General features: G+C 42.3%; 1 protein-coding gene across 7 annotated transcripts; it reads left to right on the top strand.

The window, feature by feature from the left end:
• The first annotated feature begins 262 nt into the window (after window positions 1-262).
• Ankrd12 (ankyrin repeat domain 12) lies at window positions 263-104,952 on the top strand. 7 transcript variants are annotated; one of them, NM_001108238.1, is given in 13 exon segments: window positions 317-403; window positions 27,374-27,511; window positions 38,042-38,189; window positions 44,558-44,626; window positions 48,795-48,941; window positions 53,055-53,255; window positions 55,785-55,927; window positions 58,510-58,657; window positions 83,757-88,432; window positions 92,311-92,409; window positions 95,432-95,575; window positions 98,709-98,804; window positions 100,420-104,160. In NM_001108238.1, coding segments are annotated over 12 exon segments (6,144 nt in total). In that variant the 5' UTR covers window positions 317-403; window positions 27,374-27,424; the 3' UTR covers window positions 100,606-104,160.
• Window positions 104,953-115,954: the final 11,002 nt, after the last annotated feature.

The raw sequence follows: 115,954 nt of genomic DNA, 5'->3' as shown, positions 1-115,954 counted from the left end.
CGCGGCCGGCCCCGGAGGCTCAGGACTTCCGGCCCCCTCCACCAGCTCCGCTCCGCTCAGCTCAGCTCCCCACGACCGCCACCCGCCGCCGCAGGCTCCGCTCCTCCGGAGAGCCCAGGGACGGGCGCGTCGGGGGCGGGGCACGGCGGTCACGCCGCCCGTCCCGTGCCTGCAGGAGTCACGTGTCCGTCTGGGTCACGTGCTCGCGCCGCAGCCAATCGCGGAGAACGCTGTCCAAGAGCAAGGAGGCTGTGGTGAGAGACCGACCAAGACCGGAGATGTTTTCAAGCCTGGCCCCGGCGGCATCAGGGGCTGTTGCAGCGGCGACGGAGACACCGGCAGCGGCGGCCACCCGGAGGTCCTCGTTCAGGGGGTGAACCCTTCTGAGCCTGCCGAGCCTCGGGTCCGTGCGGGCCAGGGGGGCGTGGCGACCAGAGGGGAGGAAGGAGGGCGCGGTTTCGAGTCTGTCCCGGGCACCAGGGAGGAGACCCTCAGCCCTCAGTCGGGTTCCCCGTCCCCTCCCGGGAGCCAGGTAGGGGGTTGCGCCTGTGCCAGCCGCGCCCAGCCGTGTGCCACGCGCCGCCCGGCCCGGCCCAGCCCAGCCCGCGGCGCGGCCGTCCGGCCCGTGACAGGCCGTTGGTGGCCGCCCCGCCCGGCATCCTGACCCGTCGCGGTGCAGGTGGGGCCGCCGCTGGGCGACGCTCGGGCGGCGGCTAGCGCGAGCGCCTTGGCCGCCGCTTACCGGAACATGGCGCGGCCGGGAGGGCGCTGCCAGCGCACCGGGACGGACGGCATCGCGGGGGCGCGCCGTGCCGACGCGCGCTCCCGGTGCCAGCCGCGCTGCGTGCGCGGATGTCGGAGACTCGGTGCGGCCCGGGGCGTAGGAGGCGCGATGGTCCCGGGAGAGGTGCGTGAAAGCGAAATTGCTGCGGCTCGCGGAGCCAGTGCTGTCCTAAATGCCAGTGCGACCTTCCCTTGCCGCCTTGAGCGATCAGGTCTAGTTTGTGCCAGTTTCGATTGGAATGATGTTCAGAGACCCTTAGAGTGCATTGGAATCTTAGATGTGATTTTTGAAGAGTAATATGGGGATGACGCATCCTTCAGGATCCACGGCGTTGAATAAAAAGGCTGTACAAAGAGGTTGCCGAAACCCAGCTGACAGCTGTTTTAATAATTACAGTGAGAATAGTTGAGAATGGAAATGAACAGTATTGCACTAGTTGAGTACGTCGGAAACATTTGAAGCAGTGTGGTTATAGAGACTGTAATTTCCGCTAGACACCCCTTGAACTGGGGTGAAGTATGTTGCAAATCCGGCGATCAGTGACGCTTTGGGATTATCGCTAATTCTGTGGTTGAGATGAACCCGCATCCTCAGCCATGTGTTTCTCCTTATTTTAAATGGTCTGGGTCAATTATAAAGGAAGATGAACTATTCGAGTAAGTCATCCGTTCATTAAAAACATATGCCAAAGTAGGCGTCTAAAAATCTTGGCTACTGATCTTTTTCATCTTCTTCAAGCGTTACACAAAGGCTTTCCTGAAGATTAACTCAGAACTGGCAAAATGTGCTCTCTTGGTGCCAAATGGCTTAAAAGCAAAAATTCATTAGAATCGCTGACGTAACGATGAAGAAGTTATAGTACCCTTAAACACATTTCAGTATGACATTTAATATTTTAATACATTTGTTTACATGGTAAATGTGGCGGGCAGAGGACAACTTCCTATAGTTGGGGTTCCAGAGCTCCAACTCAGGCACTTAGGTTTGGTGGTCCTCACCCTTATGCTCTGAGCCATCTTGACCTCCTCCTGTTAATGTCTTGAGAACGCTTTCATTTGGATTAAAAGCAAAAATATGTAAGAGCATGCAACGTTTCGCCCTGAGGTTATAGATGCAGAGAGAACGGCTTCACTACCTAAGAGTTTTTACAATCGATAGAAGTACCAGTCGAATTTCTAACACTACAAGACAACTTGACCCAGGACAAACTTAATTGTTCACCATATGTGTTCTGTTTTAGAGACTGACAAAGTTCTCTGGGAATGAAACCATGGGGTTAAGGGTATTTGTGGAAGGAATATTAGAATTGAAAGTTGGAAGCAGTTCTCAGTTTGTTACAGTTTGTGTACTTTAAAATTGTCAACACTGACTGTGGATGGTTGAGACCGTGGGGATCTCTGGGTATGCACCCTATGAAATGTATTGGAGGAGGAGTTTCGAGAGCAACAGTGAGGGGTTGGGGATTTAGCTCAGTGGTAGAGTGCAAAGAGAGAGAGAGAGAGAGAGAGAGAGAGAGAGCACAACAGTGAAAGAACTCAGTTGCTGAAGATGTTCTTCAGTTTCGGTATTGGAAAAAATAATGGCTGGACTTTATCTGGAGCCAGTTGAGTACGTGGGGAAAGCAGATGCTTTTATTCAGATCACAGTGTTGTGGGGGTGTAGCTTGGGTGGGACCCCGAATTTCAGCCCCAGCATTGCATGCAGCAGGCTTGATAGTTAACGTATGCTCTCTGTAAACCCAGCACTCAGGAAGTAGAAGTAGGAGGATCAGTTCAAGGTGGTTAGAGAGATGGCAATCTGAAAGCCTAGGCAAGAAGCGCTAGATTAGATCCCCAGCAACTGTGGAAAGCCAGGAGCCAGAGCACACTCATAACTCTGGCCCTGGGGAAGGAGGGGCAGGGAGAACCTCTGGGGCTTTCTGGTCAGCCAGTCTAGCCAAATTACCAGGCTCCAGGTTCAGTGAGAGACTCTGACTCAAAAAATAACATGGAAAGCAATCAAAGATGTTAATAGTGGTGATACATGTATTACACACATGCGTCTGTGTGCATATGTATACACAAACACACCCACCACACACACAAAAGTGTATGCCACATGGTAAGTTCTAGGCCAACCTGAGATACACTAGACTCTTTCAAAAAAATGACCATCCTAAATCCCTTCTTTCTCCATAGGAGTTATTGGGGAAAGTGATTGATAGTTTCTAAAGTTGGAGAGATGGTAGTCAGGTGTGGGGTATTTGAAAAGGGTTATTTGTTTAACTATGAGATTTCTCTTAGCTTATTAGTACCTCGTTTTTCTTAATTTGTTTTTTTCTTTGAGATGGGGTCTCTCCCAGGGTGGATTCAAATTCACTGTGCAGTTCAGAATGTCCTTGAACTTGAAAGGACCCCTTGTGTACTATACCTTTTTAATTTTTGTTTTATTTTATTTTATTTTGGCAAGCAGGTTACCTAGTTACATTCCCCAGCCCCCAAACCCCCATTTAAAGGTGTTTTTTTTAAAAAAATAATTTATTTTTTATTGTATATTCATTGGTGTCTTTCCTGCATGTATGTCTGTGTGAAGGTGTCAGAAGCCCGGAAACTGCAATTACAGACAGATGTGAGCTGCTATGGGGGTGCTGGGAATAGACCTGAGTTCTCTGGAATACCAACCAGTGCTCTTAACTGCTGAGCCATCTCTTGAGCCCTTTAAAGGTTTGGTTTTTTGTTTTTTTTTGTTTTTTTTTAGATTTATTCATTTATTATATATAAGTACACTGTAGCTGTCTTCAGATACACCAGAAGAGGGCATCAGATCTCTTTACAGATGGTTGTGAGCCACCATGTGGCTGCTGGGAATTGAACTCATGACCTCTGGAAAAGCAATCGGGTGCTCTTAACTGCTGAGCCATCTCTCCAGCCCCTAAGGGTAAATTTTTAATTATGTGTCTATTGGGTATGTACTGGAGTGCTGGATGTCTGCAGAGGACAAAGATATTGATCCCCGGTTCTGGGTTACAGGTGCTTGTGAGCCACCTGATGTGGGTACTGGGAACTAAACCAACACCCAAGCCCTTTTAGTGTTTTCTTTCCAGATTGGGCCTTGCTAAATTGACTAGACACACACACTCTCCATCCTTCCTGTCTCAGCCTCCCAAGCAGCTCATATCACAGACCTGCTGTACCACTTCCAGTTTTCCTTATGGACATTAATTTCAGTCTGCAAAAGGACTGGCTAGTGAGATGAGTCATTTCTGTCGTTGGACTGTGGATTAAAGCACTTCCAGCACACATATGTAAGGATGCTGGAGTAGGTCATTTGGTAGTTTCCTTTGCATTTGCAGGGTTTGCTCCAGCATTGTTGGTAACAACATGTATTTGTTAGCAACTTGTGTCCTGTACAGGACACATGTGGAGTTAGCCTCAGAACTAGATGCAGCTTCACACTTTGCAATCCATGGCCCTCTTTTCAGATGAAAAGGTAAAAGCTTGGCCTTGACACAGTTGTCTGCCTTGCTGATTTGTCTAGAAGCTTCTTACTGTGAGATGCTAATTTGTTCTTTATTTGGAAGTAGTTGTGTGAAGCAGAAGGAAAAAGATCTGGAACTAGAACTGAGGAGGTCTGGATTGAAGTTTTTGTTTTGACAAATCTGTAAAATTCAGAGCCTTGCATTCTTTGCCTACTTCCCATGTGTGAGGCCTGCCGTCCAGTCAGTGCATCACCACCAATGATAATGATTGTCTTGTATAACATAAAGCGAGAACACTATAGAAAGAGCATTGCATACTGGGAGCCTTTATACAGATAAAGTATGATGCTGCTGCTTTCAAAGAAAATGTAGCTCTTGAAGTGTAACAAGATGTTTCAGTCCCTAGGGCTTTGCTGAGCCCTGGCTTTATTATTTTCTACACCTGCTATTTTGGGGATTATAATTCCTTGTAGATACAGTTTTTCCCGGTCCCCACTTAGTTCTAATCTTAGTAAAGCTGCTTATGAACACTCTAAATATTGCTTTAGCCTTCTGATTTCTCCTGGAGAATATAAAGTTGCTTCATACAGCATTTGAAAACATTCTTGTTATATGCTCATGCATGCATAATTTGTTTCCTTAGCAGACAATGGCTTTTCAAAAGCAATAGTGAAAGTATCATAGTAGTGATGTCAATTTGTCTCTGGCTGATTTTCAGACACAGCAGTGGCAGGAAATAAATTTCCTTTATAAGCTTAGTTTTGAATAGTTCATGGTTTTTAGTCATCTAGTGGTTCTAAAATACACAGAAGTGCTGTGGTGGTTTATGCCTGTAATCCCAGCACTTAGGAGGCTGAGATAGAAGGATCACCCCAAATTCTAAGCCAACCTAGCCACAGCTTGGATTAAAGTTCAGGCCTGGGTTAGAGTAAGACCCTGCACAAATGTACAGAATATATCTTAACTTTATATTTGTCTTGTCTTTTCTCCTTTTCTCCTCTTTTGTTTTCTTTTCTTTTGAGAGAGGGTCTTCTTATATAACTCTGGTTGACCTGGAACTCACTATGCAGATCAGGCAGGCCTTGAACTCACAGAGACCCATCTGTCTTACCTCTCTAGTATTCATTGTATTTGTTTTTTAGGTAAAGTTTAATTTTTTCTAGTGTTTTCATTTGATTATGAAAATCAATAAATTGATGTCATGGTGTTGCCTAGATTAGAGCATGTGTAACCTTGAACATAAAAAGTATTGGTAATTGACCAAGTGGTGATGGCTTATGTCTTTAATCCCAGCACTCAAGAGGCAGAGGCAGGTGGATCTTTAAATTCTAGGCTAGCCTGATCTTTAGAGGGAGTTTCTAGGACAACCTGGGCTACACACACACACACACACACACACACACACACACACTCTCTCACACACACACACACTGTCTCGACCCCTGTTTCTCCCCCTCAAAGCATCAGTAAAACACTTACTGAGGGTTGGGGATTTAGCTCAGTGGTAGAGCGCTTGCCTAGAAGCACAAGGCCCTGGGTTCGGTCCCCAACTCCGGAAAAAGAAAAAAGAAAAAAAAAAACAACACTTAGTGCTTTATGGGAGTCTTTGTTCAAGGTTTAAATACAACATTTCAGATACTTTTCATTAATCTAAAGACAAATGCTATTTTAAGACATCAGATTAAGCTGAGGCTATGAACAGCTATGGGACATTAGGTATTCACAAGCCAAGTATTAGCAGTTTTCCATGTATATCTGTTGTCTCTCCTTAGTTAAGAATGGCTAACTGGTTTTGAAGAGCTTTAAGGAGGGAGTATTTATCAAATTTTGGACTTAGTGAAAAATGCTTGTGGGCCAGCTGCTCCACCAGCTGGGTGGCCAGAAAGGAAAAGGAAAATAAATATTATATAAGAATACTAGAATAAGCCAGTAGAGTTTTTGTTTTGTTTTTGTGAGATTTATGTGTGGGTTGTTCTCCATCTCCCCCATGACCTGTCACTGCTGGACACAGATCTCAGGGCCCTGATCAGAGACATTCTAGTCGATATCTGTATATACTTTGTCACGTGCTGACTGCATCTGAGCTGCATCTCCAGCCCAAGATGAGGGCTAGCCACTAAGATCTGTAGTATTATGTGGTGGAAGGAGAGAGCCAGCTCTCTCAAAAGCAGTCCTCTGACCTCCATGCACATAGTGTTTTCCATGGGTTAAGAAGAGATCACATAGTGATGAAGGGAAAAGAACACACTGGGTCAGGTAAGCTTTAGGGGAAAATCTAGACCAGTGATGGAGAGCTTGACTTTGTGCAAGTTAGCAAACAACACCCAGGAGAAGGCTTTTCTCCTATGCAGGACATCCAGAAGCCTGCAAATTCAAGAAATTAGCTTCATCCCTAGAAAGGTAGACTGAAACACAGAAATTAAGCACGCAAGGTAAATTATGAAGTAAATTGTAGTGTAGATTTTTAAAATATTAAAATATATAGTATAGTGTTTTTCAAAATTCTTAAAATATAAATATTGTTTTGCGTGGAATGCTAAAGAGATGGCTCAGGGGTGAAGAGCACTTCCAGTTTGTCCACAGGACCTGAGTTCAGTTCCCAACATCCATGTCTAGTCCGTATCCTCTTCCTTCTGCTCTCTCGCTGCTGGTGCGATCGATCTCCCTCCCTCCCTCCCTTCCTCCCTACCTTCCTCCCCCTCCCCTCTCCCCTCACTCTCATGAGCACTTGCATACACACACACACACTTAAAATTTTTTTTCCATAGCCAGGCCCACTAACAGTTGCTCATCATACTGAAAGTGATTAAAGATATGTAGTAGTTTGCCTTTCTAGTAATCACTATGTATTTGGGCTACAATTAGAGTAGTTATCATAAATACTGTCGGTAAATTCTTTGCCTAACTACTTTATTGAAACAAGTGTATGCCATAGGTGGTTGGTCTCTTTTCTGTATAGAATAGCTATACTGACTCGAGATTGAAAAAGAAAAGATTAAAAAAGAAAAGAGGATGCCTTAAAAGTCAGAGTGGTTTGCTGGCAGGCACACACAGGCAGTTCAGGGCCACCTAGTTAGCTAGTGAGTAAGCACCAGCTTAGCCCTGTCTACATAGTGACATTGTCTCCTGCCCCAAACCAAAAAATAAAAATAAAGAAGTTGAGTAGTTTGCCATTTATAGGTTTGCATCTGTTTGAATTTCACACCTATGTGAGGCAAGAAAGATGTCACCTGACCTCATGGGACCATGGATGGATCTGGGTTAAATTTACTGGTGTAAGCGTAGGTTGCCTTGAAATTTACTTCTGAATGAGAATTATGAACAAACCTAGAAGAACAGTGGCATTTTTAATAGTTGGGGTGATCATCAGTAGGGGTAATTCAATCTTCGGGAATTTTCCCCATCTTCCAGGAGAAGTAATATAAAATTTCCACACATAAAAAATATGCCATTTAGGCATCAGTTGGCTAGGACAAAAGTGCGTGTTACTGTTTCTGTTTGTGTTCATGTTAGGAAGCGTAGACAAAGGGTTGCTTGGTGGCTGATGGCTCACTCACCCTGGCTTTGTTGTGAAGAAACTCTTTATGTCTCTTACTCCTGCCTGCCTCTGTGCCCTACAGACTGCTGCTCAGAATAAACCATGCTTATATAGGGATTCACACACGCAGGCTTATATAGGGATTACATGACTGCATTTACTAGAACTATATCACCACATTCTTACTTCGTAAAGATAAATTATTTTCTACATGGTACCCATGTGGCGGTCAGAGAACAACTCATAAGAGTCGGTCCTTGGGCATCCCAGGTGTCTAACTCAGGCCTTCAGGCTTGGCAGCAGCTGCCCTCACCACTCACCCAGCAGTCACCCACTGGGCCCTCGCTGTACATTTTAAGGCTTTGGTTTGCATTGTTGTAGAAGGTATTTGACTCTAGCTATATGAAATTGGATTTAGGGAGTATTTATATTTGTGAATTAGCCCTTCATATCCTTTAGACATTTTTTTCCTATTTGTCCTCCTTATTCAAACTTTTAGGAGTTAAAAATGTAAGCAAATACTACTCTAATATGTGTATTAAAGTTTTTACGTTACTGAGTTGACTTGTGCTACTGTTAACAGAAATAGGTGAGCTGTATTTAATAACCCTTTTGTGCAATCTTGCTATTAGATTTCCACACCTGTTATTTTACAAATCATTTTCCTTTAGAAACATGACATTTATTGCCCATTTAAAAGTCCCAGAAGAAACTGCAAACTGTATCATATCATTTCTCTCCTAGTTATTAGGGTGGTGGCTCTGGTTGTGGTGGTTGCTGGAGTGTAGTAGCTTAGATAAATGTACTTACTATGTAGCCCAGGCTGGCCCAAATTTATGACAATATTCATGCCCCAAGGTCCTGAAATTACAGGTGTGAGCCACTGTGCTGAGCTTCTGCCTATAGATTTTTTGGTTTGGTTTGGTTTGGTTTGATTTAGTTTGTTTGTTTGTTTGTTTGTTTGTTTTTTGAGACAAAGTTTTTCTGTGAAGCTCCAGCTGGAATTCACTCTGTAGATCAGGCACACCGGAACTCAGAGATCAGCCTGCCTCTGCCATCTGAGTGCTGGGATTAAAGGCATGTGCCACCACTGCCGGGACCTACTGCTGCTTCCTTTAGCATTGCTCTTCTAAGTCATTGATAGCATCTCTTCTGTCTTAGTCAGGGGTCCTATTCCTGTACGGATATCACGACCAAGAAGCAAGTTGGGGAGGAAAGGGTTTATTCAGCTTACACTTCCACATTGCTGTTCATCATCAAAGGAAGTCAGGATGGAACTCACACAGAGCAGGAAGCAGGAGCTGATGCAGAGGCCATGGAAGGATGTTACTCACTGGCTTGCTTCCCCTGGCTTGCTCAGCTTGCTTTCTTATAGAACCCAAGACCACCAGCCCAGGGATGGCACCACCCACAATGGGCTGGGTCCTCCCCGCTTGATCACTAGTTGAGAAAACGCCTTACAGCTGGATCTCATGGAGACATTTCCTCAAGGGAGGCTCCTTTCTCTGTGATAACTCCAGCTGTGTCAAGTTGACACACAGAACCAGCCAGTACACCTTCCTAACTTCAAAAAGACCATAGGAAAAGAAAAAAAATGTACCTGATCACTGGCTTGTATTGAGTAACAGTGATTATCATAAATGTTGAGGTTTTTTAACTTTGCTTTTTAATATTTTAAAGCTATATTTGCAATTTCATCAATGTGTATAATGTATCTTGATTGTATCTACCCTGCCTCACTAATTATGTATGGTGCTGGAGATGGAACAGAGAGTCTCATGCATGCTAGGCAAGTGTCCTGCTTCTGAGCCACATTCTCAATTCTGCTTTGTTTTGTGCCTTCATGTCTAAGTGTGTGTGGTGTGGTGCCACGTGTGTGTGTTGCCGTGTATGGTGCCCCATGTGTGTGTGTGTGTGTGTGTGTGTGTGAGAGAGAGAGAGAGAGAGAGAGAGAGTGTGTGTGTGTGTGTGTGTGTGTGTGTAGGCCAAAGGAGGATAAAGCTGAAGCTTCTTTGCTGTCCAGACTGGCTGGCAGGCTACCACCACATCAGCCTTTGACTGCTTATATTCCAGCATATACTACTGTTGGAATCTTTCTGGAATAAGCACTCAGATACCCATGAGAGCGGAAAAGTGGAGATGTCACCAGTGGGCCAAAGTCAGGATAGCTCCAGAAAGGCCTTGGTCTCAGGTCCAGTTTGGACTTCCAGGTTATACTGTAAAATCACAAAGTGGAGCACATAAGCAAGCAAGGCAATTTCACAGAAGCATGTGTGGCAGTCAGCAGACTGCTAAGGGCAATGAACTATTGGGTTAGCTATTCTCCACATCATTCCATCCCAGGCAGCAAGGGAAGCCCTGCCGTAGGCAGTGCTGTAAGTCAGTCACTAAATAAGCCAGTGCATCACCATCTTAACAGTCGGGGTTTTTTAAAACTTATTCTACTTCATCCCCTCCTGTCACCTTCACAACACCTTAAAAGTCTGTCTGAAAGAAACGGGTTGGTACTTAACTCCATGCATATTGTCTATACTGTCCTCCAACTCTCTACCCTTAATCCTTTCTAACAACTTTCTGCCATTTTCTTGTACCATTCTTGACTGATTACATACAAACTATTTAAAGCTCTGTGTGTGTGCGTGTGCATGCGTGCGTGTGTGTCTCCTGAGTACATATGTAAGTAAATACCCTTGGGGCAGGTGAAGTGTGAACTCCCAATAGGAGTTACTGCTCTTTTAGCTAGTCTGGTACAGCTCTTTTTATTTTTTATACCCTGGTCTTTTCCTGTGACCTGAACAGGTACCCAGCTGAACACGCCCCTTTGTGTTGGCGTTCATTCCCACTGCAGTGTAGTAACCTGGCTTGTGTGTGCACACCCAGCAGTCCCCACTGAGGTGAGGCGCCCCTGACTGCCTTTTACTAGCACCAGCGTTTTGAGACATGGATGGCATTTTCTCACATGGACGACATCTCTAATGGTCAGTCTCCACATTATTCCTCTCAGATTTTCTCCATCGAGGCCCATTACAGCCTTATTTCCTTATCCCTTTGTGGGGACTCCCTTCCAGGCCCTTTTTGAGGCAAACATCACACATGATCATTATTTAAGCTAACACTTATAGGTTCCCTCACAATCATTTTTTCGTTTGCCCATCCTCTGGCCACTTGTCCACAGGCTGTGGCATGGGCAGTTCCATCACAGGATGATATGATGAACTTTGAGGGTGATCCGAGGCTGGCCTGTTCCCAAGTAGTATCTTCTGAAGGAAGCAAGGCAGAGCCCTCTGAGGCAGTTACTTATATTGATGGGCGTCCGGGAGTTGGAGTTGCCCTGAGACAAGGTTGCTCTCCAGAGTAATTGACGAGACAGTGCACTGGCTCTGATGTACATCCACAGAACAGGGAGGACGTCAGGAGGCAGAGCAGGAACTGAGCTCTTGTTCCCATTCTGAGGACATTTGAGATGGTCAGTTTTGGAGGCTGGTCTGGGTCTGGGTCTCTCCTGGTTGACTCTTGGCTGGGATCCATAGCAACCCTGGGGTGGGTGTGGTGCATCCTAGGCTTGACCTGCAGCTTTAGGAGCTGAGGGATTGGGGAGGATTAGTCAGTGTTTGGTGTAGTGTCAGCCAAGTCTTTGAAGAACCACTGGAGGTGGGTGTGTCCGTACTCTTGCGAGGTTCTCTGAGCCCTTTGGGAGCGGTGCAGGTGGGCAGCCAAACATGATCTCAAAAGGAGAACAGTTTCATTTACAGGCTGTGCATTGCACCCTAAACAGTGCAAGCTGCAGAATTTCTGACCATGGGAGGTCTGTTTTTGGCAGTGTTTGGCCAGTGCTACTTAAAGATTCTATTCATGGTCATAACCCAGGCTGATGATTGGGGTAGGACTGTGTGTGCAGGTAGAAAAAACCTCTACCCACACTGAAAAGTGCACACATACCAGCAAATACTGGTACCCTCTGCTGGGTTGAGTGTCAGTAAAGTCCACTTCTAGATGTTCAGATGGGTAGGACCCCTGTTTTTATGTCAGCATCAGGGCCTGGGTCCCGGCTTGGGATTGTCTAAGCATACTGTAGACATTTTCCTAGGTTGTTGAGTCAGTGTTGGCAACCTCAGAACCACCAACTATCCTTGCAACAAATTCTTGTGTGGCAGTTTGTCTAGATGGGTTGCTTCATGAGCTGGGCTGGGCTGGGAGCTGTAACCTCAGAGCTATGCTCCTGCCTGAGGTGATTGGCAGACCTGACTTTTAGCAGCTCCTTCACCGGTTTTTCTTTTTTTATTTCCTGGCTTATGTGAGGGGAGATGTGGGAGCACCTGTGTAAGCACCTGTGTAAGCACCTGTGTAACCTTCCAGGATGGGAGTAGGAGAGGAGACTGCAGGATGTGTCTTTACAGGGGGTAGCCTTTTTGGTTTTCCCAACATACTGGGCCTCAGTTTTGTCTGAGTCTAACAGTAAGCACTGCCACAGCCTGGGCTAGGCCTCTTCTTGGAACTAGAAGATTTGATGTTTACTCCTGAGGTAATCAGTCCTCTTTGTAGATGTATTGCTGCTTTGAGTCTCTTGATATGAGGAGCTGTTCCCCCTGTTGAAGCTTCAGCTCCCATCAGTAAAAGGTTCTGGGTCTGCATTGGGAACCATCATGTCCTCACAGTTTGGCTGTGAGGAGAAAAATCTCATCTATAATTTGTCTGCAGTCTGGAGGGGCTTTCCCAACTCTTCAGGTAAGTATATGGTGTGGTGGTGTGGTAGAATATCTCCCATCTTGGGTGAGGGGAGGGCCTGCCATTTCCTCAGTTCTGGGTCAGATACCATTGGAGGGATGGGATCAGGTGCTCTTGTATCTTTGACATTATGTGAGTTGGAGTCCATGGGGAGGCAACATTGTGAACTTCCCTCTGGGGAAACTAAGGGAGTGCTTCCTTGGTGTCTTCACAGTCTTTGCAGGAAGGACTGTACAGGTCTTACATCAGGACTGGGCAGAGCTTATGACCAGAAGAATTCTCTAACCAGGAATGCATCTAACCCAGTGTGGTAGAGAAGACCAATTTCTCCCTCAAGCAGGTCCCTGCCTGGCCTGCCACCTTACAGTGACTTAAGAGATAGTACTTTAGGGTCATATGTATAAATCCATGTTAGTCACCTGTTACAGGAATCAAGTGTTCATTCAGGTCAAAAAGACCTCAGAGGAACCACAGGTTGGGCCCTATCAGATCCCATGTCTCAGAACTATGGGATCATTGCAAGTGTTCACACACTCATTCACCACTCATGCACAGGTTATATGCAGTTCTAAATTCCTGGTGCATCCTGTTTCTCTAGAGACCAGTACCAGCGCTTGTTACCCTTTCAAGGCTTTTCCTCGGAGACTTGTGCCACCTCAGTACCATCGAGACTTTGGGTGCAGTCAGTCTCTCCCGCAGGATGATTAAGTCATGCAGATTCTTGCTTCCTCTCTCCCCAGCAATTTTTCCTTGGTCTGGATGTCGGTCTCGCCTAGCCTAGATTCAGGGCCTGGGACTCTCGGTCCCTTTGGCATGGTGGCAGCACATACTTCTGAGGTCCAGAGATCTTCAGTGAGCTGAGAACAGAGAGCAGCAGTCATTCTCAACCAACTAGGGTGGTGGTGAGGACATCTTGCTGGAAACAGTCTGTGGGCATCTTTCTGGAGTAAGCATTCCAACACCAGTGAGAGTGGAAGAGACGTCACTGGTGGACTGTGGTCTTTCAAGAAGCTCTCATTAGTGTTGGGGTATTTATTCCAGAAAAATGTCTGCACTCCCACGATGCCTAGCTTTTCCCTGGACCTGAGGATCTGAACTGAGTTTCCTGCTCACATGGGAGCTACTTTACCTTCTGAGCCATCTTCTCAGCCCCACTCTTAGACTGGTAAAGCTTGGTTTCCTTGGGAAGTTAACTCAGAGAATGGTGGGATATAACGTTTTCCTATGTGCATGTCATGTGATCTGCTTAGACTCATCCATAAGTATTCTGTTGTCCTTTCTCCTCCTGCTGGTTTCTTTCCCTAAATGTTCTATGACGCCTTGTACCTTTCATACTTTAAACCTAGCTTCCACATATGAAGGAAAACATGCACTATTTATCTCTGAGTTTGGCTTACTTTGTTTGACATAATGATCTCTAGTTTCTTTCATTTTCCTATGATGGACTTAATTTCAGTCTTTATGACAGAATAAAATTATACATATACAGTAATATATAATAAAACAATTATATTTAACATGTTTTCTTTACCAGTTGATTCCATAATACGGCAGTATGTCTGTTGTCTGCTGGCCTAGATTCATTCAGACTTAGATCTAGGAGTGGTCGTAAGTTTTTATTTACCCCTTGCTGGTCTGGAACTCACTGTGTGGGTCAGAGTGACAGGATTCTTCGAACCCCTACCTTTTCTGAAGGTTGGGATAACCGTGTTTACCTGTATAACTGAGGTAACTCTGAGATGTATTTTTAACTGGCCTAAGGATGACCTTGAATTTCTGATCCTCCTGTCCACCTGCTAAATGCTGGGATTATGGGCATGCACAACTGTGCCCAGTTAATCAGTTCTGGGGACTGAACCGAGGGTTTAGGCAAGCATCTACCAACTGTGCTATAGTTGCCAACCTTACTTTTAGAGTTTTTCTGATTCTGATTTCTATAGTACTATCTGTGTTGTACTTAAATATCTACTATCTATATAAAGATTCTGCTCTGCTTTTTAAAAATGACCTTGTATCACAGTCTATTTGACTTTGAGTACCCTCTTCCATTATCTACCATGTTTAAAAGTACACTTGTCATCAAAGCTAAAGTATATATTTATTTTTTTACATCTTTAATTATTATTGTGTGTACCTGATGTATGTATGCATGTGTGTGCGCACACGCACGCACGTACGCACGCACGCATGCACGCATGCACGCACACATGTTGTGTCCTGAAGATAGCTCACTCCGCCTGTCTTTACCCCAGGGCAGGTGCCAGACTTCAAGGCCAAGTTCTTTACCCACTGACCCATCTTGCTGGCCCGAGTGTGTGTTTACTTTTAAAGAATTCTTTTAGAGGGTTGGGGATTTAGCTTAGTGGTAGAGCACTTGCCTAGTAAGCGCAAGGCCCTGGGTTCGGTCCCCAGCTCCGGAAAAAAAAAAAAAAAAGAATTCTTTTAAAGTGACAATTGACTTTTGAAAATGTATTTATTTTATTTTATGTGCATTGTTATTTTGCCTACATGTGTGTCTGAATGAGGGTGTTGGATCCCCTGGAACTGAAGTTACAGACAGTTGTGAGCCACCATGTGGGTGCTAGAAATTGAACCCAGGTCCTCTGGAAGAGCAGCCAGTACTCTTAACTGCTGAGCCATCTTTCCAGTCCTGTGCCACTGTGTTTTATAAGGAATAAACTGAGCAATATTTGGAATGTCACAAGGATAATTCATAAATAGGGTGATATGTTAGAAAAGATAGGCTGTGATAATGTGCTTTGGTAGGGAATGGGAGAGAAGACAGCTAAACAATCTGTTTAAACAAAACCAGACCAGACCAGACCTGGGAAGATTGTTAAGCACACTTACTCTTCCAGAGGCCCTCCTGGTTCTCACGTGGCTGCTAACCACCGTGTATAATTACAGCTCTACAGACTGATGCCTTCTTCTGGCCTTTCCACAAAAGTGGTGCATACACATACCTGAGGCGAGACAGCCATACCCATCAAAATAAATACTTTTTAGAGCTGGGCATGGTGGGGCACACCTTTAATTCTAGTACTCAGACGGCTGAGGCTGGCAGACCTCTTGTGAATTCAGGTTTAATCTGGTCTACATAGTAAGTTCTAGATCAGCCAGGGCTATACAGTGAGATCTTGCCCCAAATGAATGAATGAATGAACAAACGAATGAATGAATAAATACAAACTAAATTTTTTTTTTTAATTGAAATCTCGGGGATGGAGAGATGACTCAGCGGTGAAGAGCACTGACTGCTCTTCCAGAGGCCCTGAGTTCAATTCCTAGCAACCACATGGTGGCTCACAACTGCCTGTAACTCCCATTCCAAGGGATCCAACATTCTCTCTCAAAACAGACATATGTACAAGCAAAACACTAGTGCATATTAACAAATAAATGGTTTAGAAAAGTGGAAATGTCTGAAGTGACATAGAACAGCCTAATGTAAGGATGAGCACTTCACATTCTGCTGGAGCTCTGTGCACTTCCAGATGTAACCTTACCTCATCTCTATATGCATTTTTCCAACAGTGGCTTGTCTTTTCCTCTGACTTGCTGGGAATCTCTTTTTAAAGTGTAGCTACAGTGTAGCCCCAATCTCTGTAATGAATCTTCACGTTTTTCCTATTGACTCTTTGTACATTGTATATGGCTGTTAAGAATATCTGGCTAGGGAATGCATTAAGATTGCAAATATGACCTAGAGATTTACTTGAAATTTTGTTTTTATTTTTAGTTTGAGCTGTTCTCACTGTGTAGCCATGCCTGGATGGCCTAGGACTTGCTGTGTATATAGGCCGGTCTTAAACTCGAAATCTACCTGCCTGTCTCCAGAGTACTGGGATTTACCTTGAAGTTTAATGGAAGTTTTACTTCCTCACTGTTCTGTATGCAGAGGAGATTTGATAAAGTCAGACCGAGAGCCTCCTAACCAAAGGGTCATTTTAAGGTTACTGTGGTAGCATTGTGTAGGGTCACTGGCAGTAGAGAATGGCTGAGGCATTTGCTTTTCCCTTGTGACTCTGTGTTACTGATACTTTATTTTACTTTCAGCAGCTTAGTATTTTGTAAAAGAAGAAAGGGCGAGAGTCGTCTTTAGGGCTCAGAGGGTGTATCTGACCTCTTCTGGTGTCAAAGCTTCCCCACTGTCCGTGGGAAAGTTCTGGAGTTGGTACTAGATACTTTGAGCCTTGCTGAATTTTCTTTACCTTCCATTGCCCAGAATGGAGGGAGGTACTGGTCCCTCTTGAGCTGCACAGCCTCTGCTGAATCATGGGGTTGCAGCAGTTTGAGAGTCTGTTGGCAACTCATCCTGATCACAGCCTCCCCCTGCCCCCGCCACATCTCCTCTCAGTTCCACCCTCACAAACCCCCTTCCCCTAATACCCCTCCCCTTCTCAGAGTACCAACCTGGGACACCAAGTTGCAGCAGGACTAAGGGATCCTCTCCCACTGAGACCAGACAAGGTAGCCCAGCTAGGAGAAGGGGATCCAAAGGCAGGGAACAGCCCCCCTCCAGTTATTAGGAGACCCACATGAAGACCAAGCTGTACATCTGCCACATATGTGCAGGGGGGTGCCTAGGTGCAGCTCATGCATGCTCTTTGGTTGGTGGTTCAGTCTCTGAGAGTCCCAAGGGTCCAGGTTAGTTGACTCTGTTGGTCTTCTTATAGTGTCCTTGACCTCTCCAGGTCCCTCAGTCCTTCCCCTATTCTTTCACAAGAGTCCCCAAGCTGCACCTAATGTTTGGCTGTAGGTCTTTGCATTTGTTTCCATTAGTTGTTGGACGAACTCTCTAAGAAGAGTTATGCTAGGCTCCTGTCTGCAAGAATTGCACAGTATCCTCAATAGTGTCAGGGATTTGCTCTGTCCCATGGGATGGTCTCACATTGGACCGGTCATTGCTTGACCATTCCCTTAATCTCTGCTCCACCTTTATCCCTGCACATCTTGTAGGCAGTACAAATTTTGGGTCAAAGGTTTTGTGTGTCGGTTGGTTCCCCTCTCCCTCCACTGGAAGTTCTTCTTGGCTACAGGAAATGGCTACTTAAGTTTCCATATCTCCAGCTGCTAGGGGTGTCAGCTAGGGTCACCCCAATAGACTGTTGGGAGCCTCCCTGGTCCCAGGTCTTGTCTCATCCCAGAAATACCCACTTACCAATGTCCATTCTCTCTCCCTGCCGTCCCTGCTCTCCCCACACCTGATTCCCACTCAGTTCCCTCCCTCCATCTACCTCCCATGTCTGTTTTATCTCCTCTGCTAAGATTAAAGCGTCCTCTGAACCGTCCTTGTTCATAGCTACTTTGGGATTGTGGATTGTAACAGTTGTATCCTGTATTCTATGGCTGATACCCATTTATGAGTGAGTATGTACCATGCATGTCTTCTGGATTTGGGCCACCTCACTCATTTTCTAGTTGCCTCTCAGATCTCTCATGCTCATTTGATCAGTAGGATTAACATAACAAAAATAGCCATTTTGCCAAAAGCAATCTCCAGATTCAATTCAACTCCCATCAAAATTCTAATACAATTCTTTATAGGCCTTGAAAGAGCAATTCTCAACTTCATATGGAAAAACAAAACAAAAAACCCAAAATAGCTAAAACAATCCCGTAAAAGTGCCAGAGGTAGCAGCATTCCTGATTTCAAGCTGTACTACAGAGCAGTAGTGATAAAAACCACATGGTATTGGCATAAAAGCAGACAGGTTGATGAATGGAATAGAATCAAAGACCCAGAAATAAACCCACACACCTGTTGACAACTTGAATTTTGACAAAGAAGCCAAAACCATACAATGGAAAAAAGAAAGCATCTTCAACAAATGGTGCTGGTGTAACTGGATGTCTGTATGCAGAAGAATGTAACTAGAACCATATGTATCACCCTGCAGGAAACTCAGGTCCAAGTGGATCAAGAGTCTCAACATAAAACTGGATCCACTAAATCTAACAGAAGAGAAAGTGGGGACTGCCTCGAACACACTGGCACAGGAGCCATCTTCCCGAACAGAACACCAACGGCTCAGGCACTAAGATAAAAAATTAATGACTGGGACCTCAGGAAAGTGAAAAGCTTCTGTGAGGCAAAGGACGCCGTCATCAGGACAAAACAGCAGCCTACAGAATGGAAAGACGTCGTCCCCAACCCTATATCCAATAGAGGACTAATATCCAGACTCTATAAAGAACTCAAGAGATTAGACACAAGCAACCCAAATAACCCAATTAAACAATGGGGTACAGAGCTAAATAGAGAATTCTCAACAGAGGAACCGCTAATGGCTGAGAAGCATTTAAAGAAATGTTCAGTGCCCTTAGTCATCAGAGAAATGCAAATCAAGACAACTCTGATTCTATCTTATACCTGTCAAAATGGCTAAGATCAAAAACTCAACTGACAGCACATGCTGGCAAGGATGTGGAGAAAGGGGAACATTCCTCCACTGCTTGTGGGAGTACAAACTTGTACAACCATTTTTTAAATCAATTTGTCCGTTTCTCAGAAAACTTGGAATAGTTCTACCTCAAAACCCAGCTATACCACTCCTGGGCATATACCCAAAAGATGCTCCATCATCCCACGAAGTGACTTGTTCAGCTATGTTCATAGCGGCTGGAAACCATCTAAATCTCAGCTGAAGAATAGATAAAGGAAATGTGGTTCATCTACACAGTAGAGCACTACGCAGCTGTTAGAAAAAAGGCATCAGGAAACTAACAGCCCTGGCTGTCCTTGAACTGCCACCATGCCTGGCCTCTGACATTTCTAGGAGATGCACTCTCAGGACAAACTTCCTGTTCTTTGGGCCTTACAGTCTTTGCTCTTGTACAGTGACCTCTGAGGGTTGGGTGCAGGGTTTGTGCAGTCTGTCAGTTGAGGTTGAGCATCACATAGTCTCTTGTTCTGCATTTTGATTGGTTGTGTTTTCTGTAGTGGTCCTTGCCTGTTGCAAACAGAAGTTTCTTTGCTGAGGGATGAGAACTTCATTTATGAATGGCTGCATATTTATAATCTAAATATGTAAATATTTAGATTATACTTAGCTATCTTGCTGTTTGGTAAAGTGGTGGCTGTAATTTTTACTCCAAGACCCGTGACTTCAGCAGCTCTGGGCAGTTGGCTAGGTTTTCAGTACCAGGTATAGTTTCCATCTTGTTGAGGAGGCCTTACGTCAATTAGAAAGCTGTTGGTTTCTACCAAGGAATGCATGTCACTACTGTATCCTATAGTTATCGAGCCAAGCTGGTCCTTGTGGTGCAGAGGCATCAGAGTGGGGTAGGAATAATAATATTATTATTATTCCCTTGAATAATTGCACCTTCTAGAACCATGAGAAGTAGTCCTCTGGGACAAGGCTTTGAGATCAGATCCAGCCTAGGTCCCCTGGGTCCTGTGTCCAAAGAGTGATATTTTCAGCAAAAGGAACTTACCTCCAAAGGGCAGATGGAAATTTCTCCAATTAAACTATATATGTATACATAGAAAGATTTTATCTTTAATTATATGTTTTTTGTCAGTGTGGAGACCTGCACATGAGTATAGGTCCGCACATGGGCCAGAGGCATTGGGTCACCCTGAAACTGGAGTTGTACATGGTTTTGAGAGGCTTGGCCTGGATGGATACTGGAAACCAAACTTGGGTTCTCTGGAAGAATGGTGTATGCTCTTAACTTCTCAGCCTCTTCTTTGGCCTCCTGTTTAATTATTTCTACTAATAGCTTAAATATAGTGGATAAATGCTAATTGCTTTTTAAACATTTTAATTCCTTTAAAAATCTTCGTTACTGGGAACTGAAGTGTAGCTGTCCTGAGCCCACTTGTTTTGTTCGCTCCCTGCGCTCTGCTCATTATCCTTTTGTCTTTCCATTGGCTGCCCGTTCCTCTGCGATGGTTTTCTGTGTTGTGCAGGTTTCAGTGCTGTGCGGTCTCGTTTATCAGTTAGTATTATGTGCGATGTTGCCCTAAGGAAGATTTTGTGTGTGCCATACCTTTTTGGGTGTTTTTTTTAAAGACAAAGTCTCACTACACAGTGTCTCGCTGGTCTGGAACTTGCTGTGTAGCCCACGCTGGCCTTTCATAGATCCCTGCCTGTCCCTTCTTCCTGAGTGTTGCCAGGATTCAAGGGTGTACCACTGTGCCTGGCCGGGGCCTTCATCTTGGTGCATTTGCTCTGACAGTCTCAGGTCTTCATGAGGTCTTCAGCTCCTTTTGAACTGGTGCGTGTAGGATGACAGGTGTACGTATATCCACGTTCTGAGGACCATTTGTTGAAGAGGCCCTTTTTGAGGCTGTTTGTTTTTGTCACACAATCCCAGTGTGTCTTTTTGACATCCTTGTTGAAAACCAAGCAGCTGTATGTGCTTGGGTTTGTCTGTCTTCGGTTCCGCAGTGTACGCGCCTGGTTTTGTGATATTACTTACTGTTTATACACCCGTGACTGGTGTCTGAGGTCAGCAAGTGCGGGATGTCCGGTGCTGTTCCATCACTGCTCTTGCTGCTCAAGACTGATTGATTGGCTACTCAGTGGCCGCCTACCAGTTTCTTTAGGAGTTCTTTAGATTTTGTCAAAAGCTTTTCAGTATCTGCCCATGTGATTTCTGCCCTTGAATCTATGTGATGTATTAACATGACAGGATTTTGTATGTTGAATTTGGATTTCTGGAGTAATGTTCACTTTATCATTGTGAATGCTATTTTTTCTTTTAAGTTGTTGACATTGAAGAGATGGATAGTGGTTTAAAATTCGTTGCTCTTTTAGATGATCTGGGCTCAGTTTCTAGCACTACTATTCTAGGGGGTCTGACACCTTCTTCTGACCTCATTAGGCATCAGGCATGTGCATGGTATACAGGCACACATGCAAGCACAATACTCACGTAAATCTAAACAAAAGGTGTGTGTCTGTGTGTACATAGCGTTCATGTATGTCTGTGTGTGTACACAGTGTTCATGTGTGTGTGTGTGTACACAGTGTTCATGTGTGTGTGTGTGTGTACACAGTGTTCATGTGTGTGTGTGTGCACAGTGTTCATGTGTGTCTCTGTGTACACAGTGTTCATGTGTGTCTGTGTATACACAGTGTTCATGAGCAACAGCACATTTTGAGGAAGACTGACTTTTTTCTTGGTTTTTAGTTTTTCAAGACAGGCTTTCTTTGTGTAAGCCCTAGCTGTCTTTGTCTACCAGGCTGCCTCAAACCCTCTGCCTCCCCAGTGATGGGATTAAAGGCACGGGCCAGCACTTGAGGCTTTGTAGACTAACTCTTGGGCATTGGTTCTCTCCCACCATGATCCAGGGATTGAAGTCAGTTCATCAGAGCTGTGCTCAAGGGTGACGTATGTATATGTACGTACGTATTTATTTTTACTATCTTCACCTGGTTGGGGTAGCAGGATAATATTGACTTTGTAGAAAGAGTTTGGTAGTGTTACTTCATTTTCTGTTCTATGGGAAAGTTGGGAAGCATTGGTGTTCTTTGAAGGTCTGTTGAAATCTTCCACTGAATCCTGAGCTGCAGTTTTTTGTTCCCTTAACAGTGTGTGTGTGTGTGTGTGTGTGTGTGTGTGTGTGTGTGTGTGTGTGTGTGTGTGTGTGCGTGCGCGCGCGCACTCAAGGGCCTGTGGAAATCAGAGGTCCTGGGTCTCCTGAAGCTGGAGGTACAGGAAAGCTTTGAGCTACTCAACATGGGTGCTAGGAACTGAGCATAAGTCCTCCTTTGTAAGAAGTACATGTATGGCATAGCCTGGGGCAAGCCTCGGATCCCAGCAGGCAAGCAAATATCTGTGAATGAGAGGCCAGTCTCATCTACAAGCCAGTTCTGGGGTCTGTTACACACAGAAATCCTGTCTCAAAAAGCAAAACAGTATGTGTGTTTAACCTCTGACTCATCTAACATCTCTGAGAGAACTAAAAGGAAATTACAGGTGGTAGTGGGACATGTTTTTAATCCCAGCACACAGTAGGCAGAGGCAGGTGGGTCTGTTAGTTTGAGGCCAGCCTGGTCTACAGATCCAGTTCCAGGAAAGCCAGGGTTGCACAGAGAAACGTTGGGTCAAAAAACTAACTAACCAAACAAATACACACACACATACGCGTGCGTGCACACACACAAACAACAACAACAACAACAACAACAAATGACCCTGCTTCATTCTTACTGCTCGTTACAGGTCTTTTTAAATTGACTCCTTGGCTCAATTTTGGTAGGTCATGTATTTAGAAATTATCCATTTCTTTTAGAAATTACAGTTTAGTGGAATATATATTTTGCAGGTATGATATTTAACTTTCTTGGTTTCTGTTACAATGGCTTCCTCTTTAGTCTTTTTGATGGCTGTATTTTATGTGCATTGCTGTTTTGCCCATGTGGACCTCACTAGGTTATTGGTTGGCTTTTTTCTATTTTGGGGGGGGTGGGGTTGGTTGGTTCATTGTTTTTTGTTGGTGGTGGTTGTTTTGTTTTGTTTTTGTTTTTTGAGACAGGGTTACTCTGTGTAACAGCACTGGCTGTTGAGGAACTCACTCTATAGACTAGGATAGCCTAGAATTTAGAGATCGCCTGCCCCTGCCTCGGGAGTGCTGGGATTAAAGTCATGCACCACCATCACCCAGCACTTTCCGGTCTCTCAATACAGGCCCTGGCAGCTGTAAACCTCCCCCTTGCACCACTTTTGTTGTCCCTGGTTAATTTGGGTTTGCTGTGTTTCCATTTTCATTCAGTTGACATTTAATTTACAAAATTCTCCTTTTGTTTTCAGTCACTGTTCAATATTTAATAATGTTGATCCTCCATTTGTTTGTGTATGATCTATATAGTCTATCTTGCTATAAGGACAGTTTTTTTCTTTTGTGATCAGGTATGATATACAAAATTATTCCACTTTCCTGTATTTAAGATTTTCTTGATTTTTTTTTTTAGAGGAAGTCTTTGGGTAAATTAATTTATTTAGTGACCCATGGTGGAAGTCAGAAGACTAAAGTCAGGTTATCCTGCTCAGATCAGGCCAAAGAGGAAATGCTTTGTAGATGCCTCTTAAGTCCATGTGGTTTCCTTTATAATACGATCCAAACATTTCTTTTGCTTATTTTTTTGCTGGGATGACCTGATAATTATTTCAAGCAATGTGTTGAAGTCACCTACTGTTACTATGTGGGGTCAATCTGATTGTATAACATGAGCTGATTAATACAGTGCTGGCTTATGTCTTGTAGTATTTGTTTTATGGATTGGGTGCACTTGTGTTTGGTTGCATATATGCTTAGAATTGTAATGTCCTTGTCAATGCAGAAAACACAGCTCTTACCTCAAAGGAATGAGGTATAGTTTTATTCTGGAGCCATTTTGATTGACCATGACCCTGGAGCACAGGTTTAGGGTATCCCAAATTCCATGTTCCAACATAGAAGCAGTTCATAGTTTTGTAAGCTAAAGGAAGGCATAAATCCGGGCAAGTTTAAAACACATTAGTAGGTATATCAGAGAGAAGTTTAGAGTAGGATGGGGAAGCTTTGCCATAAACCTTAGGTGTTATGGTGGAAGGTAGCAGTCTGTCAAATTCATAGATCTCAAAAGTTCTTTAAAATCTGTCACACCACAAGATCCTGTTCTGACAGGGGAATGAGTAAGGAATGGCTATTTAGGGGCTCAGGCTAGCCCAGAGTAAGGTAACTAGCCCCTGGGCCTGGGACCTCTCCACAGTTTCCAGGAACTTTCTCTCCTCTCGTTGATGGGTTGTTCATTAGTCGGTGTGCAGTGACCGTCTTCATCTCTTGTTACTAGCTCTGAAGTCTGTGTTTGTCAGATTAGAATGGTGGCACCTCTGTCTCACAGCGCCATTCACTTGGAATACCTTTCCCATCTTTCACTTAAGACAGCACACTCCTCTTCTAGTGAGTCATGTTTCTTACAAGCAACAAATTAGGAGGGTTTTGTCTTTAACCCTTTAGTCTGTTGTTAGGATCTTATTGCTAGGATAAAACACTGTGAGCAAAAAGCACGTTGAGGAGGAGAGGGTTTATTTGGTTCACACTGCCAGGTCACAATCTATCACTGGAAGAAGTCAGGACAGGAACTCAACGCAAGCAGGAACTTGGAGGCAGGAGCTGATGCAGAGGCCATGGAGGGTGCTGCTTACTGGCTTGCTTCCCTTGGCTTACTCAGCCTGCTTTCTTGTGTAACCCAGAGGTGGCATCATCCACCGTGGGTGGGGCCTGGCCCCATTGATCACTAATTGAGAAAATTCCCTACAGCTGGATCACATGGACGCATTTTCTCAATTGAAGGTCCTTCCTCTCTGATGACTCTAACTTGTGTCAAGTTGACACACAAAGCCAGCCAGTACACCTGTCATTAACTGGAAGATTGAGACCATGAACTAAATATTTTATTTTGTTGCCTATTAGATTTGTTTAATTTAAAATTTTTTATTGTGTATAAGTATATGGGTGTGTACACCCATACCACACAGTGCACATGTGGAAGTCAGAGAATAAGTTTTAGGAGTTGTTTGTCTATATCCTGTGGGTTCTGTGAATCAAAGTCAGGATGCTGCTTGGCTTAGAGGCAAGCATCTTCATCTGCTGGCCTAGGTGGCCAGCTCTGGTTTCTTGTTTAACCTCAAAATTGCATTTCTCAATCTTTGTTTTCATGCCATTTATTGGGTTACTTGTATATATTAAACTATTTGTTATGATTATCTAGTGTGTTTTCATATCTCTTTGTATAGTTTGCTGGTTACTCTAGTGGCTATGATTTATATTAAATCTTTAACTATGTATTAAACATTTAATATTTTTGGAATATTTTGTGATTTTCCTTATGTCTTTGTTACTTTTTTCTAAGTAAAGGTCTTTTAAGATAATATATAAACTTCTCTGACACACATTCCTTTAATATAACATTAATGCCTCGGAATTGTTTTTCAAAAAATATTCATGATACTTCTTTAGGTGACTTGACTTGAGTCCCTTTACAAAAGAGGTAATGTTTGGTCTATATAGGCTCACTCCATTGATGTCTGTTATTAAGCAGCTTGGTTTTGATATGGGTTGGGGATTTTCTGTTTTTCTGTGACTCGTGACTAGCTCTGAGCACTGCTGATAGCCAGCTCCGAGGACAGTCTTGGATTAAATGCTTCTGCTCATGTGATGAACCTAAGCAGTGCAGTGGCCCCGACACTCTGATTCTGTGTGCAGTGCTGAAGCCCCCAAGGAGGTTTCTTCTTTCTTTCAACTCTGTTTCATCTTCTATAAAGGGAAAGGCTTGAACTGAGAACTGTTGTTGTTGTTGTTGTTGTTGTTGCTGCTGCTGCTGTTATTGTTGTTGTTGTTGTTGTTGTTTGGTTCGATGTGGGTAAGTTGCAGAATCTAATACACACAATGCAGAGGCTGTAACTGTTATATATCCCCAGCCACTCTTACTGGCTTAAAAAATACCAGTTCCTCTGTGAGCATGCATATATGGTGTGTCTGTATACACGTGTGTATGTATGTACTGCGGCATGAATGTACACATGTGTACTTGTATACCGAGGCATGCATGATGGCAGCTTTGCACCACATGTGGGTTCAAGGTTTGAGCTCCAGGCCTCCAGGGATTGTCAGGCTTCGCTGCTCTTACCTGTACTGCTGAGCCATCCAACCAGCCCTAGTGACATGTTTTTTGTCTGTCTCTTTAAATACTCCACTTTAATTATCCAGTATGCTTTTAATTTCTGTTTTTATACTACAGTTTGTATGATGGTTACTCTGGTGATGGTAATTTACATTGGGCCAAGAACCAACTATATTTTAATTGGGTCTATACAGATCCATTTCCTATATTTTTGTTAGTTCAATTCATTGAAGGTATTTTTTTTTTTACCCTTTTACCCCTTCTCTAAACCAAATAAAATTTCAAGCACCAATACGACAATTTGGAGAGTTTAGCAGACTACTAATACTACCAAAGTGTTTGGAGTTTTGTAGTTCACACTGGCGCTGAAATGGCAGGTTACTAAGACTTGTGATACTCACTGGAGATTTATTACATGAAAGACTTGAAGGTAAGTTTGTCAGTCACTGGATTTCCCAATCCAATGCGGTGCTCTTCGTGGCCAGGAGCATTAGTCTAGGTCAGCGCTGTATAGTGAAGCTTTTCCAGGAGAATGTAAATGTATACCTATACTGTTTCATGTAATAGCTACTGTAATTTATGTCTAATTTTTATTTACTTAAATAGCTACATGTGGCCATTAGATCATCAGCAAACAAAACAGGTTAGACTCACAGCTTCCTCTTTAGTATGTGAAACTTCCCGAGAACTTTGCTGCATCTCTCAAGTCCAAGTGTGCTATAAGCCTAAGAGTCTGAGAAGGCCCTTGTTAAACACAGCTTGCAGAGGAGGAGAGGTAGAAAACTCTGTAAAGTGACTGTTGTAGCCTAGCCCTAGGACGTGAGCCATAGCTTGCCAAAGTCACAGGATGACTGAGTGCAGGAGAGGAAGGAAACTCCTCAGGCATGACACATATCAGGGGTTGTTTGAGTCTGAGGAGAAGCTGTTTGTAGCTCCCACCTCTGGATCTCTGTTGGAGTGAGGACCCTTCACCACTGCTCTCCTCTGCTGCTGCTCTGGACATATAGAAAGCTGTAGACAGCCGTAATTCTGAGATGGAGGGACTGAAGTCAGTCTTTGTCCATTGACAAGCTGAGTAGACTTGCATGAGAGAACTTTAATAAAAACTCAAATTGGTAAGTGAAAACGTAGGTTGCCTTTTCTGGAAAATTAGAAACTGGGAAATCTAATTGTATTGATTGTGGCACATAGACATTAAATTGTTTTGTATACGTATATAAATAATGCTTGTATATCTGTTCTTACAGATCCAGGATGAGAAGACTGATGAAAGAAGGAGCTAGCTGAACAGCTATAAAATGCCCAAATCTGGGTTCACAAAACCAGTGCAGAGTGAAAATTCTGACAGTGACAGCAGTATGGTGGAGAGGCCATATGGAAGAAAGGTACCACACACGTGCGCACACACTAAAGACTGACCGTATGGAAGCACAGTACCACCCGCATACACACAAGACTCCTAACTTAGTATTTTTAGAAATTACTAAGAAAATGTGACATAGACAGCAAATGTGTGTGTGAATGCACTAGGAACGCAGTCCTAGATCTCCTAGAGCTGAAGGTCCAGGCAGTTATGAGCCAGACCCAGGTCTTCTCCAAGAGTAAGTAGTGCCTGCTCTTAACAGCTAATTAGAGGTTTGCTGATAACTGACTGACTACCTTTGCCTTGTCTGGGTAAATTAGGTTTGTTAATTTAAAAAAAATTATATTCTTTATTTATGGGAATGTATGCCTGTTTGTGTGTGTGTGGAGGTGTCCTCAGAGGGCAGGAAAGGGTTAGATGGCCTGGAACGGGAATTACAGGTGCAGTTACAAGCTGCCATGTGTGAGGTTAGAAATTAAACTTGGGTCCTCTAGAAGAGCTGTAGTGCATCCTTTTAACTGAGCTGTCTGTCTCCCCAGCCCCGGAATGCTTTGTTTTGTTTTGTTTTGTTTTGTTTTGTTTTGTTTTGTTTTGTTTTGTTTTGTTTTGTTTTTCAAGACAGGCTTTCTCTGTGCAGCCCTGTCTGTCCAGAACTTGCTCTGTAGATCATATCCTACAACTCAGAGGTCCACCCACCTCTGCTTCCCAAGGGCGGGAATCAAAGGCAAATGCCACCATGCCCAGCAAGAAGGCTTTTTTTTAAGGCATATTTATTCTATGTATATAAGTATACTGTCACTGTCTTGGGACACACAAGAAGAGGAGCTCAGATCCCATTAGAGAAGATTGCGAGCCACCGTGTGATTGCTTGGAATTGAACTCAGGACCCCTAGAAGAGCAGTCCGTGCTCTTAACTGCTGAGCTGTCTTTCTAGCCCTTGCCCCCTAGAATGTTACTTTCTGATGATATTAAATTTGATTTGAAAAATTTAAGATGTTTATATTTTCTTCATTTCTAATTTTATGTCTTGTGCTTTTTAAATAGCAAATCGATTCTAGTCCTGTAAAATGGTTGGCTAGATCCTCATTTTATTTTTCTGTTGTTCGATTGTTGTATAGGACAGAAAATGCCTACCCCTTGTATTTTCTTGTGAAGATTCTTGTAAAACTCATGGGAAGGGCACCATCTTCTCTTCTGTTGTTGGAACATTTCTCTGTGTGCATGTTTGTCACAGTGCGTGGCGTCAGAGGACAACTTGTGGATCAGTTCTCTTCTCCCGCATACGTTGCAGTGTCACACGTGGGTCCTCAGCCTCAGTGACAGCACAGTCACCTGCTGTGACAGGTCCTGGACTGTCTTGTGTGGTGAAGGTGGATGCAGGCTTTCTCTCTGTCTCATTCCACTTTGTTGTGCTGAGACAGGGTCCCTGTGCTGTGGGTAGCACTGGCTGCCTTGGAGCCCTGTGGACCAGGCTGGCCCTGAACTCCGATGTCCAGTCCACCTGCCTCTGCCTCCCCAGTGCTAGGATAGAGGTGTCTGTCACTGTACTCAGCTTCCTCACCCAGTGTTTAGTGATGTGTGTTTCTAGGAAACTTGTACATTATTCTAGGCTTTAAGGCTTTTGTTGAATAGAAATAGTAGTCTTTTGTACTTCACTAGGAACAATTAAATAATTGATTAGAAGTAATTTAGCAATTGATTAGAAATAAGTCTTTTGTAATTTTATTATTCTCTTGACTTATATTTAAGCTCAGTTCCAATGATTATTGCTTTCTTTTCTCTAACTCTCTGGTTCCTCTCCCTTCCCCTTCCTTTTTCTTTCCCTCCATCTCCCCTCCCCTCCTCCTGCTTCTTTGTGTTTATTCATTGTAATGTGTCTAGTTATATTTAGACAAATGAGTCTGCCGTATTCAAGGTATTATAGTGTTTAAATTTTCTGTTATTGAGTAAAAGTGGGAGAATATGCAATAGCTTGGAAAAATGTTATCATTATGTCAGTTGTGTTAGCTCACACCTGTCCTCTTAGTGCTTGGGAGGCTGCAGTAGGAGGCTGACTGTGAGTCTGGGGCCAACCTGGACTATATAGTAAAGCCTTGCCTTTGAAAAAAAAAGCAGAGGGTTGAGGGATATCTTAGTTGGGGTTTCTATTTCTGTGATGAAACATCCTGACAAAAAACAGCCTGGGGAAGAAAAGGGAGTCTTTCACTCATAGTTCTATAGTTTACCATCAAAACTACACAGGGCAGGAACCCAAGCAGGGCAGGAAGCAGGATCTGATGCAGAGGCCAGAGGCCATGGAGTATGCTGCTTACTGGCTTGCTCCTCATGACTACAAGGAAACGTGCTCAACCTGCTCTCTTACAGGACTCAATACCCCCATCCCAGGGATTTTACCACCCATGATGGGCTGGTTGTACTCACATCAGTCGTGTACCATATGTTCTGTATCCATTCCTCTGTTGAAGGACATCTGAGTTCTTTCGAGCTTCTGGCTATTATAAATAAGGCTGCTATGAACATAGTGGAGCACGTGTCTTTGTTGTATGTTCCATCATCTTTTGGGTATATGCCCAGGAGTGGTATAGTTGTGTCCTCAGGTACTACTATGTCCAATTTTCTGAGGAACCTCCAGACTGATTCCCAGAGTGGTTATAACAGCTTGCAATCCCACCAACAATGGAGGAGTGTTCCTCTTTCTCCACATCCTCTCTAGCATCTACTGTCACCTGGGTTTTTGATCTTAGTCACTCTGACTGGTACAAAGTGGTATCTTGGGATTGTTTTGATTTGCATTTCCCGGATGACTAAGGATGTTGAACATTTCTTTAGGTGCTTCTCAGCCATTCAGTATTCCTCAGTTCACAATTCTTTTTTTTTTTTTAGCTCTGTACCCCATTTTTAATAGGATTATTTGATTCTCTGGAGTCTAACTTTTGAGTTCTTGTATATATTAGATATTAGCGCTCTCTCAGATGTAGGATCAGTAACGACCTTTTCCCAATCTGTTGGTTGCTATTTTGTCCTATTGACAGTGTCCTTTGCCTTACAGAAGCTTTGCAATTTTATGAGGTTCCATTTGTTCTTGATCTTAGAGCATAAACCACTGGTATTCTGTTTAGCAAAATGTCCCCTGCCTATGTGTTTGAGGCTCTTCCCCACTTTCTCTTCTATTAGTTTCAGTGTACCTGGTTTTATGTAGAGGTCTTTGATTCACTTGGACTTGAGCTTTTTACAAGGAGATAAGGATGGGTCAATTTGCATTCTTCTACATGCTGACCTCCAGTTCAACAAGCACCATTTGTTGAAAATGCTTTTTTTCCATTGGATCATTTTAGCTCCTTTGTCAAAGATCAAGTGACCATAGGTGTGTGGGTTCATTTCTGGGTCTCCAAATCTATTCTTTGATCTACCTGGCTGTCTCTGTACCAATACCATGCAGTTTTTAAACACTATTGCTCTGTAATACTGCTTGAGGTCGGGGATGGTGATTCCCCCAGAAGTTCTTTGATTGTTGAGAATAATTTTCACTATTCTTTTTTTTTTTAATTTTTTAAATTAAAAAAAATTTTTTTTTATTTTTTGCTTTTCCAAATGAGTCTGCAAATTGTTCTTTCTAACTCTATGAAGAATTGAGTTGGGATTTTGATGGGGATGGCATTGAATCTGTAGATTGCTGTTGGCAAGATGGCCATTTTTACAATATTAATTCTGCCAATCCATGAGCATAGGAGATCTTTCCATCTTCTGAGATCTTCCTCAATTTCTTTCTTCAGAGGCTTTTCAAGCAGATCTTTCACTTGCTTAGTTAGAGTCACACCAAGGTATTTTATATTATTTGTGGCTATTGTGAAGAGTGTCATTTCCCTAATTTATTTCTCAGCCTGTTTATCCTTTGAGTAGAAGAAGGCTACTGATTTGTTTGCGTTAATTTTATATCCAGCCACTTTGCTGAAGTTGTTTATCACCTGTAGAAGTTCTCTGGTGGGAATTTCTGGGGTCACTTAAGTATACTATCATCATCTGCTAATAGTGATATTTTGACTTCCTCCTTTCCAGCTTGTATCCCTTTGACCTCTTTTTGTTGTTTAATTGTTCTGACTAGGACTTCGAGTACTATATTGAGTATGTAGGGAGAGAGTGGCAGCCCTGATTTTAGTGGGATTGCTTCAAGTTTCTCTCCATATAGTTTGAAGTTGGCTACTGGTTTACTGTATTGCTTTTACTATGTTTAGGTATGGGCCTTGAATTCCTAATCTTTTCAAGTCTTTTATCATGAAGGGGTGTTGAATTTTGTCAAATGCTTTCTCAACATCTAATGAAATGATCATGTGGTTTTTTTTTTTCCCTGAGTTTGTTTATATAGTAGATTACACTGATGGATTGCCACATATTGAATCATCCTTACCTCCCTGGGATGAAGCCTCTTGATCATGGTGAATGATTGTTTTGATGTGTTCTTGGATTCGGTTTGCAAGAATTTCATTGAGTATTTTTGCATCGATATTCATGAGGAAAATAGGCCTGAAGTTTTTTTTCTTTGTAGGGTCTTTGTGTGGTTTAGGTATAAGCATAATTGTGGCTTCAAAGAACAAATTTGGTAGTATTCCTTCTGTTTTTATTTTGTGGAATAGTTTGGAGAGTATTGGTATAAGGTTTTCTTTGAAGATCTGATAGAATTCTGCCCTAAACACTTCTGATCCTGTGCTTTTTTTTCATTGGAAGGCCTTTAATGACTGCTTCTGTTTTCTTATGGTTTGGACTGTTTAGATGCTTTACCTGATCCTGATTTAACTTTGGTGCCTGGTATCTGTCTAGAAAATTGTCCATTTCCTCCAGATTTTCCAGTTTTGTTGAGTATAGGCTTTTGTAGTAGGATCTAAAAAATTTTTTAATTTCTTCAGTTTCTGTTGTCTTGTCTCCCTTTTCATTTCTGATTTTGTTAATTTGGATACTCTCTGTGCCCTCTGGTTAGTCTGGTTAAGAGTTTATCTATCTTGTTGATTTTCTCAAAGAACCAGCAAGGGTTAGAGCAGGCAGGAATCTGCTCCTTTGTTTTTTATTTATATCATGGCAGGAGAGCCCAGCAGGCCAGTGGAACTAGCACTAATTTATCTCAGTGGCTCCATGCTGCCTGCATCTACTTTCTGACCCACTGTTCATGAGCCATTCCAAAACAGCACCCTGTCAGTCTGCCCCTGCCCTCACTCACAGCTCTCTTGACTGGTTTTCACCACACCAGGCATACGCATCCCAATTCTGTGGAGGCCTGGTGCATCTGGCTACCATACTCTGTCCTGAACTCAATTAAGTCACCACATGAAAGAGCACATCATACAATAGCCTCTGATCCAATTGACAAAATAGAATTTGCTTATCTAGACAACCAAAATCCTGTACATGTCCATCCCTTAAGAATAGTCATAACAACCCATAATATGTGCAGAGAAGAATCGTAACATCCGCCACCATGTTCTCTCAGCTCCCTCCCTCTTGCTCCAGCCTCCTCTGCCTTTTTAAAACTTTTCTTTCGCCCATCCTTCCTTCTCTCCAATGACAGGTCTCATTCTTGTACCTGCCTCACCTGCATAATGACATCAACCTACACTATACCTTTTGAGTCTAATTTAAAAATTTTTTTCTTTCAAATATAAGCTGAGCCATAACTATTATTGTTTTGTAATTTGAAAGTATAAAATACACCTAACCCCCAGTCCAACATTTATCAGTTAAACAGAACATTTAGTTATCTATTCCAGCCTAAGAAAGGCTTACAATCCATGTTATGTCCTGGCTAGCTTGTATACTTTCTGATAACTATCCAATTAAATATGTATCCTCAAAGTTAAACAGCCTGGGTAGGCTATGAGACTATAATCAGTCTTCAACCCCGTCAGAAATCTGAGAATGACCAATATATCTGTAAATATAGGAAGCCTAACATGGCTTCTAGAACTGAGACAGATTATAGAGACAATTTTTTACTTGTACAGTCAGCAACACATGAGAGCAAGTCTTTAGCCTTCTGGCCTAGGATATCTGACAGACTTTTGAAACAGAGAATTTCAAAGAGCTGATCACTCTGGCTTGGAAGAAATTATCAGTTAACTTACTCTGTAACATGTCCTGTTCTGAGCATTATTTAGTCTGTGGATGAATTGAGGCAGTTCTTGCCCAGTGGCTGTCTCGCCACCATACATCACCCCACCTGGAGGTGGAGATGTTCAATTTCTTCTTTGAATCCACCAAAGGGGAGCTGCTAGGAGCAGACATGTCTGGACAAAAGATAAATAACATTAAATATCAGGTTTTGTGGATTTCTGATGTTTTTGAAAATTATCTATGTAAGTAATCTGGACTGTTGTCTGTTAATTATCTTAATCAATTATCCTGGAAGCACTCTAACAATAAACTTAGAGCCATGAATTTTCTATCTGGCCCTTAACTCACATGTTTAATCATCTCAGATTAGTTTTTTAATAGCAATTAAGGACTGGTAGCCCTTGTATACTTAAATGTGTTGATGGGCACACTGCCTAAATATGAGAGTAACAATATTAATTTTAAATCAATAAGAAATTTATATCAAAGAAAATCTAAACTTGTGTCAAATAAGTTCTGTACCCCATGTAAAAGATTATAACTTTAGCTTAGTAACAAATATAAGGATTTCTACCAAATGAGATTATGACTGTATAATCAATTCTAGCTAATTCCTCCCTGTTAAATTATGACCATTTCTAAATTCCTCAGAAAAACAACCTTAGAATAACCACCTTTAGCGCCCCAAAATCCAGGGAATTGGGGCAACGTCTCTTCAATGGCTTCTTCAAGATATACATAGGCATTGAGATGTCTGGAAGGGGTGGGGTGGGCGGGGAAGTTGGCCACAGCGACTATTGTTGTAGTCTCTGATGTCCATCTTGGAGGGGTCCTGAGGATCAGGAGTTCAAGAAGGTCTGACAGTGAGACTCACCAAAGCTGTGCATTCTGTATATATAAATCTCAGACAAAACCTTAATGTCATCTAGATATATGTATGGGTTGATATACAGACTGGTTAGGATGAAATTTTATTCTTTTTTTTTTCATTTTATTCTTTTCAGTTTACTTCTTTAGACAGTCTCCCTTCATCAAATCTAGCCCATATGACTCTGGGAGTTGTCCAGACCCTACTCATCTGTTTGTTTGTTTTTTTGTTTTAATTTTCATTTTTTCTCACCCTCCTTTTCATTCATCTGTTTTAAAAACACAAAGACAGAACCTTTCTCCCAAAATACTGTGTTCTTTAGTCTGTAATCAGAAAAGCTTGTATCTTGTATTCTCTCCCAGAGAAATAATATAATAAGACTCAAAATCACACCCATTATGAAAATTAAAACAACTTTTTAAAAGGAAGTAAGCTAAAAAATAGTGTATGAGACTGTTTAGACTTTTCTAATCTGTCATATCAGGAAATTAACCCAAAATTCCTGTGAAGCCCACATTAAGAAAACAACTTCCTGTTGTGGTAAATATCAAAATAACCACAAACCCTCGCTAGCCAGCATTATCAAGCCATATGGCCTTAACAGAGTAGTTCATAAAACAATTTGATCACCTTTTTATTAATACTAATACCAATAAGTAAGCAAATTGTCAAACTAAGTTTTTAGCCCAAAATACATCTGTTAAGCTCTCTATCTGGAACATCAAGCCTATATCACCACTCTCTGCTTGGAGTCAATGACTAATTTTTCCTATCTAAGTTTTGAACCACGGGTGAAAATCTCCACATGATTTGGGTAAACTCTGTACTCTCTCCTCCTAACTATAAAAACAAATTTAATCACATTTCTAGTAATACCTGTCATTAAGAAGCAGGCAACTTGTCAAAGCAGGATTTTAACTCAGATTCCCATGGAGCCCACATTAGAAAGAATATGAGTATGCTGTAAAACTTATTAGAGTATTATATCTCTAATACCATCTATCTGTTAAGCTCTCTACTTGGAACCTCAGACAAATAATAACTCTATAAGCTATGTCTGTATTCACTCTGCCGGGTGATACAGTCTTTTGTTTATTTCTACCTAGTTCCGAACCGTGAGTGAAATTCCCCACGTGATTCGGACAAATTCTGTACTTTTTACAGCAGCGGACCTAGAGTCTGTGAGCAGACTCCCACCTTCTGTTCCCTTTGTTTAAGGCTCCCACGCTTGGGCCATCATGTGACTCAACATGGTGTAGTCCTTTTTCACTTAGAAAATAAAGCTTTCTCAGGCTGAAAAACTTCAATTTTTAGTGGATTCTTGTCCCTCGTTGGGCGCATTGTTGTGGTATTTTAAAAAACAAAACAAAACAAAACAAAACAAAAAAACAGCAAAGCCGGTTTCCGCACTTACCCTTGCTATCACCAGTCTGGGCTCCAGCAGGCCATTGGAACTAGCACTAATTTATCTTAGCGGCTCCATGCTGTCCCTGTCTACTTTCTGACCTGTTGTCTGCAAGCCATTCCAACACAGCAAGCACCCTGTCAGGTCGCCCTGCTCTCATTCTGAGGATATCGTGTTAGATAGATTGTGGATTGAGAATTTAACAGATAAATCTGATTGTTGGGTTACTGTTTGTTGAATCTTGATTTTACAGGGTAGTTGGGAGTTTGTACTTTAACTACCAGGGCCTGGGAGTGTAGGCAGAGTCTGTGGCAGGGAGCCATGATAGGCCAACTGCTGCTGGACTTCTAGAACCATGATTTTACTGGGTAGCTAGAACTAGAGAGTTTGAGGCTAGCAGAGAGCTGCCAGGAGAGATACTAATCTGAGGTAAATTAGCACTAGTTCCAATGGCCCATTGGAGTCGGAACTAGAGACCACAAGAAACAGTTCCACAGCTTTTTTATTTTTGCCACAACATTCTCCATCTGTGGTAATTGAGAGTTTTGCTGGATATGGTAACCTGGACTGGCATTTGTGTTCTCTTAGGGTCTGTATGACATCTGTCCAGGATCTTCTAGCTTTCATAGTCTCTGTTGAGAAGTCTGGTGAAATTCTGATAGGTCTGCCTTTATATGTTACTTGGTGTTTTTCCCTTACTGCTTTTAATATTTGTTCTTTGTTTTGTGTGTTTGGTGTTTGCCTATTATGTGACAGGAGGAGTTTCTTTTCTGGTCCAATCTATTTGGAGTTCTGTAGGCTTCTTGTATGTTTATGGGCATCTCTTTCTTTAGGTTAGGGAAGTTTTCTATAATTTTGTTGAAGATATTTATTGGCCTTTTAAGTTGGGAATCTTTACTCTCTTCTATACTTATTAGCCTTAGGTTTGATCTTCTCATTGAGTCCTGGATTTCCTGGATATTTTGAGTTAGGATCTTTTTGTGTTTACATTTCCTTTAACAGTTTTGTCATTGTTTTCTATGGTATCTTCTGCCCCTGAGATTCTCTCTTCTATGTCTTGTATTCTGTTGATGATGATTGCATCTATGACTCCTGATCTCTTTCCTAGGTTCTATCTCCAGGGTTGTCTCCCTTTGTGATTTCTTTATTGTTTCTATTTCCATTTTTAAATCCTGGGTGGTTTTGTTCATCTCCTTCAACTGTTTGGTTGTGTTTTCCTATAATTCTTTAAGGGATTTTTTTGTGTTTCCTCTTTAAGGGCTTCTACTTATTTACCTGTGTTGTCCTGTATTTCTTTAAGGGAGTTATTTATGTCCTTCCTAAAGTCCTCTATCATCATGAGATGTGATTTTAAATCCTCACCTTGCTTTTCTGGTGTGTTTTGACATCCATGTTTGCTGTGGTGGGACAACAGGGTTCTGAGATGCCAAGTAGTCTTGGTGTCTGCTGCTTAGGTTCTTGTGCTTGCCTCTAGCCATCTGGTTATCTCTAATATTAGTTGGTCTTGCTGTCTCTGACTAGAGCTTGTCCTTCCTGTGGGCCTATGATCTTAGGAGTGAGAGGGCTCCTGGGAGATCAGCTCTCTCAGGGCAGATTTTGGAACTATGGGAACAGTGCCAGCTCTGGCCACAGATGAGATTGGAAGGGTCCTTTCCTAGGCCTCCCTGCAGCAGCTGTGCACCGTGCGCTCCTGGTGTGTCGCTCCTCGGACAGTCAATAGAGAGAAAGCGAGGTTCTACCTGTGGGCTGTGGGTTTAAAAGGGAGAGTGCTCCTAGCAGACCAGCTGTCTGCGGGCAGGTTTTGTGTCCAAGGTCTGTGGGACAGCCCCAACTCTGGGCACCATAAAGTATTTTTATATTTTAAAATTCCTTAACAGAATTTAAAAAATCTAAATGTAAACAATGTATAGGTGTTTTGTCTTCCAGCATATATATTCATAAATGTACACATGCATTCACCACTGTCTGCAATACCCGTTTAGGTCAGAAGAAGACGATGGGTCATAGAAACAAGATAACACACAGTTCTGAGGGGCTTGCTGTGTGGAGGCTCTGCAAGAGCAGCGACCACTCTTGATTTCTGAACCATTGCTCTATTCCAGATAATAAAGAGAATTTAAAATACCATACTCTTTAGCTAATATTGATATTACTTTATGTTTGATTTTTTTTTTAAATAGAGTAAAGACAAGATTGCGTCTTACAGCAAAACTTCAAAAATTGACCGAGGTGATATGGGCAAAGAAATAAGAGAGAAATCATCCATGAAGCGTAAACTGCCTTTTACACTCAGCCCATCGAGAAATGAAGAGCGAGATTCAGACACAGGTAGAATCATTTATCTTCTGATAAACTCGTATTTATAACCGCGACTTGCTTTTCTGTCTACTCTTCCTTTTGATATTTGGTTCATAGAGAAATACTATCTCAGTTTTATCATGGTGGCAAAAGTATGTCTGTTTGTTTTCCAAACTATGGTCTGTGATATGAGACTAAAAAAATAAAATTCATACTCTCGATATTTACTACAAATCTCTTAGTGCATTCGGAACTTAGTTTTGGGGTTCATTTCAGTAATGAAGATTGCTTAGTAAAACAAACATTATTAAGATTTCATGTATATTAGAAAAGATGTTGCTTTTTTGTTACCTTTTCACAGAAAAGAAGTTTAGACATTTTTGAGTCATGGGCGATGTAGAAAATATGTAGCATTTGTTTACTTTATGGTTCTTTTATTCTCAAAATTCTAGCATCAGGGGCCACCAGATGTGTGTCAGGGTGCTAGCCACCAAGCCTGTGACCTAGGTTCTATCTCTGGGACCTACGTGGTCAAGGAGAGACATGACTCTCCAAAAGTAGTCCTTTGACTTCCACATATATGCCATGGGTGTAGGGTGGATGTCTGAGTCAGTGCTGTGCTCCTGGGAAGAGACCATGACCATAGCAGCTCTTAGAAAAGAAAGTATTTAATTGGAGCTGGCTTATAGTCCAGAGTTTTAGTTGAAGCATGGAAGCATATTGGCAGACATGGTGCGGGAGAAGCAGCGGAAAATTCCGCATTTAGATCTGCAAGCAGCAGAGAGTTTATAATGGGCCTTTGAAACCCCCAGAACCCACCCCCAGTGACATGCTTCTTCCAACAGGGACACATGTCCTAATTCTTTTAAACAGCGCTACTCCCTGTTTCAATCTATGAGCCTGTGGGACCATTCTCCCTCAAACTACCACAGTGGGCGTGGGTGCTCGTGGTGTGTGTGTGTGTGTGTGTCTGTGTGTCTGTGTGTGTGTACCAACATGCACATTTTTACAAGTGTTTGTGGAGGCCAGAGATCATTGTTAGGTGTCTTCTTCAGTTGTTTCCCACCTGATTTTTTCTTTTAAGCTTGAGGGCAGTTGTATTAAGAGTGTCTCCTCCACCTGCCCACTCCAGCTGTGATCTCATCAAATGTTGGGAGGAAGGGAGTGGAGCAGAGGTGGGGAAGAAAGCCATTATGGAGGTCAGACACAGGGTGGACAAGCAGCTATGTAGTGGAGGGCTTCATAAACAGAGTAAGAAGCTTAAGAGTACCAGAAAAAGTACACTTACCCTGACCAGCATCTGAAAGAGACAGGAAAAAAAGAAAAGGTTGTACCTTTCTAAGTGTTACCCCAGCTGACATCAAGATCTGTCTTTGGCATGCCTTTAGGTGAGCCTGCTTTCCTTGTGCTGCTCCTGATTTCCTGTGGGGTAGTCCCTTCCTCAGCTAGATGTTTGTCTCTATTTGACAGAAGTGTTCTTCTTTACTGTGCTTATACTGCTAGTTTTTTCCCCTCTGAAGAGACAACCTTCAAATCATTTAAGAATCTGGTTCAGAGATCAGAGTCCCCAAACTCAATAATTCTTGCTTCTGGTAAGGAGGTGATCAAGAAGAGCAGCCAGTGCTCTTCACTGCCAAGCCTCTTTCCATTCCTGGCCTAGGATTTTCTTATTTAATACAATGAGAAGATCAGATATAGTCATTCCAGAGTTGATGCAACTCAGGTCTGTGAGATGGAACTAGATTGTTTTTAATCTGTCTATCTGTCTTTTCTGCCTCCCTTGGCTCATACATGAACCTTGTTCTTAAGCACTTTTCCTCCTTAGAGTTGCAAGATCTCTGCTTCTCATCAGAGAAGAGGATTAGTGTGATTTCCTTTCCCTAAGACTTGGTTCCTTTACTCATGAAATGACTTAGAAACTTTAACTTGTAGATAGGTGTGGTAGTAAATGCCTGTAATATCCCAGCACATGAGAAGCACAAACAAGTAGGTCTGTGAGTTCCAGGCCATCCTAGGCTATGTAGAGAGAACCTGTCTCAGAGTGTAGGGGGCGCATCCTAGGCTACATGGAGCGAGCCTGTCTCAGAGTGTGTGTGGAGGGCGGCGGGGTTGGACCTTACTAACATTGATTAGTGTACTGCACTTGCATAAAAATTTTGATAATGATTGGGCTATTCCTAATACAACCAGTAACATGAATATTGGACAGATAACTTTTATAGTAATTATCACTATTTATAAAGTATAATCAACTGATAGAAATTTTTACCTTTAATAATTATTAAAAATGCATTTATCTATTTTGAGACAAAGTCTTACTATATAGTTCTGGCCAGCCTGAAATTGTGTCATGTAGACTAAGCTGACCTGGAGCTCAACCGTGACCCATTTTGCCTCTTCCTCCTGATTGTTGAGTGTAAGCCACCATGCCTGGCATTATTGAAAGTTTCTAATAAGTCAACTTTATTCATCCATTATCAGTCATGCAATTACACAACGTTTTTAGTCTTGTGACATCCAAGGGAAATTTGTCGTGCCTTATGTCAAAGTATCGAACAACTGCCTGGAGACTCTTGTAAGAGTCTGTCCCTTGGCATCTACACGAAACCTTCAGTTGTTTAGTTATGAGTAGACTCTGTAGACTCTGCTTTGTTATAGCCTGATCACTTCTTCCTTAGAAGAGGGGGGCACTTCTGATTCTTCATGTTTCTTCTCTGAGATAGTCACGCCTAGCCAAGCAGCCTCCAGAAGCTCACAGATACTCCTAAACCAAACAACATTTGAAAAGGTGCAGGTTTCTTCCTTCTGTCCCTCTCTCACTTCCTTCCTTCCTTTCTTCCTTCCTTCCTTCCTTCCTTCCTTCCTTCCTTCCTTCCTTCCTTCTTCCCTCCCTCCCTCCCTCCCTCCCTCCCTTCCTTCTTTTTTTTTAGACACAGGGTTTCTCTGTGTAGCCCAGGGTGCCCTGGAACTTGCTTTGTAGTCAAACTTTCAGAGATCCACCTGCCTTGGTCTCCCAAGTGCTGGGATTGCTGGGATTAAAGGTATAGATCACCAACTCCCAACTCCTAGCTTTGCATTTTTTTTTTAACCCTACGATGGTCCTTATATTCTATAGAGATAGACTAGTAATGACTGATCATTTCAGTTTGCATATTTAAGTAGCTATAAATACCCCCTTTTAACAATATTTGTCTTCTCTTAGTAAACATACTTTCTTTGCAACTATAGTGTTTTCTCTTGGCATTTAAGGCAGTGTGATTCAAGAAAATTTAAACAGGCACAGTATGGTCCAAGGTTAATGAGGGCTGTTGTAGAGCATGTTAAATTTTGTAAAAGAAGTGCCTGTCAGGCAGCCTTAGAAATTCAGCTTTCCTTAGACTGTGGATGTTATTAAAGGACTTATATAATGTGGCTCAAACATGTGGAAGAATAAAATGTTTTACAGGATAGGTAAACTGTGTGTGTGTGTGTGTGTGTGTGAGAGAGAGAGAGAGAGAGAGAGAGAGAGAGAGAGAGAGAGACAAAAGCAGAAGGACAACTGTTTTGGGCAAAGAAAGGATCTAAAGAGGGAGGGGATGTGACAACGGGGTGAGAGGAGAGAGATGAAGCATCAAGTTTTCTTTCATCTACAGAATATAGGTTTTAAGTACACACATATGCCTTTCTGTGACCTAACAGTAGTAGGGGAGAATCCTAGGCTCATGGGGAACAAATGAAGGGAGGGACAGGAAGGCCAGGAGAAGACGGTAGAGTGTGCCTGAGTGAAGCACGCCATTACTTGTGCAGGTACAGAAAATACAGTAAAAACCTATTGCTTTAGGCTAGCTATGGTGGTGCTGTCCTTTAAATTCCAACATCCTGGAGGCAGAGCAGAGGCAGGTAGCGCTCAGTGAATTTGAGGCCACCCCAGTCTACACAGTGAGACCGAGACCGGCAAGCAAAACCAACAGAAACCCCCAACAAGAAGTAAATTACTTTGTGTGTGTCCTAGTTAGGGTTTCTATTGCTGTGGCAAAACACCGTGACCAAAAGCAACTTTGGGAGGAGAGGGTTAATTTGGCTTACACTTCTACATCGTAGCTCATCATTGGAGGTCAGGACAGGAACCTGGAGGCAGGAGCTGATGCAAGGCCATGGAGGGGTGCTGCTTAGTGGCTTGCTCCTCATGGCTTGTTCAGCCTGTTTTCTTATAGAACCCAGGGTCACCAGCCTAGGAATGACACTGCCTATCAGTCACTAATTAAGAAAATGCCCTAATTGAGATCTTACAGGGGCACTTTCTGTGCCCTCCTTTCTGATAACTCTGGTGTGTATCAGGTTGACACAGAACTAGCTAGCACAGTGTGCTAACCTTTTTTTCTTTTTATGTGAAAGGTAGCAGGGAGAGAGTTATTTCACATTACAGTTAAAAGAGCTGCATTAAGATATTCATAGCAGGTGCTTTTTAAGCATAATTCACCTTTGTGGTCTTGATCACATTTGCTGGGACACTTCTCATGTGCAGTCCTAGCTGGCTTAGAACTCAGATGCATACCAGACTGAGCTCACACTGTGGTGATCCCCAGCTTCTGCTCCCTGTGTACTGGGACCATAAGTATGTGCCACTGTGTCTCATTTGAAATACAGCAATTTTTGAGGTTTTTTTTTTTTTCCCTATAGTCCTAGAGATTAAACTTGGGGCCTTGCACATACAAGACTGGCCTCTACCATGGAGCTATTTTTTAACTTATACCTTGGTGGTTTTTATTTGTTTATTTTTAATTTAATTGTATTATTTTATGTGTTCTGTGTTTTGATTGTATTTTTGTCTGTGTACCACATTCATACAGGGCCTGCAAAGGCCAGGAAGAGTGCGTTGGAGCCTCAGAAACTTGAGTTACAGATGGTTGTGAGCCGCCTGATGTTGGTTACTATGGATTAAGTGATGAGTCTTTCCTGATGTTCACTCATAAAAATTCCAGCCAGGTGTTCCTTTACTCTTAGCACTCAGGAAGCTGAGGCACATGGACCTTTGCATTTAGAGGCCAGCCTAGCCTGTATAGTGAGCTCTAGATCATTGTTCCACAGCTATGTGCTGAGGCCTGGTCTCAAAAGTATTAAATAAACAAATGAATTGAAATGGTATGTGGGGCCAGAGCAGATTGGATTCTTCCAAAAGAAGATTAGATGATCAGTTGAACTATTAGTACTTAATTTTTATTAGTAAACATGCTTGGAAGTCCATTTGAGCTGTTGTGTTAATCTTGTCAAACAATACGGACTGCTTTTAATAAGCTGTTCAGTTCAGGTGCATAGTTTATTGGTTGCCATTCTTTTTCTTTTTTTGCATTTCCATCTCTTAAGCTATTTCAAACTTTCTGCTTACCTTTATATGAACTGTCCAATATTTTTCATGGAATTCTTGTACATGTTCGATTTGATGTATTTAGTTTGAAATATGTGTGTTGCTGGACAGTTTTGTCATTCAGACAGCTCATTAGCTTCTTTGCTTTTAGTGTAAAGGTCACTTTGTCAACAGTCCCCTTTTCTTGAATGAACCTTCTCATTACTAAACTTAAGAATTTCACATTTAAAGTTTTCATATTTATTTATTTATTTCATGTGTATAGGTTGTGTTTTGTGATTGTTCTCTAATTTGCTTTTTCCAAACTCCTGATGAGTCATTTTAACTGAAGTCATTAATAGTGATTCTGAAAAGATACCTTATATGTCAATACACTGACCCCCTCTACACACACACACACACACATACACACAAGTTAAAGAACAGATGCTCCAGGTGATCACCAGGGCCCTCTGTTGCTGTCACTAATTGTTAGGCAGAGAATCCAGGCTCTGGACCAGGTTTTAGGCTGGGGATGTTGGGTGATTTGTCTTGAGGAGTGCATGCTGCAGTGATCCATATCACTTGAAGTGAGCACAGTTTACTTGGTCTGGGATCTAGGGTGACTGACTTGCATAGAGGTCCTTTAGTCATGGGAATCATTTTGGCGCTCCTAGAAAATGTTTGATTCAACTTATTTTGGCAAATTCGCCTATTTGGTAAATAAAAGTTGCCCATAGTAGGGCAATTTTTAATAAGAATACTTTCTCTTAATATTGACAGAGTTAAAATAGCATTTAAAGAACTATTAGTAAGCAACATCGTGGTGTTATAGAAACTATATGGCTCCATTTCTATGCTTCAAGGTACTCTACTTAGGAAATTGAAATATTATATATTGGCCAAACCTGTATTTTAAATGTCTTTTGTTTTTCCCACATAGTTCTTTTGAAGTAAAGCCAGTGACACATCACTGCCTCACTAACTGGTGGTCTATCAGAGATGTTGCTATGTTGAACTCTGCATTTCCCTCCGTGTGCTTTTTCCTTTTCTCCTGTCTCTTTTCATTCTGTAGATTCAGACCCAGGACATACAAGTGAAAATTGGGGGGAGAGACTTATATCTTCTTACAGGACATACTCAGGTAATTAGATCATCAGGTCTTCCTGCCTAGCCAGTGGCTTCTGTCATGTTTGTTTGGGTACTGTACTGTAAGGAACTTATTTTCAAACCAGTATGTATGTTTGCTAAATTCAGTGGACTATGTGAATTCACCAGCATTTCCAGCCTGTGTTCTGAGTGGGATGCCCAGCACATCCAGCACGTGCTTGCAGTCTGAGCAGTAGGGCTGTGAGAAACTCCACCTGGGTTTTATGTAGAACAGCATGAACGCCATTCATGTAAAAAGCAATCTGCAAGTTGCCCCTCCCTGTGGCATTGCTCAGTAGACTCCTTCCTGAGAGCGGGTGCCCAAGCTCCTTAGTTTGCCTTGTTATGAATTCTTCAGAAATACACCAATTTTCATGAAAAGTATTTTGTTACTTGTTTAGTCATTTCTTCTTTAATATACATATTTAAAAATATTATCCACCAAATTATTTAGCGTTTATTGATTTTGCTTTCTGGGTAGAATTTAAATTATAAATAGTAGATTAAAATATCAGATCGCCTAGATAAATGCCCCTACTAACTTCTGTGTTAGAACTTCTCTAGTTGGTAATAGCTCCAGTTGTTTGGGACTCATAATTACCTCATTTTACAGTAAAGAATAAAACTAGTTGGTTTTTTGTTTGTTTGTTTGAGATGAGGTCCCCCTGGTGGCTTAGAACTCCTTGTAGACCCAGCGTACCTCAAACTCATAGAGATCTGCCTGCTTCTGCCTCCTGAGTGCTGGGTTTTAAGGTGTGCACCACTGCACTTGGCAAGACTAGTTTTGCTCATTTTGATTGATCCTTTCTCTTAAAATTAGTCTTTCTATCTCTGAACTTACTTAAATAAACATTTTATATAGTCCCTGGGTATTTCTGCCTAGCGTTAGCATATAATACTTAGCTATAGAAATTGAAAATGAATGTGTTTCTAATAGCCATTCTACTTACCTTGTAAATAAATTGTGGGGCTGTGGAGGTAGTGAACAACTAATTCACCCTCAACACTGTCACTGAAGCCAACGGCTCCTGATAAACGCTGTTTTCTGTGGAATTAGTGTGCCTTTCCAAAAGAGACTGCTTAGCACTGGTCTTCAACCCAGACATGTCAGAATAGCCCGTGGTCTGCCTGGCACTGCTAACTAAGGCACAGATGCTCATCTGAGCCTGACGGCACCCGCCCCCAGGACTGCAGCGGAACAGCCAATGCAGTTGAGTCAGTGCGTTCCCTGCCTCCCTTAACTTTGCTGGGAAATATTTTTCCAAGAAACAGGTTTGTCTCTTCTCTGTAATAACACTCTACACTTACTTACATGAAAAATGACAGTGTCGAGTGTTCTATTCAATATGACAGGAAAGGGGGGGTATTAACTTTCTAGAATGTAAGATGGGAACTCTGTTTCTGAAGCTCCAAATGTTAAAGAGTAAAGGAGAGAAAGATGGATTTGATGTAAAAATCCATTTTGGTTTTTATTTTAGTTAGTATTAGGTAGATTTCTCAGATTTTTCCTTAATCTCTGAAGAGACCAAGTGAAACTGTAGATTGTGTTAGACACGGTGCTAAGTGATCATATTTATTAGTGTCCCTGTTCTAAAGTTTTGGCCCATTAGAACAAGGGAGCATGTGTTTTCGTTACTAAGACATAGAGTGCCAGGCTGGTATTTCACAGGATAGACCCCACAGAGTCTTACTGATTACTTTAAATTTTACAAAATAGGCAGATGCTGTGCACACTATGGGCCCCAGCGCTTGGCTGATGGAAGTCAGGGGAGTACAGGTTGGGCAGGGAGCCCAGCCAATCCTGCGTGCCAGTACCTGCTCCAAACAAACAACCACCAAAACTGCACACAATTCGAAATAAACTTCCAAGGAGAGCTGTCTAGTACTTAACAATTTTACAAAATAGTCTAATTGTCTCAAATTTTGCTGTTTACACCACCACTGTTCAGTTAACTTTCTTTCCCTAGTTCATGTAAAATGTAAATTCAGAAAGATGTTTAAGGTAATTTAGAAAAAAAAAAGTTTATATTGAATGCTGGTGTATTCAATGTAAAATTTTGTATATTTGGAATACATCCAACTTGTCTTCTTCTGAAGTAGTTACATATGTATTCACTTGCTAGTCTGTCTTTTCTATAGCCCAGGTAGATACACTTTAACAGATTGTTTTTCTTTTTTGTGTGTGGGGAAGAGGTTACAACAGTTTCACTGTGTAGTTCTGGCTGGCCTTGAACTCAGAGAAGTCTACCTGCCTCTACCTCCCAGGTGCTAGGATTAAAGGCCTGCATGTCCAGCATGAACTGTCTTCTGACAGTTTGAGGCCAGCCTCAGCTACAAACCAAGGATCTGTTGTAGAGCCACAGGAGGGGAGTATTGGTTAGGGTATAGTCTTGCTGCCAGATTGTACTTCTTATCTTGGAAACATTTTTTTAACTTTCTATTAATGTTTGTAATACTAAATATTTTGATTCTAGAAAACAAATGCATTCACCATATTTAAAAATTGTTATCAGATGAAAAACCATTAAAAACAACAGTAGCTGTTCTTCCTAAACATTAGAAAGCCAAGATCTGCAGGGCCTTACTAACAGAAAGACTCTGTATTTCAGAAAAACTCCAAAAGCTCTTCAGGACTGAGCAGTGATTGTAGTAATGGGTTAACTCTGGGACATACATGAAATCACTCACTATTAATGATAGTGCAGAAATGATAAAACTGAAGGAAAGACAGTGATGAGGTTGATTCTTTTTTAAGTAAGTCTTGAAACATTTGGTTTTGTTTGGAAAAATCAGACATTCCACAAATGGACAGGTTAGGAGTTCACAGTGATTTGAGTCGTTTGTGAGCAGCACAGTCTAAGGATTGCAGCCTCATTTTCTAGAGCATTCAGACACCAATCCCTTCTAGTTACCTGGAGAGGGCACACTGGACCAGGCATTAACTTCTTGTGTCTTGATTATATTTTAGTTGAGTTCTTAAAACTTGTTAGATTTACAACTATTTAATTTTTGCTAATTTTAAATTTTATTAATAGTTTTTATAGTTCCTTTTTCAGGTACCTCTAAACCTGAATTTTAAATTCCAGAAATCGATATCTAAAGTATAACCAGACCTTTGATTCACTTGTGCCTGGTGTCTGAATTAATTTAGGTGAATTCCTAACAGAAAATGCCATCTCTATCCCCTACCTGTACCATCAGTGCAGACTGAGCTCCCCCAGCGTAAACTCACGGAGTTGCTGGGGGTTTTCCCAGCAGTGAAATCTGACCTTGGTGATGGGTTCTCTCTCTAAGCAGGGTTTTGGGAGTTTTGTATCTTTGCAGGGCATGGTTAACACGGAGCCACACAGAATCTTTAGTTTGCTCAGAGTTAGCTTTGATTGGTATCATTCCATGTTCAGTTGTCCAATCACTGCGAGGAATGGATAGTGGCTTTTCTTCAGTAATTATGCTGTGTGGTGAGACTTTAAATGCTCAACCTCTTGCAAGATAGTGCAAGTCTTGCTAGAGTTAGGGAGATCATTATAAGGCTCATTGGTGTGTAGGATTAGCAGCAATACTAGATAGTGTGTGGAAGAGAAGCTTCAAAGAGATAATACAATTGGCTTCTTGTCCCCGGATTCAATTGATCATAGATAAAAAATACTCAGGGGAAAAAAAAACCTACAGATTTTTTTTCTTGTCATTATTCCCTAAACAATGTAGTATATCAACTATTTCATAAAATTAACTAATATTTTATGTTATAAGTAATTTGGGCATAATTCAGAGCACATGGGAGAGGTCATATAGGTTATATACAAAGCCTGAATCATATTTTTCTGAGAGACTTGAGGTTTTATTACCTATAAGAAGTCCCAGAAACAGTCCTTAGAGATATCAAAAGGTAGCTATATTAATGACTATTTGAATTTTTAAAGACATTACACTTTAATAAAACACATAGTTAAAAGTAAAACATTACTAGTAAATTTTTTTAACAGTAGAATCAAGAATATATTTTTCTAGATCTTTCAGAGAAAATACTGCTTATATAAGGTTAGCCGTTTTGTCCGGCTTCCAGTAGTAAACACACATTGTCCGTGTGCACAGCATCTGTTACAAAGGTTGTCTTGAATACTTATATTTGTTTTAGATTCTTACATATTTATTAATCATTGCAGAGAAAGAAGGTCCAGAAAAGAAGAAAACAAGAAAAGAAGCTGGAACTAAGAAGTCCACCCCAGTGAGCATTCTTTTTGGTTACCCACTCTCTGAACGAAAGCAGATGGCGCTCCTAATGCAGATGACAGCAAGGGACAACAGCCCAGGTGACTGGCATCCAGAGCCCCTGAGTTACTGTGTCCTCTCACTGGCCTAGGGTTAGGGTAATCTTGTCTTTAACGATGCTTTTTTACTAGTTTAAATTGTTATCCTTTATTGAATTTAATCAGCACTATTCATAACATCAATTTTTAATTTTCTCATTGTGTATGTGACATTTTATTATTGTATCCATCATTGGATTACAAGGTCTGTAAGAGCAAAATTCCTCTGTCTGCTGGGTGTTAATTAAGTAGTTGTTAAATAAAACATGTGGTTTGAAATTGAAGTATTTGTAAGTGGGATCCTATGTAAATTTTTTAAAAGTAAAATTAAATAAGTCCTTAACTTTTAAGATAAAAATTTAAAAATTTTAGAAAATTATTTATTTGTTTATGTCAGTGTGTGTGCACACCTGAGTATTTGAATGTACCACATGCATACACGAGCGTGTTGAGATTAGAAGAAGGTGTCGGATTCTCCAGACTGTTGGGAGCTGCCAGTGTGCGTAGGATCTGAAGCCTTTGCAGAGCAGAGCAGCCACTGAGCTCCGTCTAGCACTAGTTTATAAGAGTAAACGATACTGCTTTGATTGTTCTCGCTGCCTCTTTGGCTTTTTAACCTTTCTTTTCTACTTGAGACCTTGTGCTCTTTAACGTAGGTATTGGAACATTTCTTTATCTCTGTGTGTACATGTGCACATGCATGAGTGTATGTGCCCAGATGTCACCTTGTGGGATTGGTTCCCTCCTCCTGCCATGTAAGACCTGGGATTGAACTTAGATTGTTAGGTTTGGTGGTGAGCACCGATAGACTCTGAGCTATCTCATCGTCCCAAAATTGATTGATTGTCACTAAGGTGGTAAAGATGGGGCAAGTGGAAAACATGCTGAAGCATTACGTGGTTCTCTGAAGAGGAGAGCCTTCTCCATCTTCAGTGCCTGTCCCACCATAGGCAACCCGTCACTGTTAGAGTCTGAACCTATTTCAGGGGTTCTGGGCATACACACACACAAGTTGTCTTATTTTCCCTGTGTATGCTAAATCTGCTCCGTCCTCAGGCTTGTGACAGGACCTCACTGAATCCCCATGCTGATCTTGAACTTTATGGCCAAACCAGGTCTTTCACTGCAGTTCTCATGTCTCATCAGTCTGTTGAGTGACTCGTCTTACAGGTCTGCACCGCCAGGCCAGGCTCTGAGATGTGTCTGTTGTCGTTGCTAAAGCATTTGTTTGTTTGTTTGTTTGTTTGTTGAGTATGAATATGATCATACTGTATTAATCCACAAGTGGTTCTTTTTATTTAGTATAATATAATTTGTAGTGAACTTTCTTTATTAGTAGGTATAGGACCAGAGTGAAAATCTTCTGACATTACAAATTGTTAGCGATCATGTACATGTGCTCAGAGATGAGGGCTGATAGTTTTCCCCATTTGGTAGCCCCTTAGTCCATAAGAAAGACAACAAACTCATCGGGTTAGACAGTGCAGATGCCATGGCTGTAAGTCACTTAGCTCAGTTCTTGAGTCCCACTGTGCACCAGGAAGTCTTGTGAGCACTTGACACGGTGCTGAGGAAGGTGGGCCCTTCCTCTTGACAAGGGTATGTTTCAGAAATAACTAGACAGAGAGTGAAAACCGCAACCAATGAAAAGGCAGGCTTGGGGAGCCCATTCGCAATGAATCCATCCGCAGGACACATTGAGGAAGAGTGGACAGAACGACTCCAAGAATCAGAGGCTCAAGGGCTTTGCTGTGAGATGGCTTCCTGGTATCACGGGAAGCTATGCCTTAAGGTCTCACCAATACAACTGCCCAGCTGTGAGCTCAACAAGGACACCAACAAACACGCCCAACCAGATGGACGTCGGCCCACGCGGCCTCAATCCTATACAAAGAACCACAGGCAACTGAGTAAAGCTAGGAGTAGGAGAGGGGGATTCCTTGTTGTCCAGTGAGGGAAAAGTTGTCCAGTGTCAGAGTCAGCTGAGAAAGCACATACAAGATTACATGGGTTCCTTTGGGAAAATGCATATAAACATGCGAGCAGACAACTGCTGAAGTGGCCATGGATCTGCAGGGAGGCTTTAGGGGAAGGGTTAAGGAGAAAAGGGAAGGAGAAATGTTGTAATTAAAGTACAATCCCAAAACAACAAAAATTCAAAGGGAAAAGAAAAGTTGTGAAAGATTTTGTATATTTAAAGAGCTCGTAATGATAATGTAACAATTTCTTAGAACACAGGTTATACCTTCTTAGCCTAATAATCTAAAAATTGCCTGGTGCTGATGGTACACACATTTAACCTAGCACAGGCAAGTGGAGCTCTGTGAGCTCAAGTTCAGCCTGGTCTACATAGTGAGTACCAGGACAAGGACTACACAAAGAAACTCTTCTTGAAAACAAAAAAAAAAACAAAACAAAAAACTGAGATATATTGGCAGCACCACAGAAATAGAGATCTTTTGTCCATATTTCTAAAAGTAACATAAGCCAATGTAGGAAATGTTTTTATTTTCTGTCAATTCATGAACTTGGCTTTTAAAATGATAGTGGAGTATCAGATATACTTGTTTAATGAATAACTTGATGAATTAAAATGTATTTTTCTAATATAATATTAAATTAAAACCCAGATGGAAATGCACTGAAGGCTGGTGTTCACGGCACTGACATGTGAACGTGTGACGTGTGAAGCATGGGCGCTCTTTTCTGATATTATGCACAAATTCAACTCATTTTCCTGTGAGAACTAAGTCAAAGGTCTGTAAGAAGCAAGGGCAGTTAGCAAGAGACCTGTCAGAGCCGCGCTTTGCTCGGCTTCACATCTTCCTAACACTTGTCTGTATTACTCCAGCTGTGTGCATGTGTCAGCGGTGAGTGCAGGGGCCCTCTGACTCCCACAGGAGTCAGCGCCCTGGAGCTGCAGTTACAGGCCTAGTGAGCCACCCAGTCCTCTACAACTCTGGGTGCTCCCACTGCTGAGCCATCCTCTAGTCCAATTCACAGCTTTTTATTTTTGACTTAGTTTGCACATCAAAAAACAAAGCTCTCCACCCCTTTCAGAACCACTAGGTAAAAAAAATGGTTTCTTAGGCAATTACTTTTGAAAATGTAAAGTACTTAAAATCAGCAGTGTCCCCAGAAGTGAGAACAAAGTCTGTGGACTGTAACTTTCCATCATCCATCTGTAAGACAGCACAGCTAGGGCTTCAAAGTATCACCCTCCTTTCCTACACAAGGAAACTGAAAAGTTTTGGATTTCAAACCCAGTGCCTCCCTGCAGATCCATGGCCACTTCAGCAGTTGTCTGCTCGCATGTTTATATGCATTTTCCCAAAGGAACCCATGTAATCTACATGGTGTTCCTTGTATGTGCTTTCTCAGCTGACTCTGACATTGGACAACTTTCCCTCACTGGACAACAAGGAATCCCCCTCTCCTACTCCTAGCTTTACTCAGTTGCCTGTGGTTCTTTGTATAGGATTGAGGCCGCGTGGGCCGACGTCCATCTGGTTGGGCGTGTTTGTTGGTGTCCTTGTTGAGCTCACAGCTGGGCAGTTGTATTGGTGAGACCTTAAGGCATAGCTTCCCGTGATACCAGGAAGCCATCTCACAGCAAAGCCCTTGAGCCTCTGATTCTTGGAGTCGTTCTGTCCACTCTTCCTCAATGTGTCCTGCGGATGGATTCATTGCGAATGGGCTCCCCAAGCCTGCCTTTTCATTGGTTGCGGTTTTCTGTGGTTGCAGAGAAAACTGCTCTTGATAAGGGTAGTAACTGCACTTGTCTGTGGGCATAAGGACAGATGCTTATAGATTGTTATTAGGATTATGCTAGCCTAGGCAATTAGATTTATAGATTGTTATTAGGATTACGCTAGCCTAGTCAATTAGTGGTTGTAGATTCTCCTCCAGTAACCATGGTTGCATTCGCATTAATTACTTAGCTAACCCAGTACTGGGCATGGTTTCCCTCTTGTTGATTAAGTCCCATTAGCGAGCAGTCGGTTACTGCCAAAGTTTGTGTGCAGCTACTGGACCCATGGGGTGACTGTGCCATGCTGGCAGCTGATGTGGTTCATAGGCGACTTGGAACATGACTGAGCTGTCTTCTTTCTACAGATTCCACACCAAGTCATCCATCACAAGCAACACCAGCCCAGAAGAAAACTCCCAGTTCTTCATCTCGACAAAAAGATAAAATTAATAAAAGAAATGAACGTGGCGAGACTCCTTTACACATGGCAGCTATTCGAGGAGATGTGAAACAAGTCAAAGAGTTAATTAGCTTAGGGGCAGATGTGAACGTGAAAGACTTTGCCGGTGAGACTCTAATGACGCTCACATTCAGGGACTAAAATGAGACATCAACATCCTAAAAAAATATAACATTTAAAAAGTACACTATTCGGGGTTGGGGATTTAGCTCAGTGGTAGAGCGCTTGCCTTGTTCGGTCCCCAGCTCCGAAAAAAAGAACCAAAAAATAAAAAAGTACATTATTCAAAATGTTTGAAATATATATACATATATATATACATATATATACATCCATGTATGTATGTGTGTACATGTGTATATAATATGGGTACATATATGTGTGTATGTATGAACACACACACCTTTATCTCTGTTACATTTCCATGTCAACAATTACTCAGATTTTTACATATGCAACTTATATATACTACTATGTAATTATATAAATTACTTTCTATTTTAGGTAAATTTGAGCATATAATATTTCAATGTGGTTAATTCTTACATAATTGTTTCAAGAATGTTTATTAATATGAACACCGGGGGTATAAGAGAGTGGTATTTATCTTTAAAAAACTATTCTTAAAGTTATTAGTGTGTTTGGGAGAGCAGAGCCACAACATGCATGTGAAAGTCAAGGACAGTAGGATTTTGTGGTGTCAGCTTTCTCCTTCCACATTAGTGTAGGTTCCGGGCCTTGACCTCAGCTCTCCAGGCTTGCCCCACAAGTACATTACATGATGAGCCTTCTTCCAGCATAATTTATAGGACCGCAAACAGTAAGCCTGTAAGAATGTAGAAGTCCTCCATGCTTGCACAAGTCTCGCTTCTTTGTCTTTGGCTACTTCGCTTTTATAGTGTTGCTGCCTTTCGTGTCCCTTTGTTTTGTCCTGTTTAAGACAGGCTTCTCGGGTTGGGGATTTAGCTCAGTGGTAGAGCACTTGCCTAGGAAGCACAAGGCCCTGGGTTCGGTCCCCAGCTCCGAAAAAAAGAACCCCCCCCCCCAAAAAAAAGACAAGCTTCTCTATGAAGCCATGACTGTTCTTGAATATGCTGCGTAGATCAGGATGGCCTCAAGCTCATGATCCACTTGCCTCTGCCTCCTGAGTGCTGAGACCGAAGTCGTGTGCTGCTAAACAGTACTGTAGTGGACACTCTTTTATTTGTTCATATGAAATGTTCTAGTAGAATTGAAATCACTATATTAAAGGAGATACATAATATGATTTTTAGTAATGGCAGCTTACCTTTAAAAAATTATGCATCCATCACTTTATATCTCCAAGTGTATATGAAAGCCAAGCAAAGTGAAACACCTGAAAACCTCAGCAGTTCTGGAGGCCAAGGCAGGAGAATTGCAAATTTGAAGCTAGTCTTGTCTATATAAGGAGTTCAAAGTCAAACCTCCTCTCAACAACAAAACAAGTACACAAAATAGTCCTTTTCTTCATGTCTTCATTACAGTGGAGGTAGAGGCAGGAGGATCTGCCTAGGAGAGGAGCTTAGGAGGGCAAGAGAGGAAGGCACGGATCCATTCATTCTAAGGGAATGCTACATAGTAACTGCTTATTAATGTCCCGTATACTGCAGAATGTACTTATTAGCTACCTAAAGCATACTTTACGGGTCATCTGAGGATTTTACATTTGCAGATTTTTAAAGTATTAATCTGAAAAATGCACCAGAGTAGAATAAAGGACAATATTGAAACATTGGAAGCCAATTCCCCAGATGGGGACTTGTTCGGTCAGTGCACTGCTGAAAAACCTAACAATGAAAGGAAGCGCCACTGCAGGGGAGGCTGGAACGTCCACCCTTGTCTATGTGCATGAGGGAAGTAAGAATCATGTAAAGATTTAAACTCTTATCCGTGGTGATAGGATTATAGACAGTTCTGTTTGTGTTTTCTAATAATTCATTTATGAACACATGCTTAATTATAAAAACAAAGTTACAAATCTTTTTTCTTTTTTTAAAAGATTTATTTATCTACTTTATGTACACTGCAGCTGTCTTCAGACAAACCAGAAGAGGACATTGGATCCATTACAGATGGTTGTGAGCCACCATGTGGTTGCTGGGAATTGAACTCAGGACCTCTGGAAGAGCAGCCAGTGCTCTTAACCACTGGGCTATCCCTCCAGCCTCAAATCTATTTTCCTTAAAACCAGCATTGGGCTGGAGAGGTGGCTCAGCTGTTATGAACCTTACAATTAGAGATAATAATAATAATAAAATAAATAAAATTAAACCAGCATTAAGTCCAGAAAAGATTATATCAACAAAGTAAAAGACATAAAATATAAAGGTTTTTTAACTGACTCTTGACCAAGCCATTCATCTTTTGTCATTTTTCTATAGTTGATATTATTATGCATTAAACCATATTAATATCAAGCAGATTGAATATGTTATCCAATAATTTAGTTGCATTGAGATTAGTCTTCCCTCAGATGAGCCTCAGTGTTCTTGTTTATTCTCAGTGGTCTCTTCCGCTTTGCCTTCTCTTTCTGTTTCATGTTCAATGTAGAATTGGTTACATGGAGATAATGAATGTGGAAAGCTTCTCCCTTAAGTTCATATTCTCACTTTAGGTTGGACACCTCTGCATGAAGCTTGCAATGTTGGGTATTATGATGTTGCTAAAATACTCATCGCAGCGGGAGCAGACGTTAACACGCAAGGGCTGGACGACGACACGCCCCTCCATGACTCCGCCAGCAGTGGGCACAGAGATGTGAGTATAGGGCTCGGTTCCCACTTCAGTCCTTGCTTTCTCTGCTCATCTTTATTTTTTCCATTTTTTCCTATTTTTTAACTTCTAATTTGTACCTAATTTGACTTAGCATTTTTTCATAACGTAAGCTATGTACTTCATAAAGCAAGGGATTAACTTTAATCCTAGCATTTACGGGACAGAAACGGACAGAGCTCTTTGAGTTTGAAGTCAGTCTGGCCTAGTGAATTCTAGGCCAGCCAGGAATTCCCTGAAAAGAAATAAAATATGTGATTTAATTGATAATCGGTTAAATAATTTGGCAAGCAGTTTATTATCACACTTTGGTCTGTTAGATCAGTCAATAACTCTGGTTTGAACACACTTACAGGAGAGGCCGTGCTAGGCTGCTTATCTTTGTAGAAGTGTCTGTGACCTTGTGCGATGCCTATGAGGGCCAGAAGAGAGCACTGGAGCCACAGGAAGTCAGGTTTCAGACACTTGCTGGCTGCCCTGTGGGTGTTGGGAACAGAACCCTGGTTCTCTGCAAGAGTATCAAGAGCTTTTAACTGCTCAGTCATTCATTGCCCTAGCCCTTAAATTGTACCTCTGGAGAAGACACTGTACATGAGCATGTTATTGAAAGAGCAGTGCTGAAAGCTCTCAAGCTCCTCTCTTTTGCTATACGTCATATATACCAAAATATTTTTTTAGAAATGAAAAGAGCCACTTTCTTAATATTTTCTGTAAGATATTTTTCCATTTTTCTCATTAAAAACATTGTAATGTTGGTAAGGTGGCTCAGTGGGTAGATACCTGCCACATACTTGGAATTATACCTTGGAACTAGTACATATTTCTGTGACCCTAAGTTAGTTAGTTAGTTTCTTTCTTTCTATCTATCTATCTATCTATCTATCTATCTATCTATCTATCTATCTATCTATTTGTTTGCTTGAATTTATTTGTTTTATTTTGCTTTTTTCCAGACAGGGTTTCTCAGGTGTAAAAGCGTTGGGTAACCTAGAAACTCAACACTACAGGCGATGCTGGCCTCCAGTTTGCAGACCTCAGCCTTCCCAGGGCTGGCGTTAAAGGCATGGGCCACCACAGCCTGGCCCCAAGCTTCTAAATCCTCTGCAGTTGCTCAGTGCTTTGAGAAGCTGTCATTCAAGCTCATTTGCTTTAAGCACTCAGTGATGTTTACAGTCCTTCTAGAAAGGCACTGTTGTACTCTGTTGAGTTTAAAATATGTGTGCATATACATGCAACTTACATACATGTGAGCCTGCATGCGAGGATGAGCACCATGTGTGCGGGACCCTGCGCAGACTGAAGAGGCTGTTCAGTTACAGGTGGTTGTAAGCTACCGTCTAGGTGCTGGGAACTGAACCCAAGTCCTCTGCAAGCACAGGAAGAGCTGCCAATCACTGAGCCATCCCTCCAGCCTGCACAGTTTTTAGAAGTTTGAATGCTGTTTTCTTCTTGGTCTTCCATTTATGCATAAGGAGTAAAATCAAAGCTGCCAAAAGCCCTTAACCCTTGTCTGTTGGTACTGTGTCCTATGAACTAAAGCCAAGAAACAACTTTCCAACTTAGTAGAAGTCATGCTATCTTCAAGAAACATATAAAGTATTTCTAAAGAAGGGGACATTGAAAGAGAGAAAGCAGGTCTGAGTGATAAGGCCTGGTCAGGGTGGAGGACGTTGTCATGGCATCCTCTGTGCCCACACACAATGGTTTGTGCTTTATTTACAGCTGTTATCTTACTTTACCGAGTTATGTTTAGAGATCTTATTTTTTGGCTTGTAATTTTTCCTTATCTCCTTCTTTGTTGCCTGTTATAAGAAGTTTTAAGCTAGTGCAACTAATTGTTAGTATTTATATCTGAGCTTATTTGTAAAATGTCTCTTGTTTATGTTAGAAATTTGTGACAGGTTTTTACAAACTTTTTTACCTACCTTGATTGCTTCCTGATGATCATAGATAGCTTTCAGCGGAATCAAGGATCACTCTTTGTTTCTGTATTTTCAGACAGGGCCTCTCTATGTACCCCTGGCTATCCTGGAACTCTCTATGTGGACCAGGGTGTGAAACCTTTTCTTCAGCTCCTCAACCCCATCTATCCAGTTCCACTCCCACTGTCATTTAAAATTTAAGTAGAACATTTCTTTATAATAGATGAGGTCATCAGATGGGATGAGCTTTAATGAAAATGGAACTGGTGGAGAATAATAATAATGATTTTTAAGTACACACTGTAAATCATGGGTATAGAGTAGATGAAATAACATTCACATGGATATTGTGTTATCAAGAGAATGGCTTGTGAGACATGAGAGATGGCTCAAGCAGTTAAGACCACATACTGCTCTCTGGATGACTGGCTCAGTTCCAAGCACCCGTATGGCAGCTCACAACCATGTGTCACTCCAGCAGGTATCAGGGGATCCGATGCCCTCTGTGGACCTTTGTGAGCACCAGTGAACACGTGGTACACAGCCAAATGAGAACAAAACTCTCACACAGCGAACAAAGGAAATGAGAATGGTTTGAAATAAATGACAGGACGGTATCCTCTCTCTTACTGCTTGATGTTGCAGATAGTGAAATTGTTGCTTCGTCATGGCGGGAATCCATTCCAAGCCAATAAGCATGGAGAACGGCCAGTGGATGTGGCAGAGACAGAGGAGTTGGAGTTGCTGCTAAAAAGAGAGGTGCCTTTGTCTGGTGATGACGAAAGTTATACAGGTTTGTGTCTTCTTACTGTTTTGAGATTGGATTTTGTCAGTTAGGCCAGGCTAGCCTAAAACTTGCAAATTTCCTGCCCCCTCCTACTACGTGCTGGGATCACAGGTGTGACGTATATTCAGTTTGACACAGTATTCTATAGAGCATTCTGCACTGATGTGTACCTTACAATAAGCTAGCTGCTTATTGGTTAATGTGTACTAGTCAGCTGTGAGTGCTGCGTGAGTACAGTCACAGTGCGGTCATCCTGTTTCCATTACAATGCTACTGAGTTGCTAACCTGCTTTTGCTACTGCACTCATCAGCCTTACTGAGACCCTCTGGCCGTGTGCGCTCATTTACATCTCTGCTGTCATCCTGTCTTCTACGTGGGATCACTTAGCTACCAACAATAAATACATTTTATGTCCTTTCTTGGCATTAGTAAATCGTCGTTACAGTTCGTGCTTTTGTAAATTGGGTGATCGAGCTCTAATAATCCATTTCTTTACAAATGTAAGTTTTATTAATATTACTTTTATGGGGTTTTTTGTTTGTTTTGAAACAGAGTCTTATTTTTTATTTCTGACTGTCCTTGAACTCATAGATCTGCCTACCTCTGTCTCCTGAGTGCTAGGAGACATGCTTCACTACAAACATAATTTTTAAAAAAGAGCTATCCAAAACAACTTTTGTGAGCTGGAGACAGGACTTAGGGCCCTGTACTTCTTTTTTTTTGGTTCTTTCGGAGCTGGGGACCGAACCCAGGGCCTTGTGCTTCCTGGGTAAGCGCTCTACCACTGAGCTAAATCCCCAGCCCCGGGCCCTGTACTTCTTAAAAAAAAACACTTCCTACTGAGCTAATAAGCTCTAGCCCCACAAAAGAGGTAGAGAACATCGGCAAACAGGGCTCACAGACATTATGAAAATGTCAGAAAACATTTTCCCTTGTTTTCTGAGCTCAAATTGGAAGAATTCGTTGTATTTCAGGCAAAAGTAATGAAAAAAGAAAACCAAATATGACAAATGGCCATATCTCCATAAAGTTTGAATTCCTGTAATTAAGTAAACATGTGGCTTTTATATATTAAATTCAATACAAGGAATTAAATACCAATGTGCAGCCTGGTAGTGGTGGCACACACCTTAAATCCCAGTATAATAAGAGGCAGAGGCAGGAGGATCTCTGAGTTGAAGGCCAGCCTGGTCTACAAAGTGAGTTTCAGGACTGCCAGGGCTATCTCAAAACAAAAAACCAAAAAACAAAACAAACAAAAGCAAAAAAGAAAAGAAAAAGTATACTTACTTTTAGGCATGTGCAGGAAGTAATAGTTTAAAAATAGTTTTTAAGAAGGAAAATTTTTATTTTTTATTCTTCATGTGGAAAGGCCAACTAAAAGAATGTACTTTGAGTATGGAATTGATCATCTTGGACAAAGTATTACAAATGTACTCATTGGTCAAGAAGTGCTGCCAGACTGTGGCTAGCATGATGACTGCGCCTTGGAATAAAGACCAGCAGTGAGCGTGAACCATAGAGACCTCCCTAAGTGACTTGTAAATGACGTGATCTGTAGAAGAGAAGATGCTCAAAGGGAAGTGCAGTTTAAGCATCCAGCAAACTAAAGCGTTTGCAAGGAGACAAAAGCAATAAGGATAGTAAACTCACGTGTGCGTGAGCGTGCGTGCGTGCGTGCGTGCGTGCGTGTGTGTGTGTGTGTGTGTGTGTGTGTGTGTGTGTGTGTGTGTGTGCATGTGTCATCAGTTAAGAGCACTGGCTGCTCTTACAGAGGCCCCAGGTTCTGTACCCAATACCACATGGCTATTCCCAACCAATTACAACTCTAGTTTGAGGAAAACCAGCATCCTGTTATGGCTTCCATGGGCACCAAGCACATACATGGTACATTTAAATACATTCAGGTGAAACACTTGTTGGGGATCCAGGAATTGCCTCACAAACCATACATACACCAGTCTCAGACAGGGATATTTATTGAGCATACGCCCCAGGACTGGCCAACCAGGGCCAGTCATGGTCTAGATTTGGGAATTGAACCATGACCCCGAGTTAAGATCCTACAGATCCTTATTGCTTATTGCCCAAAATCTACAGAAACATCTCTGCCAAGTTACTTGACCAGTTAGGATTTAGGGATAAAGGACTTCCTTAGGAACATGTCTTTGTTATACCTTCATCCTGCTCCCATTGGTTGTGGTACTCTACTGTGACAGGGGACTTGCCTTGTCTAACATTCATGTCCTAACTTGTCTACCAGGACGGGACCTGTCTAATATGCACGTTTTAACTTGCCAACCAGGATGTCAGTTACCTACATACATGTCTCTTTCTGCCGAGTAAGAGGTCAGCTCCCAGGGAGGGAACTTAAATTTTCTAGACCACTACTCAAAATGGAAGTCTTATTCCACATCATTTCTCACGTTGGTACAGGTTTTCTCTTATGTTGGGGTCTATCCCAGCGACATCTTAGACCATAAAAGTTAATGCACAGGTGCAGGAAGTGCCGCTGGGTGGTTAGTTTGGGTCCAGGCTTATTGTTGGTGACTATACAGAACAGTTCTATTGACTTTCATTGTGTTGGTTTCCAAGGGCATACATAACATAACATAGCATAACATAACAGAAAATGTAATCAATCTTGGCATTAGAAAGTTTCCTAGTAACAGCAGAAACATATGAGATGATAATAGCAGGCTAGCCAGTTAACTGTCACCTAGGTCTTAACATTTACCTAGGCTTTAGCATACTCATACACATAGAATAAAAGTAAATGAATATTTTTAAAGGAGTATGGTATGTGATATGTACTGTAGTTTCAAAATACATTTTTAAAAAACACATCTTGGCAGGGCGGTGTTGGGCAGTTGGGAGGCAGAAGCAGGGAGATCTCTGTGAGTTCAAGGCCAGCCTGGTCTACAAAGCAAGTTCTGGGACAGCTTTGGGATACATAGAGAGCTACTGTCTTGAAAAACCATACCAAACCAAAAAACCACCACACACGCTCACCTCAGATACCTTGGTTCCTCTGAGATCTACCCTCACTTTCCCTGCCCTCACAGCCTTGGTTTGCTTTTCTTAAATGTCCTGGTGGGTCGCATTTTTGCTGCACATGCACTAATACACATCTCCAAGAACTTGGCTGACTATAGGGCCTCACCCACAATGGACACTAACTCTTGTGTTGGATTTTCCTAACAACATAACAATTTCCTTTATGTACTATATGTAACAAAATAGAAGTACATTTGCATTTACTCTTTTAAGGATTTTAAAATAAGGGGATTGGAAAGATGGCTCAGAGGTTGAGAGCTCTGACTGCTCTTCCAGAGGTCCTGAGTTCAATTCCCAGCAGTCACATGGTGGCTCACAGCCATCTGTAATGGGATCTGGCGCCCTCTTCTGGCCTGCAGGCATATATGCAAGCAGAACACTGTACATAATAAATCTTTTCTAAAAAAAGAAATTTAAAATAAGAAAAATGTCTTGTGGTTTGCTTGAATAAATAAACTACAAAGGATACATATTTAAAAGATATACCTAAGGTATTTATTAATTTAAAACATAAATACAATCTGCATGTATTCACTTTCATATAAACTACTGTAAAAAAAAAAAAGTACTGTTTTGGGCGGAGTTCTTAGAAAATGGTTTCTCAGTGTGTGAAGTGCCTGTTACTCAGGCTTGAGGACCTGAGTTTGGGTCTCTAGCTCCTACACTCCAGGAGAGCGTTGTGGACCGGACATAATCCCAGTGTTTGGAAGATGGAGAGACGAGATCCCTGAGGTATGGCGCCCAGCTAGACTGGCCAGGTTGTCACACACTCAGTTTGCAGGGTGAGGAGTAACGAGGGAAGATGCTCAATGTCAGCTCCTGGCACATACATGTGTGTACATTACCATATAAGTGCATCCCAGACATGCAAATGTGCACACACATGTGCATACCATATTCATGAAGACACACACATACAAACCAAGTATTTGCCCACTCCTCTCTCATCTCAGCAAGTGGGTAAAGTCCCCGCTGCCACACCTGGCACCCGGGTTTTAAGTTCTGGAGCCCCATGTAGGGGGAAGGTTGGAGAGGTGATCCAGCCATTAAAAGCTCACAGTCAAAACATGGAGAGAAGAGAAACCCCTCTTTGTTCCCTGCAGTACTAGGAATTGAGCCCAGGACCTCATAGACCAGGACAAACAGTCTAACTGAGCCGCACCTCATGGTCACATGAATCTTGACCTTGGGTTGGTCATCACCAGAGTCACCTGTCGTCAGTCACCTACATGTTTTCTGCTTCCCATGAGCAGTATTGGGGACACATGTTGAAAACTTGGATAGGGCACATTACCACACTTTACTACTTGCCTTCATTGTAGAATATTTTCTTGCATTGCAGTGTGTTTTTAAAATTTTCAATTTTGTTTTCTTTTTGGACAGAATTTCATGTAGCAGAAAAAAATGGGCAGGCTTCAGGACTTCACTATGTAGTCAGAACTGGCCTTGAACTTGTGTTTCCACTTTTTCTACCCCACCGCCACCCCATGCACTGTGACCACAGGCCCCAAGGCCTGATATCATCAAGGATACATCGCACCAACTGAGAAGACAGTCTTAGCCCAGAGTCTCAATGCTCATTGTGGAAAATGCTCAAATTATTCATTTTCAAAGAATTGCATAGCAAATGCCCTATACACATCAACTATATCTTCCATCGTTAACTTTTACTTAATTCCTTTATATTGTCATATTATCTATCATCCATCACTTCTGGCCTTGACTGGCCTTCAGAAATTCAATATATAGACCAGGCTGACTTCAAACTCAGATACCATCTGCCCGTACCTCCCAAGCTGGGATTAAAGGCATGTACTACTGTGCCTAGCACACATCATATATTTTCCCAGTTCATAATAATTTACAGACATCCCTAAGTACCAGAGCATGCATTTCATTAACTGGAGTTTAATATCTGCTTATGATTTCTCTTGGTAATTGTATTTGGAAGTGCTTAGTTGTTAAGTCTGCCATTCTTCAAGTTAGAGGAATGCCTAACCTGTATAATCATGAAGAGAAGGGGGAAGCTCATATGAGCCATACAGCAGAGCAGTCACATGAGATCTTGACTGGGTTGTGGCATAGACGCAGTGAAGAGCATCAAAGTGGGGACACGTGACAGCGTGTGCCCCAGATGCAATGCCTGGACAGCATCAGCAACCTAGTCTCCATCACAGCTGGATTACAATGAAGGGTATGGCATGCTTTTTAAGAGAAAGCCAGTTTAGTGCCATGGATTATTAAGGATTGACAATATATGGAGCTGGATAGGTGGCTCAGCAGTGAAGAGTGGGGGCTGCTCCTGCAGAAGACCCAGGTTTAATTTCCAGCACCCACCGCAGCTTACCACTGTCTGTAACTCCAGTCCCATAGACTCAGTGCCCTCTACTGACTTCTGAGGACACTGCACTCTGACTCAGCCAGACTGTGTTTTAAATTCACTTTTATGTGCATCAGTGTTTAACCTGCATGTACGTTTGTGTGAGAATGTCAGATCTTGGAGTTACAAACACTTGTGAACTGCCTTGTGGGTGCTAGGATTTGAACCCGGATCCTCTAGGAAGAGCAGCCAGTACCCCTATCTGCTGAGCCATTTCTCCAGCCCCATTTTTTTTTTTTTTTTTGGTTCTTTTTTTTTTTTTTTCGGAGCTGGGGACCGAACCCAGGGCCTTGCGTTTCCTAGGTAAGCGCTCTACCACTGAGCTAAATCCCCAGCCCCCCCATTTTTTTAAAAGGAATTAAAGTGTTAAGAGAGGCCAGCAAAAATAGCAGAACTATTTCTGGATTTTAAAGAGGTAATTAAAGGGCAAACCTGTTGTAGGCGAGAACCTCTTCTGAAGGGGAAGTGGATGTGAGGAACGCCATTAGGTCGTTTAACATGTAACCAGTAACTCAGGGTGTTGGTGCATGTCACAGAAGGAGAACGTTCATCTTATATTTTTACTGTGTATGTGTGGGGCAGGGTATGTGTGCGTCACTGCCTGTAGATGCCAGAAGAGGGATCTGATCGGTAGGAGCTGGGGCCACAGGCAGTTGTGAGGTGTCCAACATAGCTGCTGGGAACCACACTGAAGTTCTCCGGAAGACTATGTGCTCTTAATGCCTAAACCATGTCTTCAGCCTGAGTTTTAAAATATTGAGATATATTCTTATGAATTACTCACTAAAGTATATATTAATATAAGGTTCTAGTGTCTGAAATTACTCCAGCCTATACTAAACCATAAGAGTAGAGTGAATGAGGCTGGAGAGATGGCTCAGTGGTTAAGAGCTCCGACTGCTCTTCCCGAGGTCCTGAGTTTAGTAACCAGCAACCACATGGTGGCTCACGACCATCTGTAATGAGATCTGGTGTGTCTGAAGACAGCTACAGTGTACTCATATACATTAAATAAATAAATAAATCTTAAAAAAAAAAGAGTAAATGGGTGGATACCAAAGGAAAACAAAACAAGAAGCAGATATGAGGCAGGGCCATATAACCGCAACAGTACGAAGTCTGGTTAAAGATATGTTTAGCAAGTTCAATGTTTAACATTTTTTGAGTTTGTAATTATTTTCAAAGAAAGTTTAAAATATATACCAATGTATTAAGAGCACCTATTGCTCTAGCAGAGGATCGGAGTTCAGTTCCCAGCACCCATGTCAGGTGGTTCAAAGCACCTGTAACTACAGCTCCAAGAAGGATCTGATGTCTCTGGCCCCCAGAGGCATCTGCACTCACACATACAGACACACTATTGAAATGCCCTTGCTCGATTAAAACCCTAAAGCAATGAGCAAGATAATAGCAGTGATTTGTAGTTCCCACGTGATCGTGAAGTGTTTTCCACTACAAAAACATTAAGACTTTCTAAGAGAACGACCATTCCCTGTCTGAAGCATGTACATGAGTTTGGAAAATCCTTTTCCTTCAGATTTAGGGAAGTTATCAAAGACTAATGGAAGGTCTTTTTTTAAAGACCATAAGAGACAACTTGAAGCAGTTTTCCAATGGTTGACAATGGCGTAAATGTCCTATCTAGTAAGATAATTAACTGCAAGGTTAGAAGTTATGATACAGATTTAAATCCACGGGTGTATAGTGATAATTTCAGGCACTTGTGTAATAATCAGAGAATGCTGGAGAACCAGTTTATTTTTTAATTAATAAAGAAAAAATTCATTAACTTGTCTAATCTGTAGGAATCCTAAAACTGGGAAACTTATTTGTGTTAGAAAATTAATCCAGGTAAAATCCATAGGGGAAATGAGTGTGTTTGTGACCCCGTTAGATAGAGTGAGTAAGGGCTGGAGATTGCTCAGGAGTTAAGCACTGGCTATTCTTCCAGAAGACCCAGGTTCAGTTCCCAGCACCCACCTGGAAGCTCACAACTGTCTGTAACTCCTGGTCCAGGGGATCTGACACCCTCACAAACACATTCATGCAGGCAAAACACCAATGTACATAAAACACTAATAAATTAAAATCAGAGAGCATAAAAGCATCTTGTGTTTCTGAAGCAAGAACACATCCTCACTTCATCTTGGGGACAGACTTGCTCAGGACCCAGAGGCACTGCAAGGGGAATTTGCTGAGCTGCAGTGAGAGTGCACAGTCAGCAAGGCCAAGGTTGTACTGACCTACTCAGATCTTGTTCTTGAGCAGATTTAGTGTATGGGACAGAAAAGGGAGATCCTACATCACCGTCCAGAAAAAAAATGGCTTGAAAGTTATGTCCAGCTTTATAGATAGAAAATAAACAACACTAAAAAGTTAAGCACAATTGTCATGGGTGATTTACTGTCCTGGAAAATTTTACATACAACTCAGTCAAAGTAAATGGCACATGTAAGAGTCAGGTTGTTGATAAAATAATATTTTAGACATTTATTTATTCAGTATGTGCAGTGGGGAACAGGGCAGGCATGCCATGGCGTGAATGTGGAGTCAGAGGACAGCTTGCAGAAGTCAGCTCTCTCCCACCATGTGGGTCCAGGGATTGAACTCAGCTCTTCAAGCTTGGCAGGAAGCACCTTTACTGGTTGAGCCATTTCACCAGCTTGGGGTGCATGTGCATGTGTGTGTGTGTCTCGTATAGTAATTCTTAAGATGAAAGGTGTTATATAGTTCTCTAATCTGTAATTGGAATCACATGACTTTGGGAAGTTTCAGGTGCACTTACAACAGTTCTCTTGCTGTATTTAGGAAGTAGAACTTCCACTCTATGAAAGTTTTCCAGGGCTTTCACCTGTTTCAGAGACTGGTTAATTACAGGAGGAACATGAGGCAAATAAAGAGGAAACAGCATTAATAAGGGATTGGTATCAATCAGTATCTGACAGAAGTGATGTTAATGGAGCTAAATTAAAGGTAAAATTATAAAAGTGGCAACTTTTATCTCTTCTCCCTCTAGTGATAAATGTAAATTTAATATTGTAAGTACATAGGTCCTGCTCAGTAAACAAGACTGACCCTGGGAGAGTCTGTCATGTCCAAGGACTGTGAGTTAGTCTGTGGGAACAGCTGGGAGTGTGAGATCTGCTAGCGGGCAGACCAGCTTCTTCTCAGTGCTGCAGCTGCTCACCAGGCAAAGATTAGCTCACCTTCTCCTTGCTTTCCCGTTGCCATGCGCTAATAAGAAAGGTAACAACTGCCAGGGTTGCTTGGAGATATGAGAGAACAGTCAGGATAAGTGAACACCAAATGCAAGAACTAGAATTCTGAGTTCATCGATGAGAACAGGCACTGGAGGGTTCTGATGCCACACGGAAAGCCTTGGCGATGGCCTGTGCTCCAGCCATGCTAGAAGACAAGGATTACTAGGTCCAAGGTCAGTCTGGCCCACAGAGCCCAGTAGGTCTAGAAATGAAGGGTTTGGAGTAAGACTTAGTTGGTTAAGTAGCATTCGTGAAGCCCTAAGTTGAGTCGCCAATAAAATGCACACAGAGACACTTGAAAGACTGGAATGCTTATAGAGGCTAATGGAACATGATAATTCTATAAGTAAATGCATTTTAAAAGTACTTTGTTATTTTAGAAAATAATGTAAAACAAGTCATATTTGCTATGACATAACAAAAATAGAGAAAGGAAGAATTGTGAGTAAAACAGAGACATAAGGGATTTAGCTCAGTGGTAGAGCACTTGGCACAAGGCCCTGGGTTCGGTCCCCAGCTCTGAAAAAAAGAAAAAAGGAAAAAGAGAGAGAGACAGAGACAGAGACATAAATAATAGACCAGGTGAACTTGACTGGAGAACCACATTTCTAGAGATTTAAATACCTGGGCAAGACATGACTTACCTGCGAGGTTAAAACAAACAAAACCCACAGAGAACTGCAAGTTTTTGGGAAGCTAAGCACCGAGGTATAGCAGCACACACCTTTAGTTCTAGTGCTCGAGGCAGAGGCAGGAGGTAGACTTCCATGGATTCGAGCCAGGACTCACTAGTGAGACAAAAAGGAAGAAAGACTTGGAGAGCATAGTGTACGTATACACAAATGTACACGAGTGGCTGTCTAACAGAAGAGTGGGGTGAAAGGCCAGCGATGAGACTGGCACTGTACATCTGAGATGTCAGTCAGCAGCATCAGTGGGAGGAGCCTTCAGCGTGTACGTGGTGCCTGGGTGTGAGTTACCCCAGCAGCTATTAGAGCTGAAGCTGAGGCAGAGCGGCTCCAGAAGACTATACTTTGTGTCATTTCAGATTTGCTGCGCAAAAGCTTTTTTAGTTTTTAAATTTTATTCATTTTTTATGAGAGGCAGCATGAGTAAGAGTGGAAGTACGTGTATATGTCCACGAAATCATGTGGAGGTTGGAGGAGAACTTGCTAGAGTTGGTTCTCTCCCTCAGCCATGCGGGTCCCAGGGATGACACTCAAGTCATTAGGCTTGGTGACAAGCACCATTAGTAATAGCAGCCGAGCCATCTTACCAGCCCATCTTCAAAAATCTTCTTAAAATACTCAGCCATCTTTATTAGTCAGTCACACTCCTGGGAACACAGTAGTTGTTACAGTATTCTCTTTGGTGACAAAGAATTCAGAAGTATGCGTCACCAGGAGCGTGGTGAGAAACTCAGTGTGTCGATGGTGCGCTTTGAGTTGTCACTGCTTAGAAAGACTATGTGTCGGGTTGGAGAGGTTAAGATGAGTAACCAGAGCTTGTAGCTGATTTTTATTAAGTGACCAGCGTTATTTGGTATTAGGGTTTGATTTGGTGTGGTTTGCGGTGCTGAGTAGCATGTGAGACCCTCACACATGCTAAGAAAGTGCTTTATCCTTGAACTAATTTACATTCCCTGTCATGAGCAATGTTCTTTAAACCAGTATGTGTGCTCACATATGTACATACATGGCTTCCAGGTAAAGCATTATAGGAATGAACCATCATCAGGAAAGGAGCACAGGAGCCTGCTGCGGAGGCCGTGCTGAGGTGTGTGTGCAGAGGTGGCGGGAGGATTTAAAAAGTGTGGATGTGGGGCTTTGGTTGCATGTATATATGCACCATATATGTGGGCACTACATGTGTACTTGGTGCCCAGTGACGTCAGAGTTAGCATCAGATCCCCTTAGGATGGAGTTACAGATGGTGGTGACTCTCCACGCATCCCAGGAATTGAACCCATGACCTCTGGAAGAGCAGCCAGTGCTGTTCATCACTGAGCCATCTCTCCAGCCCCTTATTTATTTTTAATAGTCTGTCATATTATGCTGGAATTTATTCTTTAGTAAGACCACAAATGTTCTTTTACTGCTAGATCCTTGAGAAGTATTTCAGTTCTGGTCTTTTCAAACTGGAATTTGAAAATGCTGACCTTTTTTGTTTAGTTTTCTAATGTCTTGATTTCTGGGACACACTCCCAGCTCCTAGACCGCTTTACTCCGAATCTCATCTTCCTTTCCTTCCCCTGTGCCATGTTGGTGTTCTCAGATTTTCACTCACTGGACCCTCCACTCTACTACACGGAGCCTCCTGCCGTGCTCCTCACACTTCATCACGTGATCTCCTGCTTACAGGTTAAGAACCTGCAAACGCTCCTTTCAATCCCAGACTTCTCTCTTAAACTTCGGGAACTAAGTTTAGCTGCCTCTGGATGGTGCCATTTATATTTTCTCAGTGAACCCTCAGGAATTAAAGTGCACAAGTGAAACTTCCTCCCCCATTTATGCCACTGTGTTCTTTCCTTTCTAACCGACAGCAACACCCATCCATCCTCAGAAGCCACATACTTGGGGGTTGCCCTAAGTACCCCTTCTCCCATGTTTCCCCGTCTCAGCTGCTGTAGCACTGTTTTTGAACACCCTCTGTGTGTCAGGCATTGTTCAAGTGGAGATGATGAGCAAACAGGTAACAATGACTGCCTCTCCTGTGTGCAGTCAGTGTTGACATTTAACTCATTCGCACGTCTGTCTGTTATGGAAAACCTGGAAGTCCTTTACACGTCCATCCTTCCTGGTAATACGGAGTCAGGATTTACGAGTTGAAATTCACTGTCTTTGATGAGAAAATAAGATTAAAAAGTAGAACGTTTTATATGCCATGTTCTATTATTGCTGTGAACTCTTTAATTTTGATTCTTCAAGAAACCATAGCTTTGAAAAGCAGCGTTTTGTTAAAACCCTTCCATAGAACAAAGTACTGCGACAGATTTTTTAGATAAAAGCTATTTTATCTGAACTTAACATGTTTTAATTAGAATAGCACAGATCTTCTAGAACCTTTTTAATTTTCCACTGATACCATTTCCTGTGTTCATCAGCTATGTATTGATTTTTCAGAATATTTATTTTCCACATGGTGAATGTGCCTCAATTATTGCTTGATCAAAGTGCATCAAGGAATGATGCAAAAATGATCAGGAAGTATCGCATAGCGATTCTGGAGCTGCTGAAGACTGATGGAAATATCCAGATTTTATTCTTTAATTTACATGAGGTCCCTGATAAGCTCAACATTATCAATTTTCAACTAGTCAAAATTCAGAATGCATTTTAATGGAGGATTAATTTAACTGCCCATAACTATTTGTATGTGAAAACTTCATAGCATGATTTTCCTTCAGAAATACCATTCATGTAACAGATACATTTTAAGTGTTGCAAAATTAGAAGATAGCTAAGCCTGTGAATGTCACACCCTTAATAAACTCGGAGCAAAAGAAGCCAGTTTTATATATGTAGCATTTCACATGCAGTTTATTCCATAAAACACTGTGCACGAATGCCAGTTCTGCTCAAAGCTATCCTGCAAACCATTTACTGTTATAGCAACCCACGCCCAGGATAAGGAACCTGTGCAAACCATCGGTTAAACCACTGTGGTTTTCACCACGAGGGAGAATGCTCCAGGAAGACGTCTCTGAGAGAAACAGCATACATTTAGTGATGTCACCAGTTGAGCCCACCTTTGGTGAAGGTCCTACTTTATAATGAACGGTGTAATCAGCACAGTGGTCTCCCGTAGTAAATGAACTTCTGCACTGGGAGGAGCAGGGGCAGTTTGGTACCGTATTGGTGTCAGACATTTGTGCTAACACTGCACAATACAGCTTACTTACTTGGATAGAAGTATATGGTGCTTAAATTTGCATAGGTCTTCAGTTGTGTACCCCACTCCTCAATATCTGCCTTTTCTAGTTCAGACTCAAAAGAAATAATCCACCTGCCTCTGCCTCCCACCCTGAGATTAAAGGTGTGCACTACCACACCTTGTCTGTTTCCTGTTCTTACTCATTGTCATTTTAAATGCAAAAATCCTTTCTACCAGTTCGGAATTCTGTCTGATGGTACTTTACATAAATAACACCCTTTTGTTGTGATGAGAATTCAGTCTTATCCGTGCTTGTGAATTACAGTTATGGTAATGGAGACTTGTGCTGTATTACACCACTCCCTTCTGTCCAACACTCACTAATTACCAGACTAGAGGTTTCATTAACAATAAATATTCCAAGTAATATTTATAATATTCCAGGCTTTTCATTTAAGGAGAAAATGTGCTTAGTGGACAGATTTTAAAATGCCAGTCATTGTTAAAAGAACTATTCGCTTTCTCCATGTCTTCCTTGAGTGGTAAGATCAAATCTGGCCTTTAATCACCATACATTTCAGCTGAACGAAACAAATGCTCTGTCCCATAAACTGCTGTTAGGCTCTACTGTGAGATCGTGAGCCCTCACAGGGTGGGGGGTGGAGGTGGGGAGTGGGGGTGGATGTTTTCATGAAGTATACAGTACACAAAATGTCTAGGATTGTGAATCATTTCTCAGTGTTAAAATAGTAATTCTATTATTGTGACAAAAATATTGTCATAATTGATGAGACCATTTTCCTTAGTTTTATATTTTAGTAGCTATATAAAAATAAAGTACTGGTGCATACTTGTGGATTTATAACAATTAAGAGATCCAAATAAGCTAATATTTAAGTCAGAATATATCAGGATTTTTTATGAAATAGGCTCTATGATATTAACATAAATAGAAGCATGATCTTAAAAATTTCAAAGCAAAGTTAGGATAATAACAGCCATAGAAATAAGTTCTTTATGATATTTTCAGAGTGACTATTATATCAGCATATTTGATCATGAGCATTTACACTTCATGCATACATATCTTATAAAGGCATTAGGGGGTTGGAGAGCTGACTCAGCAGTTTAGAGGCTGGCTGGCTGGCTTCCAGAGGCCCTGCCTGGGTTTGATCCCCCATACCTGAATGGAAGCTCAAACCCTTGTGTGGCCCCTATTTCTGGGAACCCAGTCCTGCTTTCTAGCTTCCTTGAGCAACAGACATGTACATGCTACGCAAACATAGGTAGGTGCAGGTAAAACACACAGACACATAAAATACATTTTACAAATCTTAAAAGCATTTTTGTTGATATGCTAGAATTAAAGATTTCTTAACATGTGAAGTTAAAAATATAAATACTATTCTTATTCCTTTCCAAGTAGCATGTTTTAATAGTTTCAGTTTATTTAATATAGAAAGGATTAGGCCATTTATAAAAGATGAAATCCATTTCTTCCCTGAGTCCTTGATTTTATTAAGCAAGACTGTTAGCAGCATTCCTGGGCTCATCTGCTTGAGGACGCTCGGTGGCAGTGAGCACCGTGCTTGCTGTCCACTTGTGGCTTAGCTTTGTAACACTAGTGCATCAGGGAGGATGGAGAAATCTAGGCATGGAAGGCTAAGTAGGCATCATTGCACACAGCTTAATACTGTTCTCTCAGTGGCAACTTAGTAACTAAAATGTCAGAAATCCCGTGACTGTATTCTCCATGTTGTCTCATCTGTTTTAACATGGATGCTATTCTTTACAGACATATTGAATTGCAACTTTTAAATTCTCTTATATAAAGATCAGGTTGCTCTTACCAATGCCTTAAACAATATTTCTTTAGTTCTTTTTTAAATCAGTATTTCAAATCAGTTTACATTTTATCATATATTCTATATAGATTGACAATACATCAGCCTAGGCCAAAGGCCTGAGAATTTGTAATTCTAAGTGTAATAATTGTCAGTGGAAAATAGATAGGAAGTTGTCAGGAGAGAACAAAGAGTGAATGCCTAAATTATCTGGGGTTGCAGATTTGCATTATTTAGGTACTAAATACATTTGTAGCCGGTTATTGATGAGCCAGGGCTGCATAGTGAGACCCTCTTCACAAAAGAAAGCAGAACGGAAACTGTTCTCAGTCTTGTGAAATGGTTCAGCAGGCGAAGACACTTATGGCCCAACCTTGACCTCCCCAGAGGGTGTAAGGAACAAACTAGTTCTCTTCCGTTGTCCTCAGACCCCGGCAGCATGCTGCAGCACGTTTGTGTATGCCCCTCGTAACTTAGAAGGAGTAACACGTCTTAGATCTTGGTTTGCTTACTACACATAAATGGGGCAGTGTTCTAGTCCTAGCTTCTGTGCTCTCTGGATCGCTGCAGCTGAGTATAGCATAGGTCCTTAGGGCAAGTCCATGACATCATTACAGCAGTGCGCGATGACTGAGTGTCTGAAACTCTATAGGCATACCCTCGACAGAACCCTTAAAAGACCATTATAATAATGCATTTAATGAACTCAAGTTCATCAGCTTCATACCATCCAAAGAAAAATGTCCTTCTTTGTCATGGTAAAAGGACCTTCCTGTGATTTATGTATTCATAATAGAATATCTGACCCTGTGTGATTTTTTTTTTGTCCATTTTCTTTAGTGATGTCAAAACTTTTATAGTGATATTTGTTCTATTTTCAGAGAATTAACAATACTATTTTTATAGACTTAATTTCTATGTCACACTTTGACAAAAAGGAGTGGGGTGATGAGTAATTGAGGGATAAGTGTAGAATGCCACAGTCCTTGGGGATATTTGATAAGAGCTGTACTTGACTTTCACCATCAAACCAGGAAGCAGTTTATTTCTAATGTAGGTATTACTTGTAAGCATATTTTCCAGCTGTGATCACATCCTTTTCCTTCTTACCAGGAAACACCTAATGGTAATTCTGTCCCCAGAACCTATTAGGGCAGAAGTAAAGTGAAAAGAAAGTCAGTTGCATCTGATAAGCTTCTTTCCAAATAGACATGACATCTTTCCTCCTATATGGTAAATCAAAACACTTAATATTTGTTTGGAGAATTGAGGTTTAGAAATACAAACTTAAGAGACTACAGAAGGACTGGGGTGTGGTTAAACTTGTGGGGTGCTTCCCTTGAATGCACGAGGCCTGGGCTGAATTCTTAACACTGCACACTGTATAAAGCAGTTGTGCTGCATCCTTGTAATCCCAGCATCCAAGAGGTAGAAGGATACCAGCCTGGAATACAGGATGCTGTTGGAGAGAGACAGAGACAGACAGAGAGACAGAGACAGATAGACAGATGGACAGACACTTTTTCTTTTTAGGCTACAGTTCTCAACCTGATGTGAAACATATCAAGATTTGTTTTCTAAAATGAAGCCAATGTTCTTCCAACGTTTAATTCCTTGTCTGGGTAGCATAAGTTATATTTATGGGATTCTTTTGTTTTTGTTTTTGTTTCCTGAGACGGGATTTTTCTGTGTAACAGAGCCTAGAACTCCTGTCCTAGAACTTGCTTTGTAAACCAGGATGGCCTTGAACTAACGAAGATCCTCCTGCCTCTGCCTCTGCCCCTCCAGTGTTGGGATTGAAGGTGTACAGCACTACTCCCAGCTTACGTGATTCTTTAAAATGCTCGTTTTAATTTTATGCAGAACAAAGGAACCAGGTGCTTCAGTTGTGAAGCATTGTTCCCTCAGAGTCTAAAATCCAACCAGACTGCCCAGGGAGCAGTGTCAGCCTGAAGACCAGGTGAGAGATTGTCCCAGCTACTGCTGACAGCACTCTCACTTAGGGGGAACTGTTCCTTCAGCCAGTGTTTTCCCCTTTATCAATATGAAAAGAAATACAGAGACTGGAGGAAAATCAGCTGGGTGAAATAAAGGCCCAAGATGAACAAAACAGAAGAGTTGATCCTGCAGATTTTGAATGACAGAAAGAGTAAGTTCTCAGTATCCTGAGAACGTAGAGACCAGGGACTCCACAACCGTATCCACAAAAGGCTGCTGTCAGTCCTCAGAGGCCAGAATGCTCCTTGAGATAGGTTACTAAGACCAAACATTGCTGAAGATCTAATTTGAAATCTAAAAGAAGGGTAACCTGGGAAACACACAGAAAACAAAGGCACTAAAAATATAAGGAAATAGACACTCACAAATATATCAAGGACTTAATTTTTTCACAATGCAAAAGGACAGATGTTGTGAAGTAAGTCATTTGGTTTCTTGCTTTTCTGTAATAGAAGAATTAGATTAAGGTCCACACTAAGTACTAGAGAGTCGCTGAAAGCTCAACATTACTAAGACATGAGAAAAATGAAGAAAAAACACACTAACATTTTAGTGTCTTTTCCTGCTCAATTCCTAGTAAAATTCTCTTGTGAAGTAAGTTCCCTTCAACACTGAAGTCACATTACATTGATATGCGGAGACATTTTGAATTTGAGACAAAAAAACTTAATTTTTGTAAACTCAACTAAAATCATGAAAATGATTTTACTAAGCAAGACCCTGGGAAAGTTTGAAGGCCCAGGTAACATGCAAGTCTATACTTTGGGCTGTGGTACACATGAAAATGCACTGTGAAAAGGACAATGTGTAGTCTTCCCCTAAGGATTGTATTGTCTGTGTGTTGCATGTCAGACATCAATAGAAAAGCATCTCTAAGGCTCAATACCTTTGTTTTTTAATTAATTTAATTGGAGGAGGGGGGAAGAGATGCTCAGTGGTTAAGCACTGCTCTTCCAGAGAACCCAGATTTGATTCCCAGCACCTAGTAGCAGGTCACAATTTTCTGTAACTCCAGTCCCAGGCAATTGATAACCTCTTCTGGCCTCTAAGGACACCAGGCAGGCCTATGGTAAGCAGACATACCTACAGACAAAGTACCCATATACACAAAACAGTTTGAAATATGCGTTCTCTGTGATTGGTCTTCTGCCTGCATGAACGGTTGTGCATCACATGTATACAGTGCTACAAAAGACAAAAGATGGCATCAGGCCCCCTGGAACTGGAGTTCCATCCATGCGAGCATCCATGTGGTGCTCCCAATCAAACTGAGTCCAGTTAAATGCTAAGCCTGCTCTCTAGCCCCCGCCCCGCCCCCTGTCTTTGAAGGTGAGGTTTTTTACTGAACCTGGAGCTGACTTGTCTGGACTAGTCATCCAACATGCTCCTAGTGCTAAGAGGAAAACTCATAGCTCTGAGTGCCTGCAGAAAGAAACAGGAGAGAGCATATATCAGCAGCTTGACAGCACACCTAAAAGCTCTAGAACAAAAAGAAGCAAATATACCCAGGAGGAGTAGAAGACAGGAAATAAATCAAACTCAGAGCTGAAATCAGCCAAGTAGAAACAAAAAGGACCATAGAAAGAATCAACAAACCAAAAACTGTGTCTTTGAGAAAATCAACAAGATAGATAAACCCTTAGCCAGACTAACCAGAGGGCACAGAGAGTGTGTCCAAATTAACAAAATCAGAAATGAAAAGGGAGGCATAACAACAGAATCTGACGAAATTCAAAAAATCATCAGATCCTACTACAAAAGCCTTTATACAACTAAACTGGAAAATCTGGAGGAAATGGACAATTTTCTAGACAAATATGTGGTACCAAAGTTAAACCAGGATCATCTAAGCAATCCCATAACTCCTAAAGAAATTGAAACAGTTATTAAAATTCTCCCAACCAAAAAGAGCCCAGGACCAGATGGGTTTAGTGCAGAATTCGATCAGACCTTCAAAGAAGACCTCATACCAATATTATCCAAACTATTCCACAAAATTGAAACAGATGGATCACTACCAAATTCCTTCTGTGAAGCCACAATTACACTTATACCTAAACCACACAAAGACTCAACAAAGGAAGAGAACTTCAGACCAATTTCCCTTATGAGTATCGATGCAAAACTGCTCAATAAAATTCTCACAAACTAAATCCAAGAACACATGAAAACGATCATTCACCATGATCAAGTAGGCTTCATCCCAGGCATGCAGGGATGGCTCAATATAAGGAAATCCATGAACATAATTACTGTGTAAATAAACTCAAGGAAAAAAAACCACATGATTATCTTATTAGATGCTGAGAATGCATTTGACAGAATTCAGTACTCCTTCATGATAAAAGTCCTGGAAAGATCAGGAATTCAAGGCCCATACCTGAACATAGTAAAAGCAACATATAGCAAACCAGTAGCTAACATTAAATGGAGAGAAACTGGAAGAATTCCCACTAAAATCAGGGACTAGACAAGGCTGCCCACTCTCTCCCTACTTATTGAAATCCTAACAGAGCAATTAGACAACAAAAGGAGGTCAAAGGGATACAAATTGGAAAGGAAGAAGTCAAAATATCACTATGTGCAGATGATATGATAGTATACTTAAGTGACCCCAGAAGTTCCACCAGAGAACTACTAAACCTGATAAACCCAAAGTTGCTGGGTATAAAATTAACGCAAACAAATCAGTAGCTTTCCTCTACTCAAAGGATAAACAGGCTGAGAAAGAAATTAGGGAAATGACACCCTTTACAATAGTCACAAATAATATAAAATACCTCGGTGTGACTTTAACCAAGCACATGAAAGATCTGTATGACAAGAACTTCAAGTCTCTGAAGAAAGAAATCAAAAACCTCAGAAGATTAAAAGATCTCCCATGCTCATGGATCAACAGGATTAACAGAGTGAAAATGGCCGTCTTACCTAAAGCAATCTACAGATTCAATGCAATCTCCATCAAAATTCCAACACAATTCTTCACAGACACGGAAAGAGCAATTCTCAATTTTATATGGAAAAACAAAAAATCCAGGATAGCCAAGACAATTCTCAACAATAAAATTTTTTCATGTAGTATGCCTTGATCATGGTTTTTTTGTTTTTGTTTTTGTTTTTGTTTTTTTTTGTTTTTTTTTTTTTTCATCTTGCAACTCCTTCCAGGTCTCCCCCACTTCCCTAACTACACAGCTCTATGTTCTTCCCCCAAATATAGTAAGAAGACAATTCCAAAACAAAACTAAAAGCCCACAAAAAACAACCACCATGGAGTTGATTTGTGTCAGCCGCTATCACTGGGCATGTTACTCTGAAGTAAGGTTAGTAAACCCATTGCCATACATTAGAGAAAACTGGTCTTCCTTCTGCCAGAGGGTATCAGTTGTAAATAGCTTCTTGGTTAGGAGTGGTACCCTGTCTGGCTTGACCCTTTCTCCTTGGTGTCATCCATTTCCTCTGACTCTTGCAGCCGTTCTGCCTCTTCTTGTGCTTCCTAGGCAAGCGCTCTACCACTGAGCTAAATCCCCAACCCCCCGTTCTGCCTCTTCTTGAGCATAGATCCCTGATCCTTGAGGGAATGGGTTTGATAAGATGTCCTGTTTAGGACCTAGTACTCCAGAGTTGCTTGTTCTCCGCATACTGTTCCATTGTGGACCTCTGAATTTCCATCTACTAAGAGAAGAAGCTTCTCTGATAACGATTGAGTAGGGCACTGGTCTGTTAGTATTAGCAGAATCACAGCGTGTGACCTCTCTATGCCTCAGATTCTAAGCCACTTGAGCAGTGTCAGTCAGCCATGGGTGCTTTCTCAAAGGGCTTAGTTATCTTCATTTGTGCTGCTGCTATTGCAACAGCAGGCAAGTGGGTGGTACAGGTCCCAGGGTTTGCATCTGTGATGTTGATGATTGCCCAGTATGCACAAAACCTCTCCATGTTTGCTGACTTCTCTAAGTGCTGACTGTCTGCTGCTGCAGTAGGGCCTTACCATCTGGTTGTGGAGAGCAACTGTTAGCATTGACAAGAGCCTGCGATGTTTGATGGTAGAGGTTCATGGGACCATAACCATGGCCGTTGACAATAGGAGAATGTGGAGATTTTAGGTGATTTACTTAACACAGCAAACATCTGCTCAAATGGAGTGAAGATCCGTTTGAAGAGATTGGTTCACTGGCATCCAGAACCAGGTTCATCTGTATTCCCGAGTAAAGTGAGGTGAATTGAACTTAAGGCTGCCTAAGGAAGGAAAGATTTTGTCAGCTTGGTCTACACATACATTGACACCAAGAGGGAAATGTTCTCGGAGAAATGTAAGTAGAATATTCCTGATAAGTTTGTGACTCAGAACAAAGAACCAGCTGGATTCATAGGAATATTTCCAGGCTCCCATATGAATATTAGTTAATATCAGGCTAAATTATTTACATTGGGATATATAGGGCTTTCCCCCAAACAATATGCATATTTTAAATTTGCATTAGAAAGTATCCTTCAGTTTGTGGATCAGGAATATAAATGACAAACTTCATAGTTCTGTGTGCTATATGCATATATGTGTAATCCATTGATGCATATTTTCCAAGATGGTCATAAGTAGTCCTAATCAAAGTGGGAATAAAATTATTCTGATTATAAATAAAAATAATAGATAACATATTGCTATGATAGGTATAAGACCAGAAGAAATTATGTCCTGACATTAAAAAATAGTAACACATATGAAAAATAAGCTACTTACAGAACCCAGCATTGCCAGTTCCATTTTTGCATCCATTAGTGAACTAGAACACAGCCTGCTAGTTACAAAAAAAATGACATCTGTTGTGCTAGGAACCAGAAAGTATAAAAAAGCTTTAGAAGCTCGTATTCCTGTAACTGGATGGGTCATGAAGAGACGCTGTTTCGGTTTCCCTCGTCTCCCTCTGCTCACTCCCGTGCTGACACACTGCTGTTCCCAAGAAGAGCGGGTACTGGGGTCTTTCCAAATTACTAAATCTATCTGTACTATCAACTAGCTGAAAGCATCCTGATTGTCTATTCAGTAAAGGAATTAATTAAGTATAATAAGTTTATTGCAGTAATAATAACAAAGGACTGGGAAGATGCTCAGTGGTAAAGCGCTTGCTGTACCCAGGGCCAGCGCCAAAGCTGTCCATGGCAGTTTATAGCTGTAATGGCAGTGCTGAGCTGAGGGGTGGGACCTGCAGGACAGTCAAGCCTGAAGGATGAACTCCAGGATCACTGAGACACTGACTCAGAAAGGATTAAGGGGAGTGAGGAAGACATCCCCATGTCTCTCTCTGGTCTCTATACACTCCCACATGTATGAACACACAAACATGAGCACACACAGTAATGAAGAGCTGGGGGTGGGGGATCCAACACAATGGTGGGATGTTTGGCATGTCTGGTCCTGTTTGTCAAGACAGTTTCTGCCGTCTTTAAATGAATGGCAAATGATGTGCTGTAGATGCCGGACATGAGCTGCTCATTTTATATAACCAGTGTTAATTTCCCTCTGAAACTCTTACTCTTCGTGACTTACCTTTGTGCTGCTTCTCCAAGACACAGTTATTAATTCTACTGTTCTCCTAAGCCACCATCTGCGTGCGCCATGGGAGTAGACCCCTCTGCAGCTGCAGCACGGGAACCTTGAGTGCGGTGGGTGTGCGCTGTGAGACTTCGCGGTGGGTGTGTGCTGTGAGACTTCGCGGTGTGTGCTGTGAGACTTCGCGGTGGGTGGGTGCTGTGAGACTTCGCGGTGGGTGTGCGCTGTGACACTTCGCGGTGTGCGCTGTGACACTTCGCGGTGGGTGTGCTGTGACACTTCGCGGTGGGTGTGCCGTGACACTTCGCGGTGGGTGTGCCGTGACACTTCGCGGTGGGTGTGCCGTGACACTTCGCGGTGGGTGTGCCGTGACACTTCGCGGTGGGTGTGCCGTGACACTTCGCGGTGGGTGTGCCGTGACACTTCGCGGTGGGTGTGCCGTGACACTTCACGGTGTGCACTGTGAGACTTCGCGGTGAGTGTGCGCTGTGAGACTTCGCGGTGAGTGTGCGCTGTGAGACTTCACGGTGGGTGTGCGCTGTGAGACTTCGCGGTGTGTGCTGTGAGACTTCACGGTGGGTGTGTGCTGTGAGACTTCACGGTGGGTGTGTGCTGTGAGACTTCACGGTGGGTGTGTGCTGTGACACTTCGCGGTGGGTGTGTGCTGTGACACTTCACGGTGTGTGCTGTGAGACTTCGCGGTGGGTGTGCTGTGAGACTTCGCGGTGGGTGTGCTGTGAGACTTCGCGGTGGGTGTGTGCTGTGAGACTTTGCGGTGAGTGGGTGCTGTGACACTTCGCTGCTCGAGGCCAGAGCTGTGCTCTCTCATCTTGGTTCCGCTCGCACTCCGGGCCAATGTCTAGAAAGTTTTACTGGGATTTTAGCGGACAAAAAGTTCTCTGTTTCAGTAGAACTAATTATCCAGTGAGAAACAAACTAGATGGAAGCCATAAAAAAGACTTTGAAAATTGCAAGGGAAGAAAAGTCCTTGAGTTGAAATATATAACCAAGGTGCACTGGAGGTAGAGGCAGAAGAAAGGCGTCACGAGCTCAGGGCCAGTGTGGACTGCACTGAGACCCTATTACTATGAATGTTTATTCATAGTAAATCATGTATTCTCTGACTTCTTTAATCAAGTACCAAAAATATGCTGGCCTTTTGATAGTCTTATCACTATGTTTTCACAGCAATATTGGTAACTGCAAGTAGGACTTTAAAGTATATTTACAAGCCTTTAAAAATACTATATATATATATATATATATATATATATATATATATATATATATGAAACCGTATCACTCAGTAGAGCTCTTTGGCTATTTTCTCCAAAAACAAAGATTGTGACCGTTGAGAGGTCTTAGTACACTGTCTGATACCACACAAGTATGAGTGTTTCTGAAATTTAATGTTTTGCATGAAGAGTATTTTAGAGCCAGACTAAATAGAGCATAATATATTTGAATAGATGCACAGTGCTAATCTTTTTTAATATTAGGTGAAGCATTTAATTACCACTGCAATTGATTAGGTTTTTTCTCTCCCTGGGTCAGATGCCTCAGTAATCCACTTACAGTCTTTTTTTATGTTGGTTTGTTGGTTGGTTCAGGGTCTCTGTGAAGTCCTGGCTGCCCTTGAACTCACTCTGTAAACCTGGCTGACCTTGATCTCAGAGACTTGCCTGCCTCTGCTTCCTGAGTCCTAGCATTAAAGGCATGCACTGTCACCACCAAGTGACATTTTTGTGGTCTTAATTATTCTTTCAATTAAAGGCCTAAGTGTACAACCTAAGTGAGTAGGGAGGTGAGGTTGCTGTAAAAGCTAGAAGACCTGGGTTAAATGATAAACACCCATGTAAGTGCCAAGCAAGGCTATTGTGTCTATAGCCCTTAAAAAATACACTGAGATAGATTCAACCAAGGTTTTTATTGTATTTCCATAACAGCCTAACTACAAGTTTGTTTTGTTTTGCTTAGTTTTGTTTTGTTTCTAAGATAAAGTCTTAGTATGTGGCCTTGGATGACCTGGAATTCACTATGTAGACAAGCCGGCCTCGAACTCACAGAGATCTACCTTTTTCTGCTTCCTGAGTACTAAGATTAAAGGAGGCAGGTAGACCCTGGGAACTCATTAGTCTGCATGTTCAGCAAATTCGTTGTTTTGTTGTGGGGATGAGGTGGTTGCTTATGTTTTTAGATGGAGTCTTGCTAGGTAGCCCAGGCTGCTTCATACTCTGTTTTTGTTTTTTTCTGTCTCACAAAGTGTGGGATTGTAGGCATGAGCTAAAAACTACTCTTGGCTAAAAACTTCTTTTGATTAAAAAAAAAAAGATACAGTGAAATAAGTTATACCAAGGCTTTGACCATAGTTATACAACAGTTTGGCTGTAATTTGGTTTGGTTTGGTTTTTGAGACAAGGTCTCACTCACTATGTAGCCCTAGCTGTCCCAGAACTCACTGTGCAGTCTAGAGTGACCTAGAACTAACTTAGTTCTTCAATGTCTAAGTGCTAGGATTAAAAAGTGTTTGCTCCCATGCCTAGTGCTTAGCTGTAATATAATAAAATACTTTTGTATTGAATATTGCATAGGAAATGAGAGTATTTCTCCTGTTGTTCTAAGTCTAAACTGTATGTAGTCAAAATCATAAACCTTGACTATGTAATTGGAGTTTGGTTTAATTTTTTTCTTGTTTTCTCTCCAAGTCTCTAGTATAGTTAAAACCTTCCCAGTTTTAAATTGTTGGCCTTTGTGGTAAGCATAAAGTTCTACTAATATATGTCTTGAAACATAAAACAAAATCTTAATTCAGTGGTTCCTGGCCTTGTTTAGTGGGACGGGTCAAAGAACATACCTAAGCTGCTCTCTTGCAGGACAGCGACTGTCTCCTGTGTCCCTGTGTGTGTCTTTGTGCCTCCGCCATATGCTCTCCCTCTGTATTGTGTGCCATGCTGTGTAGTTTGACACACACTGTGCCTTTGCAGGTCAGGAGTCTCGTCAAGGATGTCTGCTACAAAGCTCCTGAAGAAGCGCCACGATGAGATCAGAATTCTTTCTTCTTTCTCTGTCTGACTGATGTGTGAGATGATTTTACCTGAATTGTCTCATGTATGAATGGTGTAAGCTATATTTTTTTTCTTACTGTAGATTCAGAAGAGGCGCAGTCTGTAAATCCTTCCAGCGTTGATGAAAACATCGACTCAGAGACAGAGAAGGACTCTTTCGTCTGTGGAAGCCAAAGCCTCCCAAGCAAAGCCCCACTGCCCTCTGCCCTGGACGAGTACGAGTTCAAGGATGACGATGGAGAGGAGATCAGTAAGATGATCGATGGCAGGCACATTCTCAGGAGAGAGCAACGGAAAGAGAATGAGTCAGAAGCAGAAAGGAGTGGTCTGTTTGCAAAACAGGAAAAACCCTTCTATTCTAAGTCATTTAAAACTAAAAAACAGAAGCCGTCACGGGTTCTGTACTCCAGTACTGAAAGTTCTGATGAAGAAGTTCTTCAGAACAGAAAGATTTCTACTGCATGTTCTGTTGCCGAAACATCACATTCTGATGTGCAAGCCAAAAGAGAGTATGAGTACAAACAGAAAGGCAAAGTTAAGAGAAAATTAAAGAATCAGAATAAAAATAAAGAGAATCAAGAGCTGAAACAAGAAAAGGAGGGGAAAGAAAATAGCAGGATTGCAAACCTGGCAGTTAACACTGCGCTGGATTGTTCAGAGAGAAACAGAGAGGACGGGGCCTTCAGAAGATCGTTTAGCCCCAAAGACGATGCCTCTCTGCACTTACTTCATATGCCCACTGGTAAATCTCCTAAGCATCCTTGTGGATTGAGTGAAAAACAGGCAACACCACTGAAGCAAGACCACATGAAGACGTGCATATCCCCAGGAAGTTCTGAAACGTCACTGCAGCCTGAGCTCTCTCGGTATGAGAATGCAGAACCTGAGTTCTTGCCGGAAAGCTCAAATGTCAAACCTTATAAGCACAAGGAAAAAAACAAACATCAGAAAGATTTTCACCTGGAATTTGGTGAAAAGTCAAATGCCAAAATAAAAGATGAAGACCATAGTGCAGCGTTTGAAAACTCAGACTGCACACTGAAGAAGATGGACAAAGAGGGCAAAACATTAAAGAAGCATAAACTAAAGCATAAAGAGAGGGATAAGGAGAAACACAGAAAGGAAGCCGAAGGTGAAAAGGAAAAATATAAAAGCAGGGATAATGCCAAAGAGCCACAGAGGAGCATTGAGTTTGACAGAGAGTTTTGGAAAGAAAACTTCTTTAAAAGTGATGAAACCGAGGATCTCTTCTTAAATATGGAACATGAGTCCCTAACAGAAAAGAAGTCCAAAGTGGAGAAAACCGTGAAAGATGATAGATTAGCCAAGGACAAGCACGCCTCAAAAGAGAGGAACTGTAAAGAAGAACGGGAAAAGACTAAAAGAGAAAACGAAAAGTCCCTTAAGGAAGAAAGGCTGAAAGATCCGAAAGAAGAAAAAGATGGTGTATCGGCAGAGAAGGAAGCAGAGGGCAGTTCCATGGCTGTCAGTGCAAACCAGGAAACTTCAGGGCCACACTCTTCAGAACGGGAAGTAGACATTGAAAAGCAAGAGCGGCACTCGAAAGAAAGGGAAAAATCTGACAGACGCTTTCAGACTAAGGAAAAAGAGCTTGACAGGACAGAAAGAAAAGTTTCTGAAAAAGAAAAGAAGCTAAAACATGAGCATAAGTCAGAAAGAGAGAAGCTGGATTTTAGTGACTGTACTGACAGAGTGAAAGAGAAGGACAGGCTGTACTCACCTCAGACAGAACGGTGCCATAAGGAAGGTGAGAAGATGAGAAACACTGTCAGAAAAGCTGAAGACAGGGAGCGGGCCAGGGAAAAGACAGACAGAAAGCATGACAGAGAGAAACCTGAGCGAGAGAGGTGTTTAGCAGAAAGCAAAGAAAAGTACTTAGAGAAAAGAAAGCAGTCGGACAACAGTGAGTACTCTAAGTCAGAGAAGGTCAGAAATAGAGATAGAGACAGGGAAGGAGAGAAGAAGGAGAAACTCAGAGATAAAGAAAGTGTAAATGTAGCCAACTTGAGACATTTACAGGAGGAGAGAAAGTCAAGTACAGGAGAGGGCAGTAGTAAAACCCAGCATGAGAAAGCCCTGTCCCTTAAAGAAAGGGTAAGAGATGAGCCTTTGAAAATCCCAGATGGGAAAGAGAAAGATAAAAAGGATATAGATAGATACAAAGAGCGAGACAAGCGTAAGGAGAAAGCCCAGCTAAGCACTTTAATCAGACTAAAATCGGAAACAGAGAAGCTTAAACCTAAATTGTCACCAGCATCAAAAGATGCTCGACCTAAAGAAAAGAGGCTAGTAAATGATGACTTGATGCAGACGAGCTTTGAACGGATGCTCAGCCTTAAAGACCTAGAAATAGAACAGTGGCACAAAAAACATAAGGAAAAAATTAAGCAAAAAGAAAAAGAACGATTACGGAATCGTTCTTGTTTAGAACTTAAAGTAAAAGATAAAGAAAAAACAAAACATACACCCAGTGAATCCAAAAATAAAGAACTTACCAGGTCAAGAAGTTCAGAGTTAACCGATGTTTATAACAAGGAGAAACAATCTAAAGATGTTGGAAGTAATCGCTCGCAATCTGTTGATAACAAAAGTGTATTGAGTTTAGGAAAGCTACCCTACGTTTCAGAGAATAGCTCAAGCCGGTCTCCTAGGTCAGAAGGTGAGAAGCTGGGTCTCAGCTCCAGGTCTGTGTCCATGCTCTCTGTTGCTAGTTCAGAAGACTCCTGCCACACAGTCACAACCCCAAGGCCCCTCGTCGAGTATGACTCTGACTTCATGTTAGAGGGCTCAGAATCTCAGTTGTCATTTTCTCAGTCACCTTTTTTGCCGAATGCCAAATCTCCAGCTCTTTATGAAAGAGAGCTGGAGAGTCTCGCTGAACTGCCAGAACGACTTAAACCACCGTATGCAAACAGACTTCCAGTATGCCATCTCAGGTCATCGTCTGTGGAAGACGTTAAACTGATCACAAATGAGGTAAGACCTGCTGTAGAAATCAGAAGATGTAGCATGCCCTCAGTCATTTGCGAACCCATAAAACATTTCCAAGTATCAGAAGACAGCAGTCAAGGCAACTTAGCTGTGCCAAGAGAGACTTCTCTGTCTCCCAGACCTGAAGTGTCTTTAGTACCTGAAAGAGGCCTTTCGCACGTGTCTGACTTACATCCTCGCTGTACAGACTCCCCAGTGAGGTCTGTAGACAGCAGCTCTGTTTCATCTGACGTACATGTAATCAAGAGTGCTGCTCTTGTGGGTACACTGATTGACACGTCAATGCATTTGGAAACATCCAATCAGGTTGGAGTAATCCAAAGTAAATCATGGGAGACGCCTGTTGACAAACTGGAGTCTTTAAGCACCAATGACTTTATCTGTCCAGATTCTAGTACATCTGATCAAGATTCCTCTGCTCAGAGTTTTTATCATTCAGAAAACAAAATGTTAAGAGAACAAAATGCTGATTGCTTACCTGTACACCAGACTGAACTGCCAGGAAACTCGTGTGCTCAGGACCCAGCATCCTTCACCCTGTCTTCACCCCAGCCCTGCTCTTTTACCAACCAGTCACTCTCAGACGCTGAATCTCTTCCTAAACCTGTGTCTTTGTCTTACGGTGCCAGTCAAGAGCCAGGTGTTTTACAACAGAGAAGTGCAGCTCACATGATCAGTTCTGTTTTAGAGAGTGATAATAACTTTACAAAGGAGGTGGAAAGTTCGTTTGTCTTAGCAGACATTCAGAAGACGAATTCTTTTGTACCAGCTTACTCTGAAAGCACTGTGCAGGAAACACTCCCAAACTTTGAGAAGGCCAATACCTTGCTTGTGTTGCCATCAGAAAAGGATTTCAGTGGGAGTGACGCTGCTTCTCAGCTAAACACACATTATGCCTTTAGCAAACTTACATACAAGTCTTCCAGCAGCCATGAGATTGAGAAGGGCCCAGATGATACTCAAGTCATTTCCCATGAAAAAGAAAACAAACTGCAAAGTTTGGTCTTAACGCCATTGAGTAAGTGTGATTCTGATTTGTATGAAGTGAATGCAGGGATGCCGAAAGGAAACCTGAATGAACAGGATAACCCAAAGCACGGTCCTGACAGCGAAAAGGATTCGCTTTCCACTGAGGATGAGGAATCTCAGCAGAGCACTTTATCAAGTGTGGAAAACCATTCACAGCAGTCAGCCCAACCAGAAATACAGAAATATGACCAGATGGTTAAAGGAGAATTAGAGGAAAATGCTGAGGACGATAAAACTGAAAACCAAACCCCTCAAAGAATGACTAGAAACAAAGCAAGTGCACTGGTCAGTCAAAGCAAGCAGGTTCTTGCTGGCTGTACACTTTTACCAGAGAAAGATAATGACTCCTCCCCTCGGGGGAGAATCAGACTCACCGAAGAAGACGATCCTCAGATCCACCATCCACGGAAAAGGAAAGTGTCACGGGTCCCTCAGCCTGTGCAAGTGAGTCCCTCTCTACTACAAGCAAAGGAGAAGACGCAGCAGTCCCTAGCAGCTCTCGTAGACTCTCTGAAGCTAGACGAGATCGAGCCGTACAGTTCCGAGAGAGCAAATCCATATTTTGAATATTTGCACATAAGGAAAAAAATTGAAGAAAAACGCAAGTTGCTATGTAGTGTTATTCCTCAAGCTCCTCAGTATTATGATGAATATGTAACGTTTAATGGATCATATCTCCTGGATGGAAACCCCTTAAGCAAGATTTGTATTCCTACAGTAAGTAACTTGGTACTTGATACACATTGCACCATCTCCTGGGGATTTAGCTCAGTAGTAGTGTACTCTTTCAAATGCAGATGGTCTTGCTTCAGTCTCTAGTACTGTGGAAAATTGTAAGCTTGCATTCAACTTCTAATATCATTTTATGTTTTCTAGTAGTTAATACTTTAAAAGAAAAAATGGTAGATTTTATGAATATTAAGTCAGTTTATCCAAAGTACTACTTCAATATATAATCAAAGTACAGCTCTTTGAGATGGTTTACCTCTTTTTCCCAGAGTCTGGAGTCTGCAGTACTGACCATACATGTCAGCTCTGACTGACCACATTTCACAAAGTGGTTTCCTTCTCAGGCATCGTGCACTGTGTTTGCATTTTCTCGCCTGCTTATCCTTGTCTCTCAGAGGGGACTGTTTTGATTTCTCCGAAGACTAATGCCTCTACATGACTTGATCCCATCAACTCATCTCTGGAACCTTCCTCTAGCCAACACTTCCTTCTCTGTAGTAGTTTCTTTCCCATCTTCCTTCATGATTGGTCTATATTTGTAATGTAGTTGGGTTACTTTTGTCTTGGAGAGGGGAGAGAATCTTCATTGATTTCCCAGCTCATCACCTTTACTTACTGTCACCCTCACTGCCACGCTTGTGCCAAGGGATTTGTGTGTGACAGTTTTTCCACATCATCTCCTATTCTTGAGCCATTGTGCCACAGCAGAGACTCTCATTGAGCTGTGTGTCAGTTTCATTAGATTAGCTTCGTTCTGTTTGTCTGATTTGATTTTATGACCACCTTGCTCTTCATTCAGTTCTCCTTTCATGGATGCCTTCTGGTTCCTCTGCCATATTGGCTAGGAACCCATCAACTAAAATAAGCCACTAAATTTGCCTCTTTTTTCTTTTTTTTTTTTTTTTTTTGATTTGCCTCCTCTCTTTTCCCATTTTCTATATTACCACTGTGGTGCAATGACTTCATTACCGCTTTAGATACTCAGATGCATGAATATTGCATAGTCAAATGTCTGTCATATTAGATAAACCTGAACATTGTGCTAGGAACCAGATTTTAAAGATGAACAAGATTGACATTCTAAATTGCTGCTGTAGTTCCCAGGTTTTCTCAGTCCAACTTTGTGACGGTCTTGGTTCCACCGTACAACACATTTGTCGTCAGGGTATGGTGCTACAGACCATTAGTCCCAACACTGGTCAGACAGAAGAGGCAGAGCTCTCTGAGTAAGGCCAGCCTGGAATAGAGTTCCAGGCCAGCTATAGTTACACAGTGGGACCCTGCCTTTAAACAAAAGAGAACGTTTGCTGTGACTGTGAGGCTAAGCAGCTTGAATGATTCTCCATTTCTTACTGTTGCATGCAGCGTCCTTTCTTCCTGTGCTGTTGTAGGCTTGGTTCTAGGAACCAGCCTAGTGTAGCGAGGACTGATTCCCTTGAAGCAGCACAGAAAGTCCCTTTGTGAACTAGCACTGATCGATTCAAATACTGCATCAGAAGAGGTCGATGGAGAAGTGGGATGTAATGTGGATTTTTGTCTTTAAAGCAAAGGAATATAAATCTATGTAGTAAAACATGTTTCCATTTAGCATTCACAGCTTAGATATCTAAATGTCATTGCTTATGGTAGTTGTGGTGTAGTTTTGCGTGATTGACTCCATTTCCCTCTGATCATGTCTCTCTCCACTTTTTTCTTCACCGTGCCTCATTTCCTAATGGAGTTAGCTCTTCCTACAAATGCTGACATTTCACCCTCACCAGAACCTTCCTCTGGCAGCTCCAGGCTTGAATGGTCTTCCTCTGTGCTTCTTGAAACAACTGCAGACCTATAAGAGGTTTTAGTTTTAAAACAGTAGCACCAAATTCATTTTTCTAAACTTAGAGAAATTCTCAAGATTCAAAAATTAAATGTATTTTTGCAATTAGAGGCCTAAACAGTTATCTCAAATATGCTATTGCCTTATAGAACTTCCACAATGATCTGTTGAGGTCTTGCGATGGTGTAGTAGATGTGTTTTGTTCCTCAAATTTTCTGTTTGCTAGTTAGAAGTATAATGTCTTTGGTTTTGGGTTTTTTTTGTTTGTTTGGTTGTTTGGTTGTTTGGTTTTGGTTTTTTGGAACTTTTCTATGTGTTATCCTGTCATGACTGCAGCTCCACCGTAGGAATTGGATGTCCTGCTCTCTGATGGAGTCAACAAACTGCCAACTGTTAGGAGAAAGCTTCCTTTCCCTAATAGGCCAGTAGTCGTCATACACAAGGACATGCAAAGGAAAACCCCCTAAGGAGAAAGGAGAATACCCGGGGTCACAGATGGTTCATTCCAGATATACCTATCTACTTTAATAGCAAACCACTAAGTCCCCTGGAAATGATCAGAAAGCATGGGCCATTGTAATGCCCAGTTAGGAGTGAACTCATTGTTTTTGAATGATTATACACCAAGTTTCATGGGATATCACTTTCAGTAAAGAAATTTAAAACCACAAGCTCATTGCATAGTTTCATCTACTCTTTTATACAAGAGAGTTCACCAACACTAGGCTTTTTGTGTTTACTCTTACCAAGCCTTAAAAGAGGCTTTGCTTACAGAAGCATGCTGTTCTTGTCTCCAAGGATGCTTCTGTTTTTATACCACCTGTTCTGTTTGTGTGGCTCCTCGATCTCTTCCTGTGACTGATGGTCTAAAATAGCTCTGTATTAATTAACTCTTTAGTTCTAATAATTTGTTCTTTGAAATTTTGTTGTAGCCTAAGAGTCAGAGATCTAAGCACAGTGGGATGTCCTGGGAGGTTTTAGACAGTTAGAGCTGACTGAAGGGTCTCATTCAATTGTGTAATGGCTGTTTTCATCAGAGACACTCACTGTGGCAAATACACAGACAGGATTTTATGTGACTGGAAGTTGCTGTGTTCAGATGCAGCGTTTTCTAGATGCACTGCTCTGGGTAGAGTGTCTTGTTATAGGGAGCATTTGACAAGGCTTGTCACTTCATGGCAGCCAGGAAAAGTAACAGAGATGTCGCGCTTCCCTCAGCTAGGTCTCTCTTTTTCAGTCCCACCACCTTCCAGTAGTTTACTCAAAATTTTTTGAACAAACTTGATTTTTGATTAAACTATTGATTAGATCACATCCTTCAAAACCTAATTGTCCTAATAAGTTTCCTTTGTCAGGCTGATGGACCTGGGAAGACAGAACCTCAGATGAGGAGTCTTCTCCATCATTGGTTTGTGAGCATGTCTGTGGGGCATTTCTTGTTTGATAATTGATGGAGCAGGCCCACCCCACTGAGTTAACATTCCTAGGAGCATGGGCTTGGCCTCTATGGGAAACGTAGCTGAACAGGCCAGCGAGCAAAGCAGCGTGCGAGCAGGTCAGGGAGCAGTGTGTAAGCAGGCCAGGGAGCAGTGTGCCTCCACCTCCATTGGTTTCTGCTTCTAGCTCCTGTCTTTAGCTCCTGCCTCGCTTTCCCCAGTGGTGAGCCATAACCCATAAGCCAAAGAAATTCTCCCCTCCCTGGGTTGCTTTTGCTTGGTGTTTTGTCACAGCAGTAGAGAAGAAAGTTAAAACAATTATTTCTATGCATTTCTAATTGACAATCCCACATATTCTTTTTTTTTTTTTCTTTTTTTTGGAGCTGGGGACCAAACCCAGGGCCTTGCGCTTGCTAGGCAAGCGTTCTACCACTGAGCTAAATCCCCAACCCCAATCCCACATATTCTTTATTAATCGTCAGTGTCTAGGAGGTTGACAAAATTAACCATCCCAAAACTGTATTGTTTAATTCACAGAATGTCAGGTTTTAAGTTACACACTAAAACTTAATTGTAGATAAAAACTTAATAGTTTATGTGTGCTTTCTAATTAGATCACACCGCCACCTTCGCTGTCAGATCCACTTAAAGAGCTCTTTCGGCAACAGGAAGTAGTAAGGATGAAACTGCGTTTGCAACATAGTATTGAAAGGGTAAGGTACCCTCAAATATAAATTATGCAAAAGTAACCATTTTTAAAATACATAAAAATGGATAATGGCTTTTTATGGATGTTGCCTGTCTACTAGATAGGGAACTACTATGATTTTGTTACCTTATGCTAATCCAGTTAAAGGGAGAATTTTATACCCATCTTAGGGCAGTTACTAACTTATTACAGTTCATGCTGAAGTATACTTTTATGTCTGAAATCTATGTGTTGATGTTAAATCTGTGGTATTGGAATAGTTAATTTTGAGTATTCACTTGGTGTACTTTAGGGCTAATGGCAGAGGCTGTGTTATTCATCCTTGTGGGGCTGCCTTAGTATCTTGTTTTCAGTAGTTACTCTTGACATGAAATAAAAAAGACAAAGAGAGGCTAGGGAGATGGTCCAGCACTTAAGAAAATCACTTGCTGTTCTTGCGGAGGTCAAGCATCCGTGCATGCAGTGGCTCTCACAACCATCTAACTCCTGTCCAGAGGATCCAAGGCCCTCTCCACTCTTCACAGGCAGCAGGCAGACATTCACGCTCGCGCACGCATGCGCGTGCGCACGCGCGCACACACACACACACACACGCGCACACACACACACACACTCACTCACTCACACACACTCTCTCAGGCAAAACATTTACAGAAAGTAAACCCAAAAAACATTTTATAAAGGACAAAACCCTATGATCCTAGAGATCATGAGAGTCATTTTATGTGGATTTACAAAATACAACCCTTGAGCTGAATGTGGTGGTACACACCTTTAATCTCAGAACTCCAGAGGCAGAGGCAACCAGACAGAGAGATCTTTATGAGATCAAAGCCAGCCTGGTCTACATAACAAGATCCAGAACCACCAGATCTACATAGAGAGACCCTTTCTCAAAAAAAAAAAAAAAAAAAAAAACAGAACAAAATAAAACAAGCAAACAAACAAAAACCATAGACATACCTCCATAGCCCCTTAAGCTTGTGGTAAAGTTCTGTGGTCAGTAAAAGACGCAAGCTATGTTTCACAGACATACACAGTATATATTTCTATGAGTAAAGTTCATTTGATTATAAAGAGAAGCAAGGAGGTGGGGAGCAAAGCACTGGACAGGCTGAGCCCTGCACCCTGCCGTGTACACATCCCTAACAAGGCTGTCCTCATGACATCCTTGCTAGTACAGGTCTCAGACATTGAAGGCAAAAATATAAGGGCAACCAGCAAGTAGTGCCAGCTGATAGCCAGGATCGGGAGGGGCTGCAGCCTTCAGACGTGTGCTCAGTGTGAAAAAGTGACTTCAGGACCCCACCTGTTCCAGAACTGGAAGTTTGGAACACTTGATTCATTGAAGAGGAGTATGTTTATTTCTATAAATAACGTCATCATAAAAATCAAGCTGGGTCTAGAGACATGATTCAACAGCTAAGAGCACTTGGTGCTCTTGCAGAGGACCTGAGTTTGGTTTTCAGCATACACATTGTACTCACAATTGCCTGTAACTGCCATTGGAAGAGATCTAGGGCTCCCTTCTGGCCTCGGCCAGCGTAAGCATGCAGGTAGAGTACACAAACATGCACACAAAAAAGACAGCAGATGTGAGAAGGGAGTGACTGCAGTAGACAGGTAATGGAATAAATACCCTGAGAAGTACATGAGGGAGGGGAGCCATCATACATAGTGGGTCACAACGTAAAAATGTAATTGCTGCTATGAGCAGTTTGGCTGTTCCTTAACAGGTAACAGACTTGTGCCCCAGCAGTTTTACTCCTACTTATTATCTTGTAAACAATAAAAATATATGTCCAGGACAAAAGAAGCTTCAGCATAACTGCTCATAACAGCATTTTCATAGTAACCCCAGAGAATAACAACTTTGGGGAAGGTAGAGCATACCTCATCCCTGTTGTAACGCCTCTGTCTAAGCCCGAGGATTAACATGACTTACGGCAGACAAGCAAAAGCTGTCTGTACACATTGTCATTTTGAGTACGTTTTCCTTAGCATGGAGCTCATGAAGAAATGAAGACCCAAAGAAGTGGCAAAACCCGAATGCTTTTTTTATGTTGGCTCAGACAGAGAAACTAAGAAAGCAAAGGGAAGGTGCAGGTTATGTCAGTCCTCGGTAAGAATGTTCCTTTCCCCTGCTGTCTGTAGAGAGGACATCTTTCACATGGGGTTTTATTTCCTACTCATAGTGCCCTTGCCCTTTTAGAACACCTTCAGCTCAGATAATCGTTATGTCAAATTAGCATGCTTGGAAGTAGCATGGTCTGCCACCCTTCAGATCTAAATGGTCACCAAAGAATGCCACGCACAAATATGTTGTCTGCAGTAGACTAGGCTTTCTCCTCAGCAAGGTAAATCTCCAATGCTCACCTACACACGGGTGAGCCAGGAGAGTCACTCACAACAGACCACCGGATGTATGATTTTATTGACAGGTAATTGAATGTTCAAAACAAAGTCCTGGAGACAAAAGCTAGGTTACTGATAGTCAGGTGATTCAAGAAAGAGGAGTGACTGTACTAATATGGGGTTTACTTCTGGTAAATAAAGAAAATGTTGTGGAAATAGAAAATGGATTTATTTATTATTTTATATGCACGAGGGTTCTGTTGGCATGTATGTCTGTGCACCACATGCATGCCTAGTGTCTGTAGGGGTTAGAAGAGGATCTCCCAGCTGCTGAAACTAGAGTTATAGACAGTTGTGAGCCTCCACGTGGGCGCCAAGAACTGAGCTAAGGTCCTCTCCAAGAGCAACAGCTGCTCTTTACCACTGAGCCATCTCCCCAGAGGCCTTACAGAACTTTAAAGTGTTATGACACTAAAAAAAAAAAAAAAAACAATTTTAAGAAAGAAACTGCCAATTTTGGAGAGGGAAAATTTTTCTAGAACACTAGGAATTCTTAAGCCTCCTGGGAAGAAAATGCCACTGTATGATTAAGATTATTTAGTCTAGTGTAGCTTAAATTACTAATTCAACAAACAACTTTATGATGTTTAAAAATTATTGTGTTCAACTAGGAAAAACTTATTGTATCGAATGAACAAGAGGTTCTGCGAGTTCATTACAGAGCTGCAAGAACACTGGCCAATCAAACACTGCCATTCAGTGCTTGCACTGTTTTACTGGATGCCGAAGTGTACAATGTGCCCCTGGACTCACAGGTAAAGTGCCAGTTTATAGAGTGCTTTCAAGAACCGAGCTGCACCTATTGCCAGATCTGCTTTCGTAGAAGAAAGTTGAATTCAAGTCAAGGAGCAAATGCAACTCTTGAAAGTATGAAGGGGCTGGGCCTCTATTGTTTCCTATAACGCCAGACAGTCTTCTGGGTGTGCGTGCACAAGCCTCTAATCCCAGAACTGAGAGCTTGCAACTATCTGTTCAGCAGGAATCAAGGGCCGAGAAGGTAATGTGGTGGGTAAAGTGCTTACGCACCCATGACCACACCAGTGTGTACACCCCCCTATACACTGCAGACGGTGTAACTTGTCCTCTGTCTCTAAAGTTGCTATGAAGCGTCCGTCTAGCTCTGACACCTTGGTGAGCCAGTGAGCTTATTGGGTTCTTGAGAGGAGCATAGACAACTTACAGGCACTCTTCCTGCAGAGAACCCCACTTTCTTCCTCTCAGCCTGTCCTGCATTTAAACTGAGCCCCCCTCCATGTGGGAATATTTATAGGCTTAATATTGTGAGCTGTGTGGTTGGTCAGTGGTTGCTCTGCTTCAGGGTAGCAGTACTACGTCTCACCCAGAAGCAGCAGCACCACCACTGTTAACTCCTAGATCAGAGGAGCTTGGCTGTGAGGAAATGGGATCAATTCAGTGCAGAGGCCATTGAAATACCCAAAGTTAGCAGGTTAGTGATGTTACTAATTTATGCCATTATAAAGTACTTTGATCCATTTTTAAAAATATAAATGGAGGGGTTGGGGATTTAGCTCAGTGGTAGAGCGCTTGCCTAGGAAGCGCAAGGCCCTGGGTTCGGGCCCCAGCTCCGGGGGGGGGGGGAATATATATATATATATATATGGAGATTTCCAGTCAAGCGACAACAAAAGTCTCTAAAGACATATTCTTTGGGCACTCAACAACTTTTTAAATGACAAAAGATATATCAGAACTGGAAATTGAGGTAAGAAACTACTAGATCAGAACATTTTATCATTTCTAGAAAGGTATAAGATGTATAAGGACTTAATTATTCACTCCATTCACTTATTCTTTGAATTCTTGGGTAAGCATAGTTGCTTGCTGACAAGCCTGGGAGCCGGAGTCTCAGCCACAGGACCCACGTCATGGTGGTGGAGAGCCAGTTTCTACAAGCTGGCCTTCACACACGCACGTTGGCTGGTTAGGAACATGGTTAGGCTGAGGAACGCTTAGCCTCTGATGGAGAATTCCAGCAGTCACGGTGATCCATGCCTGTGGTCTCAGCACTCAAGCAGTCTCGGGCAGGAGATTCACAAGTTTGAGACAGTGATGAGACCCTGTCTCAAAAACACCAGCAAAGCAATGTGTACTTTACCACTACACTTATTCACTTACGTGTGCCTCGTTCCTGCCCTACCCTGGGGTCCTGCAGCTTGCACTGGGCACACCGAGCTTGGCAGTAAGTGAACTTGCTTACCCGAGAGTTTAAAGAGTAAGTGACGTCCCAGTAAGGTCAGAACGACCTCAGATCAGAGAGAGCCAGAGCAGGCCGAGCCAGTCTCTCAATAGTTACAGCGCTAAACGCCATAAATGCCCTCGGGAAGGGATGTTTTCATATTACGTAGACCTGTCTCTGCTTCTGATTGTACTCACTGGCTAATATAGCCACCCACGTGTGTTAAGCTCTCCAGAAAATAGACTCTAAGTTGTTAATGGAAAGGACATTTTGGTAATTTAAATAATTTTATTATACCTTGACCTAAATTTTCCTAGTGAACCAGACTACCAGACTTTGAGTTAAAACTTAAGCTTGGGGGTTGGGAATTTAGCTCAGTGGTAGAGCGCTTGCCTAGCAAGCGCAAGGCCCTGGGTTCGGTCCCCAGCTCCGAAAAAAAGAAAAAGGAAAAAAAAAAAACAAAACTTAAGCTTGATGAAATAGCAGGATATGAGACTTACTTCTCGGCAAGGATAGTCACCTGTGACAGTTCACATCTGTAACAACTGAATCCAAAAAGAGCCCGTTTACTGCCAGCTTTAGGGTAGGTCGTAGTAGCAGACTGATGTCCTATCATTGGCCTGTGAAGAACCAGGTATAGGGTAAAGCCCGCCTCCTTGGGCAGGCTGAGCTCCTCCTCTCGCAGGCCTCTTCCTTTTCACAATAAACCTGCAATAGTAAGCAATAAAACTGTCCCTGAGACCAAGGAGAGATGAAGCTTGTTAAATGCCAGTCCTAAGAGTGGGACACTAGGCACCTTGTGTACACAAACACTGTGATAAGAGCCTTGGGGTACTTTTAACTCTTAAAATATGCCATATCGGGCTGGAGAGATGGCTCAGCGGTTAAGAGCACCCGACTGCTCTTCCAGAGGTTATGAGTTCAATTCCCAGCAACCACATGGTGGCTCACAACCATCTGTAAAGAGATCCGATGCCCTCTTCTGGTGTATCTGAAGACAGCTACAGTGTGTACTTATATATAATAAATAAATAAAATCTTTAAAAAAAAATATGCCATATCAAAATATACCATAGAAAATTAAGAATGTATAATTAGTCCAAAGTTACACAGAAAGATACAGAGCTGAAATTTAAATATATCTTAATTCCAAAACTGATACTAAGGATTTTTTTACTGGAATTGTGTGTGCACATGGTGCATATCTGAGCACCCAGCATGTATGTGTGGGATCAGAGGACAAGCATGTAGAATGGGTTCTGGCTTCCTCCTTTGTGTGAGTCCTAGGGATCAAACCATGTCAGCAGGCTTGTGTAGCAAGTGCCTTTGCCTTCTGAGCCATCTACTGGCCTGGTTGAAGAGCACTGTAACGCTAATGCTGTCATTGTCTCCTACACGATCCCCTTTTCTGTATGTGTGCACACTTGAGCAGAGGTACAACAGGCCAGGCGCAGTACTCCCAACACTGCCCGTTCCTTTCTGAGAAAGCAGCAGGCCTCTCCTTCACAACTAAACACTGCGTCTTCAGAGTTCTGTAAGCACCCTCTCTACTCCATACAGAAATGACAGCTTCCTTAAACTTTCTCTTTAGAAATATATTTCTGTCGTTGATAAAAATGGAGCACACACAATAGATGGAATATTAAAGGATGTTTTAAAGTGTTTGACTGCATGTGACTTTTTTTTTTTAGTCTGATGACAGCAAAACTTCTGTGAGAGATCGATTTAATGCAAGACAGTTCATGTCCTGGTTGCAAGATGTGGATGATAAATTTGACAAGCTAAAGGTGGGTACGTTTGCATGGCGTTTGTTGTCTGTTGTTTGTTCTGACACAGGTTCTCTGTGTCCCAGACGAGTTTTGAACTTGATAGGAAGCCAAGGCTATCCTTGAGCTTCAGATCCTCCTGCCTCTTGTTGTGTCCTGGGATTACATGCGCTACACCCCCCCGTCAGTGTTATGTGGTACTGCAGATTGACCTCAAGTGTTTGCCAAGCAAGTACCCCACCACCTGAGCTGCCCACCCTCGCACCAGGCTAAACGAAGGCTTCCTTTGAGAGTGGAGCGGCAGCTGAGCAATGAAGAGCACTTGCGCTCTCACAGGGGGCACCCAGGATCTATTCCCAGCGCTCTATGGATCCATGTGCAGTTCCAGTTCAGCACCCGCTGCTGGCCTCGGCAGGTGCCATGCACACATGCCGTGCACATGCATAGATGCAGACAAAACACCCATTCGTAGCAAGTTACTCAATCAATTAGGTTAATGTTTCTCTGTCCTTAGAAATCAATAGTGTTGGGTGGTGGTGGCTCACACCTTTGATCCAAGCTCTCAGGAGGCAGAGGCAGGAGGATCTCTTGAGTTCAAAGCCAGTGTGGTCTACAGAGCAAGTTTCAGAACACCTAGGACAGCACAGAGCAACCCTGTCGCAAAAAAAAAAAAAAAAAGAAAGAAAGAAAGAAAAAGAAAAGAAAGAAAAGAAAAAAAAAGGAGGGAAGACATCAGAAAAAGAAATATTGGGGGGTTGGGGATTTAGCTCAGTGGTAGAGCGCTTGCCTAGAAAGCGCAAGGTCCTGGGTTCGGTCCTCAGCTCCAAAAAAAAAAAAGAAAAAGAAAGAAAAAAAAAGAAACATTGGTTAATCATAAGTATTTATTGTGAATCACAACTGGAAAATAGGAAATAAAAACATAAACCTATTTTAAGAACTAACATAGTGGCCTGGAGAGATGGCTCAGGTGGCAAAGGGTGCATACTAGTTTTGGAGAAGACTTAAATTCGCTTCCCACTTCTATGTCAGCGGACTCATAACCACTTGTAACTCCAGCTTCGGGGAGGTCTGATGCCTCTGGCCTCCAAAGGCACTATTACTCACATGTACATGTCCGCACAAACACACACACATGATTAAAGTGTGTCAAATGGCCACAGAAAGAGGAGTTCTGTGTGTCTTTGTACTCACTGTCTAGTGTACCTGTCTGCTATAGCTCAAACATGAAGAATAGAATGTACAGTGGGGCACCCTTGCAATCCTAGCTCTTTGGGGTACAGAGGCAGGAAGGTTTCTACAAGTTTGAAGCCAGCCTAAACTACATAGCAAAGCCCTGTCTTAAAAAAAATATTGACCTGAATTTTAAAGCATTTCTGTCTAGATTTTCCAGTTCTTTCAATAACTTGGACTCTCATGATTTCAAGGAATATTAGCAAGCCCAGATTAACAGGTGACTATGAAGTGACAGACCCAGGAGTAAGGGCACGTTGGTGTGAGCAGAGGCCTGAAGAAAGCTCTGGGGTGTGAACTGCTCTTAGCCTTGTGTATCTGTCTCAGTCCCTGACAGAGCTGGGGGTAAGGTTATCTTGACCAGCAAGTGTAACAGATTAATCAAGTCTTCTCTTCTTTTGAATAGACCTGTCTGTTAATGAGGCAGCAACATGAGGCTGCAGCTCTAAATGCCGTCCAGAGACTAGAGTGGCAGCTCAAACTCCAGGAACTGGACCCTGCCACCTATAAATCTATCAGTATTTACGAGATCCAGGAGTTCTATGTTCCGCTTGTTGATGTTAATGATGATTTTGAATTGACTCCTATATAGCAGAGGGCACTTGTGATGGCGCCATCTTAATAACCATGTCTAGACGTGAGACTGTGGAGTACTGCCTTTTAAGAAACCCCGGTACTACGCCTCTACCGTTGTTAGTGAAGTTAACTAAAGTTGCTTATGTAGTGAACACTGTCATTTTATAAAAGTAAAGAAAAATATTTTGGATCTTTGGTCCAAATACAGTTTCTAACAGAAAACTATTATTTATATTGATCAAAGGTAACTATTGCATTAGAACAAACTGAGTAAATCTTTAAAAAGGTGAGAAAATCTGTTAACAACGCTGGAAGTTGTTAGCACTCCCAAGTAGCAAAATACAAGGAACAAGTACTCAGATTTCTAGTGGGTTGTATTAAAAATACATGAGTAAACACAAAGATTTCATTCCTACCACATAGGTTCTAATGTAGAAGAAAATCTTGGCACAAAATTTCTTTAGTTTATTTTATCTGTAAATTAATTGTACAGTTTTCTTTTTTGAAAGGTTTAATATTGTCTTCCTTTTTAATAACTTATTTTATACATATTGTACATCTTGTAATTAATGGTCAAATGTATACAAGGAACTGACCCTCAAATGTGTACAAAGAGATAATTGTAAAACTGTTTGTTCTGTTGGACCAAAGTTGTAGTTTGGAGTGTAATAGCAGTGTGTTGTGGTAGTAAGCCTTTCAGTAAGGTGTGCATGCCTTTGAGTTAGCTCGAGTCCATCCCATAACTGTAAAGATGGTGGCTTAGTCGATCGCATGCTTTCTATGATTTGACTCTTTCCATAGCTGATGCCTGAGACAGTGTCCTGAGAGAGCCTGGGACTCCATGTGGGACACCTTACTTAGAGTTAGTCATACAAAGAAGCTTTAGCTCTCTCTTCCTCTCCCTGGAGAAAGCCTGTTTCCCCAAACAACAACAGCAAATGCCTTTGAATGGAAATCCTGAAATTGTAAATGTCTATTTTAATACTCAACTATGAAAGAATTTGTGAATATATGTAAATATGTTTAATAAATTTTATTGGTCATGTTAAACATTGTAAACTTTTTTACATTGCTTAAATTTAATCTTTTAAGCTTAATAGCCTTTGCACTTTTAAAATAAAAATTGAATGCTGAAGTCAAAATGAGATACCTGGTAGTCAGAAGAAGAAAAAAACTTGGGAATATTCCAGTCCCTGAAGTACTCATGAAATTTTGTTAATATATTCTCTTTTTCCTTGTATCAAAATGTAAAATGTATAATTTGCAAAATTTCATAATTGAAATAAGATTTGATATGCTTTTTTAGTAAAATAATAAGCAATATACTTAGAACAATTTCTCCTGTGATCTGATGTAGATTAGATATTCAGGAAAACATCAGGTATAAAACCTACTGCTGAACGTGGGACGCATTCAGAGTCGAAAATTAGGTTAATCTAAAATCATCAGGGGCAGATAGGTAAACATTTGTAAAGCCTGCCGCAATACTGAATTGTGACACAATACTGGATATTTCCAGTTTGATAAGGAGCGGTGAAAGGAATCTATGAATATATGTTAAATGCTTTAAATTCAGCTCACAAGTGGGGATTCTGCTAGTAAGAAAAGAGTGGGTTTAGTGCAAAGGGCATATTAAGCTTAGGGATCTTTGAATTTTTACATCATTTATATTTTTATTCTTACTGTACTGGCATGCGCAATAAAGCAGCACGTGTGAAAACACAGTGCAGGGTTTGGTGAAGGTTGGATGTAGTTTCCCTTAGAAAGTTAGGTGACAGATTGTGGCCTTTCATTTGAATAAATGGGGCCAGAAAGGCAGGGTAGACTCTGAAGCAGTGGGGTTTGAAGTTATGTTTAAGCCCGGGAACATTAGAAGCTAATTTACAAAAGCAATACTTTTTAATACAAAACCAACTTAATGCAAAGTTTGTTTATACTTTCACCTAGAAAGAAAATTTGATGAGCTCGTGTGGCAGATTACAAAATTAAAAAAGATTAAATGTTTGAGCGAGCACGAGAAAAGGAGATCTGTAGAGCGTTTTGTTCTGGTCCCGCCAGGGAACAGGCAAGAAAGTAGTACTGACCGAACAGAATGAGCTGTTGACAAAGGAGAATTAAAAAGAAAAGGAACCAAAGCAGCTGCACGTCCGTCCGTCTGTCTGCAGGGACCCGCAGGTGCCGCCCCAGTCCAGCTTCCTCGACCATAGCGCTCACCCTCCGGAGGCTCATCCGCTGGAGCCTCCTCCTGCACTCTGGGACTATGCATTTCCTCTGCACGCCATGGCCATCGGGAGAGCTAGGTTACTGCACTTGATAGGAGATGTGAGTTACACCCCGTTGAGGACTCTTGATGTTAGAGACTTTCTGAAGGTCTGAAATAGAGGAGAAAATTTGGAATGGAGTATTTACCTAAAAGGTTTGGATTCTCAAAGAAAAGTGAGGATGCTTAACTTAATCAGTGATTCTTTTTAAACTCTTCAAACATCATGAACAAGATATTAAATCGTACCTAAGGATTTGTATTTCTTTAAGTCTTGTTCTAAATCATATCTGTTTAATAAATTACTAGTTAATATTTGTGCATGTTATTTAATAAAGAGTTATATTTTTATAGAAAACGTAAGAGTGAAATGTGTGCTCAGTGTTTTTTACTTAATGTTCCACTCCTGTATAATTAAGTTGAAAACCAATGTTTACTTGGGCCTCCAGCAAGATTGTAGAAATACTCAATTTGTGGAAACAGTCCCATTCAGATAGTCTGAGTCAGGAGAGGTCTCACGAGTAAATTGTAAGTGGGAGGCATGCTGCACAATTCCCAACGCCCCATGAACCTCATTTGAGTGGCACTTGATTCTAGTGATCTAAGAAATTGAGTGCAGGGTAAGATAATTTCCTTTTCTTTTTCAGAAAGTGAGCTGTGTCTTTGATTCTACCTCTACTGCTCTCACATACAAGCTCCCAAATTTTTCAGAAAGGCTATTGACTAGTTAAGGAAACATTTAACCATTAAAAAAATTTTTTTTTCACCAGGCAGGTGGTTCATCCCTGTAATCACAGCATTTGGGAAACTGAGGCAGGAGGATTGCCATGCTGGACCCTGTCTCAAAATAACAATAATATCAGTAAATTTTTCAAATAGTTAAGGCAAGGAGTAAAAAAAAAAAGATAATCTTTGGAGATGTGCGTAATGTTTAATGTTTAATTGTTTTATTTCATTTTTTTTTGAAACAGGGTCTCACTATGTAGACTTAACTGGTCCAATACTTGGTATATAGACCAAACTAGCCTCAAACTCAGAAATCCACCTCCCTCTGCCTCCCAAGTCCTAGGACTGAGGGTCTGCACCACCACAGCCAGCTAAAATGTCTTGTAACCCATTAGCCTATTGACGGCTTCCTGGAAGTCTTGTCTCTACTTAAGGTGGGAGCTTAAGAGCCCACAGAAACAGTCACCAGAGAAAAGTGAGATCATAAAAGAAACAGACAGGTAAGGTAAACAGTTCCATTCACGCAAACTGCTCTGACCTAGGAACTTAAAAGTATTACTGCGAAAGTAGGGAAAAGTACAGCTAGAAGATCGGCCAGCTTTCCTGTGAGTAAACGTACGTAGTCTGGACAGTAATACAATTTTTGACCATGAGACAAACTTCCGTCAAATGTGAAGTTTTTGACTAAACAGCAGACAGTTTTTGCTCACATGGGAAATCAGTGTTAACTACATGCAAATCTAAGAAATGGTGGGCACATTTGCTTTTCAAAATACATTTTTAAGAAGTGGTTACTATAACCACATCTTCAACTAGCACTAGACTAAAAGCCTTGATGTAGCTATTTTCCCCTCACTTCTTGGAATAATGTTGCATACCTAAGATAGGCTCACAGATGAAAAGCACTTGTAATCCCACACCCAGCTTTACACGTGTCAGTTCTTTATAAGAAAAAAAAGGCTATGATTTAGATCTAATTTTTTAGATAATGCAGACCTAAGTATGCAGATCGATAACTCCTTGTTACAAGTACCCAAATCAATGCAAAAGGTTCTCATCACCCCAGAAAGCCCCTCACGCCTCAGTCTGTGCTGCGCTGTCTCCCCGCAGAGGCAACCAGTAGGCTGCTTGCCTTTAACCTCCATGTGTTAGCTCTACCTAGTCTCAACCGTCGTGAAAATGAACTCATGTAGTATACACCTTGTGTCTACCTTCCTCCTTAAGCAGACTTTGGAATTGATATGTGTTTCGTATATCAGTAACAAGTAGTAGTTTTCAATAAGTAGTGTACTGTACAAATGTGTTCTCTTGTTCCTAGTATTTTGATTGTTTACAGCTTGGGGTATTGTGAATAAACCTATGGACATGGAAACGTTACCTGAATCTGCTTCTCTCCTTTATTTCTCTTAGGTATTCACTGTCACACAGAACCACGTCACAGCTTAGGTTAGCGTTTAAACTCTCTACTAGAAAGTGAGAGTTCCCCAAAGTGACTGTGTGTACCACTATTGCCATGTATGAAAGATACGCTGCTCGGAAGTCTCTCTGGTGTTTGGCATTATTAGATCTGACTTCTGGGATGCCCCTGGGTCACATCCAGCACTGGAGGGTTGGGGATTGGGACTAATAACATTGTCAGTCAGTTATTAGCCAATTTACTGGCTGTGGTAACACCTTGTGGTTAATTTTTATTACTCCAGTGATTCATGAAACTACTGTATATGTCATTTTTGTTGTTTTGAGTTTTGTTTTGTTTTGAGGCTGGGTTTCTTTTACAGCCCTGGCTGTCCTGGAACTCACTCCATAGATCAGGCTGGCCTCAAACTCACAGAGATCCACCTGCCTCTGCCTCCCAAGTGCTGGGACTAAAGGTGTGTGCCAACATACCTGACCTTGTTTTCTTTTTTTAAATCTTCAAGCCCTTTTCTCATTTCTTTGAGTTGTCTCACTGTGTTGGTAGTTTTCCCTGTGCATAAAGGTCCTTTGTCACATACGGACTCTCTGTCTTTATCCAATCACGACCTCCCATCCCCATCTTCTCAGTAACTACTTTCCTTATTCCCCCTCCATGTTGGTGCTTCATTTCCGTGGCCATGCTGATGTTACAGGCTGAGCTGTAGTCCTCAGCCTTCCGTGTCACTTGATGGAAAGGTGTGTCCATCAGCAAGGACGGCCAGAAGCCATGCCACAAACCAAAAGCTGATGACCATGCCCGTTTCAGGCCCAGAGGACAGTTTTCCTCGGTTTGTTGTTTGTTTGGGGGGTTGTTGTCTGCTTGTTTTTGGGGGGGTTTCCTAGGTTTGTTGTTTGTTTGGGGGGTTGTTGTCTGTTTTGGGGGGGTACTTGCTCATTTAACTTATAGTTTTGGTGACAGTCACTTTCTGGTCATTTGAAGTTTGAAGACGACCAGTTTGGTGATGTAGATAGGCGTCCACACGTTGACACATTTTCCTAGGTAGCATCAACAATTCACACCTGACACCAATAACGTGCCCTCCTCTGAGCCTTGCAACCTGAGTTCAATCCCTGGGACTCACATGGTGGAGAGCGAGAACAGACACCACACACACACACACACCCCAGTTGTTCTTCAACTTCCACGTGTGTGCCACAACATCCTCATGCCCACACATAAATCCACTAAGTATCAGTGTCAGCACAGGACAACTTCCCCCGAAAAGGAAAGAAGAGGTAATCACGGGTCTGACTCTGGCCTGTCAGTGCCTACTCAGGCTGCCCCAAGGACCGGTCCCACGTGAGAAATGCTCGTCGTCAATTCCATCTGGCCACAATGTAAGAAGGTCGTAAGTCAAGGCATTCACCAGACATCGTGGAGGACACCAGGTAGGTGGATTAACGTTAAGTGGGGCAGCCTCTGTGGGTTCTAGTGATGACATTCTTAGCTTTGGGATTAATGGAAGCTGATGGTCTACTGCGTTATACACCCCAGCAGTCAGAAGGATGCCAGGTCAGATGCTGACATGGCAACAACTGGCTATTAAGGGGTCTTGGGATTACCCAGGAACACTGGAGCTCTTGCTGGGTGGCACTGCACCCCTCTATAGTTACAGGGGTTCTCACTAGTCCTTGGACTCTTCAGCAGAGGAGTGGCCTTTTCTCGTTCACATCAGATCAAAGTAAAGTGATGGATTTCCATCCAAGGACTTTGCGTCACAGCGGTTGCTGCCAGTTCATTTTCTTAAAGGGACAGGCTCCCACAGACACATCCAACCGCCCTGACATCGTAGCATGCCATCTGTGAAGATCTTGAGAGCCATACAGTTAAGGTTTTTAGGGTTCGTTGTTTAATCAGAAACGTTACCGTTTTTACAGTAATTTTTTTATGATTTCTGTGTTGAGCCCAGGCCATATGGGTGCTGTCCTGGAGTGTGCATCTGCCAAAGAGCTGAGATGTGATAACACTTAGCCTGAAAGCTCATCTAAGCGCTTTTCTCCAGAGATTAATTTTATCAAGGTACACAACAGAACTGTCTTACATTTTTTCTCTGTTTTGTTAAGTAAAACATTTAAAGGGTAGAGATTCGAGGGTTGGGGATGTGTGGGTGTGGTGGTGACATGTATGTCAGAAGAGGGCATCAGATCTCCTGGAACTGGAGTTAAGGAATGGCGAACGGCCGTGTGTGCGTGCATGTGTGTGTGTGTGTGTGTGTGTGTGTGTGTGTGTGCATGCGTGCACCCCTGAGTGCTCTGGAAGAGCAGTTCTTAACATTGTCTAGACTCTGACATTGGCTTTTTGTTTTAAACTGAACACAGTTGAGTGTGTCTGCCTCTGTACTGGACCTGAACATAGTTTAAACCCTACTTTTCCAGGCAGACTGTCTGAGGGCCCCAGCTGGAGACTCTCAGGAGTCCACATTCTGAGATTTGGTAGCCTAGATTTGGCACTTCTGAAAAACAATAGCTCAGAATGGATTTCAAACTTAAGAAGAGTTGCTGTGTTACAAAGAAGCTACTCCTGTGTTGCTGGTGATGGACTTGGGAGAAATGAAAATTAACCATAATTAATCAAAATTAACACACACACACACACACACCACATGGCTTCAAGAGGCCGGAAGCTTGCAATGCTAATACTGTAAACAGTGTACATTCTTTTGTAAAGTACTCAGCAGACAGTCTTGACTATTACAAAACTTCCTACAGAAAGCCTAACCTCACCCCATGGATACCAATGCCACTGGAGTAATAACTTAAAAACCCACAGCCATTCTATTAACTACATCATGACAGTCATTTAGCCTGCCCTACACAAACTGAGTAGTATGGTGAGAACTCTCTTAGGCCCCTTTCCCCTTTGTGCTCCTGAGGTCCTCCCAGGACCAGTATCTACCAGAGCAAGAGGACATACATGCCCAGTGAGCCCTCGTGGGTCCCCTCACGTGCTTGAACAGGTTTCCAGCCCTTTCAGTCCACTGCAGAGCACACGCAGCTCCATCCCTAGGTCTTAGCACTGGTGACCTCCAGCGAGTGCTAAGCCACCAGCCTCTGAGGTCTGAAAGGGACTAGACAGAGGCTGAGTTGGTCAGGGTATCTTGAACACAGTTGGTAGCTAGATCCCCTTTCACAGCAGACTCTTCTGAAACACAGTGGCAGAGGCAGCCTGGCTGGACAGTATGTAACAATAGTATGTAACAGTATGTAACAACACAGAGGGGACCTACTTGTCTTCCGTGCAGTCTGCAGGTTCTGGGAGAAAGGCTCTTCAGTCATGGTTTCCCATGCTGCTGTAACATCAAATTACTATACCTCAGATTAGCAATAACAAGTAACTGCAACTTAGTGACTTCACAGCCATTTGGCACAATGTGACCGTACCTCAGCAGCCTGAGTCTCACAGGCATCAGCTTGAGCTTGCAGAGCCCTGGGAGACTCCATTTCCAAAGACCGTGTACTAAGGTCCTGTGTTACGGGGCTGAGGCCATCTTATCTGGACTGGCCATTTGTCAGCTTGCAGTTACTCTGAACATCTAAAGGTCACCCTCATCTGTGCTGTGATACCCAGATCTTTTTCACGCATTCAATCTGATATCTGCCATTGATAACTGGTATAATGTCTGGATTCAGATTTGAAAGACTTTTGTGGTTAAGTCAGGCACCTTCAGTCAGGCATCTCACAGGAACCTAATGGTAACTGAAGACAACAAAGAGGGAAGGGAAGGCTAGAGACAGGAAAGGACACAGGGGCAGACCTGATAAAACAAATTCTGGCAAAAGAAAAATGTAAAGGTTGTACTTTGATAGGGAAACCCTGTCTCAGAAGAAATAATTAGAAATAGAATAAGATAGAAAAGACCACTTACTGGATTTACTTAAAGCACTGCTCATACAACTCATTGCCAAACATGAGGCCATTCCTACCTAAAACAGAAAAACCTGGAAAAATAGCTGAAACAACCTAACCACAAACATTTACACCTGTGAGCTATGACTCACACTTACACCTGTAAGTTATGACTCACACCTGTCAGATATGGCTCACACTTACACCTGTCAGCTATGACTCACACTTACACCTGTTAGATATGACTCACACCTGTCAGCTAGGACTCACACTTATACCTGTCAGCTATGACTCACACCTGTCAACTGTGACTAACACATATCTGTCAGCTATGACTCACACTTAACATCTGTCAGCTATGACTCACACTTGTCAGCTATGACTCACACCTGTTAGATATGACTCACACCTGTCAGATATGACTCACACTTAACATCTGTCAGATATGACTCACACTTAACATCTGTCAGATAGGCTCACACTTACACACCTGTCAGCTATGACTCACACTTAATATCTGTCAGATATGACTCACACTTGTCAAATATGACTCCCACTTACACCTGTCAGATATGACTCCCACTTACACCTGTCAGCTATAACTCACACACCTGTCAACTATGACTCACAGCTTTAAAAGCAAAAGGCTGACTGCTGTGTACACTTCTATAAACTCTTAACTAGCTTGGCTAGTCTGCCTTGTGGCTTTAGGCTCTAAAATGAGGATGCAAACCGAACTGACAACAAAACCTTTCGAGAACTTTCCCGGCTTCAGGCCACCAATGACATCTCTCTTCCACTCTTGTGGTCAGAGTGCTTATTCTAGAATATCTCCTGCAACAGAGAAAAAAGCAAACATTAACAAAATTTCTAAATTACAAAAACTTGAAATCTTTCAGGATATAATCTTCATATAGTGAAATTAAGTTTAAAAACAAGTGAAAATTGCCAGAAAACTTATAATTGTTTAAGATTCAAAGAATATATTTTAAAATATCTGTGATTAAAGAAAATTAGCAAAACCCAAAGATGAGCCTTTGAAACAATTTATAAACCCCACTAAGAAGATATGGGGAAGAGACAGATTTCAAGATTAAAACTGTAAAATCTCTGCAGATTTTTGGTTGGATGGGTGGGTGGGTGGCTGGTTGGTTGGGTGGGTGGGCGGTTGGTTGGTTGGGTGGGTGGGTGGGTGGTTAGTTGGGTGGGTGGTTGGTTGGTTGGGTGGGTGGTTGGTTGGTTGGGTGGGTGGTTGGTTAGTTGGGTGGGTGGGTGGGTGGGTGGTTGATTAGTTGGTTGGCTTTAAGGCAGGGTTTCTATGTGGCCCTGGCTGTCCTGGAATTTGCTAGGCAGACAAGGCTGACCTGGAACTCAGAAATCCTCCTGTTTTTGTGTTAGGATGAAGACATGGACCACCATGACTGGCAAATATTTTATGAGCATGGTTATTCTGTCTGCACATATATCTGTTCATCCACCTATGTCCCTGGTGGCCACAGAGGCCAAAAAAAGGGTTTCAGATCCCCTGGGACTGGAGTTACAGACAGTTGTGAGCTGAAACAAGTCCTTGGATTCATCGAGACTCTTAACCAGAGTCATGTCTCAAGAAAAATATTTGGTTTTTTTTGTTGTTCTGTTTTAAGTTCATTAGTGTTTTGCCTGTATGTATATGTGTGTGCATGTGTTAGATGCACTGAACTTGGACTTACAAATGGTTATGAGCTGCCATGTGGTTACCAGAAATTAAACTGGGATCTTCTGGAAAAACAGTCAGTGCTCTTATCCTCTGAGCCATCTCTCCAGCCCCCAGATGTTATAAATTTACTTTCATTCTTTCCTCTTCTGGAGTTTCATATGTGAGTGCCTTGTTTCTGTCGTCCTCGCCCTCCCTATAATTCCTTCCTTAGCACACACTCTTACATGATTGGCATGCACTAACTCAATACAATGGATTTCACTGGGCAGTTCTCATAGATGTATATAATGTAGTTCAGTCATTCACACACACCCTCTTACCCTCTTACCCTCTTACCCTCCCACCCTCCCACCCTCCCCACCCCATGCTTGTTATTCCTGTCTTTTCCCAGCTAGCTTCCCCTTCTACGTTCTTGTGGCTGTGTGTGTCCGGGCGAGTTTCATTACAGGAGTCTGGGAATCTAACCCAGCAGCGACACAATTGAAGAAAGCACCTCCCACTCTGACCATCACCTGTTAACTAAGTAAGTCCTCAGGGAAGACCAGGACACCTTGGGCCCCTCCCCTTTCAACAACAAAGTTGTTGACCGTCCAATCTTGTGAAGAGCCAAGGAGCTCAAGTGTACAACCGCCAAGGCCTGTCGAGAAGTCGGTGTTCCCAGCTTCCCTCTTCTCACTCTTCCTCTGGCTCCTCGGTTCCTCCAACCTCTTCTCCCACAGCGTACCCTCAGCCTTAGGAGTGCGCAGGTCTGCAGAGGCCTCCTTTATGGCTGCATACTGAAGTCATTTCTTCTTTCCATCTTAACCGGCCATAAAAATCTCTGAAGGCACCACTTGACAAAAAGGAAGCTTCTCTGACCAAAGTTAATAGCCACGCTATCCTATAGCCATAGATGTGGTTGTTTAGAAGACAGAGCTCCAGGTATGCCGTGCCCTTTTATCCACCACAGTGACTCCTCCACTAGGACCTCTGACTCCCCCAGCCAGTACCTATTGTGTAGGTTTACAGAGCCAGGGGTGTACAGAATCCCTCGGAGCAGTCATCACGGCCAACCAAAAAGCGGTTGGCCACCCGGTAGCACACTGCTGTGGTGTGGGAGTTTGCTCATCTTACCTGGCCAGAGGGTCTGCAGCTAAGTAAGGCTGTGATAACAGTTCTCAGGCAGCCTGCAATGCACCCCCTCCGGTCGGTGCTCTGAGTCTTAGACAGGAGGGAGAAAGCCTCCAGCCAAGTTCCAGCTTAATCTCTTTATGTCCCATGGCCAAAGTATACGGCATCTGCAGCAATAGGGTCTCCCTGTCTAGTTCCAAGGAGCAGCCACCAGCAGTGGGTGTTAAGGACTCCATCAATTTATAGGGAGGTAGACCAGTCCTTTCACTGTGACTTTTTTTGTTAATAACCTATGGTTTCTAGAAGCATCGTTCACTCACACAGACATATCTCCATTCAATTTTTTTAAGTTTTATTAACAAATCAAGTATCCAACTTACATGTTTTTAAAAATATTATTTACTTATTTATCTTGTGAGGGTCAGGGGCAAGTACCACTACATAGGTGGAGAAAAAGGACAACTCTGGGGAGTTGGTTCTCTTCTGTAAGTTCCTGGAATCGTGCTCTGGTCCTCCGGCTAGGCACCAAGCTTCTCCTTCACCTACTGCTATCCCTGAACTTTAACCAGTAGTCCAAACCCTAGGCCAACCCTCATGTCTGCCAATGCTCTGTCGTGTCCCCAAGAATGCCTGATAAACAGCACAGACCTGACACTCCTGAACCTGCTGTCCCTTTTCTCAGCTCATGTCAGTAACAGGGCCAGTAGCTCAAGCCAGAAAAATAAAGTCATCTTCAGCCCCTCCTCTCTCTCCTACAAATGGTCTCCTTTCTGCCAGCTTCACTCTGAGTACCAGAGCTTGCACAAGAGATCTGGAAGGTTGAACTCTCCAGGTGACCTCCTCCTGACTCCCTCTCTGCTCCATAATACCTGTGAAAGAATGAAATGAGTTTTGGAGTGGTTTATTTCAAAGCAGCAATAGCCAAAGTATGATTAGGACTTCCACTCAAGGACATTTTCTCAGGTGATGTTGAAAGGTAGACTGGAAAGGTGGCTCAGTGATTAAGAGCACTGACTGCGGGGCTGGGGATTTAGCTCAGTGGTAGAGCGCTTACCTAGGAAGCGCAAGGCCCTGGGTTCGGTCCCCAGCTCCGGAAAAAAAAAAAAAAAAAAAGCACTGACTGCTCTTCCAGAGGTCCTGAGTTCAATTCCCAGCAACCACATGGTGGCTTACAACCATCTGTAATGGGATCCGATACCCTCTTCCGGTGTGTCTGGAGACAGCTACAGTGTAGTTATATGTAATAAATAAATAAATCTTTTAAAAAAAGAAAAAGAAAGGTAGACTGGATGCTACTTGGCCAGAGATTACCACACGCTTAGCTGATTTAAGTTCCTCAGTTTTCTTTGGCATCAGCCCTATCATCCGGCTGTTGTTTTTCTCTTGTTTTGTTTTGTTTTGTTTTTAATGAGCTTAAGTTGTTTTCCAAACTTGGGCAAGGTTCCCAAAGTCTCCTTGTAGAGACATCACTTTATTAAGAACTTGAGCATCCATCTTGTGCCAGCCACAGGGCTATGGGGCTTAGCTCCATGAATGGTCAGGTTCTAACATAGGATGGATGCATTCCCATTCCCTCACTCAGCACCAGACTGTGATTTAGGTTTTAGATACAAATAAAAACAGAGACGGTCACACGGTAGCTTACTCAGGTTCAGTCCAGAGAACTAATTGTAATATGAGACCCCGCTTTGTGCTACACAAGGGTATCAAGGAATGGAGTTAGAGCAGGCCAGCCCCGCCCCCCACACCAACTCCCCACCCCTGCCATAGGGCCTTGAGATTAGCTGGAGGCTTAGTGTATCCTCCTGCCTCTGGTTTCTTCTTCACAGCTGTTTGCTTGCGGCTGTCTCCTTGATACCCCTGTCTCTGTACCTTCAGGTCTAGCCTTGTCCCCCCATCTCGTACTCAAGGGATAAACAGGAAATAAACACATCCATGCTGGAGCCCAGTCATCAGTGCTTGTCTTGGCCACAAACTCTCCCAGCATTCCTCACTCCCCTTTCCCAGCTGAGGGAGTTGGGCTGCATGGTCCCTGAATGCTCTCTTTGATTCTTCCAGGGTTGGAAGCTCTCTGGGGAGTGACTGGATTGCTCTTCCTGACCCTTCTGCTAGTGTAGGCTGGCTGCATTTGTGCTGTTCTTGGAGTCTCATCAAAGCCAAAACTCCTCCTCCTCCCCCGCCTCCTCCCCCCCACCCCCACCCCCACCCCCGGTTAAAATTCGGTTGGCTCCATTGTCCCCCGGCGGAGTCTTCCAGCCTTTGCTTCAGAGCCAGCCAATTATGCTCACGCTCCTGGTGATCGATGTCAGAGATCACATTTCTGTAGCTAGTCCCCAAGCAAAATATCAGTGGATTCATCACACTACAGTTGCACAGCCCTAGGGCCACAGAATGCCTTTACAAAGGCGAAGGAGGATGGCCCCCGTGCCGCTGCCCTCTTGGCTTGGTCTCCGGGGTGGCATTCATCCCACTGCCTTGCCTTCATTCTTTCCTCCTCACGTGGGTCTGGCCTTCAGAGAACAATGTGTGGGGCTGAAATGACTCAGTTTTTAAAGCCAAGCTTCTAGGCAAGTCAGAGGACCTGAGTTCGGAGCACCAGCGTCCGTGGTGTAAACGCTGGGTCGGCCCAGCAGCCTGGCGCAGCCTCTGAATTCCAGCCTCTGAAAGCGCAGGTGGGATTCCCTCCGCCCCCAGCAAGCAACCTAGGAATTCTGGGCTTGGCTGAAAGACCTTTAAGAGACCAAGGTGGGGGTTAGGGATTTAGCCCAGTGGTAGAGTGCTCGCCTAGCAAGCACAAGACCCTGGGTTCAGTCCTCAGCTCTGGCGGGGGAGGGGGAAACATAATAAGAGGAAGAGTGAGAGATCGATCAAGGAAGATTTCAGACCTCAACCCTGGGCCTCTACATGCACGCAGAAACATGTACCCACTCCCCACATGTAACCATGCATAAACACATGCATACACATGAAAAGATAGAAAAGAAAAAAAAAAAGCAATTTGCTATAAGCTAAGGAACGAGCATTCAGCAAGTTGGTACCCTCAGGCTGGAGAATTGGCGGTCTGAGCTGCTTTATTTTGGCCCCTCGTAGAAAGGCCATGGCTTATGTGGTCTGCTTCTCTCTGGGTAGAGATGGCTTTGCACTTTAGGCTTGGGGCAAAGGGCAGCATCTCTCTCTTATACCAGATAAGGTACCACAATGTGAGCCAAAGTTCTCTTTCCCGGCGGGCGGTCTTTAGAGAGGTCCCCTTGCCTCTGCCTTCTACCTTTATCCTCTGCCTCTGGAGCGCACCCCCTTCTGTGGTGTTCAGTGTCACTGACACCCTACATTCCAATCACGCACCCAAACCTCTGAGTGCCCAACTTCATGTCTGAGCTATGACTCTCATTTCCGGACAGATTCCTAACAGTGACGGCAGACTGGGCACACAGGTCACTCCTTTTCCCTCTCAGTTCACACAGAGGGACAGAAGATGAGGCAGATGATATGATATCAATTAGCTCTAGACATACTCTTGCCAAGTACATTTTATTAAAATCTCCATCTTCTAAATGAGAACACTCGGGCATTGGGCTACCGGTCCAGATTTATATACTTAGCAACAGCCAAGGCTTAACTGAAAGACTGGCACACAAATGACCTGCCCTCTGTTTGTCAGGTCCACGTCTCTGTTACGTCGTTCCACATCCATCCACACCCCAAGTTAGCAGAACTGTTAGAGTCACCCTGCACTCTGGCAGCCCTAACAAGTCAGTCTTAGCCCCCTATCCTCTGGATACCAATTAAAGAGTCAGAAAACCATGAAAAGCAGAGGAAAGAGATGTGTCCATTAGAAGCACGCTAAGAAGAGAAGCAAACAGGTGTCTGACCCAGGTCCAGCTCTGGGTCCTGACACATGGCACCGGGCTTAGTGGCTTACACCTCTAACCCCAGCCCTTGGGAGGCAGAGCCAAGCCTGTGTGAGAGTCCCAGCATGGCCAGAGCTTTATAATAATGAGACTCTGTCTTAAAAACAAACAAAAACAAAACCTTCAAAGGCCTCACAACCTCAACAACTCACTTCCCCTGGAACAGGTCCTACCTTTCTCAGTTCTATACATCACAGTACATGTTCAAGTTTTGAATTCATCTGTAGATAAACTACTGGGTCGCTCAGAGCCCTCCCTCACAGACTCACTTAGGGGTGCATTTTACACACTTGTCAGACGTCTCTCAATTCACATTGACAAGATTAACTATCATACCACTGGAGCAGTTTCTCGAAACTATCA

Source organism: Rattus norvegicus, chromosome 9 (genome assembly GCF_036323735.1).
Source record: "Rattus norvegicus strain BN/NHsdMcwi chromosome 9, GRCr8, whole genome shotgun sequence".
Taxonomy (NCBI): Eukaryota; Metazoa; Chordata; class Mammalia; order Rodentia; family Muridae; genus Rattus; species Rattus norvegicus.
Note: the sequence above shows the minus strand (reverse complement) of the source record. Positions and strands in the feature narration are given on the sequence as shown.

What these genes read in the sequence shown, in the direction of transcription:
- Ankrd12 (XM_039083802.2), top strand. Translation starts at nt 27,425, where the DNA reads ATGCCCAAATCTGGGTTCACAAAACCAGTGCAGAGTGAAAATTCTGAC. An exon ending in TTCTTACAGGACATACTCAG is followed by an intron (nt 44,627 to 48,794) that starts GTAATTAGATCA and finishes TAATCATTGCAG; the next exon opens with AGAAAGAAGGTCCAGAAAAG. An exon ending in GCAAGATTTGTATTCCTACA is followed by an intron (nt 88,433 to 92,310) that starts GTAAGTAACTTG and finishes CTTTCTAATTAG; the next exon opens with ATCACACCGCCACCTTCGCT.